At 34.7% G+C, this 124,807-nt stretch overlaps 1 protein-coding gene, 1 long non-coding RNA gene and 1 other non-coding gene across 6 annotated transcripts; 2 read left to right on the plus strand and 1 right to left on the minus strand.

Moving 5' to 3' along the window:
- The first annotated feature begins 9,685 nt into the window (after window positions 1-9,685).
- Window positions 9,686-9,804, plus strand: LOC149958323 (5S ribosomal RNA). Its single transcript, XR_016478704.1, has one exon. It is a non-coding gene; the product is annotated as a 5S ribosomal RNA (ribosomal RNA).
- A 9,604-nt stretch (window positions 9,805-19,408) lies between these two features.
- Window positions 19,409-20,211, minus strand: LOC149958324 (uncharacterized). The gene is made up of 3 exons (XR_016478409.1): window positions 20,186-20,211; window positions 20,029-20,115; window positions 19,409-19,475 (listed from the first exon to the last, which is right to left on the minus strand). It is a non-coding gene; the product is annotated as an uncharacterized LOC149958324 (long non-coding RNA).
- A 16,817-nt stretch (window positions 20,212-37,028) lies between these two features.
- On the plus strand, window positions 37,029-117,254 carry LOC149958325 (uncharacterized). 4 transcript variants are annotated; one of them, XM_090165763.1, is made up of 19 exons: window positions 37,030-37,475; window positions 60,634-60,831; window positions 72,384-72,437; window positions 75,563-75,598; window positions 94,635-94,832; window positions 95,969-96,256; window positions 96,323-96,422; window positions 97,711-98,109; window positions 100,079-100,291; window positions 100,363-100,686; window positions 101,190-101,627; window positions 102,872-103,273; window positions 105,121-105,606; window positions 106,427-106,810; window positions 108,520-108,786; window positions 111,119-111,337; window positions 113,345-113,719; window positions 114,670-115,227; window positions 116,601-117,254. In XM_090165763.1, exons 1-19 carry the CDS (start codon window positions 37,281-37,283, stop codon window positions 116,825-116,827), a joined length of 5,361 nt encoding a protein of 1,786 aa, XP_090021889.1. In that variant the 5' UTR covers window positions 37,030-37,280; the 3' UTR covers window positions 116,828-117,254. The 4 variants fall into 4 exon arrangements, with proteins under 4 accessions (XP_090021890.1, XP_090021889.1, XP_090021892.1 ...); XM_090165764.1 differs by lacking the exon at window positions 111,119-111,337 and having other exon boundaries at window positions 37,029-37,475; XM_090165766.1 differs by lacking the exon at window positions 114,670-115,227 and having other exon boundaries at window positions 37,033-37,475.
- Window positions 117,255-124,807: the final 7,553 nt, after the last annotated feature.

A 124,807-nucleotide genomic window follows, 5' to 3' on the forward strand; every position in this document is an offset into this window, starting at 1 on the left:
AGCGTACTTCCCCCTATTTTCTTCTGATAATTTAGATTGGCGGAAAAAAGCCATTTTGACCACTTCAGCAGTGGGGAAAACATTGAAAGAGGGATGGTGAAGTGGTAAGCACTTTCGCTTCGAAGCATTAGTGGCACTGGGAGAAAATATAGAAACAATCTTTCTACGTAATTGTCTCCATACTGGTTAGGAGTTTTCCTTCGAGATTTTCTATTTCCCCTTCCGATATAAACGGTAATAGTAACTATAGGCAGCCGACAGTTAGCTCGCGTGGCATGAAGGGCTTGTCACGACCCTCCTACGCAATCCTAACCCTACCACTGATTAAAGAGATCCGCAACCTACGTTGTATGTAATTACCTTCCACAGTGGTGTAGTCCTAAAACAAAAAGAACCGGGGCGCTACCTGGGTACGGCCAACTTCGATTTCGCGTGTAACCGAAGTTGGCTGTACCGGCTGCTATAAATGTAGGTCCAACTTCAATTTTTAGCGCGATCGAAGTTGGCCGTACCCAGGTAACGATTTGAAATTGTTATGGTATTTTTCTGCGGGCAAAATTTATCATAAATTCATACACACCCTTTATTCGAGAAAAATGATTTACGAAATAGAAGCAAGGCGCGCCCTGGCAAGTGGAAAAAAAAGAGGCAGGGCACGCCCTGGAAAAATGGAAAAACCAAGGCGGGGCGGGGCCCTGCCTTTGAAAAAAGCACCGGGGCGACGCCCTGCCCCGCCCTGGCCCGACTACACCACTGACCTTCCACTGTATAAATAAGGGGCCTTAACTTTATATGATGGAAGATACGCGCGGAAAATTGCATGCAACGTAGTTTGCGGATCTCTTTTAAAGGCCTTATTTGAGAGTGGTTAGCCACTCGATATTTTTCATATTTCGTTTATGCAGAATACCTGGATTTGTGAAATCTTAATACTTTTTTCACGCGACCCCTAGCGGCCGACTTAGCTTCCTGTTGCGTTTTGGACAATTTTGACTTTGGCATTGGATAGATTAAGCTATTCATATCACGTATTATTTTTTGGGTGGTGATGTTTCGCGTATAAATAAAGATACGAAATGGAAAGCATCTCAAAATGCACAAAATCAGCCATCTTTGACTGGCTTGAACCCCAAACGATGCGCGCCAATTTCGTAGATCTTTTCACTATGGGTAGGCAAGAAGTCATATTATGTAATTACGGTTAAAAGCCGTTGCGATCACTGTTAGTTCGGCAACCATTGACGTTTATCTATGATAAAACAATTTCTTTAATTTAGCCCAAATCTCGGCAAAGTTTGGGCGGTTTTTGGGCTGGAAAAATTAAATGTTAAAAAACAATTTCGAAACTTAAATTTGCTCAAAAATAGTATTTTTTTCATTTTTTATGAATAGCAAGCTATGTAAGATACATAAGGCTGAGTTCAGATCTTTTAACAGGGTTCCTACAATATTTCAAAAACCATTTTCCCTGATATTTCCAGGTTTTCCAGAGTAGTTTTGAATATTTTCCAGGTGTACTTTTTAAAACAATAGGGGTCTCTAAAATGTTAAAAGCATTACTGTTACACTTTCTAATATAATATAGTCATGATTGAACGTATGAATTCAATACTAAGTAATAATTTCAGTAATACTAAAACAAATTGCACATAATTTGGAGTTCTCATTTTCATTTTCCCTGATATTTCCCTGACTTTTTGCTTTAAATAAATTTCACTGATATTTCCAGGTTTTCACTGATTCACATGTTTGTATGAACTCTGTTCAATATTATTCGCCAAAATTTAAATCGTTCTTTTGGGGAATTATATGATTTTATTACACACTTTACACTGCTTATTCATCGCACAAATTTACGTTTTGCCATTCTGGAAATGCTTGTTCGTCCTCGAAATCCTCATCATGGCTGTGTTAGCTAAAAGAATTACTTGCTACTTCCGGTTCTTGTAGTAAATCAATTGCTTCTTTCGGAAGTGGTAGACGATAACGCCTGACAAGTCTTTTAGTTAGAGAATAGTTGGACACGATTGGATCTGAGGAATCAAGAGCTCGAGCAAAAACATCGCTCAGATTGTCCTTTCGACTGGTCTTTCGAGCGTGCATTTCCCTATCGCGACGACAGACCTTGTTCCTCGATTCACCAGCTTGCTCACTGAACATTCAAAATTTGGTGACGTCTACGGCAAGAGCACGAAATGACGCGGAGAATGACGTGGAAATTTGGAATGAAGCATTTTTCATATTATGAACATTAATTTTTTTTAAATCTGGCTCTTAGCTTCCGCATTTGATAACCGCCAGATGTCGGTAATATGGAGAAAAAAACCACCCGCGTGACGTCAGCTTGCTAGTCACCTGCTGCATTTAAACGGTGGCGCGTGTGATTTTTCAAACTTTTTAATACATTTGTTTACTTTCTATGATAACGTTACACATGTAATGCAATTGAGATGAAATAATTGTCTGCTATTATTTATTTCCAACATATGGTTCATTATTGTTAGATCAAAAATTGCTTGTCGACTAAAAAGCTGCTTTAACTAAAGTTAGTTTTCACAATTTCCTCAAAATAAAAAACTTCGACGGAAATGGGAACGGACAATTCCTAATGACAATGAAAATAAACCAGTTACCTTGAACTTAGACGAAAATCTGCGTTTTTGTAGTAAGCATTTTCTAGTTAAAATTTTGTACAAACATGCGCTGTGATATATTGCGATATTACTCACTCTATTCACTTGTTTAATATTTTTAAAATCAAATATATTAACAGATAAAGTATTTTGTAATATTTTCACAATAAAAAATTCTTAAAGTGATAAAGTACTTTGTTATACTTTTACCTAGAAGGGGTTATACAATCACCGTGTCTGTCTGTCTGTCTGTCTGTGGGTCTGTCTGTCAGGGCTGCGAACGCGTTCGCATTTTCGGGGCAAAGGGTAATCACTGCGTGCGTAGTTTCTTGGCTCACTGCGTTCGCAGTTTCTCGAAGGGTGGGCAAAACCACCGTGTGACGGTGAGCGTTAACGGATTCATTTGCGGTTGGGTTTGGTTGGTCTTTTTTCGTCAACGCTCACCGTCGCGACAGTTTTAACTCAGTTTAATTGGATATTTCGTTATTGTAATGTTTATGTGTAGGTTGTGAATGTTGAGTTAGTGTTGTGAATGTTGTGGGTGTGGAGTTTGTTGTGTTTGCGTTATGAAGGTTGTGGATGTTGTGGATATAATTTATAAATTATATTAATCTTATATTTAATTAAATATTTATAGATCATATTAATCTTATATTTAATTAAATATTTATAGATCATATTAATCTTATATTTAATTAAATATTTATAGATTATATTAATCTTATATTTAATTAAATTTTTATAGATTATATAAATCTTATATTTAATTAAATTTTTATAGATTATATAAATCTTATATTTAATTAAATTTTTATAGATCATATTAATCTTATATTTAATTAAATTTTTATAGATTATATAAATCTTATATTTAATTAAATTTTTATAGATTATATAAATCTTATATTTAATTAAATATTTTAGTATTTTAATGTAAAATTTGATCGTGATCAGGAATTGAACTCGGGTCGCATTGTTACAATGCGGATAGTTCACCGCCGAGCCATTGACTTCCTTAGGCAAAATTTTAAAGTTAAGGAACCATTATGATAAGGCGGTTTTTTTTTACTAAACGGATTAATACAATATCTGTACATATTGTTTATTGAACTTTGTTTGTTTATTCTTTGGTACGGTTTTTTGTTTTGTTTTAAATTTTTGTTAAATTCTTAACAAAATTTCGTTAAAACACAAAAAGTAGTTCATTGTTACCTTTTAATATCGCTTAGAAAAAGGAAAATTATTAAAAACTCCCGCGGAAACTATATCAAAGTAATAATATAGCGCCACCGTATGGAGAACTATCAATCAAACCGGGTAAAAAATATAATCTCTTCAATTTTTCGAACTTTAGTCAAATCTCGACGGGTAAAAAAACACACAAAATAACAGTATATAAGGCCGTTGCCGTCAATATAGAAGATTTAGTCTTTCTTAGTTCTTGGCTGTCAGACGAACTACTACAGGACGGGGTCCTGGTGTCGGTCAAAAGTTATGAGGTAACTTTGCGGTTTTAATTAGTATGTTTGGTCTTCGGTCAAGAAAAGAGATAAATTGTGTTTCGCGTTTGGAACGTGAGTGAATGGACTTCAGTGTATGAACAGTGCGTGTTTAAGACTGAAAGTGTTAAAGTAATTGTGAACTAACTCAAGTCAGCTGTAAGATAAAATTGATTGTTATTATTTTTTGAATTGTAATAACCTAATTATACCCTGGAAATTATCAATTCAACCTGTGAGGGTAATTAAGTAGATTGGAAGTAATTAGTAGCGAACAGCTCTCAGCTGTTAATTAAGACAGAGTTTATAGTTAGGTAATTTGAATTTAGTTAAAATTACTCAGTATAATTTATGATATTTACTTAAGTGTAAGTGTGTTTTGGTTTATTTTTCAATCACGATGAACTAAGACAAATCTAGTCTTAGACACTTGAGTACCAGTTCTGTACAATTACGTAGAAGGGATATATATTGTTGGGTTATTGATGAAAGTTAAATCTAGAACGTTCCATAGACTGTTCTGAATAAAAATACACATTTATAATTGTGCATAATTCGGGTTGCCATTTTATTTTCTAATCACTCGCCCACAACATTACAGTTCTGGCAATCCTGAATCAAATAAATTTTCGATATAACGGCGACGGGAAATTATTCTCGTAAATTTATTGCGCGGCCTTAGGGAATATTCTTTTAACAAAATTTCGATAAACTATCGTTTAATTAAAATCGGCCCGATTCCGTTAAAATTATAAACCAAAAAGCGAACGGTCGTTATAATACCCTCTGTAGATATTTCTTTCATTAAAAATTGGTTCGTTTTATATTTAACTGATAAACTTGTCATAATTACATTGATATTTTAAGGCTTAGGATGAAACAAAATTTTAACTTTGAAAATTCCCGCTTCTTATTTTCACCATATTACCGCCATCTGTTGGATTTCAAAAAACCGTAATGCCGCACTCTCGAATTCCTCTATAATATGGCCTGTATTACAGACGGCTATGTTCCCATATTAAAGTTTGGTTTCTTTGAATAAAGACTGGATTGTTTACACCGCCTTTAATTCGCCAGGTTTTTAAACCTTCAACGTTACGATAGCCCAAATGAAGGCAAAATTCAAAAAATCTAATCCAGGCGTGAAGTGGACTAATTCCGTAATTAAGTTTGCAATCGTTTACGTGATGTCTTGTTTGGAGGTTTATTTGATTAAATTGTGTTGGGGTGGCACCGCGTATCGAGCATGTTTGCTGAGATTTTTCTCCGGAAATTATACACTTTTCCATCAATTACCGTCAAATAAAGACTATATTTGATCGATACATTTAGATTGGTTGAAATTGTTCAATTAAGCGACTGAATATATTCAATCTGTTGTTCAACCCAAACCTTTTCTTTCAAAATGGAGTCTTTGCGTTCTTTTAAAAGTTGCATTCTCAGAGGGGTACAAAATCTAATAGACTGGGGAGATGGATTATTCCAAATGGTATGTCTCGCGCTTGAACACATTCGTAAGGGAATCACTGTTGTCACAAATAAAGCCGCGTCTGAGAAATCTTGTGAACTGTCGAAATTTTGCTTGTATAAGGATTGAGCGGTGCTTCCGTCGAAACCCCACGACGCTATCATAGTAAGAGCAGGAAACTATAGAGGTATACACTTGGAATGTCTAGGTTCCATTGGGACGGTGATACGAAAGCGCGTCGAGAAAAAGGCGGGGCTTAACTACGTCAAGTGTAAGACGTAACACGACATTTCAAATTCATTGGCTCGAGGTTTGACGCGAAAAGAATGCGTCGTCATGGTAACAAATAGGCGATCTTCCCGCGCAAAAAAAGGCTTATAAAACAATGGATTTAAAAACCTCAATTTGTTATCGTACTTAATATTTTGAAGTAATTATAATGTTCTTCGCGAAAGAAGTGTAGTGATACCTAATTTCAGGTATTTGTATGGTTATAAAAGAGATAATCAGGTAACCATGACTATAGGCTTAATGACAAATTTTCGTCGAATTAGGGTAGCGAGGCGCGAGAGTTTTTCTCGTGAGTTTTCCTGCTTTAAGACACGCCCGTTTCTACGAGCTTCATCACGGCCGTAAAAATCTTCCTTAGACATTCCAAGTGTATACCTATATAGTTTCCTGGTAAGAGCAAGGTTTTTTATGTTTAATGTTTCGGCTTAACTTTGTAAAACTTCACTTTGAAGCTTCAGAATTCGTAGAGTAGTGTGATCCAAAAGATCTTGTAATAAAACTGACGCGGTAGTTTCTGACATCTCAATCGGTTATGGTCTACAAAGTGACTTGGCTTCGACGACTTTATAATAAGGGGGAAATAGATGAGATCCGTGGGATGTGGCTGTTTGGCGTAACATTTTATAAGTTGAAACCGATAAATTTCCATCCATAATTGGGGATAAAGCTTCTTCAGCGGTACAAGTAGTTGGACCCTGATTCGAATTTTTAGTAAGCTGCTGAATTCTTTTAAAGGGGCTGGAAAGTGGGGTTTTGAAATCGTCTAGTGACGTGGTATCTCCAAAAAAATCCGGACCCTGCTTTATTTTCATTTTTCCCCGCTTGAGGAATTTGGCTCTGACGGAGATGTTTTGAAAATAGTAAGGTGCAACCCGAGAGAGACTAGTGACAGGTATTCATACGCGAACTAAGATATTCGGGCCTTCGTGGACGTGGTTTTGGTTCTAGTATTTTAATATTTATTTAATTATAATGAAGTTAATGAACGAGTTTAATTCAAATAAAAAACGGAAACGTGATGATACGAAAATACCTCTTGTTGGTGAATTAGATAAGTGGGAAAAGGCAAAAAACTGTGGTGTAATCGGGTGTAGTACTAAGGTTTATCAAAATGCTCCAGTGAAACCAAGGCCCTAAGAAATTGGCTTCGATTCATCTAGCGTTTTTTTTACAAAATTCGATGAAACTCGTAAATAATAATTTAAAAAATTACGAACACACTACTACCAAAAGACCTTATCACTCAAATGAATTTTTTGTTAAACATTTGTTGTTCACTAAACTAAATCTCAATAAAGATTAATGAAATTTGAAATCTTCCTACGAGCTCAACTATAACACTAACCAAGACCACGCTGGATTTCGTCATACAAAAATCCCAACACAGCGGTGCCTGTTTACGTCTTCGCGAACTTGAGAAAAAGTAGTTCTACGCCCCAAATTTCGTTAATGAGGTCACGGATGACGTTTTTCAAAACCCCACTTTCCAGCCCCTTTAAGCCTATTTGGACTTTTTAATAATTCTTTCAAGACTTGAGACAGCTGGTTTTCGCCTTGATATTTTAAAGCAAGTTCCGTTAATTTTACACTTTTTAATGGAGATACTCGATTCCAGCGGCACCTGTGTATTTTCATTTGTACATTTAGGCAGACGTTTCCCTGTCTGAATTGACATAGTTGACCATCAACCCCAACTTTTTCGTAACTGAAAACAATCGTCTTGCCTGCTTTCGGCGGTCTACGAAGACTTCAAGGATTGTATAAAACCAAGCGCGGAAACAGAACGCACTTCTGTAATATAGACTAAAAATTCATGTTATTCAAAAATATAGACGCTTATAACGTTTGCGTACAAAGTTCAAGGTTGTGTCTTACATAGGTTGCTATTCTTAAAAAGGGAAACAAAAACTATTTTTGAGCCAATCTAAGTTTTGAATTGTTTTTTTTTTACATTTAATTTTTCCAGCCCAAAAACCGCCCAAATATAGGCTAGATTTGGGCTATATTAAAGAAATTGTTTTATCATAGATAAACGTCAATGGTTGCCGAACTAACAAAGATCGCAACGACTTTTAACCGTAATTACATAATATGACTTCTTGCCTACCCATAGTGAAAAGATCTACGAAATTGGCTCGCATCGTTTGGAGTTCAAGCCAGTCAAAGATGGCTGATTTTGTGCTTTTGAGATGGTTTCCATTTCATATCTTTGTTTATACGCGAAACATCGCAACCCAAAAAATAATACGTGATATCAAAGATAATTTAAACTTCGAAGTTTAAATTATCTTTGGTGATATGAATAGCTTAATCTATCCAATGCCAAAGTCAAAATTGCCCAAAACGCAACAGGAAGCTAACACGGAGGCTAGGGGTCGCGTGAAAAAATATTTAGATTTCACAAATCCAGGTATTCTGCATAAACGAAATATGTACTAATATTTATTATATGCATTCTCTGCCAAAATATCGGGCTTTAGGAACACTGTGCGCGGGGCTCTCGAACTGCGCAAATGTCAGATATAGATCGCTGTTTTTAAAAATGGTGCAAGATGGCAAATCGTTACTCGGAGCTCGCTCGTTGGTGTGGCCGGTGTTCGTTGCCATGGTAACGGTTCTAGGTCGGCCATGCCACTAAGAATCCCATGATGGTCACGTGATTATTTCGCCGGATCTGCTTACTATATGAGCTTACATACTTCAAATCATAAACTTCTGACAAAAAGTTAATTAGAAAAACAATAGAGAATTACTATGGTTATTTCGATCGTCAGTAGCTGCCAAGATATTGATTGGCAACATTAATTTGGGCCTATAAACACTTTTGTTTAGCATGATCAGGAGGACAACATATCCAAATTTCATAAAAATTGGCCGAAAGCCATTTTCCCATAGACGATATGCGGGGTCCTTTGTTTAAGGCAATATCATTTGTAATATTTATTTTAATTAAAATAAAAGATATTCTACTAGTCGGGATAGGACCGGGGTTAAATTGTTAGGAGGAAGCCCTCAATACGGCAGTATATCATTGACATTGAGTGCCGTGTCCAGTAGTTAATACGCCAAGGGCAAACTCTCCCGAGGATAAGTATATTTTGGCAAGCTTGACAACTTGTTGTATTTGGGTTTGATGTACAATGCAATATTTAATTATCTAATTTAATTAAAACGAATTTGGGTCCCAAAGAAATAAATATGCACCGTAATAATTGATTTTTAGCGTACTTTAACCATAGGCCAATAAATATCTTTTATTGGCCCATGCTTTAAGGTTTTACTAATTTACCCATTATTTCTAGAAATTAGGTAATGGGGAACTAAAATACTACATAGAAGTAAATTATAGATATAAATTAACATTTCAAATTTTGAGTTTGATTTCTTTGGTGCAATCGATCCAACTTAACTTTAGTAGAATAGCTGGTATAGTAACGAGACAAGCGAGCTGAACAGTGATTGGTAGAAGTCAAGGTTCGTAAAAGTAAAGTTACTACTAGCTCTTTTGAATAAAACGCCAAAATTGGTACGATGCTTCTGCCATCTTTTATTTAAGAAACGTAGTTTATATTTTTAAATTTAATAATTTCTTCATAAAAGGACTGGTGTAAAATATAAATTTAAATAGGTTGGTTTTGTTCCGCAACATGAACCGGAAACTACGTAGAATAAATTTTGTACAGTCTCCCCAATAGATGGCAGTTGGGGGGTGGATTCTGTTGATGACGTCGTTATTTAGCTCGATTTTTCCAATGTTTTGAAGATAGCCTAGAAGTTCCGACACATCGCTCGTCGGCAACGGCCATATCACGCTGAATACACCGGTTCTCGTCCGATCACCGAAGTTAAGCAGCGTCGAGCGCGGTCAGTACTTGGGAGGGAGACCACCTGGGAACACCGCGTGCCGTTGGCTACACAACTATTTTTTTTATTTTTCGCGTAGGTTATTTCAATTTATTACTGAATTTAAAAATTATTTTATTTATTTGGAAATTAAAGCGCTTGAGGGCCTATGGTATTGGACATCGTTTTTAGATTTTAGAAATCTAAAGATTCTGGAGATAATTCGAAAATTTTTTATTAAGAAAATGTCCATAAAATATTAATTTCCTAGCTAAATTAGCATACGTTTTATAAGCGTGAACTCTTATAAAAATCATGTATATATTTAAATGTAAATTGACAGAATTATTATTTATTTAACAGATGTCGCTAGCGTCGAAATAAAAACTAAATTCTTACCGGCGTTTGAAAAATTCGGCATTGACTTACCACATGTTAGCAGATACAACCAATAAAATTCTTGAAACAAACGCGTTAAATTGTTAAATTCAAACGCCGGTGTGTAGATATGAAAATAACTTAAATTATAGTAATTTTTAACAATATATTTTATATGCGATATATAATTTAGCTTAAGAAATTAAAGTTGATAAAATAGAGTATAAGTTGTCTAATTATAATACTCTAAATACTAAATAGTTCACTGATCGTAAGGTGAACACCCTAGCCAATGAAAAATGTACACACGAAAATGAGCATTTAAAAACGCGTTTCGTTTCCCTTTTGTGGGGTGTGTTTGTTGCTCCTAGATGGCACCACGGTCTCCAGTAAAGTCGTTTTTTCAAAGAATCTGGTAGATTCATTGTCCTTTCTAATAACAAGGGCCTCATCATAATACAGGTGGAAATGATAGAGCCGACAGTTGCTTTAATTCTAGCCATTCCTAGTCGATACTACCACGGGGTAGAAATGCACGCGTCATCTGTGGTTTTATGCGATTCCCTAGAAAATTTGAGGGAGGCGGGGGGAGGAAGTGAAGACTGAATAGTTTCAGTGGCTCCCTCTTTTGGGGCTTTGATCTAAACTCTATGCTTCGTCTGCTTCGGGATCCGAACAAATGCCTCGGTCTACTCTATCAATTGTGAGATGTATCAGTGTCTATGATCATACAAAATATTTCACAACTTTGTCACCCTATCCCTCCGATCTACACTAGTTTTCCAATATTTCAACAAAATGGTTCTCAATATATACGGCGCACATTCAAATTCAAACGTATAAAATGCACACTAATTCTAATACTTACGGTATCTCGATACCAATTACGACCGAAACGAGTCTAGGTGGCGTAACGGCGCTAGCTTCTCCGAGGCAGGGCAGGAAATAAGAAATTAAAGTTATCGGACATTCGTCCAGTGACCCCCCATCATTTAAAATTTTTTATCGGACATTGTCCAATAATTTTACATTTTTTTATTTTGTAGAAAAAACAATCCGTTTATTGAAAAAGTTATCGGACAAATGTCCAATGACCCCCCTAAGATTTTGAGAAAGTTATCGGACATATGCAAAATTTATCGGACAATGTCCAGTGTCCTGTGCTTATTTCATGCCCTGCTCCGAGGTTGCGCCAAAGATCTAGCGTCTGCTACAAACAAATTAAATAGTCTTACGAACTTTTTTCTTAAATAAACTTATCAAAAAAAAGCAAACTAAGCAAAACTTATATTAAAATGCATGTATCATTATTTATAAAGGCAAATGTACGAATAACGATGAGGATAAACTAATAGCGTCTGATTTAGCCGTTACCTATCTAGGTTTCAATGACGAAACAAAGGGGGCGTAGCGATAGTTTTCGATCGCTAATAGAATGTTTCAGGTCCTTTACCTACTTAATTTAATTAATTTACCTACCATTTATTAGTAATAGCTCTTTTAAATTAAGCGCCAAAATTGGTACGATGCTTCTGCCATCTTTAATTTAGGAATCGTAGCTTATATTTTTATATTTAATAATTTCATTGTGTAAGTGAAAAATATAAATTTAAATGACGTTGGTTTTGTTCCGCAACATGAACCCAAAACTAAGTAGAATAAATTTCTTACAGTCTCCCCAATAGATGGCAGTAGTGAATCGTTGATCGCTGTACTATCAAAGCATGGGGAAGAGGGATTCTTGTGATGACGTCATTATTTAGCTCGATTTTTAAGCAGCGTCGAGCGCGGTCAGTACTTGGGAGGGAGACCACCTGGGAACACCGCGTGCCGTTGGCTTACCAACTATTTTACGCGATTTTTTATTTTTTACATAATCGGTAGGAAATTTGGACGAAGAACTCTGTGGGTGGACGCACGAATTTATTTTAGAGGAGTGTGTGTTCATTTTTAAAACTTCAAATTAAACTTGAATATAAATTCTTAATCGCTCGTAGCCTTGCCTGAAACAAAGTAACATAATTACTACCCGAGGCTGACAATTGTGAGAGCAACAGTCAAGCAAGTTGTGATACGTGACTTTTGAAAGAAATTTTAATTTAGGGTCCACGAGTTTTTTTAAATAGTTCTTTTTAAAGAATAACCTGCCATCTTGTTGAAATGTTGCTCCCCGCTTCAGCTGTGGATCCGTTTTCTCTCCCACTAAAGAGCTTATGAACTCATTCTTAGGCATTGGCTGAACTATTCCAGAGCAACATTTCAACAAGCTGGGCAAGCGTAAAGACATTTTATAAAATCAACTATTAGATTGACTCAATACTTAAATTTTTATTTTCGTGCAACTGTATTTTAAGTTCACTACTTGGTCGTGATTGCTGATTTAAAACTACAACTTATTATTGCCCAGATAGATGGAGACCTTTTCTCTGTGATATTTTGTTGTGAATAATGCAGGGTGCATTAGCCACCCAAGTTCCACAGCTACAACAAACAATAGTGTTTTAAACTTCTGTCTAGTTACATTCATTTAACCACGCGCAAATATCCTGGTGGTAGGCCAACTGCAGAACACGTTGGCCTACCACCAGGATATTTGCGCGGCGGGAAGTAAACTTAAAGGAAAACAGGCAGAAGAAAACCAAGGCCTTTAAGCACATAAAATTTTGAATGAGCAGACAGCTTTCACCAATTCAATTTAAAATTAAGTCGGTAGGCGGCAATACTTATGTTCAAAATTTAAAGCAATTATGCAAAGGCCCCTGTTAAAGGCGGTTATTAGAGATGGTAATGAGTTTCAGATTCTTCGAAAAACGCCACTTTACTGGAGAGAGTGGTGCCATCTATTTATGTGAAAGGAAGTTAAAATTTAAAATAGTCAAATGATAACATCGTCAGAGAACAATTGTAGAGTATTATAATTAGACAACTTATACTCTACTTTGTTAGTGGACTTTAACCTAAATTATATATTCCTCGTAAAAATATTGTTTATATTTGCTGTAATTTATGTCATTGACAAATTTACAAACGATCCAATCAACTCTAGGGAAACCTCTAAGTACCAGCTTTTTTAACTCGACGCTAGCGACATCTATTGAAAAAAAGAGCTACTTCACGTCGAGCCGCCACTTGCTTTAAACTAAGCTCGAAGCCCTTTGGATGTTCTTAGTAAGTCGAAATAAAATCTTGATTTCACCCTGAGAAGAATTTGTATTTTTTAAGAGGTTAGTGATAACAGCGGATTTCCAAAATGGAGTGTGTGGGCTGGAGACTCTCTCTTGCCTTTCGTCTTCGGTGGTTCGCCCACACGTGGACGCCTCCTTTTGGGGTTGAAATCCCTTTGAGCCAATTTTCAGTAACGGATTTCCCCGCGGGAGGGCGTGTCACAAATTTCGTGACGTCGCGGGAATTATTACGCAATTGACGTCACAAAACACGAGCCTCTCGCCCTACTCCGCGGCGATCTCGAAAGTCACGTCCGCCGAAGTAACGAATTTTTCACAACTTTTTACAAAAGCACTTGTAGATTTGTAGTACTTTGCCCATATTTTTTTAACGTTGGGATTGGGAAATATATTTGGAATGGAATTTTACAGGATTGCCATTTTTTATATTTTATAGAAAAACAATCGATTTTTATTTCAATAAGATTTTTTAATTTATGGATTTTGAAAAGATCAAATTTTATTTGATTTTAATTAAATTTAATGATTATTTAATAAAAAAAATTCCTTATGTTTGCTTCTTATTGAATTTGTTAAAAACATTTTAGTTACAATTTATTTATTTCATTTAATTGATTTGCTAAAAAGTTTTTGCTGATGATGTTTTATTATATTTTGTTTTAGACATTTTACATGTTCTAATTGTTGTATGCAGTTACAAATTTATGGTTGATCGCCTAATTTCACATTTCCGTCACCAGGTTGAACAGAAGCTAAGGGTGATTGGCGCTAGTTATGCTAAGACCAATTCATAGCACCAGATAGGAGACGATTTTTCGATTTTTGTTTTAACTGCTTTAAAGGGAATATAACCTCAGGTATTTGGTGTGGGACACCAACGTTTGCAGTTATGGTCGCTCTTGCCTTTGGCTTTAAAAATGTTTGGCGCCACTGTAGAGGGTAGTTTGAAAAATTGAAGGGGTCTTCCATAAAGATTGCTTTGCAGGTTATATTCCCTTTAAAGTTGAAAGTACGTTTTTAAATAAAATTGTCAAACACGTAATTCAAACGTTTTCAGTGAGTGGTTTGCATTTAAAATTTAAAAATCGTGACACCTAAAAAATAGCCAAGGTCTATTTTAATTTAAAATATGCGCTTAACTAAAACATCTTCAAGGAAAACGGCCAAAAGTAATATTTCCGAGAGCAAGTACCCGCAAGGGACTGTTTATATAGTGCTTGTTGAAATAATGGAAACTTTTCACCTGTACGGTATGCAAGTGTTTGATTTTAATCTATTTTTTTTGACATATTAGCAAAAACACGACGTTCTGTTTACATATGAAAAGTTTCAATCATATAAACAAGGACTATATAAACAGTAACTTGCGATTCCTGTCACTCGTAAATAATACTTCTTGGCGATTTTCTTGAAGAGGTTTAATTTAAGCCGATGAGGTAGAATAAGTAGAGATCCAAATCCGCCTTCCAGGACCTACCGTTTCGCGGGACAGTATTGGTTGAGTTGGAGAGTTAGGCCTAGTAAATGAACTTAATCAAATCGTGCTGGCGCCATCTATCGTGTTATTGAAAAACTAAACCTTAATATAATTTGCAAAAGTGTCCGCTTATAGAAACAGATGGCGCCAACACGATTAGATAAAGTTGAATCTTAAGCCTAATTCTCCTACTCAGATAAAACGTGTCCCGCGAATCCCAGATTTGTTTTTATCTCTAGTTCATATTCTACCTCATTGAATTTAAGCGCCTATTCGACGGGCCTCTGCGAAAAAAAACTGACACAAAAGATGTTCAGCGCGTGGATCTTGATCTCCGAAGAAAGGCGTTGTTTTTCTAAAAATTCATTATTTTGACAAGTTTTTCGTAGAAACGACACAGATTTTGAAAAGTCATTAAAGGTGGTGCGGAGTTCATTTTCGTTCTCTTTGATGGCGGGTTGACGCCTGCAACACGCGAGGCCCCTCTCTCCATGGCTGCTTCCCAAACTGCCGCGATGCCTACTCATCTTGCCAGACGCAATTAGCAGCGCCTTCTCTTATCGACCTAATCAACTCGCGATCGATGGATGTCCCCATAGAAATCTCATAGGTAACTAGAATGCTGCCGCCTACGGCCGAGCTTGACGCCAGTTCGCCTTGAACCTTCAGCCAATGAGAGGCCGTAGAGTGGTTCCGCCAAGGAGGATAATAATCCTCCTTGGTTCCGTTACTATAGCGGGAAATAGGTGACGTCATTCTCTCCGGTGACATTAAATTCTTGGCAGAACCGCTCTTTGAGCTCTGATTAGCTGAGATCTGGCGTCGTCTGCCACGGCGTTTGGGCCATTTGCCAGTTACACGGCAGCATTCTAGTTACCTATGAGATTTCTATGGATGTCCCACTTCCGAGGTTGATTAGATCACGGCCAACTTTGATATCTCGCGCGACAGCGGCCATCTCATTCGTTGACGTTTTAGTGTTAACCTATCATACCTATGAGCAAAAGATGTGTATGACGTGAGCGCCCCTAGCGGATTATTATTTTTAGAATAGTTTTTACATTGAAGTCAATATAACAATTGAGCGTGGCGCTGAACTCCTACACGTTATAGTACAGTTTATAGGGGGAAAATCCTTGCTCGCGGAATTTCGACGAATTCGTTGGCCGCTGTAGCGCGAACAGCGCGTGATCAAAGTTGGATTAGATATAGAGTTGGGCAAAACTCGGAGTGAATTTGGGCGACTAAATCTCCCACCGCCCCCACACACTTTTCTCACTCGCGGGAAAAGAGCAGCGGCAGCGATCGGAAAACATTTCTGTGGGGCCCTGGCCATTATTTTTTTTATAAAAAAATGCATATACTTAAAACTTAAGCAAGAAAATGTACAGCTCTAAATTTATATATTTTTTTAAAAATGTTCTTTCTAATATCTCATCCGTCATGGACTATATTGATAATAAAAGTTAAGTCGATATCTTTAGAAAAATATCTGTGTACAAGGCTAGATAATTAAGCCTTTCTTAGCCACATACTTTACGAAGGTATTTTAGGTAAAATAGGGTACACGACGGGGCGATTTTCTGTTTGGACGAATCTATCGAAATAAATTTTACGGTTATATCATCTTAATGAGAATTTATTTTTTATAATTACGCAGGAATTAATATAATTAGAAGTTTCAGGAGATATGATTTTTCTCAGTCACTCTGGTATGGAACAATACGCAGAGGTATTCCTTGATATAACTGAAACTTCTAATATCATCTTAATGCTACTCGCATCTGCAATCTCAGAATATCTTCTGTAAAAAGACTGAATTTGGACCAAATAAAGGCAGTGATATTATAATTTTTTCCCTGATTGCTATTTTTCCTCAATTTTATTTCTGTGGGGGCTCTGCCCTCGTTGGTTTTTCCCTGTGGGGGCTCGAGCCCCAGAGCAAAAAAATTATCTGTCAATTTCGACAGATCAACGGATCGAGATCGAGATTTTAGCAAATTTTTGCGTGTTCCTTTTAGATTTTTTCAAGGGGCTAACCACTCTTAGAAAATCTGTACACCGGATTACGATTAGATTAGCACTGCCAAAGGCAGGTACTTCAAAGATTACGCGTAATCCCATTAGTACAGTCAAAGATACGGCTCTGTACACCGATTACGTGGAGTGATCAGCCCCTCGGATTTTTTTGTCGAAATGGCAGACCAAGACACGAAAATTCAAATTACTAGCAGACGAAAAACAACAAAGCGCGAGAAGATGTAATGGAATGTTCTATTTGCCGTTTTACTCTAGTCGATTGGGGTGAGATCTATGACGTCAGAGACAGATTCGCTATCACTCATTGATTTTCAAGACTATTAGTAGAAGGTACGAAATTTGAAATTAAATTTAATTTAATTACTTTACTGAAGGGCGTGGTGCCATCTATTAACGGCAAAGGAGGTTATAATATACTTTTTGAACCGAATTAAAATTTCCCGCCTTAAAGGGAATATAACTCCCAAAGCAATCTTTATGGAAGACCCCTTCAATTTCTGAAATTTCCCTGTACAGTGGCGCCAAACATTTTTAAAGCCAAAGGCAAGAGCCGCCAGAGCTGCAAACGTTGGTGTTCCACACCAAATACCTGAGGTTATATTCCCTTTAAATTTCAAGTCTCTCGCCAAAAATAAGAGTGAAATTGGTGACCTTGACTAATCTCACTCTTTGGGGAAGAGTGCACTCGGCGAGTGATGAAAAGTGAGAGTGGGAAAGAGTGAAGATTTTTATTTAGTTCCACTCTCACTCTTGAGTGAGAGTTACTCTCTTAATATCACTAGCGATTTTTCGCGATAGCCGTCGAAGAAAATTACTCGTAATTCTGAAAATAATACCTCTTTTATAACAAAAAATGTCAACTTATATTAATAAATGCATTTAGTTTTAATATTATTATTAATTTTTGTGTATTCAAAAGGTTGTAAGGATTTGGAGCTAAACCTTGGTCACAAAAACCGGTGTTACGTAAGTTGCCAATGGCCCCTTAACGTGATGTGGTAATCAGCACATTTCTGTCAAAAAATAAAAATATAATATTTATGATTTTAAGGGTTAATTTTATTTTGTAAATTTTGTGAAAAAATCATATAATTTTGGTCCATAGATGTTTCTATAAAATACGCGACGTCATGTGTAAATGTTTTTCTACGTCACTACTAGTTAGCTATTCGCGACCGAAACGAGTCTAGGTGGTGTAACGGTTTATCCGAGGTAGCGCCTATGATCTAGGGTCTGCTACAAATTAAAATGTCATAAGAACGTTTTTACTTAAATAAACTTATCAAAATATAAGCAAAAGATTCAAAAATTACATTGAAAGTGCAAGTATCATTATTTATAAAGTCAAATTTACGAATAACGAAGAGGAAAAACTAATAGCGTCTGCTGGTTTCAATGACGAACGATAGGGGGCGTAGCGATAGTTTTCGGTCGCGAATTATTTATTGAAGATAGAGAGCGCGCGCTCGAGTCGATAAAGATTTTCGAATTTAACGTCACGTGAGAAACGCGCGTTCCAATAAAGTATTAAACACAGTAAGATCGTGACGCGCAGAAAAACATTTTACTTTTTTTTGTTGTTTTATTTTACGGAAACACCTATTAAAACCTCGGAAATGAAAACCATTTTCACATAAAAATGCGACTAGGGAAAAATTCGCCCATTATCTGGGAAATAGGTCTATTCTGCATTAGTCCGTGAGGGGGAGATGGTGTTGGCGCCAAGCGAGTGCTTACTTCCGGCACTGTCTGCTCTTCCATCTGCGGACGATCCTCCCAACAATAGGAAATTTTGTAACAGTCAGCGTTGCCAACCGTACTATAATTATAGTACATTTCGATAATTTTACCTTTCGAATTTTTCCGTACTATAATTTCAATCGCGTACTATATAGTACGCTTTTTGCGATAATTGTACTATAATTTTACTACATTTCCGATATTTGTGCGAGAATTTAGAAAGTTCCTATCTGTTAACATAAGAACGGCGTTTTCAGTTTCTTTTGTTACTCCTAGTAGGCTAAGAATTGAAATATTATATTCCTTGGAGCGTTAGGTTTGTACTCGAAAATACGGCCGACTTGACTAATCAAGCGGGTTGTAGCCTAACGAAAATGAAATATGTTAGTAACGGCCAACTATGATAAAGTGCTACCACGCTCTAGCGAGTAATCAAAGTTGGCCGTACTTGTGTACTATAATTTTCTAGAAAATTCGATAATTTTTCGGCTTCGATACTATAATTTCAGTTTTGTGACCTGGCAACGCTGTTCGGAATCGACCGATTTAACATGTCTGTACCCTCGCAAGCCCACCTTGTTATTAGCGGACATCAGGCAAGGAGAACTTCAATTAAAAACTATTTTTCAAGTCGAGTTCGAAATTTGCTTTTTTTGGTAAATTCTAGATAAACAATTTTCCTAGTCATGATTGAAGGTGAAATATTGTTTCTTTTAACCAACGGATGATTAGCCTTTCAAACACCATAAAGCCACCTAGCGACCCACACGAGACGTTCACGCTCTGTTGATTTTCATCTGCTAATCAGTGGCTTTGTTGATGAAAGTTGGGGGGCCGAAAATTAACATTTTTACCTGGCAACTCAGCATTTGGACGGAACATCCGTTTCCTTACTTCCCCCTTGTGGTCTGCTCGGTAACTCTATGTTAAATGAAAATAATAATAATAATATTATTATTATTTATTAATTTTGACATACCTTTATTTTAAATTTTAGTTCAAAATTGCCCCGAAAATAAAATAATGTGTGTTTCATTTTGAAATCAGTTTCTCGTTAATAGGCGCTTCAATATATCCTCGAATAAATCATCCTCCAAGGAAATCGCCCAGAAGTAATATTTCCGAGAGACTGGACCAGCAAGGTATTGTTTATATAGTGCTTGTTGAAATAATGGAAACTTTTCACGCTTTTCACCTGTAAACAGAACGTCGTGTTTTTGCTAAGCTTTAATATGTCAAAAAATCTACCTGGTTAAAAGCGAACGCTTGTGGCTGCCGTAAAGGTGAAACATTTCCCTTGTTTTAACAAGCACTATATAAACAGTGACTTACAGATCCTGGCTCTCGGAAATATTACTTCTTAGCGATTTCCTTGGAGGATGATTTATTGAAGCGTCTATGACATCACGCGGAAACTAGGTGTTGTGAGCAGTTTCGGAACAACCCAAAGAAAAACAGCATGAAATAAAATAACCTGAATCTGGCAACGCTGCTTATTTTGACCTGTTGAGATACCACGACCTGGCAGCATTGTTACTTCTTAAGTTCTTACCATAGAAATCTTATAACATAGAATGATTCCGTATAAATACAAAATGGGCCAATTACATTTACGGAGGTTTCGTCATTACCAGCCAATCACGATTCAACGACTCGTTGCCATCTAGTTTGAGTTACTGAAAATAATAATTCGATTATGGATTACTTCACCTTAAGAACCCGCATTTGATTGGCCCACGTAAATCGAGTCACGGCCCCCTGCACGCGCTCACGTGAGCGCGTGCAGGTGCAGGGGGCCGTGATCGAGTTAAATGTAGTTTTTAAACGTGGTAGACTGTTTCTTTACTCGTAAAGATTTTTCTCTAATATGCAAACGTTTTGGATAACTATTGTGTTATTTGTTGTTATGGCTCCTCGATGTTTCATTTCCACATGTAGAAAACGATTTGCGGTGGACGGTAATGTGTCGTTGTACAGTTAAAGTTTGGGTTTCCTTAAGCCTCGGGGCAATTTGAAATGTTAACAAACGGCGGGCTTTCAAATTGATGATTTGGTAAAAATTACTTCAGGAAGTTCAGTGAGCCTAGGACTATAATTACTGCAATATCCGTTTTTTTAAAAACACTTTATTTAACATAGTAAATATCGGTCATCGTTGAGTACTATCTCTTATGTTGCTTAACAGTGGAATGTTGAATTTAAGCAGAGTGCGAGACATTTATCTTGGCTAAGCTTCTAAGAGAAAAAGCATATTATTAAATAGAAGGTAAAGTTTTGAAAAATAAGACAAGCTAATTATCAGTATGATTGTTGCTGTTTAATTCAATGACTGTCGTCAATTCGTCATAAGTGTCATTCTTCAGTGTAATGTATTTTTTCCGGGATATAATTACTCTTTATTTATTTATTTATTTGAACAATAAACATCTGTGAAGCCGTTGCCGACTTGTATACAGACTTCATAAGGTTTTTGTTTATCTAAGTTTCTACAAACATAATAATAAATATAATATTACCTACTTTAAATGTGAAATAACCTTTAAATACAAATGTTAATACTAAGGACATTCAGTCACTGCTTCTCCCAAAACTGCCATTGACTGTTTGACATTACCTGCTATTTTAAAAGTTAGGCCTATGTCAGGCCTAGGCTTAAATATTTTCAAAGCGAACCTAAACGAAATCTTATTTATCTTCCTCACAATGGCATTTAAATATTCCTTATAATAAGTAAATATGAAAACAAAACTAAAATATCAAAAAAACTTAACACTATTATTAAATAAAAATCCAAAAACGTTGAAGTGGTTCATGTGAAAAACTCCAGCAAAAACCTATGGGAATTCTGCGAGCTTGGATCCTGTAAAAATCGTCTGAGCTTCTACTATTTTTAGCTGCCATGGTATGGCGCAAGCGGCTTGCCGTAGTCAATGAATGGCCGCTGATTGACTGAAGCTCAAGCAAAGACTATATAATCATTAGTCGTTGCTACAAAATGTCTTGGCGTCAGGTTCTCCCGTAGACGGAAGCATTCTAGGTAGGAGTATAAGATTTCTATGGTTCTTACCATGGGGGAAGGATAAGGAGAGACGACTCAGCCGTTTATATGTAAAGTGCCCTATTGCCTGCCGACTGTAGCGCCTCTGGCTGTCATACGTTCTTACCAAGTTAATAAAAATGGCGGATGATTCCGCCGCCGAAACTTTATACTAAACTGGTAAGCGACTTTTTCGAATTATGGATAAATAATTAACTACTATTGTCTATTACTAGTTATACTAATATAATCTATCTTTTATCATTTTTTGAGGAAAATATTTAGATTGAACCGAGCGGATTGAACACGCTCTTTAGACTATATTTGGGATAAAAGTAAAGGTATCTTCGGGTATCTTGAAGCTACTTTTAAATTTAATAGAAAAATTGCGATTTCAACACAAACCTGAAATGTTAAACAGTCGGATTAAGTAATATTGTAATCTAATCTTAATGTCTGTATATTTTCCTGATTAACTTGAAAATCCCACACGCCTAGGTGTGATTCGCCTAAAGAAATCGCCACTTGAGGCGTCGTTGGTGAACAATATATGCTAATGACTTTTCAAACTCCGAAATTGGAAATTACTTAAGCAAATTTCAATGCCCACGAATTTCAAAAAGAAACGTGAATCGTTTTGACATATCGTTTTGTAATTTTTGAGGCTCCGCGGCGGAAACCGACGGGCGTACTTTTAACTCATATTTCTAATTTGGATCACTCGTGGGTCTTCATTATCTACCCCGAAATCCCACGTACCGACGATTATTAGCAACGCGTTGTTTCCTAGGCCTTGGCCTATTAGATAAAGTCTATTCCAGTCGATATTGTTTTTTTTTAACTTGTTATCTATTTTAAACGTAACTAGTTCATTATTGATCATAGTGAGTCTAAAGTTCCATTATTTATTAAAGGGAGGCTAAAGTTCCTTTATCGATTAAAGGGAGTCTAAAGTTCCATTATTTATTAAAGGGAGGCTAAAGTTCCTTTATCGATTAAAGGGAGTCTAAAGTTCCATTATTAATTAAAGGGAGTCTAAAGTTCCATTATTTATTAAAGAGAGTCTAAAGTTCCTTTATCGATTAAAGGGAGTCTAAAGTTCCATTATTTATTAAAGAGAGTCTAAAGTTCCTTTATCGATTAAAGGGAGTCTAAAGTTCCTTTATCGATTAAAGGGAGTCTAAAGTTCCTTTATCGATTAAAGGGAGTCTAAAGTTCCTTTATCGATTAAAGGGAGTCTAAAGTTCCTTTATCGATTAAAGGGAGTCTAAAGTTCCTTTATCGATTAAAGGGAGTCTAAAGTTCCTTTATCGATTAAAGGGAGTCTAAAGTTCCTTTATCGATTAAAGGGAGTCTAAAGTTCCTTTATCGATTAATGGGAGTCTAAAGTTCCATTATTTATTAAAGAGAGTCTAAAGTTCCTTTATCGATTAAAGGGAGTATAAAGTTCCTTTATCGATTAAAGGGAGTCTAAAGTTCCTTTATCGATTAAAGGGAGTATAAAGTTCCTTTATCGATTAAAGGGAGTCTAAAGTTCCTTTATCGATTAAAGGGAGTCTAAAGTTCCTTTATCGATTAAAGGGAGTCTAAAGTTCCTTTATCGATTAGAGGGAGTCTAAAGTTCCTTTATCGATTAAAGGGAGTCTAAAGTTCCTTTATCGATTAAAGGGAGTCTAAAGTTCCTTTATCGATTAAAGGGAGTCTAAAGTTCCTTTATCGATTAAAGGGAGTCTAAAGTTCCTTTATCGATTAAAGGGAGTCTAAAGTTCCTTTATCGATTAAAGGGAGTCTAAAGTTCCTTTATCGATTAAAGGGAGTCTAAAGTTCCTTTATCGATTAATGGGAGTCTAAAGTTCCATTATTTATTAAAGAGAGTCTAAAGTTCCTTTATCGATTAAAGGGAGTATAAAGTTCCTTTATCGATTAAAGGGAGTCTAAAGTTCCTTTATCGATTAAAGGGAGTATAAAGTTCCTTTATCGATTAAAGGGAGTCTAAAGTTCCTTTATCGATTAAAGGGAGTCTAAAGTTCCTTTATCGATTAAAGGGAGTCTAAAGTTCCTTTATCGATTAGAGGGAGTCTAAAGTTCCTTTATCGATTAAAGGGAGTCTAAAGTTCCTTTATCGATTAAAGGGAGTCTAAAGTTCCTTTATCGATTAAAGGGAGTCTAAAGTTCCTTTATCGATTAAAGAGAGTCTAAAGTTCCTTTATCGATTAAAGGGAGTCTGAAGTTCCTTTATCGATTAAAGAGAGTCTTAAGTTCCTTTATCGATTAAAGGGAGTCTAAAGTTCCTTTATCGATTAAAGAGAGTCTAAAGTTCCTTTATCGATTAAAGGGAGTCTAAAGTTCCTTTATCGATTAAAGGGAGTCTAAAGTTCCTTTATCGATTAAAGAGAGTCTAAAGTTCCTTTATCGATTAAAGGGAGTCTAAAGTTCCTTTATCGATTAAAGGGAGTCTAAAGTTCCTTTATCGATTAAAGGGAGTCTAAAGTTCCTTTATTCGATTAAAGAGAGTCTAAAGTTCCTTTATCGATTAAAGGGAGTCTAAAGTTCCTTTATCGATTAAGGGAGTCTAAAGTTCCTTTATCGATTAAAGAGAGTCTAAAGTTCCTTTATCGATTAAAGGGAGTCTAAAGTTCCATTATTTATTAAAGGGAGTCGAAAGTTCCATTATTTATTAAAGGGAGTCGAAAGTTCCATCATAAATCCATTGGGGGCACCGCATGGATTCACAAAAGATTTTTAAACCACATTCGCCCCAGAGTTTAAAACCCAGTTTTGATCGATTTGATTACCAGTTTTGGCCAATGAAGCTTAGAGAAACCACTATACAAATCTGGTTTCAAGAGATAGTATGACCGTGGCTTTAGTTGCAAAGAAAATATCGGGGATTTAACGTTGCACAGCTTAGATGCAGGGATGCCAGATCGCCAAAATTAAATTTTCCTTTCAGGACGTTGAAATATTCCTTGTTTTTCGAAATCAATGAATACGAACTTTTACGTAAATATTTTCTATAGTGACCCTAGGATTCATTGTCTTCGAAATATTTATCCGAGTATTTATTTTCACCCACTTTTGCAATTATTGAAAATTTTTAATTTGTACGATTTTTATACAAAAATACGAATTTAAATTTATATGAAATTTTAGTACAAATCCTCGATTGAAAGCACAAACATGTAACATGAAATACGTGGTTTATTCTTCAAAAAGATCTATAAATTTTGCACCGAATGCTAGTATTAGTGGCGAAACCCGCATAATATTATCAAAAATATTCGCGAATATGTTAATAAATATTTTTCTAAATGTCCACCACAATAGATTTCACGCGACAAAATGTCATCAATCATTACATTTCCTATTTACGAAAACGCCTTTTACAAAACTTAATATAAAACTTTAATCTTGAAAATGTAAGTTGGACAGGTTAAACTACCCTCTTGAAAACGTGAACCGGGGAACTTGTAGGAGATACTATTTTACACAATGAAGCTACGTCTACAAGTTTCCCCGTTCACGTGTTCAAGAGGGTAACTTAACCTGTCTATTAAGATGGTACACTAGGTAGAACTCGTTTCCAGTTCTATACATATGAAAGTGAATTTAGATTTTTGTCTAACATTCAAGTTAAAAGTATTAAAATTATTGAGATTTTTGTCTAACATTCAAGCTAAAAGTATTACAATTATTGAGATTTTTGTCTAACATTCAAGTTAAAAGTATTACAATTATTGAGATTTTTGTCTAACATTCAAGTTAAAAGTATTACAATTATTGAGATTTTTGTCTAACATTCAAGCTAAAAGTATTACAATTATTGAGATTTTTGTCTAACATTCAAGTTAAAAGTATTACAATTATTGAGATTTTTGTCTAACATTCAAGTTAAAAGTATTACAATTATTGAGATTTTTGTCTAACATTCAAGTTAAAAGTATTACAATTATTGAGATTTTTGTCTAACATTCAAGTTAAAAGTATTACAATTATTGAGATTTTTGTCTAACATTCAAGTTAAAAGTATTACAATTATTGAGATTTTTGTCTAACATTCAAGTTAAAAGTATTACAATTATTGAGATTTTTGTCTAACATTCAAGTTAAAAGTATTACAATTATTGAGATTTTTGTCTAACATTCAAGTTAAAAGTATTACAATTATTGAGATTTTTGTCTAACATTCAAGTTAAAAGTATTACAATTATTGAGATTTTTGTCTAACATTCAAGTTAAAAGTATTACAATTATTGAGATTTTTGTCTAACATTCAAGTTAAAAGTATTACAATTATTGAGATTTTTGTCTAACATTCAAGTTAAAAGTATTACAATTATTGAGATTTTTGTCTAACATTCAAGTTAAAAGTATTACAATTATTGAGATTTTTGTCTAACATTCAAGCTAAAAGTATTACAATTATTGAGATTTTTGTCTAACATTCAAGTTAAAAGTATTACAATTATTGAGATTTTTGTCTAACATTCAAGTTAAAAGTATTACAATTATTGAGATTTTTGTCTAACATTCAAGTTAAAAGTATTACAATTATTGAGATTTTTGTCTAACATTCAAGTTAAAAGTATTACAATTATTGAGATTTTTGTCTAACATTCAAGCTAAAAGTATTACAATTATTGAGATTTTTGTCTAACATTCAAGTTAAAAGTATTACAATTATTGAGATTTTTGTCTAACATTCAAGTTAAAAGTATTACAATTATTGAGATTTTTGTCTAACATTCAAGTTAAAAGTATTACAATTATTGAGATTTTTGTCTAACATTCAAGTTAAAAGTATTACAATTATTGAGATTTTTGTCTAACATTCAAGCTAAAAGTATTACAATTATTGAGATTTTTGTCTAACATTCAAGTTAAAAGTATTACAATTATTGAGATTTTTGTCTAACATTCAAGTTAAAAGTATTACAATTATTGAGATTTTTGTCTAACATTCAAGTTAAAAGTATTACAATTATTGAGATTTTTGTCTAACATTCAAGTTAAAAGTATTACAATTATTGAGATTTTTGTCTAACATTCAAGTTAAAAGTATTACAATTATTGAGATTTTTGTCTAACATTCAAGTTAAAAGTATTACAATTATTGAGATTTTTGTCTAACATTCAAGCTAAAAGTATTACAATTATTGAGATTTTTGTCTAACATTCAAGTTAAAAGTATTACAATTATTGAGATTTTTGTCTAACATTCAAGTTAAAAGTATTACAATTATTGAGATTTTTGTCTAACATTCAAGTTAAAAGTATTACAATTATTGAGATTTTTGTCTAACATTCAAGTTAAAAGTATTACAATTATTGAGATTTTTGTCTAACATTCAAGTTAAAAGTATTACAATTATTGAGATTTTTGTCTAACATTCAAGTTAAAAGTATTACAATTATTGAGATTTTTGTCTAACATTCAAGTTAAAAGTATTACAATTATTGAGATTTTTGTCTAACATTCAAGCTAAAAGTATTACAATTATTGAGATTTTTGTCTAACATTCAAGTTAAAAGTATTACAATTATTGAGATTTTTGTCTAACATTCAAGTTAAAAGTATTACAATTATTGAGATTTTTGTCTAACATTCAAGTTAAAAGTATTACAATTATTGAGATTTTTGTCTAACATTCAAGTTAAAAGTATTACAATTATTGAGATTTTTGTCTAACATTCAAGTTAAAAGTATTACAATTATTGAGATTTTTGTCTAACATTCAAGTTAAAAGTATTACAATTATTGAGATTTTTGTCTAACATTCAAGTTAAAAGTATTACAATTATTGAGATTTTTGTCTAACATTCAAGTTAAAAGTATTACAATTATTGAGATTTTTGTCTAACATTCAAGTTAAAAGTATTACAATTATTGAGATTTTTGTCTAACATTCAAGTTAAAAGTATTACAATTATTGAGATTTTTGTCTAACATTCAAGTTAAAAGTATTACAATTATTGAGATTTTTGTCTAACATTCAAGCTAAAAGTATTACAATTATTGAGATTTTTGTCTAACATTCAAGTTAAAAGTATTACAATTATTGAGATTTTTGTCTAACATTCAAGTTAAAAGTATTACAATTATTGAGATTTTTGTCTAACATTCAAGTTAAAAGTATTACAATTATTGAGATTTTTGTCTAACATTCAAGTTAAAAGTATTACAATTATTGAGATTTTTGTCTAACATTCAAGCTAAAAGTATTACAATTATTGAGATTTTTGTCTAACATTCAAGTTAAAAGTATTACAATTATTGAGATTTTTGTCTAACATTCAAGTTAAAAGTATTACAATTATTGAGATTTTTGTCTAACATTCAAGTTAAAAGTATTACAATTATTGAGATTTTTGTCTAACATTCAAGTTAAAAGTATTACAATTATTGAGATTTTTGTCTAACATTCAAGTTAAAAGTATTACAATTATTGAGATTTTTGTCTAACATTCAAGTTAAAAGTATTACAATTATTGAGATTTTTGTCTAACATTCAAGTTAAAAGTATTACAATTATTGAGATTTTTGTCTAACATTCAAGTTAAAAGTATTACAATTATTGAGATTTTTGTCTAACATTCAAGTTAAAAGTATTACAATTATTGAGATTTTTGTCTAACATTCAAGTTAAAAGTATTACAATTATTGAGATTTTTGTCTAACATTCAAGCTAAAAGTATTACAATTATTGAGATTTTTGTCTAACATTCAAGTTAAAAGTATTACAATTATTGAGATTTTTGTCTAACATTCAAGTTAAAAGTATTACAATTATTGAGATTTTTGTCTAACATTCAAGTTAAAAGTATTACAATTATTGAGATTTTTGTCTAACATTCAAGTTAAAAGTATTACAATTATTGAGATTTTTGTCTAACATTCAAGTTAAAAGTATTACAATTATTGAGATTTTTGTCTAACATTCAAGTTAAAAGTATTACAATTATTGAGATTTTTGTCTAACATTCAAGTTAAAAGTATTACAATTATTGAGATTTTTGTCTAACATTCAAGCTAAAAGTATTACAATTATTGAGATTTTTGTCTAACATTCAAGTTAAAAGTATTACAATTATTGAGATTTTTGTCTAACATTCAAGTTAAAAGTATTACAATTATTGAGATTTTTGTCTAACATTCAAGTTAAAAGTATTACAATTATTGAGATTTTTGTCTAACATTCAAGTTAAAAGTATTACAATTATTGAGATTTTTGTCTAACATTCAAGTTAAAAGTATTACAATTATTGAGATTTTTGTCTAACATTCAAGTTAAAAGTATTACAATTATTGAGATTTTTGTCTAACATTCAAGTTAAAAGTATTACAATTATTGAGATTTTTGTCTAACATTCAAGTTAAAAGTATTACAATTATTGAGATTTTTGTCTAACATTCAAGTTAAAAGTATTACAATTATTGAGATTTTTGTCTAACATTCAAGTTAAAAGTATTACAATTATTGAGATTTTTGTCTAACATTCAAGCTAAAAGTATTACAATTATTGAGATTTTTGTCTAACATTCAAGTTAAAAGTATTACAATTATTGAGATTTTTGTCTAACATTCAAGTTAAAAGTATTACAATTATTGAGATTTTTGTCTAACATTCAAGTTAAAAGTATTACAATTATTGAGATTTTTGTCTAACATTCAAGTTAAAAGTATTACAATTATTGAGATTTTTGTCTAACATTCAAGCTAAAAGTATTACAATTATTGAGATTTTTGTCTAACATTCAAGTTAAAAGTATTACAATTATTGAGATTTTTGTCTAACATTCAAGTTAAAAGTATTACAATTATTGAGATTTTTGTCTAACATTCAAGTTAAAAGTATTACAATTATTGAGATTTTTGTCTAACATTCAAGTTAAAAGTATTACAATTATTGAGATTTTTGTCTAACATTCAAGCTAAAAGTATTACAATTATTGAGATTTTTGTCTAACATTCAAGTTAAAAGTATTACAATTATTGAGATTTTTGTCTAACATTCAAGTTAAAAGTATTACAATTATTGAGATTTTTGTCTAACATTCAAGTTAAAAGTATTACAATTATTGAGATTTTTGTCTAACATTCAAGTTAAAAGTATTACAATTATTGAGATTTTTGTCTAACATTCAAGCTAAAAGTATTACAATTATTGAGATTTTTGTCTAACATTCAAGTTAAAAGTATTACAATTATTGAGATTTTTGTCTAACATTCAAGTTAAAAGTATTACAATTATTGAGATTTTTGTCTAACATTCAAGTTAAAAGTATTACAATTATTGAGATTTTTGTCTAACATTCAAGTTAAAAGTATTACAATTATTGAGATTTTTGTCTAACATTCAAGCTAAAAGTATTACAATTATTGAGATTTTTGTCTAACATTCAAGTTAAAAGTATTACAATTATTGAGATTTTTGTCTAACATTCAAGTTAAAAGTATTCAAATTATTTAGATTTTTGTCTAACATTCAAGTTAAAAATATTATAATATAGTCTGTATTTTCAATTTTTAAGCTGGCGGGTTGAAAACATTTTGATAGCACTGCAAAGATAGCTAGACGAAACTTCTGCAAAGTACTAAGCCTCATTGAACCCTAAAAACATCATCCACCTAATTAGAAAGTTCACAGAAACGCCGCGAACGAATTTGGCGCTGTTTGTATCTTTCAGCCAGGGTTGGCAAAATCCTTGTTTTTTTCAAAAAGAACAAAAACAATGTTTTTTATTGTTTTAAACAAGATTCATTGTTTTTAACTTTTTTTAAATCAAACAATAAAAAACACATAATAAACAATAAAAATCTATGTTTAAATCACGTTTTAAACTATTCATTATACTTATGAATCAGACTCACGAGTAAACTCATTTAAAGAAATATTACGTATCATTAAACGTATTATCATAAGTGGCATAATTACCCTAAGTGTGTCAATAAGATGAATTTTTCAATGATACCTTGTTTAACGAAAGTGACGTAAATGACGTCATTTTTTCCAGTGACGAAATTTACGTATTGTGTTTGCGAAGCGGCGTCTGCGGCGCGAGCACTAAAAATATTAGGGTACTTGAACGGAATTCGCGAGTCCTACTTTTCTTTGGTCTGTTTAGAACAAGCTCAAATTGACGATTTTCTGTGGGAAAGGCTCCTATTGGCACACTTAGGGGAATTATGTCACTTATGGTATTATAAATAAACTCACAGGGAGAAGAACCAAAGAGTACACGCTTATTTAAACTAGCCAAGAATTTCGCTAAGCGTTGTTGACCAACCATTGACGGCCTTAGGGTTTTCGATGCCCCATGCAAATACTACCTAACCTGTAGTATGGTTTTTAATATAGCACATTGTTTTTAGTTTTGGTTTATTGAAATGTGCACGTCTGCAGTCATAAATCATCACAAAAAAAGTATAAAAAATAAGTACTTAGATACCTCTATAATCTTAAAACTTCCATCACGTCATACAATTTCAAAAAAATCGAGAAAGGGAACCGAAATCCCTAGATTTTTATCTAGGAGTGCCGAATAGTCGGTTTTAACCCGATCTGTCCGTGTTTCTGGTTACTTAAAACCCGGCACAACCCGACTAAACAGCAAACCTACTTTTATCTCGTGCATAGGTAGTGTCCCAAATAGATGTATATTGGCAGCTATATACATTCTATTTAAACAAAAAGACAAAATTCAACGCGTTCGTAGGATTTTTGCACTGGTAGGAAATTTATGAAATCATATCGAGCCCTTTCATTCGCTCTTTTCTGAGAATCTTAAAATCAAACTACCGGTTATCAATACAATTTACCTTTCTTAGAGCCTTGGAATGGTTTTTTCTACCTTTTCCCTCATATTGAATAACCAAAATCTTCCGAAAAAACAATGAACATTTACCTTATAAAAAACATGTTTAAAACAGATAGTTTAAAACGTTTAAAACAAATTGGTGTTTGTTTACAATATTTGTTTTAAACGTGTTTTAAACACTTGTTTTAAACATTTTGTTTAAAACTTGCCAACCCTGCTTTCAGCTAACAACTCCGACGAATCCTCTTCGCCCGATAGTTTTTGCATAGTGTCTATTGAAAATTAATACGCTTTCATTATGAAAACTAACGCTTACCGAGGTACGTAAAACTAACTACTTTTGACTTTAAGTATTAAAAATTGGAATTTATTGGCGTCAACCTAACCTGGTAGGCATTCTGCGAACAGAGATAAATAAACTAGTAGCTTATCTTCAGCAGCTGAAATATAGCGTTTTGTCTATGTTTAATTTATAATATTGTACACCATATGTCTACATAAAAACTTCAAAATTAACTATACATTACTTATTTTATTATTCATAAATTTAACAATCAAATCTGAATTTAATCGCATCTTTTGTTTGATTCAAATTCCGTCATTGTTAACAAGGAGCTTTGTTTTAATTTTAATAAACCTAATTTAAATTAACCACAGCAATTAAAAACAAATCTAATTTTACCCAACGCGCGCAACTACAGTATTTTTCCACGGAGTTTCAAGTTATTCCTTACTTTCCAAATTCGTAATGATTGTGTTTGATAATAAGACACTCTAATTAGCGATGCCACTGTCATTACTCTAATTATACTTCAATCTCAACCCACGCAATTAACTTAATTGTAAATGGAAATTAAGAACCTGGGAAGCTAAGATTTCCAAAGTCAATTATAAAAACCTCGTTTTAATTGAGCATAATGAACTTATTGAATTTACATAAATCCATGTTTGGTTAATTTTAAAATTAGCAATTTCGACATACTATAATTATAGAAAAATCACAATTTGTTCCATTATCAATTCGAATATCAAATTTGTTTGACTAAAAAACTTTAGCTTAAACATTCCGTGTTAATTCTTTGTATTTCGTAATGGCAGCTGCACCTTAAATTTAAAAAGCGTACACTCTAAGGAGTCTAAGCCAAAGCTACGCGACAGACTATTACTAAAGGCAAAATCATCTTCAGACCTTCCCGCGGGGATATTTTCAAAGTTTTTTGGGTAAGTTTTCTCCCCTTTCCTGTTATTGTTTCTTAAATTCGTCTTAGACAAAAGTGAATGACTCCATTTAAGAATCCCCGACTTCCTAGGAAACCATGATTTTGCAGGCGTTACGGCATATGTGGAAAGGGCGGGTTGACTACTTTCACTTTTCTCGTCTGCTAGACTATAGAATACGTTGTCTCGCGTGCTCGAATCCATTAAGTATTTTTAAGCCTTGGTCTGCTTTGATTTCACTTGTTTATTAGGTATGACCGGACGCATTAAAGTGTTAAAAATAGTTAAACTATGTAGGATATATCACGGAACTGTTATTTTTTTATGTTCCGCGGTTAATTATTATTAGTATAGTAACGGTTATTTATTTTCATATCATATGACGTTAACTTCATAATTTATACAATATTTGATTGGAGAAAGCTATGCATTCCAATATTGTTACCTTTTATTATCAAACTTTGGCAGAATTCGCTTAATCACGATAGATGGCGTTGACACCAAGACTATTAACACCAATACGCAACCAACTAATTAAAATTCTAACGGAAATTTAATTAATTTTGTTAACGGTATTAACAAGTTTATGAAACAAGGATGTTTATTAATTATAATTCCACCGGACAAGCAAGTCAAACAAAGGCCTTTTGTGAAATGACCGCAGAAATAGCCTTCTCCATATATTGCATGGCCAGAGCACCATAGTTCCTGTTCCCTCTATCCGTTATTTTGAAAATCGTCGCCAGTTCGTATGCACATCCTTTTTTGACCTTTTCAAACTGTTGTTTTTTATTAGTTCAGAAAACGAAACGGATTTTCCAGAGGTTATGGTCCTGTGAAATTATATATTTCTCGTTTCCTGCCCTGTTTGTAATAGACCTCGAGGTTATTCAAGTATTTTTTGGTTTGTTTAATCTTATTTTCTAAAATTTCCGGTCTATTTAAATTTTTGGTGTTGGGCTAATATTAGCTCGGGTTACATTATTCTATCCAGGTTCGTTAAAACGCCTTACCCAATATGACATTCAAAATAAGGCAACTGAACGCCTATTAAGCGATTACGTTAGATTTACTGTCGTCACCTACACAACCTTGTCAATACTATGAGATTTTTTTATGGTTACTGCTAAGCGCCTACTTAATTTTTTTCCCATAGCAAGTCAATATTAATATAATAATATAATATATATTATATTATATATATATATTATATTATTATATATTATATATATTATATATTATATATATTATATTATTATATTATATATTATATATATATTATATATATATATATTATATATATATATATATATATATATATAATAAATAATAATATATATATATATATATATATATATATATATATATATATATATATATATATATAATAAATAATAATATAATATATATATAATATATATATATATATATTTCACGCGGAATAGAAAACTATCTGCTTTCGGTCATTTCAATATTTTACTTGTCTTAATCGCTAAATGACACAATATATTTAAATTTGTGTTTATGGTAACGTCGGTAGCAATATGACCAAAACATTGTTCGCTAAAATGGTCGTAACTAACTTTTACTTTAATAGGAAACTATCTGCTTTCAATCATATCAATATTTAACTTGCCTTAATTACTAAATGACGCGTTCTTTTTAAATTTAACTTTAATATAACATCGGTACCGGTAAGGCTAAAAGATTGTTCACTTAAATGGACGTAACTAACTTTTAAGTTAATGGGAAGTTCGGTTTTTTTAGCTTTATTGAAACATGGTTTCCTAAAAGTAAACTGTATTTAATTAATTTATTCATTTGATTAATGAAGTTTAAGAACAATATCAAATCTTAAAATATGTAACTAACTTTTGTTATGTACAATAATTTTGTACTTGGTTCCCGACACACCCTTTCAGATACATTTTAAAATTCCATCAAAAACGTTATTAAATTTAATCGTAAATCATTTTCAAACTCCCAAAAATATTATAATTTTCTTCGAAACAATCGTTGTAAAACTCAAAAAGTGTAAGTACTTCATTATAAAAGGATTTTCTTTAAAAACAATAAAAATGAAACCCAAGATAGGCTAACAACGTAAGTAACGCGAAGTTATCTAACATTTTATTTGAGAAGAAAATCTCCAAAGGTCTGGCTCCACCCACTCTGAACGTGGGCCGTATTTGCAACCCCTAAATTAGTGACTCCCTCCCCTCTCAGCGATAAAACACCTTAGGGTTTGACCCCCAAATACTCGGCTCTTACTAAAACCTCTGCAACTGTAGAAGGGAGAGAGATAAATTGTAAAATATTTGAAGGCAGTTTGATTCCAGCCGCTGACATGAATGCACGTTGAAGCCGGTTTCTAACCTTTCTGTCAAATCATGTGAGTCTATATGAAGTATATTGTATTGTGATTTGATTTATTTATAATTGGTTTTTCGGTGGTGATTGGAGCATGTTTTTGAACCCTATCATTTTAAATCGTATTGGTATTTATTTTCACGCTGATATTATTTGTATTTTGAAGTTTTTAAATATTTCTAGTTGGAATTGCTCTTATTGGAATATCTATTTTTATTAACAAATATTTCCATGTATAATATAGATTTACGGGAATAGACGATAATATAACGCTCTACCACTTCATCAAATAAACATTTAATATACAATAAATTATAATACGAAATACTACTGATATAAATTGATTGTTACTATTGACTATGTTAAAATAATTTTTATTTATATTTGATTTTATTTATTGAAGTCATTTCTTAAATTTATATTTAAATATTTGGTTTTATATTATATTTGTATTAATTAATGGCATATTATATTATATATTAATGGCATATTATATTATATATTAATGGCATATTATATTATATATTAATGGCATATTATATTATATATTAATGGCATATTATATTATATATTAACGGCATATTATATTATATATTAATGGCATATTATATTATATATTAATGGCATATTATATTATATATTAATGGCATATTATATTATATTATATATTAATGGCATATTATATTATATATTAATGGCATATTATATTATATATTAATGGCATATTATATTATATATTAATGGCATATTATATTATATATTAATGGCATATTATATTATATATTAATGGCATATTATATTATATATTAATGGCATATTATATTATATATTAATGGCATTATATTATATATTAATGGCATATATTATATAATAATGCCAGATATATATTAATGGCATATTTTTTATATATTAATGGCATATTATTTTATATATTAATGGCATATTATTTTATATATTAATGGCATATTATTTTATATATTAATGGCATATTATTTTATATATTAATGGCATATTACTTTATATATTAATGGAATATTATTTTATATATTAATGGCATATTACTTTATATATTAATGGAATATTATTTTATATATTAATGGCATATTACTTTATATATTAATGGCATATTATTTTATATATTAATGGTATATTAGGCCTATATTATATATTAATGGCATATTATATTATATATTAATGGCATATTATATAATATATTTATGACATTATATTATATATTAATGACACAATAGAATATAATGTAATATAATATATTTTTTAACATTTTGATATGTATGTCAATTTAAAATATTTAAATATTATTATCATTACACTATTAATTAATTATAAATAATAATGTAATCTTATTAAACCTTATTTTGCAGGTGTTTTCAACTACTACAAGCAAGGGTTTCAAGTCAATAAACAACGTAAACCAAAACAAATATATTTGAAGGAAAAATGATGTCTAACAAAGGTCATAGAACGAAATCTAAACAAGCCAGTTACGGGGCTCACCTGAACGTTCACCTAGCATCTGTGAATTTCTAAAATACGTTAAGCTCTTAACGGTAAAACTTCCGTTTAACTTCCTGAGCTGCTAGATCAACAACCGATTTTCTAAACAATGGCACGCTAAATTAAACCCCAAAATACACCAGAACATCGTTTATCGTTCTTCGTAAGTTCAAACCGTCACGGTCCGGCTGCACCAGCAAAATTCTTCGATGCGTCATTTACATGACAATTACCCAAAATACGCGGTTGGAATTTTCTAGCGAAAGTTGTGTAAACGCGTTTAGTTACTTCGGTTCATTTACCGGTGCTTTCATTTTTGAAGAACTATTTCATTTCATTCTCAATTTTGCTCGCTCGCATTTCGGTTAGAATTCGTGTTTTGATTTCTTTAATCGACATAGATTAGATTGGTACGCACTAGTAAATTAATTAATTATTTCAAGCAGTTCGGTTTTTACTAAATAAGTGCTCTTCAGTGGACTCGAAATCTGGATTTACAGATCGTCTCAAGATAAATTTAGTTTTATTTAAATGGATTCAGTTCAAGTCATTTCAACGTAGTTCAACTCTACGATCTCGCTGAATGGTGCGGAAAATAATCCTGTTCGTTTTGGATCGACAAATTAATTTCGAACCCTGCTCAGTTTTAAACAGTTCATTAAACTGAGTTCAATTATTAAAAATCTCAGAGAGAGAGAAATGAATCTTGAGAAAAATTTCGTGTAAAAAGAACTCTTTAAACGTTGCGTAGTTTACAGTTCCGAAAATGCTAAGCACTCTAGTCCCGCCATCTTACGGCAACCTCGCGCGATTGGGCATTTCGCGTGACGCGACGACCTCTTTCGAGGAGCACGAAGACTATGACCCCCTGGTGGACGGAATCAGTCACAGATCCACCGAAAAAACAAAATGGGATAGCCCCACTACTGGACATAACGGATTCAGAGAAAAATACCGTCAAGTAAGCCTAAATGTTTTTAAACGTTTCTTTAAATGTGTCAGAAAGTAAAATTTATTAGTTAGCTAAAATTTTAGGATTTTTTTTTATTCTTTATCAAACGTCTTATGAACATTATAAACATCCTTTTTGTAATGGAGTTCAGCATCTTTTGTCCCTTGTCGCATTTTTAACGTGCCAAATTGCGTTTTTAACCTGTCACGTCGCGTGCCTTTATTTAATTTTTACAAACTGTTTCTTTCTATAGTATTGTCTTTTCGTTTAGAAGGTCGACGTACCGAGTATAATATCTAATAATAAAGGGGTTTTTAATCAACAAAATACACATGGGCTGTTCGCGAACCTGTGATAATAAAGCTAGATACCTCCCAAAACGTTGCGAGTAATTTTTAAAGACGCAAAACAAGTGGCTATTTTCTCGATGCCTCTTTGTTAAAATCCACGTACTATTTTGTCGCCTACTGCACGGCCAACTTTGACACTCGCGCAATAGCGGCCAACCCATTCGCCGAAATTCCATGAACAAGGATTTTACCGCTATAAACCATGCTATAAACTATCGCTAAGGGCGGTCAGAGCCGAGAGATAGTTTTGTTCGTAGGTTAACATAGAAACTTCAACGAATGGGTTGGCCGCTATGACACGAGTGTCAAAGTTGGCCGTGGTGAAAGAGACGAGAGACCTCGTTGATCTGAAGATATAGAACAATAAACTACGCGAAAAAGCAAAACAATTTTACTTCTTCGCGTACCCTACTGCATGTACTGTCCGTCGATTTTATCATTTCCCAAATTCGCTAAACCTTGACATCATAATTTTCCAATTACGTTTTACACCCCTGGTAATTAACGCCGGGTTTATAGGGCTCGCGGCGAAACTTTTGAAACAAGTTTTTTTTCCCTTTCAAAGTCTTCCACCAACAATTAATTCAGTAACGATCTTTTTAGAAGTTTTATTAAACATGGACAAGTTACAAAACGGCCAAAAATGGGGCTGGTTCCTAACGTTTTAATGATTTTTTTACTTTATCATTTGACAAATTACTCCTATACTTCGTGATATATTTCTGCGTAGCTTTAGTGACATAAATTTCCCCTCCCTAAATTTCGACATAACACCTTGCTAAGTTTTTCAAGGGGTTTTTTCGATTTGCTAAAATTAAACGCGTTTTTCTCCCAACTTGTGGATTTTCGTTGGGTGTTGTGTTCATTACGGTATATATCGCTGAAAGTTGTTTTAGATCAGGGTTGATTTCGCGGAATATACGTTACGTATTAAATTCGCAACAGGAAATCTAGTCGTATTGACGCCTACGTCTAAAATGATGGTCGTCGTCGCGATACCGCCGTTATCATGGTTGATGTTTTTATGTGCATTTAGCCCCTAACCTCTAAGTAAGTGAAGGATTTCTCAGTAGAGTCAGCACAGTAAACCCATATGTAGACCTATCAGTTAATTAACCAGGGTTTGTAAACTATCTGGGAAACCTGGAAAAGTCAGGGAATTTGAATATGGTCTAAAAAGTTAATTGAATTTTAAAATAACCCCAAAAAAATCCGGCAAATAAATATTTGAAAGTTGTATTAAAAATTCATAATAAATATTTTTAAGATTTTACCCCAAACCATTCATTTATTTTACAAAAATGGCTAGGGAAAATTTGCCAATTTGATCAGGGAAAACCTGGAAATATCAGGGAATTTAATTCCGGAAATTCTGTTCGAACTATTTAAAAAGTTCTACAGAACTTCTTTTATGGTTTTATATTATAAAAGACTACGTCTGAAATGCAATAATTGTCGTCGCAATACCGGCGTTATCCTGTTTGTAATAATGATGTAAATTTAGTCGAAAAACCTGTAAGAAGTGAAAGAAATTATCTGGATAAAGTAGTGCTTTCGATATAACCTACATATTAATTCGCTAATAAATAGGTTAAGCCAGCACCCTAAAACGTGAACGGAGGAACTTGTAGAATTGTAGACGTATCTTTTGTGTACAGACTGCACCTTCTACAAGTTTTCCCTACACGTTTTCGAGCGACTTTCTGGCGCTTGCTTAACCTCTCTAATGTTTATAATAGTTTTATCTACTCTTTTAATCAGCAACATTCTACTTTTAAAACATTATTGGTACTCTTGAGTCTGTTACTTATTAATACGTCACATGACGTCACCGATGAATTTTCATAGAAGTTCATAAACCGTTTAATAGTTTTTTTTTAAATAAAAAGTGGTCATGCCCAACTTGTTAAAATGCTGCTCATACGTCACAAGACCCAGCTTTATTAGTATATTTTTCGCACGCGCGATTTGCACGCGCGCTAGAAAAATCATATTCCTCTGGCGACTGTAGCGCGCGCTCGTAGACTGTGACGTAAGAGCCACCTTAAAACAAGAAGGCCACGTTACTTTATAAAAAGAACTATTACAAAATATCCAGCAGTTATTCTATTCTCAAGTTGGGTACTTTCTTGAAAGTTATCAGTTTTCTTCCGGATGATAACTTGATGAAGCTTGTTCTTTTTCGCTCGCTAATGAGCGGTTCACAAATTACCTAACGCAAACTATAATATTTTTTAGAGTTGTTAATTTTCATTTTCCTTGCGGAAAATATTAATTAATTAAATATATATTATTTTTTAAGAGTTTTTATTCTAGAGTAGTCTTGAGGTTTTGTTTTATTCTTGGATTCGAAAAAATGAGGCGAAAACGCCACGAAATTTAAATTGGCGAACATTATTTGGCTAATCATGGAATGTAAACCATTTTTTTTTTCGTAAAAATACGGAAATTTTTCTGAAAAAAAAGGCCTCTAGAATTTTATAACTTCCCCTCGTAACGAAGAGTAATAATTGGAAAGACCTCCACCAGGGTTCGTACGCAACCTGGATAAATCAGGGATTCCCTCCTTAAATTTCTCAACAAATACTCTGACTTCCCTCATTTCAAACAGTATCCTAAATTTTAAAATTAATTTCAAAATTAAGCTTAGTAATTTCAGGGTTGGCAAAAAACCGGCTTTTTTAAAAATTGAAAAATCCAGTATGGTTAAATCCGGTTGTAACCGGTGGTTTAAACCGGTTACAACCATTAATAAAAAATGATCAAATTGCTTATATCAAGCCCTCATTGCTCAAATTGCCCGATTTCAAAATTAAGTTTTTGCGCGTGACAGTACCTTTACATTGTGAGGTATAGGAGATTTATTTACCCGCTTTTATACCCTAACATGGCAGCGTATTTTCACGCGCAAAATTAATTTTAAGATACCCTAATTGCTTATATGTTAGCTCTCATTACTCTCGACAAAAAGTGAAGGTTAAATTTTGTCAATGTTTCTAATTAATTTCTCAATTTTTTTTTATAAAAAAAGTGGTTTTAACCATGGATTTTATTTGGTGGTTAAATCCGGCTTAAACCAGGGTGGGTTAATAAAGTCTGGCTGGCTCTTGCCAACCCTAATTAATTTATTGTTTGGCCTCTATAATTTTAATCAGTAAATGATTAAATAGTACTAATATTTATTTTGATAAAGTAACGGTGGCGTTCTTGTTTTAATGTGGCTATTTGCCGCTATTACGTCACAGTGTCTTACTGTTACAAGTCTACGAGCGCGTGCGATGAATATACTAATAAAGCTGTGTCTAAATTGTGACGTAAGTGCGAGGGGGAAATAACTCGCTGAAAATGTTTACACCAGATTAAATATTTCAAGAGATTACTTAATAAAAGTACAGATTACCAAAAATTACGCGGGATTACTTATTTCGAGTAATCTAAATAATATTATTAGGAGATTACGCGAGATTTTTAAATATTTCCTATATTACGTTTCTTTTTGTCGTCACGTACCCATTCCCCCCCCCCCCTCATAAACTGCTGCTTTTTTATCTGCTATCCAGTTGATTACTTATTAACATAACAAAAAATGTCTGCATAAGGTAAAATGTAGGTATTTATTAGTCTTGTAAGTCGGAAAATGACCGTTTTGATGGAAAATATTCCGTATTTTTCCGGGAAAAAAAAGTTTTTATTCCATGATTAGTCTAATATATTATTTGCAAATTTCAATAAAGCGGAATTTTTGCCTAATTGTTTCGAATCTGAAAGTAAAACTAAACCTCTAGACTAGTTTAAACTGATTTACAATGTAACACTATTAATGTTTTGTAGTATATTTACTGTTATTAGACATTTTATATCGATAAAAAGTTAAATACATTAAAAACCCTTAAAAAGTAATTTATATTTCAATTTTTTATTGTTCCGATTTGCGGAAAATTTTCCGCATTTTATTTTTACGGAAAATTAACAACACTAGTAATTACCCTTTTCAGTTTGCATAAAGCCACTTAGCGGCAAACGCGAGAACCTCATAAACTGCTGCCTTTTCGTCTGCTATCCAGTCGGTTTTTTATTTGCATAACAAAAAACCGTCTTCCTAGCAGACGAAAATCCAACCGCTTAGGAGCTTCAACCGTCGGCCGCTCATTTAGTTGGCGTCACGAACCTTTTAACATATGCCGGAAATTTGAATCCTGGAGGAAATTAATAGGCTTCATTTTCGAAAATAAACAAACACTATTTGAAAGAAAAAAAAGTATTGGAAAAAGCGGCCGCAAAACAAGGCGCAGCCCAAAAAGTGGATTTCGATACTTTCTCGAAAACTGTATTCAAATTTTCTTAGCAAAATCCTACGCAAATTTCGTGAAAGCTTGAAAAATGTCAGATTTATATTTATGCCCTCGTGTGGGATGCAGCAGGATACGCGAAGAATAAAAAGCGCTTGTTCTTTGGCGGGAGAGACGACATTGTGTGTGTAGTACTCGAATTAAGAAAAACTTCGCGCTCTTAACGAAGCCAAATTTAGGTTACATTACATTTAGATTAAAATCGAGATCACTAGACTAATACACCCCCGATTTTCAAGTGGGCATTTATTTATTAATATTTCATTTTTGGTCTCAAACTGGGGTACATTAAGAGGACCAAATGTCAATTGTTTATTCAAGAACACATCTACGTAACGTAAGAACGTACCAGGCTAAATACATTTATTTAGGCTTTCAAATAATATTTAAGGTAATATAATAATTTACGTACTAAAAGGTACACCGTTTAAATAATTTTAATTTTCTATATAATGTGATATACGTCGCATAGATGGCGACACTATTTCTGTAATCCGTCGTTAAGCCACTCGCGTAAACTATAACTTTCACTTAACTATAAATATCACTTTGAACTAAAAATGGGTCATACTTGTGGCCGTTACCGACTGGTTTATTTGTATTATTTAGTTTCGCCAGGGTAAATGAAATTATAAATCAAATCTTAGCTTGCCAGTATTTGCAACAGCTGGCGCTTCACACGTTACCGGTTACATTTGAAGATTGATAGATTTCGGTTTTATTATGCCAGATATAATATATACCTCCCAGAAGTTCCAATTTTATCAAAAGGTAACTTTTTTCCATAAATGTTCAGGGCAGTGGCAAATAATAGAAAAAGTGGAAACAAATGGCTAGGAAATCAGTGGAAAATAGTGGAAATTAACGGATAATATGGCAAAAAGTGGATAGGCCAATGGAAAATTGTGGAATGTAAAGTATAATATGGCAAAAAGTGGAAAATAGTGGAAATTAATGGATAATATGGCATAAAATGGCTAGCACAGTGGCAAATAGTGCTAAGTAATGGATAATATGGCAAAAGGTGGCCTGGCCAGTGGAAAATAGCTTAAAGTAATGGATAATATGGATAAAAGTGGCATTTCCAGTATAAAATAGTGGAAAGTAATGGAGAATATGGCCAAAAGTGGCGATTCCAGTGGAAAGTAATGGAGAATATTACAAAGTGGCGATTCCATTGGAAAAAAGTGGAAAGTAATGGAAAATATTGCAAAAAGTGGCGATTCCAGTGGAAAATAGTGGAAATTAATTGAGAATATGACTAAAAGTGGATAGGCCAGTGGCAAATAGTGGGAAATTTGTCAAATATAATAGTGGCAGATAATAATCTGAATCAGTCTTTCCGATATATAATTTTCCATAATTTAATTTCATTATAAAATGGTTATTGCCGATTATTGTCACATTGTCGAGTAAATTCCTTATTGTCCAAGCCGGAAATTTCCACTAATTTCCATACTTTTTCCTTACTGGATTTTTTCCACCTCGGAACTGATATCTACAGGGAACTATACTAGACACTAGGAATGTCTAAGTAAGACTATGGTGGTCCTGATGATTCTCATAGAAACAGGAGTGGTTTACAGACGACATTTCCCAGCCAATGATTTTGAAAATAAGCTTCGTGCGTAGTTTAAATTTTGCTCAGAAGTATCGCCGCCTAGCGACCGAGTTTTAAATTGAATATATCGAAGCGGTCTGCACGTTCAAAATTATCTCTGTACAACAGCTGAAAGTTTCAACCGAAAAACATAGAAATTAAGAAGTCGTCTGCTATTTTTTTACATATTTAGTTCACGGATATTAAGGAAGATGGCGCTATATTTCCTAAGCTCGAATAATATACGTGCTACGTCTTACTGTCGACGTAATTCAACCCTCGCCCGTTTTTACAGACGAAATTCGTATCAAGGTGCCAATGTATCCACAGCCATTCCGAGTGTAATCATATATAAATTCCTGATACTACTATCACAAAGGCACTAAAGTTGACATTTTCCAAAATTAAATAGTTTATTTGTCTGTCGTAAAATTTATCCTTGCATCAACCCGAAATATCAGTATTTAAAATCGACATTGCTTTTAAATTATCAACCCGATAACATCACGAACTGCGGATAAGAAAAAATTCATTTTCTACGCCTATTGGTAATTACAAGTTACTAGTCTGAGAATCTTCGCAGAACCGCGGCGCTACTGGCTTCGGGCTACAATCGGAGTGATTACAGGATGTTCTCTGCACGGCGTAGCTAATTTTAATAACGTAGCGTTATGTATATTTACTACACTTTTTGTCTGTCGGAGCCAAGGAGCAGCTTTTTCATTGGTTGCTTTCAGCGCGTGACGTCAATTGACGTCATACAAATTTAGCCCTTTCATTGAGATAGATTTAGAACTACCGATAATTAGTCAGGGCTTTTTCAAGCAAATTGCAATTATAGAGGAATCAAATCTCGCAAATGGTATTTTTTGGTTCACTAGAAACTAAATTATTCCTTTTTTTCTCGAGCAAAAATATACTGACCCACAATTGTTTTTTTAATTTAGTTAAACATTATTATTAAAATCTTAAACGCGTTTCTTTTAGATATTTTTATATTAAATTAATTGGTATAGAAATTTGAAAAAAAAACTGCGGAAAGTGTAAAGTTGGCGATAATTTATAGATAAATTATTTCTTTATAGGGAAAATCTAAAATTTCCTTCAATTTGCTTTAAAATTTTCTTCAATTTGTTCGAAAATTTTGTTCAATTTGCTCTAAAATTTTCTCCAATTTGTTCTAAACTTTCCTTCAATTTGTTCGAAAATTTTCTTCAATTTATTCTAAAATTTTCTTCAATTTGTTCTAATTTTTTCTTCAATTTGTTCTAAATTTTCTTCAATTGGCTCTAAACTCTCCTTCAATGTGTTCTAAATTTTCTTCAATTGGCTCTAAACTCTCCTTCAATGTGTTCTAAATTTTCCTTCAATTTGTTCTAAAAGTTTCTTTAATTTGTTCAAAGCTTTCCTTCAATTTGTTCTAAAAGTTTCTTTAATTTGTTCCAAGCTTTCCTTCAATTTGTTCAAAATTTTATCCCCAAAAACATTTTATATTGGTGCATAATTCCATAATAGTAATAAAATTAATTATTAAAATCTTAAACGCGTTTCTTTTAGATATTTTTATATTAAATTAATTGATATAGAAATTAGAAAAAAAAACTACGGAAAGTGTAAAGTTCTTTATAGGGAAAATCTAAAATTTCCTTCAATTTGCTTTAAAATTTTCTTCAATTTGCTCTATAATTGTCTCCAATTTGTTCTAAACTTTCCTTCAATTTGTTCGAAAATTTTCTCCAATTTGTTCGAAAATTTTGTTCAATTTGTTCTAAACTTTCCTTCAATATGTTCGAAAATTTTCTTCAATTTATTCTAAAATTATCTTCAATTTGTTCTAATTTTTTCTTCAATTTGTTCTAAATTTTCTTCAATTGGCTCTAAACTCTCCTTCAATGTGTTCTAAATTTTCCTTCAATTTGTTCTAAAAGTTTCTTTAATTTGTTCAAAGCTTTCCTTCAATTTGTTCAAAATTTTATTCCCAAAAACATTTTATATTGGTGCATAATTCCATAATAGTAATACCAACCTTAAACTATTTCTTAAATAAACTCTTTTGAGTTACAATATTTTTGCACTGAGTTAGAATTTCTTTAAAGCTATTGGTAGAGATTGAAAACCAATCTATAACATAGCAGCTCAATCAGTCCACTTACTGAAAGAATAAATCAATATTCAATATGTTTGACTACCTTAACAATTTTTTAGTCTGATACTTTTATTGGAGTAAATAAAAATTGGGTAACCCGATTAAGATTACTTTTTGAAATTAAATCAGTTATTTTCTCAAACGTTATCGGTGATTTCCAGCAGTGGCGTAGCGTGCAAAGGTTTTTTCCGTGTCAAAAAACCCTTGCGCGTAGCTTTGAATGTGCTAAATTTTCACCCTCCCCTTGACTGTATGACGAATTTCGAACCAACTATCACATAAGCGGCTGCGATCGGAATAATTCCTGTGGGGTACCGGGCCATTATTTTTTATTACAAAATGTATATACTTAACACTTAAAGCAACTGTCGGCCCTTGTTATTAGAGATGGCAATGAATCTATCCGATTCTTCGAAAAAACGATTTTACTAGAGAGCGTGGTGCCATCTATTAATTGCAAAGAAAGCTAAAATTCAAAATAGCGAAACGATAACGTCGTCAGAGAACCATTTATAATTATTATAATTAGACATCTTATACTCTACTTACAAGGTGACTACCCGAGGTGGTTATCACGGATTTTGTTGAAACTCGGGGGTTCGGTAGACCTTATGGTAGTATGAAAATTCGCAAAGGGAAAAGTTGCAATGGGCTTTAGTTTTCCCATGGCAACCCAAAATGTTTTTGACCTCGCCATTTGAAAAAGCATGGGATTTTCTCGGATACCCAAATTTTGTTAAAATTTAAACAATATTGATCAATTTTACCCCAAATCATCGATCAATTTTACCCAAAATAGGTCAAATTCATCTTTTTGGGTCTGTTTTGAAAATTTAATTTTTTCAAATTTATTAAGTAAGTAATCCGAGAAAATCCCATGCTTTTTTAAATGGAGATTTCTTTGTTTTGAGAGATCAAACATTTTCGGTTGCCATGGGAAAACTAAAGCCCATTGCAACTTTTCCCTTTGGCAATTTTCATACTACCATAAGGTCTACCTAACCCCTGAGCTTCAACAAAATCGGTGATAACCACCTCGGGTAGTCTCCTTGTTAGTGGACTTTAACCATAATTATATATCCCATGTAAAATATATTGTTAACAATTACTATAATTATTGACAAATTTACAAACGAGTCAATCAACGCGAGGGGTACTTTTATGCCCGCCTTTTGGGTCAAAATGTAGCGTAAGTATCTTGTTTTGATTTCGACGCTAGCGACATCTGTTGAAAAAAGAGTTACTTCACGTCGAGCCGACACTGGCATTAAGCAAAAAAATGTACAGCTCTAAATATTTAATACTATATTTCTTTAAACAAAAGTGTGCTTTCTAATACCACATCCGTCAATGAATTCATTGAAAAATCAATGTTTACATGGATCGAGGCTAGATCATTAAAGGGACTTTCAAGAGACCCTCTAGTCAATTTAAAATACGTCCTTCCGTTCGTTATGAAGCCAAAGTTACGACCGAATGACGTATTTCAAATCGACTAGGTCTTTCTTGAAAGTCCATTAAATAAGCCTTTCTTGGCGCAACGCATTACGAAGGTATTTTAAGATATCAAAATATTTGGGTAAAACAGGGTACACGACGACGTGATGTTTTGTTTGGACGAATCTATTGAAATCAATTTTATGCTTATTTCATCTTAATGTTACCTGCATCTTCAATAATAAAATAATTCTGTAAAAAGACGGAATTCGTACAGTGAGATAAGAAATTTATCCCTCAATTTTACTTCTGTGGGGGCTCTGCACTCGTATGTTTTCCCCGTAACCCAAAATATTTAATTATCACAGTTCAGTCCTCAGCATAATTAAATTCGGAAAATTTGTGCAGGCAATTTTAGGTCAAGTGATAAAAAAATTCCGGAAGTGAACTAATGCGCTAAATTGTTGGGAGAATTACATCTACAAAATTAGTATTGACATCTATATTAATATCCAGACTACCCTAATTACTCCGGTTAAATATGACGATTTTAATTAAATTTAAACAGCTGAACGGATACGTGATATAAATTAAGATAAAAGTTAATTAAGATTCCACCGTTTACATAATCAAACGCCAAAATACCGGCTTTATTTACATAAAAAACGCGTACACTGTTGGGGGAAAAAGCACGCGTAGTTTAATGATGTAAAAAAAGTATTAGCTTACAACTTGTCAGTGGTTTCGAATAATTTAAGTCGGCGGGAGTTCCGCGTAACCTTTTTTTTTCCCTAACTGACACCACCCTCGAGATCGGGGCGAGCTTCGAGTGGCTTCGACATATTTTCATTTTCGGCATAATGTACGCGGTGAACTTTTAGAGAAAATGGCTGTATAGCGCCGGCATAGGTTAATATTTGTCTCGTGTAGAACTTTTCGTAAAGGTATTATTAGTTCAGCCGTATTCGCCGTTAGGCCTTTGACGTGACAATACAGCAGTTGGTGATTGTACGATTTTCGATTTCGACGGTATACGTTGGCTGCTGGATCTAGGTTTTTGTTACACCCGGTTTATTTTGTGATTCATAGATACAACCGCTCGGTTTGTAGGTAAGTTTCGACTATCTTTTAATTAAGCTATTAAATTGGCCAAAGTATTGTTTGGGCGCTAGTGTTAAATGTAGTGGTGTTTGTGTATTAGTGTATACCTGTTGACGCGTAAATGTTTAGCGTACAGGCGTTATTATTCTAGATTTGTATATGAATATGAGATTGCAACTAATTTTGCAACGTTTTTAGGCAGTTGGATGAGCCGCTATTAAGACTACAATGACCCCCCTAGAATAAAATAACGCGTACTTGATACAAATGATCGTGATATTTATAGTACTTGATAAAAATGATCGTGATATTTATAGTACTTGATAAAAATGATCGTGATATTTATAGTACTTGATAAAAATGATCGTGATATTTATAGTACTTGATAAAAATGATCGTGATATTTAATTTATACGAGTCTTTTTCCAACTTAATGATTTGTTAATGCTAGTTTTGGGTCGGTGTCATCAGCTAACCTCGCCGTAATTTCTGCTATTAAGAATACAAATCGTTCACTGCTCCCAATTGAGGTCGCTAATGCAGAGAGATGTATATGACTGTTAATACTGTTATAATTGACCCATAACCGGACTGCAATTCCTAAAATGTTAAGTCTTAAGATAATATAACTCGAAAGTATGAAATTTGTGATACCCGAAGAGACCAAAACTAGATTTGGATTTTACATCCCGAAGTGTAACCCACCGATTTTGTTCAAACTCGGGGCATTGGTAGACCTTCATGTATCATGAAAAATCTTAAAGGGAATTTATTCAATGGGCAACCATTTTGCCATGGCAACAAAAAATGTTTTTGACAACAAAAAATTAAAATTTTCCCATTGAAAAAAAACATGGGATTCTGACCGATTCCTAGCCCCCCCCCCCCTGTGAAAAATTTGAAAATGACAAAAAAGAAAAAAGAAATAATAATTGACAATAAAAACATCAAAATTGATCAATTTGAGGTCAAAATCCCATGTTATTTTCAATGGGAAAATTTAATATTTTGTATTGTCTAAAACATTTTTCGTTGCCATGGCCAAACGGTTGCCCATTGAATTAATTCCCTTTAGGACTTTTCGAGTTACATGAACGTCTACCAATCCCCCGAGTTTGAACCAAATCTGTGGGTTACACATGTCTCCTTGTAAGTATTTCAATTTAAATTTTAAAATTAAACTGCGATAAACTAAAGATATAATTTTATAAAACTCTAACAAAGTCTTCGAAACTCTAAAACTATTAGCTTAATATAATTAAAAATTAATGCCCATATAATTGTATGAAACATTTTCCTTGAACTTTTCACTGGCATTCTTTTGTCAAAAACCTCGTCTTTAGTCCGTCTGTAGAAAGATTTTACTCAAATGTGGGTTTCTACTAATACCCGCGAGATGAGCTGCTATAGTTGTACTTCGAGTGGGTGCTGGAAATTAATGCCTTCAAATTGCTCCAGGGGTGAAATATATTTTATATCTTGGCCGGTTTTACGTCCATGAACTAACGTCGCCTTAAAAAAATGTATCAGAGGTTTTAAAGTAAGATTCAGCTCTATCAAAAACGTTAAACAAACTGAGAAAACGCTTCTGGTGGTAGTACTTTCAATCATCTCTTAAGTTTAGTGTAAAATAGTGGGGTGGCGTAGTGGTTAGCACTTTCGCCTCGCAGCAAGAGGAGCCGGGTTCGATCCCAGTTAGTGACCCTGGATGAAAACTCGGAACAACTCCTTCCGCGTTGAGTTTGCAAGTTCTCTCCCCACTGGTTTAAGGGGTTTTCTCCGATCTCTTCGGTTTCCCCTTCCATAAAACTTGCTGAGGTTAACGGTAATAGTTAGTGTAGGGAGCTGTGGGCTCGCGTGGCGTGAAGGGCTTGTCACCGTGCACTCTCCTACGCATTGTAACCCGGCCACCTGAATTAATGGCTTCAAAAGTCGCTTGATGACTTGGGCCTAAGGTGGTGCCTCGGGTGATTAGCCTATCTGATTATTATTATTATATTATTCCATTATCTCCATGCCCTTAATTACAAACATTGTTATTAAATAAATATTATGAGTTTTGGTTACTATAGTTCCTCCCCCAATTGATTGTAACCAATAGTAACTTCTTACTTCGAAGATGAATTCAAAATTGGTACGTTGGATTGCAATACATAAGAAAACCAATGGTTTATTTACACCAGTTAACTTAGAATGTTAGCTTAAAGAAACACGTTATGGACAATTACACCCAACATCTTGATAATGTTTAACCACTATAGCCCCCCCCCCCCCCCCTAACGTAACGAGCGCCCTAGGCTTCTGTTAAACCTGCTGGCAGGAATATGAAGTTCGTGAAATCAATCTTAATTATGGAAGTTCATAAATCGACTCACCCGGACTTCGTCTGCCATCTGTTGGTGGCAATGTGTACTAAAATACGGAATATCCAAAATTAGAGTTGAAAAATATTCCGGCAAATTACTGAAGGCCTTTTTTCCGGAAATGTTCCGTATTTTTCCGGAAAACAAAACGTTTCCTTCCATATTGTTCGCAAATTTAAATTTCGCGTAATTTTCGGCTCATTTGGTCGAATCCAAAAGTAAAACTAAAACCTCTGGACTAGTCAATTTCTTATTTTTCCGATTTGTGGAAATTTAATTTTTTAGGAAAATTAACAACTCCAAAATACTAAAGGCCGTTAAAGCGTGATATTTAAACAAACTATACTATACTAAGTGGACGTTAATATATATTACATATAAAATATAAATAATATGGCCAGATTTTATATTAAAGAAAATGTCGACTCTACGTGAAGTAGCTCTTTTTTCAACAGATGTCGCTAGCGTTGAAATCAAAACAAGATGCTTACGCTATGATTGGACCGAAAAGGCGGGACATAAAAGTACCCCTCGCGTTGATTGTTTATTTTTGTGTAAATTGGACAATAACTTAAATAATAGTAATTTTTAACAATATATGTTATATGGGATAGATAATTTAGGTTAAATTCCACTAACGACGTAAGTAGAGTATAAGTTGTCTAATTATTATACTTATAAATGGCTCTGACGACGTTAGTTTCGCTATTTGGAATTTTAGCTTCCTTTGCCATTAATAGATGGCACTACGCTCTCCAGTAAAGTCGGTTTGTTAACGAGCAGCTAAATCGCGTCAATCCATGATGGCTGACCAATAATATTGGCGTTTTAAGGCACGTGACGGCTGGCAAATCAAAATAGTGAGACAAACTTATCGTCGTCTGCTATTTCGTATGTGTCTGTGTTTTTTATCTGTCTGAATTGAATTATATTGTTGTGATTTCTTCAATTCGGTATTTGTATATAATATGAAAATATTATTGCTTGTGAAATAAAATCGTAAACGTTTTAATTTCCAAAGTAAAACCATTAAATTGGGAATATTATATTCCCAACTCGCTGAGTAAATCCATTTCCCTGGTAATCTTTTTGTCAACTCGCAAAACTAGTGTATATACTCTTCAGAGTGATTAAGTCTGACAATTGATTCATCAAATTTGAAAAATTTCATAATTAAAAATGCCCTTCTATCAAATATGATCAAATCTTTCACATGCAGTCTTTTTATAATCCAAAATTTGAACTTATATTTTAAGGCAAGAATTGTTTGTAGCTTGAGCAACTGGTTCTAAATTCTATTTAGAGGCCTTCGATGGAGTCTAACCCTTTCTTTAAACTTGACAGTCGGAGTCGTGGCCAAGTGAAAACCAACCTGAAAATATATCGTACAGTAGAAATGTAATAAATAAATTAATAAATAATCAGCTAGGCTAATACCCAAGGCACCACCTTAGGCCTAAGTCATCGAGCGACTTTTAAAGCCATTAGTTCCGGTGGCCGGGTTACAATGCGTAGGAGGGTGGTGGCAAGCCCTTAACGCCACGCGAGTCAACAGTTCTCTACACTAACTATTACCGTTAACCTCAGCAAGTTTTATGGAAGGGGAAACCGAAGAACTTGGGGTAAAACCCCTTAAACCAGTGGGGAGATAACTTTCAAACTCAACGCGGAAGGAGTTGTTCCGAGTTTTCACCAAGTGCCACAAGTTGGGATCGAACCCGGCTCCTCTTGCTGCGAGGCGAAAGTGCTAACCACTCCGCCACCCCACTTATTGATATTTGAAAACCACTTTATCTGGAAAACCGAAATATTTCGAAACGAAGTGTTTAATTTGTTCCGAATGTGGACAATGGCGTCAATAAAGCCATTGCGTTGAACGCGAACCCTGGATAAAATTTGACCCCCAAAAACTATTTTCGCGGGGGCATGGGAAACCTTAGACGAGGTGTAGTTTAATAATATACTTAGTTATGTCCATTTGCAATTTTAATAGACTGTTGAATTTTCTATATTCCTATATTTTTTTTGGGGGTTTTACAGTGGTCACCCTGGAATAATTACTGGACTCGAAACCTAAGCAAAATCCCCAGTTCCACAATTTGCATCGCCCGTCAGCGCTCCTACCGAGAGAATCGCCAAATATTTCTATCCAAATACAAAACACGCGCGTAAAAATGTTGGATGAAATGCATTCCATCGTTTGCTCTGCTTTTTTTTTTTTATAGAAGTGAGGCTTTTGGGATTTTAATAGGCCTTAGATTATTCAGTAATAATTGTATTGTAATTAATTTAAATAAGAAGTTCGGTTTAATGTTTTGCATATATAGCTTGTGTGAAGGTTTAAATAGATTATAAATTTAAAAATGACTAGTCAAAATGGAAATAAAGGTGTAAGCTTTGACGACAGTGACGAGCTAAGAACGCTAGGCCTAACGTCGTCCGCTAATATTGGGCTCGTGTTCAGTATTTGGATAGAAATATTTCCAATACTTGGCACTACGGCGCTACAAGCGGCACTGCCCTAAAAGCACCAAACGTGCCATTTGGTTTCGGGTCCAGTAATTATTCGTGCAAGTTGTCAGATTTACGATCCGGATCGTATTTGTACGATAATTGATCTCTCGGTACGATATACCATCCAAAGGCTGGATCGTACGGCAAAAATACGATCTTACGATAAAATACGAACCAAAGTACTATAAGTGTAAAAACTGTTTTCTTTAGTGCGGAAACCTTAAGGGGGAAGAATACAGGAAAAGCCTCTTTTTCGTTCAAGCTGAACGTTTCTGTCTTAACAATTACACAATTGAATTATATTTTTCTTATTAGGCTGAACCTTCCTCTAGTGCTTAGAATAATTTTGATAATTCTAATATTAATAGTTAACGAGATATAAGGTTCTAACTAAAGGGTAGTTTGGGCGCTTGCCCAACCTGTTTAGCTCCGGGGGTCCGAATTAAAACGTAGGATAACTTAATTATTTTAAAATTTAAAATTGTCAAAATTGTTTTAAGCACTAAACAAGAGGCTGTTATACACTTATAAAATAATTTTATAAGTTAAAATACAAAATTAAAAGAGTTTAGCTTGAAATAGCGCGAAATAAGGTGGCTCTTACGTCACAGTCTCTTGCTTTAACCACGGCCAGCTTTGGTTTCGCGCTATAGCGGCCAACCCATTCGCCGAAATTCCGTGAGTAAGGATTTACCCGCTTTAACTAGAGTGGCGCTGAACTCATACAGGTTTTTTTTTTATATTGGCGTCAATGCTAAAACTATTCTTAAAATAATATTCCGCTAGGGGCGCTCAACTCATACGGAAATCTTCTGCTAGTAGGTTAACATAGAAACTTCAACGAATGGGTTGGCCACTATAGCGCGAGATCAAAGTTGGCCGTGCTTTGACAAGTCTCCGAGCGCGCGCTACAGTCGCCAGATGAATATAGCTTTTTCTAGCGCGCGTGCAAATCGCGCGTGCGAAGAATATACTTAAATAAAGCTGTGTCTTGTGACGTAACAGCGACATTTTAAAAAGTTGAGCAAGACCACTTTTTATTTTATAAAATAAACTATTGTCGCCACGAATCGGAAATATTTTCAAAATATTTTATCGCGTGTTTTTTCGTACATTAAGGTGAGCTAAAGTATACGACATAAAGGTTTAACGAACGGTTTTTTAACTTTAAATATCTTTTAAGCTTCAATGAAACATCTTCAAGGAAATTGCCAAGGAGTAATATTTCCGATAGCCAGGACATACAAGCCTCTGTTTATATAGATAGTGCTGGTTGAAATAATAGCTCGTGATAGGACCGGGTTCGAACACGACCTGGAAAACCTGGAAAAGTCAGGGAATTGGAAAATGGTTCCGAAGTGTCAGGGAATTTTAAAAGGTTTCCGAAGGGTCAGGGAAAAGTCAGGGATTTTTAAAAGGTTTCCGAAAGGTCAGGTAAAAGTCGGGGAATTTTAAAAGGTTTCTGAAAGGTCAGGGAATTTTAAAAGGTTTCTGAAAGGTCAGGGAATTTTAAAAGGTTTCTGAAAGGTCAGGGAAAAGTCAGGGAATTTTAAAAGGTTTCGAAAATGTCAGGGAAAAGTCAAGGAATTTGAAAATGGTCCCAAAAAGTAAGGGAATTTTAAAAGGTTTCTGAAAGGTCAGTGAAAAGTCAGGGAATTTTAAAAGGTTTCGAAAATGTCAGGGAAAAGTCAAGGAATTTGAAAATGGTCCCAAAAAGTAAGGGAATTTTAAAAGGTTTCTGAAAGGTCCGGGAAAAGTCAGGGAATTTTAAAAGGTTTCTGAAAGTTCAGGGAAAAGTCAGGGAATTGGAAAATGGTCCCAAAAAGTAAGGGAATTTTAAAAGGTTTCTGAAAGGTCCGGGAAAAGTCAGGGAATTTTAAAAGGTTTCTGAAAGTTCAGGGAAAAGTCAGGGAATTGGAAAATGGTCCCAAAAAGTAAGGGAATTTTAAAAGGTTTCTGAAAGGTCCGGGAAAAGTCAGGGAATTTTAAAAGGTTTCTGAAAGTTCAGGGAAAAGTCAGGGAATTGGAAAATGGTCCCAAAAAGTAAGGGAATTTTAAAAGGTTTCTGAAAGGTCAGGGAAAAGTCAGGGAATTTGAAAATGGTCCCAAAAAGTATAAGGGAATTTTAAAATGACCCCAAAAAATCAGGCAAATAAATTTTAGAACGAAAATATTTATGAAGATTTTCACCTCAAACCATTAATTTATTCTACAAAAGTGGCCAGGGAATTCCTGGCAATTTGGTCAGGGAAAACCTGGAAATGTCAGGGAATTTAATTCCGGAAATTTTGTACGAACCCGGCAGGGGAAAACTAAACTATGATGCCCGCAGTGAATAAATTCTTGATAATTTACTTCAAAACCCTCCATCTCCATTAAGAATTTCGCTTTTGTAAGTTCAAATTCCGCCCGTCTTTGTCGAAGGGTGACGCCAGCATCGCGACGGGTCGCATCCTTAGCCTTTTTCGAACTTAGAATTTGGTATGCCTATTTCTAACGAATTAGTGACGGTAAAAAATCCTCCTAATTTGACAGTTTTTGCAATTTTCGCACGAAAATGGGTCTAGGTCTCGCTACAGCTCCACCTGCTGGCGAATTCAGGTTAAAATTCTACCCACATCGCGGTTCAAAGACGTGGCGACTTTTCCCTCTACCTCAACAAAAAAAACCGTGTTTCAACTGATAGCGCTCACCAAGGCTAAAACGATGCTTGTTTTATTCCTTAGATTTAAACATACGACCTACTTTGGTCGGCACTGTCAAGTAACTCGCGTCCTAAACAGATGTTTTGAAGCCACGTGTGTTTTATTGACGGCTCCTAAATAATAATTATGCGGGCGTGGATTTCAATCTAGGTAATGTTTATCGGATGTTTTAATTTTAAAGCAATGTACCGAGATATTTTGGCGTTTGTACTGCATAAAAAAGTTCTGTAATCATTAATATTTATTTATAAAATTTTAATATATTTTAATAACTTATTTAAGTAGGCTAACTTTTTAAGCGGCATTTTAAAAAGAAGTACTTCATTAATTTATTACTCTATTACTCTATCAAATTATTACTCTATTACTCTATCGATTTATTACTCTATCGATTTATTACTCTATCGATTTATTACTCTATCGATTTATTACTCTATCGATTTATTACTCTATCGATTTATTACTGTATCGATTTATTACTGTATCGATTTATTACTGTATCGATTTATTACTGTATCGATTTATTACTGTATCGATTTATTACTGTATCGATTTATTACTCTATCGATTTATTACTCTATCGATTTATTACTGTATCGATTTATTACTGTATCGATTTATTACTGTATCGATTTATTACTGTATCGATTTATTACTGTATCGATTTATTACTGTATCGATTTATTACTGTATCGATTTATTACTGTATCGATTTATTACTGTATCGATTTATTACTGTCGATTTATTACTGTATCGATTTATTACTGTATCGATTTATTACTCTATCACTTTATTACTCTATCACTTTATTACTCTATCACTTTATTACTCTATCACTTTATTACTCTATCACTTTATTACTCTACCTGTATTTAATCTGTTGGAAAAATTAATTCGGTAATTTTAACGTGAAGATCATAGATGGCGAGACGCTTGCCAAAGGTAGCTTCAGTTTGCTCCACTTAAATCTAGATGTCGCCAGCTTCTCTTTCGGAAAGACTTCCTTAACTTGTTTATTTTTTTACTTTTAATTTAAAAACAAAAGATCTTTATTTCAAAGTTATATTCTGATAGTGGCGGGAAAATAGGGCGGTTGTCATTTTAACCTTTTTCGCTTTAAAAGCTTGTCATAACTGTAGTCTCGAAGTATACAGCTCATTTATTACAACAATTCCATCTATTGTTCTTAAGGACCCACGATGCGATTAATATTCGGAAATACTACATTTATACTGTACTACGTTTTTGTAATTTTTGTGATAATTTCCGTATAAACCTACTAAAACCACGATTTAACTGGTTTTTGATTTACTTTGAAATAAAAAGTTATATTCTGATAATGGTGGGATGGTTGGGTGGTTGTTAGTTTAATCTTTTTCGCTTTAAAAAGTTTATCATTACTGAAAGGGTCGAAGTAAAAGTAATATAATTGTTCTAAAGGTTTCATGAGGCGATAAATATTTAGACAATCTAAATTTGAACTATACTTCGTTTTGGTATTATTTTATTTGCTGGTAATTTTCGTGACAACCTCGTATTTCAGCCCTTTAAGGCCGATTTAATACCATCAATACTATCGATAATAACCGCGATGATCGTCTGCGTGACTTCCTGCGCTTGCCTGCTATTAATGCGAATATAATGGCATTGGAGTTGAGAGAGATGAATGGTGGAATCCTAAGAGGAGAGTCACGGAGTTATAATTATTCAATCATCTTTTATTCACGATTTTCCTTTAAAAGCCCATTTGATGCGTGTTAGTCATCGTCGGCAGAAGCCGTTTTGGCAAGGTTGGCGAACTCGATGTCGTGTCTCAATCGGCATTGTCGGCCAAGACAGTTATTTTTCCGTTCAGTCGGTTGATTTTTTCGCCAGAATTCCTATAAAATCCTATTAATTTGAACTATATTATCCGGTAAATCTTTGCAACGTCCTGTAAAATCCTATATTTTAAACATATCCTATATTATCCGGTAAATCTTTGCAACGTCCTGTAAAATCCTATATTTTAAACATATCCTATATTATCCGGTAATTAGTTTAAACATATCCTATATTATCCGGTAAATCTTGACAACGTCCTATAAAATCCTATATTTTAAAAATGTCCTATATTATCCGGTAAATCTTGACAACGTCCTATAAAATCCTATATTTTAAACATATCCTATATTTTAAACACATTCTATATTATCAGATAAATCTTTGCAACGTCCTATAAAATCCCTTTATTTTTAAACTTATCCTATATTATCCTGTAAATCTTGGTTACATTCTATAAAATCCTATATTTCAAGGATAAATAAGTTTAATGGAAACCTCACGTTAATATAGGATAGGTATAAAAAATACAGGATTTTATGTAACCAAGATTTACAGGATAATATTGAATATGTTTAAAAAATAAAGGATTTTATATTTTAAACCTATATAATATAATTCTGTAAATCTTGGCAACGTCCTATAAAATAGTATATTTTTAAACCTATTTAATATTATTCTGTAACTTATTATCTATTTCGTTATATATTAGACTATAAACACCGTAACTTGAGCTGCTTTAAAGTTACATTTTTAAACTAAGCGATTTCTACTTTTTATTCATTTTACCATAAGTAACATAAGTTGAATAAGTATAACACTTCCAATTATTTTACTACAAATTTTGTGACCGAACGTTTTTCTGGCACTGTCTTGGGAATATTTAGACGCTAGGGGGCTCTGTGCGGAGAACTATACCTTGATTCCGCAATAGCTCTAGAAATAAGTTTTGCTAATTTTCATACTTCTCCGTAATATGTTACTTATGATTTTATTTTCTAGAAACATCCATTGCTTTCCAATTATTGAATATATTGATATTTTGTTGTCATAGGTTTTTGGGGTCGATAGTTCTAAAATCATAAGTAACATAATATAGCAATCAGGGAAAGTTTTCACCGAACTGATTTTCAGAGCTATCGCGTAATCTAGGTTTAGTACTCGTCACAGAGCCATCTAGTGTCTAAATATGCCCAAGGCTAAATATACTACTACCGAGGACGATAACACACTACTCAGTTGAAATGCAAGTCCAATTGGAAGTGTCATACTTATTATGTTACTTTTGCTAAAATAAAATAAGTGAAACCATCAAATATTGCTCTTACGTTATAATCCCAGAAAATCCCGAGTACCTCGTGCGCGGCATTTGCGCGCGCTCGTAGACTTAACAAAGCACGACACAGTGACATTGAGTTTGGAATAAATAGAGGTACAACCATAAGTTAATGATCATTAACTTACGGTACAACTAAATCTGGCTGGCGCGGGACCAATTTCGTTCAATAAGGAGACTTTATCAACTTGATCGTTCTACCGTGGCGGCATCTGTCTCTAGTGGTGGCAACTATATTGCAATTGAATTTTTTTCGCGAATCTGATGCGAAATTGAAATGTATGATTACTCGTAACAAACAAACCTTTGAAGTTGTTTAAAAATAATTTTATTCTGGCAACACGATCTTTTTTAACTCAAGTTACGGTGAATTAGCCAATAATTATTTATTTTTAGCCATATAACTTTACAAAATATAGATGGCGCTACTACCTAATTATAAAGAGGAATTTCGTACTGTCTTATCAGAACCGGTCCCGCGTAACCATGGTAACCGAAATCGTAATTGTAATTCTAGCAGTATTATTCCCAATTCAATGCACAGTGACGTCAGCGATACGTTCAAACACAAAGCTATATTACCACGCTTCCTGGGAGCATAAGTCAAGCATTAAAAAAATTTATTTTTAGAAAAACTAGTTTTTAATTTTATATTTATAATTATTGTAATAATTAATTTAATAATTGAAATATACTACAGATGATTAAAGCTAGGAGCAACAAACACCAGGATAACGTAGCTAGCCTTAAAACACGCTAACGCAGCACTTGTAGTGTACAAATTTCATTGGACGAGCCTTTACGCTGAAGGTTTTACGGGCGGGGGGAAGACAATTTCCGAATTTCCCCCTTTCCGACGACAGCAGGCGCTAAAGCGTCTAACCAATGAAAACTGTACGCGAGAAAATGCGTGAGTTTTGACGGGTGGCGTTCTCCTTGTGTGGGGTGCTGTGTTTGTTGCTCCTAGGTTAAAGTAACATTAAAAATTAGGTAATTTGTCAAGTCTTATGTACATAGAGGATACTTATTTCGAATTTATTTCATAAGTCACGTATCTCGATTTGTAAGACTTTTGCAACGTGACCTTGTTAGAATGTGGCTCTGATCTTGGATAAATAGTAGTTCCTAACTGGATATATCACTCTATAGTTCCGCGTGCATTTGCTAAGTGTTTGTTACGGCTTCTGCCTTGTAGAAGGCTACGTGTTACGGGAGTTTCGGAAATTCTCCGCTAACTCTGCCGAAGTGGCGCTGCTGTCGCAAAACCCATTTGCTGGTCAGGTTTTTTTTCAAGTGATATATCCAGGTAGGAACTACTATTATTAATCCAAGCTCTGACAAACTACTTTTGTTCCTATGCACAAATATTGCATTTTTATTTTAGACGCCAGTTTTTCGCAGTGTCATTATGCGTAGTTGATAAGTGAATTTGTTTGTTTCGTAGCAAATTGAGAAATTGACCAGCAGTGGTCAGAAGGGCATTCGCAACGAGAGAAGCAACGCCGAGGCCTTCGTTTCTCGAGGTCCAGACGCCGACGTCAAAGAGACCCGCTGTCGACGAGTGGCCGAAGCCCGCTCGGCCGACGGACAGTGGTCATTCTCCTCCAGTTCCGTCTCCACCACCACCTACGTCGTCACCAAGGTCAGATTTCTTGTTTTTATAATAATATTATTTTTAATAGCGCAGGCTTTATGTAGATGGCGCTGGTGGCAGTACAATTTTTAAGGATCATCACCATTATACTCACAAGGAGAGTACCCGAGGTGTTTATTGCCGATTTGGTTCAAAGTCGGGCGTAATGTAGACCTATATGAGATATGAGATATGAGATTTCCCAAAATGAGACGTTGCACTACACATTCGATTTGCCATGGCAACCGAAAATGTTTTGGACCACTTCAAACTAAAATAAGATTTTTTTCCTTATTTTACCGAAACATTGATACAATTTACCCCAATAATGTTAATTTATCCAAACTAGGGTAATTTGGACCACATTTAGGTAAATTTCATCATTTCGTGATTTTAATTTCTTTGAAAAATTTCTGTACAGTGAAACCGAGAAAATAGGTAATTTTTTGTTTTAAGTGGTCAAAAACATTTTCGGTTGCCATGGCAAAACGAATGGCTAGTGCAACGTCTCCTTATGGGAAATTTCATATCTCATATAGATCTATATTACGCCCGACTTTGAACCAAATCGGCCATAAACACCTCGGGTACTCTCCTTGTCAGTTGCAGGTTATCTAGTACATTTGGCGGAAAGATACTAGCACGAAGTTCCGGTAAATCGGCGTCGGGAATTACGAATTTCGCCTATTTCGTGTTGAATTCCTACAGGTTCCTTCGCGTGTTATATTAATCCATTTTAGAAATGTCAATTGCGTAAATTTAAGTGATCAATAAATATTGAATATTGTTTATAATTTTTAAGCTTTGTTATTGCGTATTTTTAGTATTATACTCCAGGGTTGCCACACGTCAGGGAAATCCGGAAAAGTCAGGGAATTTAAAAATGGGCCTAAAAAGTCAGGGAATTTTAAGAATTGGTAAAAATTTAGGGAAAAGTCTGGGAATTAAATTTAATCTTAGCACTTTTTGAAGGTAATTTAACTCTAGATCTACGACAAATTCCACGATTATCATTTATTTCCTTGAATGTTTGGCTAATTTTTTCAACATTGCAATAACCTTTTTACTGAAATATAAGTTCATCTAAATTTATTAACTTCTGATAAAAGTAAAATATAAAAGAGAAATTTTGGCCTTCATAAGTCAGGGAAAATCGGTTAAAACGGTCAGGGAATAGTCAGGGAATTTGAATCTGAAAATTTTGTGGCAACCCTGTACTTTTAATTAATCATCATGTGTACGTCAATGTGGTATTTTCGGCATTACCCGTTCTATACATACCCTGGACTCGCCAAACTAATTTTTTTTAGGTATGCCTCATTTGTAGTACTAAAAACCAATAATGAAAACTGTTTAAAAATCTTATCTATGTTAATTAATTAATGATAACTTTGAAATATAACGCAATATACGGTATTTTTTAAAATTAATAACGCGCGCGGGTATACTTAGAAACTCCAGCGTAAATATGCGAAATTCAAAATTCCCGCTGCCGATTTACCGGAAATTCGTGGTAGAGATCTTTCCGCGAAATGTACTAGATATTTTGCCTTTCTTAACCTGCAACTGAGTATAGTATTTAATTGCCTAAAAATGTGTAGTGTTTAAAATAAATTACAGAAAAAATACGATTTAAAATAATACTTATTTCAAGCGTCTGTCGGTTCTATAATTTCAACGTGCATTATGATAAGGCCCTTGTTAATAGAGATTATCCGATTATTCGAAAAATGCGACTTTACTGGAGAGCGTGGTGCCATCTATTAATGGCAAAGGAAGCTAAAATTTAATTTTTTTTGATAACGTCGCCAGAGAACCATTTATAATTATTATGATTAGACAACTTATACTTAGTGAACTTTAACCTAAATTATTTATCCCATGTAAAAATATTGTGTATAATTGTTGTAATTTATGTTATTGACCAATTTTCAAACGATCGAATCAATACGAGGGTATAATTACCGCCGTTTGATTTCGACGCTAGCGACATCTATTGAAAAAAGAGCTACTTCACGTCGAGCGGACACTTTTGGTACAATAAATTTTCGAAATTTGTATTTGGCCACTGCGGTAACGCAGGGGCGCCACCTACCGCTAATCCAGAGAAATTCAAATACCTCAGCTCTCTAAGCGCGTTCTAAAACGCGTTTTTCTTCCTCTCCTCGCGAATTGTTAATTCTAGAGTTGTCCGCTATCCATCCCTGGCGCTAGGAGTAGGGGTGCTACCGTGCTCGAGAAATTAGTGATTACAAATATTTTGGTGGGGTTTACGGAGTTTATTAGTTTTAATTTTAATTGGTTTTGAGTCGTATACTTATCTAATTTTGACAATATGCATCACTCTAGTGTTAGTACCAGAATGGTACGATAGATGTCGTTTTTGGCAGCTCGTCCAACCTAGTGTATTAGGTCAGATTGGTTGAGATTTCTAAAGCTTACAAACGGTTGGAACGGCGACTAAATAAATCCCGTATATTTGTACCGGGGTATTTAAAGTCCAATGCTCTGGAATTGAACGTGACCAAGGCTTAACATCAAAATTTTAATTATACATTTTAAACATTTTCGATTGAACAAAATTAAGTCAAAATATGAAAACCTGGAATTCCCGGAAAATTCTGGGAATTTGATAATGGCTCTAAAAATCAGGAAATTTAAAAAAAATTAACGATTAGGGAATTTTAATAAATTAGTCTATAAATCAGGGAAATGTCAGCGAATTTTAAAAATTAGTCTAAAAATCAGGGAAATGTCAGCGAATTTTAAAAATTAGTCTAAAAATCAGGGAAATGTCAGCGAATTTTAAAAATTAGTCTAAAAATCAGGGAAATGTCAGCGAATTTTAAAAATTAATCCAAAAATCAGGGAAATGTCAACGAATTTTAAAAATTAGTCTAAAAATCAGGGAAATGTCAGCGAATTTTAAAAATTAGTCTAAAAATCAGGGAAATGTCAGCGAATTTTAAAAATTAATCCAAAAATCAGGGAAATGTCAGCGAATTTTAAAAATTAGTCTAAAAATCAGGGAAATGTCAGCGAATTTTAAAAATTAGTCTAAAAATCAGGGAAATGTCAACGAATTTTAAAAATTAGTCTAAAAATCAGGGAAATGTCAGCGAATTTTAAAAATTAGTCCAAAAATCAGGGAAATGTCAGCGAATTTAAATATTAATCCAAAAATCAGGGAAATGTCAGCGAATTTAAATATTAATCCAAAAATCAGGGAAATGTCAGCGAATTTTAAAAACTAGTCTAAAAATCGGGGAAATTTCAACGAATTTTAAAAATTAGTCTAACCGTCAGGGAATTTAATTTCGGTTGCAAATAGGAAACCTTTGCTAAAATATAGCTTAATATATAAAAATATTTTGGCACAAAATACGTCTCCGGAGATAGTCAGTGAAAACCTGTTAAAGTCGGGGAATTTGAATCTGAAAATACTGTTGAAATCGTGGAAAAAAGGTACATTACGCGTATCAATAGAGATCGTGGTAGATTAGCATTTAAGCGCTTTCTTAGGAGCCACCACTTGCCATAAATGATACGAGCTTAAAATAGAGAAACCATCGCTGTTTTCGAGTTTTGTCCATTAGTTCCGCATCCGACCTTGAAAACCTCCCCGTCCATTTCCTGATTTGCTGGAGTCATTCGCGTCTTGAAAAAAGTCTAACTTCCTAGAGCGCGTCGCTAGTCCCGCTACACTAATGATTGACCTGTCTTCTTCAGTTTCCCTTTTCGCTTTAATATCCGTCTTTTTCAATCTTTGAGTTTAGCGGGGCAATAGACCTGGCAGCAAAACTAAATGCAGAAAATAAATATTTATAATTGAGGAATATGCAGCCGCGGTTTTGTCTTTAAGAGTACAGACGACGTAGCAGACGAAAAGGCCTAAACGCGATTTACATTTTAAAAGTGATTTTGATATTTTCTAGTTTTGATTTTTGTCGTTAGGGTTGTTTTAATTAAATCAGTGATTTAAATTAAGTGATTTAAAAAATCATGGATTTAAAGCAACTGTTGGCTCTATCATTACCACCTGTATTATGAAAAGGCCCATTAGAGATGGCCTGAATCTATCTGATTCTTCGGAAAAATGACTTTACTGGAGAGCGTGGTGCCATCTATTAATGCAAAAGGGAGCTAAAATTCAAAATAGCGAAACAATAACGTCGTCAGAGAACGATTGCAGAGTATTATAATTAGACCACTGATACACTACTTACATTGTTAGTGGACTTTAACCTAAATTATATATCCCATATACAGGGTGTTTCAAAAGGTTATGCAAAAATTTGAAGGAGTTGTAGGGGGTGAGTTGAGAAGTATGCCGGTTTTTTTCCATTTTCCTACGATGAGTTAAAAGAGCGCCACAGAGCTTCAAAGTGTGGCTTACTAGTCCCTGGAAGTAGGCTACATCAAGCGCAAAACCAAGCAGCAGGGAAACGCGAACATTAAGGTTTGGGTAACCAGCGTAAGAAGGTAAACTTAAACAGTATTTAAATTCCACCCTAAATTTTTAAAAACGCAAACACAAGTAAGTCATGGAAAATCTCCGGAGGATTTGGGTACATTTCTTCGAATTTAATTCGTCCGAACGGTGGTACAAATGTCCGAATGATCATTTGTTCGAATGCCGGAAAACCGGATCGTATGTCCGAAAACGTATTTCATTTGCCCGAAAAATGTATCACAACTTTTGTTGGTGATTTAGTCGTTCAATTTATGTTAACTTTACTGGCGAATTTCATTTGTTCGAATAATCGTTTGTCCGTTTTTTTCGAACATTAGGAATTGTTTTTTTTTTTAATATTGTTAATATAAGAAAATAGTAACATTAACGTGAAACTAACCTAACCTAAAATATCCACACCATTCAACGCAATTCCCACTTACAATATCGGCCGAAGGAAAAATGGACATAATAGGATAAAATGATTAGACATTATAAAATAACAGCAATAAGAAATACTAATTTAGCGACAGAATTCGGACAAGTGATGCTACCGATTCGGACGAATGAAACAAACAAGTTTTCCAATTCGAACAATTGAAACATTTTTTATTTAGGCGGTTCGGACGAATGAAATTCGAACATTTGTTCCACCGTTCGGACGATTGAAATTCGAACAAATGTACCTACCCCCTCCGGAGATGGTCAGAGTAAACCGGGAAAAGTCAGGGAATTTAAATGTGAAATTACTGTGGCAACCCTAAACTGAGTATGGACCGAGGGGCAGGTCACTTCCATTTTGGGTGCGTCTTAATCATAGTAAAATGATTAAATCAGGGGAATCAAGATTAAAAAATCTAATCAAGATTAAAAAATCTAATCGAGATTAAAAAATCTAATCAAGATTAAAAAATCTAATCGAGATTAAAAAATCTAATCGAGATTAAAAAATCTAATCGAGATTAAAAAATCTAATCAAGATTAAAAAATCTAATCGAGATTAAAAAATCTAATCGAGATTAAAAAATCTAATCGAGATTAAAAAATCTAATCGAGATTAAAAAATCTAATCGAGAGTAGAAAATCTAATCGAGATTAAAAAATCTAATCGAGATTAAAAAATCTAATCGAGATTAAAAAATCTAATCGAGATTAAAAAATCTAATCGAGAGTAGAAAATCTAATCGAGAGTAGAAAATCTAATCGAGATTAAAAAATCTAATCGAGATTAAAAAATCTAATCGAGAGTAGAAAATCTAATCGAGATTAAAAAATCTAATCGAGATTAAAAAATCTAATCGAGAGTAGAAAATCTAATCGAGATTAAAAAATCTAATCGAGATTAAAAAATCTAATCGAGAGTAGAAAATCTAATCGAGATTAAAAAATCTAATCGAGAGTAGAAAATCTAATCGAGAGTAGAAAATCTAATCGAGAGTAGAAAATCTAATCGAGAGTAGAAAATCTAATCGAGATTAAAAAATCTAATCGAGAGTAGAAAATCTAATCGAGAGTAGAAAATCTAATCGAGAGTAGAAAATCTAATCGAGAGTAGAAAATCTAATCGAGAGTAGAAAATCTAATCGAGAGTAGAAAATCTAATCGAGAGTAGAAAATCTAATCGAGAGTAGAAAATCTAATCGAGAGTAGAAAATCTAATCGAGAGTAGAAAATCTAATCGAGAGTAGAAAATCTAATCGAGAGTAGAAAATCTAATCGAGAGTAGAAAATCTAATCGAGAGTAGAAAATCTAATCGAGAGTAGAAAATCTAATCGAGAGTAGAAAATCTAATCGAGAGTAGAAAATCTAATCGAGAGTAGAAAATCTAATCGAGAGTAGAAAATCTAATCGAGAGTAGAAAATCTAATCGAGAGTAGAAAATCTAATCGAGAGTAGAAAATCTAATCGAGAGTAGAAAATCTAATCGAGAGTAGAAAATCTAATCGAGAGTAGAAAATCTAATCGAGAGTAGAAAATCTAATCGAGAGTAGAAAATCTAATCGAGAGTAGAAAATCTAATCGAGAGTAGAAAATCTAATCGAGAGTAGAAAATCTAATCGAGAGTAGAAAATCTAATCGAGAGTAGAAAATCTAATCGAGAGTAGAAAATCTAATCGAGAGTAGAAAATCTAATCGAGAGTAGAAAATCTAATCGAGAGTAGAAAATCTAATCGAGAGTAGAAAATCTAATCGAGAGTAGAAAATCTAATCGAGAGTAGAAAATCTAATCGAGAGTAGAAAATCTAATCGAGAGTAGAAAATCTAATCGAGAGTAGAAAATCTAATCGAGAGTAGAAAATCTAATCGAGAGTAGAAAATCTAATCGAGAGTAGAAAATCTAATCGAGAGTAGAAAATCTAATCGAGAGTAGAAAATCTAATCGAGAGTAGAAAATCTAATCGAGAGTAGAAAATCTAATCGAGAGTAGAAAATCTAATCGAGAGTAGAAAATCTAATCGAGAGTAGAAAATCTAATCGAGAGTAGAAAATCTAATCGAGAGTAGAAAATCTAATCGAGAGTAGAAAATCTAATCGAGAGTAGAAAATCTAATCGAGAGTAGAAAATCTAATCGAGAGTAGAAAATCTAATCGAGAGTAGAAAATCTAATCGAGAGTAGAAAATCTAATCGAGAGTAGAAAATCTAATCGAGAGTAGAAAATCTAATCGAGAGTAGAAAATCTAATCGAGAGTAGAAAATCTAATCGAGAGTAGAAAATCTAATCGAGAGTAGAAAATCTAATCGAGAGTAGAAAATCTAATCGAGAGTAGAAAATCTAATCGAGAGTAGAAAATCTAATCGAGAGTAGAAAATCTAATCGAGAGTAGAAAATCTAATCGAGAGTAGAAAATCTAATCGAGAGTAGAAAATCTAATCGAGAGTAGAAAATCTAATCGAGAGTAGAAAATCTAATCGAGAGTAGAAAATCTAATCGAGAGTAGAAAATCTAATCGAGAGTAGAAAATCTAATCGAGAGTAGAAAATCTAATCGAGAGTAGAAAATCTAATCGAGAGTAGAAAATCTAATCGAGAGTAGAAAATCTAATCGAGAGTAGAAAATCTAATCGAGAGTAGAAAATCTAATCGAGAGTAGAAAATCTAATCGAGAGTAGAAAATCTAATCGAGAGTAGAAAATCTAATCGAGAGTAGAAAATCTAATCGAGAGTAGAAAATCTAATCGAGAGTAGAAAATCTAATCGAGAGTAGAAAATCTAATCGAGAGTAGAAAATCTAATCGAGAGTAGAAAATCTAATCGAGAGTAGAAAATCTAATCGAGAGTAGAAAATCTAATCGAGAGTAGAAAATCTAATCGAGAGTAGAAAATCTAATCGAGAGTAGAAAATCTAATCGAGAGTAGAAAATCTAATCGAGAGTAGAAAATCTAATCGAGAGTAGAAAATCTAATCGAGAGTAGAAAATCTAATCGAGAGTAGAAAATCTAATCGAGAGTAGAAAATCTAATCGAGAGTAGAAAATCTAATCGAGAGTAGAAAATCTAATCGAGAGTAGAAAATCTAATCGAGAGTAGAAAATCTAATCGAGAGTAGAAAATCTAATCGAGAGTAGAAAATCTAATCGAGAGTAGAAAATCTAATCGAGAGTAGAAAATCTAATCGAGAGTAGAAAATCTAATCGAGAGTAGAAAATCTAATCGAGAGTAGAAAATCTAATCGAGAGTAGAAAATCTAATCGAGAGTAGAAAATCTAATCGAGAGTAGAAAATCTAATCGAGAGTAGAAAATCTAATCGAGAGTAGAAAATCTAATCATTTAAACGAGATTTAACCATTCTAATCTTATATTTTTAATTAGATTTAATCAATATAATCGGTCGAATCGATAATTTATCATTAAAATCAAAACTAAAGTACGATTTAATCATACTAATCACGATATAATTTTTTTAATCAGATTTAATCATTTAATCATGATTAAATCAGATTTAATAAACTTAATCGATAATAACTTGAATTTAATCCAAATAATCACGATTAAATCGGATTTAATCTTTTGAGGGGTGCGTCGTTAATCAAGGAAGTGACCTGTCCCTCGGTATGGACGGAAGCTTGAATTTACCTGACAGGGTTATAGTCCCTTTAAATGAAAACGTAAAATCTAAATGTTTATTATTTTTAATAAAAATCAAAACGGAATTTTATAGCCAGGCCTCAAAACATTTCTTTCGTTAAATGGTATGTTGAAATTTTAATTTTGTTTTCGGAAAAATACTCGAATTTTGGCTTCTAGGTCGCCCATTAACGGCTGTTTTGGCCAAAATCCATAAAATTGCCCGAAATTCCTAGTTCTTCATTAGAAAATATATTCACCCCGCCTTGTTGAAGAAAAACGACAATAGATGTCGCGATTTGAACTTAATTTCTCCGTCCTACACGCGCCAAGGTGCTTCAAAGATTTCCAAAGACGAGGATGCCCAAACGGAGGTTCTAATAAAAGTTTTTAAGAAATTGAACAATTTGACACACTTTCGCGTTTTTGCCGGAGAACTGTAGAGGGAGTGTTTACGTTGCCCACCTTCGAAATAAGTCGAATCACTAAGAAAAGATTTCTTTAGGCGGACCGTTTTAACGCCTTTTTCTTAGTTCAGTTTAGTTTTTTTCTCTCCACTTAATGTGGGCGCTTTAGCGTTTTCACTGCACTCTTTGAGTTGACAATGACACGTCTGTGAAATGTTGGATATCTCGATGGTAAATATATATATTTTTTGGTCGGAGATTGTAGAGTACAAGGATAAAAATACCGTGTTATTTCAGCCATTTCACACAGAAAAAACCACTAGCGACATCTTTCGATGGAAATATTTGATAATTGGTCTAAAAGCTTATAGTTTTGTTCCGTATTAGTCCGGCTTTATCCGAATTGGTTTTTATCATCGGTGAAACCGTACAGATGGACCAAAATTATATTATTTCGTTTGCGTTAGTAGTGTTTACGTTTTGATATCAAACAAGATTAGTTTTTATCTGTTTTCAAAAAATAATTTAATCTCAAATCTGAAGGGTATGGCTGATGAGAGAGTTTACATTAGTGACAAGGTCTGCAAAATAAAATCGTCATTTAAAATATTTTTCGAAAAAATAGGAATTAGCTTTTTCAGTTTTCATAGTTCAATCATATGGCGTCGTAATATCTTTAACTATTAATCAGTTTATTATTTTTTGTCCCTTTAAAGGCTTAAGCGTATTTGGGTATAAATGCATCTTTTTAGATGTAGGGAGCAAATTTACTTTTCTGTTTGTATGCAATTAGACGATAAAGAATCTTTTAGCTTAAGGTTTTTTTTAGTTTACTATCCTTTCAATTTTATATTTAAGTTTACTATCCTTTCAATTTTATTTTTAAGTTTACTATCCCTTTAAGGTTATTTTTTTAGTTTACGATCCCTTTAAGGTATTTTTTAGTTTACGATCCCTTTAAGGTATTTTTTAGTTTACTATCCCTTTAAGTCTTTTTCCTTAGTTTACTATCCTTTTAAGACTTTTGTTTTAGCTCGCTACACCTTTTAGAATTTTTGTGTTAGCTATACCTCTAAGAAATGTAATATATATATAGCTATACCTCTAAGAAATGTAATATATATATATATATAGCTATACCTCTAAGAAATCTAATATATATATATAGCTATACCTCTAAGAAATCTAATATATATATATATCTATACCTCTAAGAAATGTAATATATATATATATATAGCTATACCTCTAAGAAATGTAATATATATATATATATAGCTATACCTCTAAGAAATGTAATATATATATATATATATATATAGCTATACCTCTAAGAAATGTAATATATATATATATATAGCTATACCTCTAAGAAATCTAATATATATATATAGCTATACCTCTAAGAAATCTAATATATATATATATCTATACCTCTAAGAAATGTAATATATATATATATATAGCTATACCTCTAAGAAATGTAATATATATATATATATAGCTATACCTCTAAGAAATCTAATATATATATATATATATATATATATCTATACCTCTAAGAAATGTAATATATATATATAGCTATACCTCTAAGAAATGTAATATATATATATATAGCTATACCTCTAAGAAATCTAATATATATATATAGCTATACCTCTAAGAAATGTAATATATATATATATATATATATATAGCTATACCTCTAAGAAATCTAATATATATATATATATATAGCTATACCTCTAAGAAATCTAATATATATATATATATCTATACCTCTAAGAAATGTAATATATATATATAGCTATACCTCTAAGAAATGTAATATATATATATAGCTATACCTCTAAGAAATCTAATATATATATATATAGCTATACCTCTAAGAAATCTAATATATATATAGCTATACCTCTAAGAAATCTAATATATATATATATATATATATCTATACCTCTAAGAAATCTAATATATATATATATATATCTATACCTCTAAGAAATCTAATATATATATATATATATATATATATATATATATATATATATATATATATATAGCTATACCTCTAAGAAATCTAATATATATATATATATCTATACCTCTAAGAAATCTAATATATATATATATATATATATATATAGCTATACCTCTAAGAAATCTAATATATATATATATATAGCTATACCTCTAAGAAATCTAATATATATATAGCTACAATAGTTATTTAAAAAGTCAATTCCTTTTAGCCTTTCTAGTCAGAAAAAAGGAAATCTTAGTTGGCATCAGCGCAACAAAATCCGCCTGCTAAATCGGAAAAAGAATTGCAGTTTCTGACGAAATTTCGTGTTACTTATAAAATCACTGTTCCTAGCGGCATTGTATTAATAGTTCTTCGTAATGTTGCCTTGTGACTTTCCATTTCAACTCTTTATATAGTAGATCTCGCGACGGAAGAATTATAAATAATTTTCTAATCAGATTAATCTGTATTTCAATGAAACAGCGAAAATAGTTTATCCGTAAAATAGTGAATTTTATTTATGTACTAGCACTTTTTAGCTGTATATTTAACAAAAGAAATAAAAGTGTCAGTAATGTTTATACGTTGTTTATTTGTTTTCAGGGGTTTGGAAATGGGATAACCAATCGAGGTAGACGTTCATTTTTAGGACCAAAAGTAAGTATTTCCAGAAGTATTATAAATAATTTTCTTAATTAGTATTAATCTAATAATAATGTTATTAGCTGATTTTCCAAAATTCGTTTCGGAAGTAAAAATATTATAATAATAAAATTACTTTTAAAACTTGCCTAAAAGAAATATGCGTTATAAATAAAGCTGTGTAATTTCTTCATTAAAAACTAAAATTAAACTTTTCAAGTTATTCGCTTCCTTTGGAGCCTGCTAACGAGGGGTAAGACAGTCTCAGATAATCTGTACATCGGGTTCGTGCATTTAGCGCTGTTAAAGGTACATATTTTCAAGAGTTCGCGAGTTCCATTTAGCACTGTCAAAGGTACGGCAGTGTACACAGAGTTCGCCGAGTGTCTTACCCCTCGCCTGCTAAGGTACTTGTTTCACTTATAATTGACAATGGAGACTTCTCTTTTTAACAGTATATAATTTACTTCTGGTATTTATACGTTTAACATATTTAAAATTTATGAAATTGTAAAGTTATTCGTTCACATTAGAACCTGCATCAATCCTGCTAAGGTATACTTGTTTCACTTTTAATTGACAATGGCGACTTCTCTCTTTAATAGTATATAATTTACTTCTGGTATTTATTCGTTTAACATATTTAAAATTTATGAAATTGTAAAGTTATTCGTTCACATTAGAACCTGCATCAATCCTGCTAAGGTATACTTGTTTCACTTTTAATTGACAATGGCGACTTCTCTCTTTAATAGTATATAATTTACTTCTGGTATTTATTCGTTTAACATATTTAAAATTTATGAAATTGTAAAGTTATTCGTTCACATTAGAACCTGCATCAATCCTGCTAAGGTATACTTGTTTCACTTTTAATTGACAATGGCGACTTCTCTCTTTAATAGTATATAATTTACTTCTGGTATTAATACGTTTAACATTTAAAAAAAAATAACCTCCGTTAGTTCGTTCGCGTTATTTATGAAATTGCAAAGTTTTGGATCCTCGTAGGTACGATCAAACCGGCGAAACAAAACTGATTCGAGATTAGCGTTCTCCTGGCTATTTGGGTTAAATACCGTTTGGGAGAAAGCCCAAGATACTACACAAGCGCGTGTTCTCTATTGTTGTGTTTTCTATAATTGAGTTGCTTACGAGAAATTGAGGTTATCCCCGGTCAGTAGCTTCGTAAATTCCATTCCGAATATATTTTGGACGGGATTATAACTCTATTTATTACGCTGCAAATTCCTTAAATTTATAAGCGTTATTACACTGGCACGTTTCTCGAATTATTCACTTTGGTCTTCAATTTTAAGTTACACGAGTTTCGAGGTACCTTCTTTTTTGCACGAATCTTTTCCATCTATTTGGTCTATTTTTACAGAAAAAATTCGATTTCATTTGAAGCAGTATAACCGAAAATAGAAAACTCTTTGAATTTTGATGTTAAACCACAAATCGGGAAATCCTTTCTCCAATGCCTCGAACAAAATTTTCTATTATACCAAATTATGTCTTCCAAGTTGAGCCAAGGCCTAGTTAGTGTAGAAGACATTGAACAGTTATTTACAAACGCCAACATCTAGAAGATTGGTTATTAATATCGTTTAGCAATAAGCTGTATAAATAACATATTTATTTCACTTTTAATACAAGTAAAATACGGGGTTGACAACGACGAACATAACGGTATATAGGCTATTCATTTAATCTGATGTAGTACTATCTACCCTCTGATGTTCTCGTCGGGTGTCCTCCTTTACCGAAATATTGATATTAAGTTCTACGCTGAGAAGATCCAATTGTTATATCAATTTGAGACGACAAGAAAAGATAATTTAACTTAGACATTCGGTTTGATAAAGTTTAGTTTATTCAATCCGCTTAAAATCTTTGAAATCAGGGAAATAGCAATTTCTAAATAGACCTTAGTTAGGGAATTTCAAAAGCCTGTAAAAAAAGGCAGGATATTTAATTTTATCTTAAAATTTTTAAATCGTCATATAAGAAACTTAAACTGTCAAATTTAGAGCTAAAAAAATTGGATGAAATGTCTGAAAATGACTTAGGAAAATCTGAAATAATTGTGGCAACCATGCTTGAAAACTCGTCGAAGAGTAGAAAAATATAATTACTTTTCACCCAAAAAGTTACTTAATTTTCCCAAGTATTTAAATTTTACATGACTATCAATGAGGAGGTCAAACAACTGGTGCACCTAAACTGATGAGGAAATAATAAGAATTTTATTGGCTAGACTATTTCTCTAGTATTATAAAAAGTTCATACTATTTAAATTTTTACATGACAATCAATGAGGAGGCCAAACTACGGGTGCAACTAAACTGACGAAGAATAAATAAGAATTTTAATGGCTAGAATATTTCCCTAGTATTATAAATAAATTCGTACTATTTAAAATTTACATGACAATCAATGAGGAAGCCAAACTACTGGTGCAGCTAAACTGATAAGGAAAAACAAGAATTTTATTGGCTAGACTATTTACCTAGTATTATAAGAAGTTCATACTGTTTAAAATTTTACATGATAATCAATGAGGAGGCCAAACTACGGGTGCACCTAAACTGATGAGATACTATTTTTATTGGTTAGACCTTTTCCCTAGTATTAAAAATTTTACATGACTATCATTGAGCAGGCCAAACTACTGGTGCAGCTAAAGTGATTAAGAACGAATAAAAATTTTAATGGCTAGACTATTTCCCTAGTATTATAAAAAATTCATAATATTTAAAATTTTACATGACTATCAATGAGCAGGCCAAAATACGGGTGCACCTAAACTGATGAAATAATAATTTAATCGGCTAGACTATTTCCCTAGTATTATAAAAAATTCATAATATTTAAAATTTTACATGACTATCAATGAGCAGGCCAAAATACGGGTGCATCTAAACTGATGAAATAATAATTTAATCGGCTTGACTATTTCCCTAGTATTATAAAAAAAATATTCATACTATTTAAATATTACATGACTTTAAATGAAGAGTCCAAACTACGGGTGTATCCAAACTGACGAAGAACGAATAAGAATTTTAAAGGCTAGACTAGCTTATTAGTCAAAAGATGTAAACTATTAATGGTCTATATTTTTCAATTTCTCTTAGATAACCGAAATGGAGATGGACCTGGATACCATCACGGTGAGTTCATCGATTTCTGTTATTTTTTTAAATTTTGTTTTGAGTGGAATGCGCTCTTTGCATGATTAAGTATACAAACGTTTTGGCTAACGCGCTCGTTTGATAATTTCCCCGTTTGACCGCCTGAGGGCGTTGATCGCACGCTTGTCGCTTCCGCACCCGGATAAAACAGCGGCCAGAAATTGATACGGATCCTCAATTAAAAATCATTAAGGATGTGTCTTCTACCTTCCGCCAGGGGCGTGACGTACCGGCCTAGACGAAGCCAACAATTTACTCTTAAAATAAAACGAATGTGTAATTATAATTTTCCGTAATTTTAGCTCGGTTTGGGAGGTAATTATTAACACGATTTTTGCGTTCGCGCTTTACAAATTTTGTCGGACCACTTGTCTGCAATTCCAACTGCCCTCCCTAATAAACACTAAAAGAAATTAAGTCATTTTTAATTTCAAAACGCGTGATTCTCAATAATATCGCGTTTTTTTTCGTCGCACGTGTAATTAGGGGGTAGTAGCATTTGTTCGAATTTACATCGCAAAAATAGTGTTTCATATATAAAGTAATTAATGTAATTATCCAATATTATAAATATAATTGCATCACGAAATTGTTTTATTTTAACCAAAAATTGGCTGGGTTTGGTGTTAATTCAGAGTTGTCTTTGATTCCGTTAGGTTAGGTTAAATAGGTTAGCTTAGGTTAGGTGTCTGTTTTCATTGGAATTTAGGTTAGATTGAAGTTCCACAATTATTCATGTTCAAATAAAAAAAAAACCGCACGTTTGGGACAATATTTTTGACGGATTCGGTTAAATGTGATTCTTTCGAATTTGATTAAAGCCAATGTATAACGTTGGAACAAATGACATTTCGGACATTTGACAAACGGATAGAACGGTTAAATTGCCAACAAATTATGCAAAATAATTTTCGGACAAATGAAACTGTAATTCGAACATTTGAGCCATATTTTTACAGTTCGGAAAAATGCGCCTCGATTCGGACAAATGCCACGAAATCGTAATTAGTCATTCTGGTTAATGAAATCGAATCACGTGGGCTTAGCAATATTCGTCTGCATTTGTCTTAACCAATAAGATTATGCCTTCCGAACCAGCGCGCGCCTATTTATACAATGCAACCGTTACGTGGTAGAACTAGGAGGTCAATTAGTTGGATGTTATTGAAAATCGTCCAAGTAGTTGGACGAATTAAAAATGGACGAACGAGTTGGCTAAACAGTTGGATGTTATTTAAATCGTCGAATATAAATGGTCGAACAAGTTGTTGAATTAGTTGGACATTATCGAAAGTGGTAGAACTAGGTGGTAAGTTAGTTGGGTGTTATTGAAATTGGTCCAATTAGTTGGACGAACGAGTTGGCTAAACAGTTAGACGTTATTAAAAATCGAATATAAATGGTCGAACAAGTTGTCGAATTAGTTGGACATTATTGAAAGTGGTAGAACTAGGTGGTCAATTAGACGTAATTGAAATTGGTCCAATTAGTTGGACGAATTCAAAATCGTCGAACCAAGTGGACAGTTAGTTGATCGAATATAAAATCTTCGAACTAGTTGAACGAATATAAATCGTCGAACAAGTTGGCCAATTAGTTGGACCAATTCAAATCGTCGACCAAGTTGGCGGGCCATAGTTGTGTAATGTGAACGAAACTTAACTCAGTGCGTGAAAAGGCAATTCCGTCAAAAAATGTAAATTTGGAGGAAATTGAGCTTAAAGGGTTCGTTATGGTTTCGGGAAATCCGAGAGAAATTTAGACCCAGTTTTAAGGATTTCCTAATTTTAAATTACCAATCAGTTGTTCGTGTAACAATTATTATGATGAAATAGAATTACGACGAATGAGCAAGCGAAATGACACGGACGACAATTAATTAGTTATGTCATTATTAAGAAAATTAAGTACGCCATTTTTGTATCTTAACATACAATTTCACGAATTTCAAAAGGAATATTTTAACCTCGAATATTTCGGAACACAATCGGAAATTTAAAATTTCACTCAAATCGTCTGTACTTTTACTATTCCTACGAAGATGATCAAATTGCGCCAATAGTCGATGAAGGAAGCTTAGCTTTAAAAAACTGAATGTATGGTGTTGAACAAATAGATGTTTCTATAAATACGGGAGATCACGTGTAAATGTTTTTTCTACGTCACTAGCTATAATAGGTGGTTTCTTTTCGCTTGTTCCGGGATTTCGGAGTAGGGTAAGAAGAGTAAGGCTATGACGTCATTTTACTCCGATTCTGTGGTGGCGAATAGTTTGCGTCGGAGTAAAACGTTTTTCCAAAATGGCTGCCTGTGGCCATTTTAGCGGATAAATTCTGGCTAGCATGCAGACGACAAATTTCGATTTACTCCTTTACACCTCCTTTCCAGAAGGAGTAAAAAGAGTAGCCCTAATACTCAGGAACAAGCGAATAGTTTATGGGCCGGAGTAATTCTCTTCCCCGTACAGGCGAATAAAACGTTTTAGGGTAAAAAAGAGTGCACTTTTAGTCCGAGAACAGGCGAAAGGAAACCACCTAGTTATTGAAGATAGAGAGCCCGTGCTCGACTCGATAAAGATTTTGAAATGTTTTAGACCACGTGCGAAACGCGCGTGCCAATAAAGTGCTTAAAAGCTTAAGCTCGTGACGCGGAGAAAATCATTCAGACTTTAGATTTTTTTATTGTTTTATTTTATGGCAACACCAATTGATTCGACTCAAGGATATAAGTTCCTGAACCTGCCCCCAAATTACATCAGAAATATCTACGAAAAGAAGTTGGATCAAATTAGGCTACTCGAACAATTATTAACAAGGCAGTTAACCAATTTTAATGTGGAACTAAACTCTTAATCATTTGAAAATAATTAAAATCCGCAGACGAATAAAACGGTTAACCCTCGCGTCTTACTGTGAAATCTTTACCAGCAAAATGGCGGTCTTGCTAAGATTACATATTTATTCTTGGTGCATGTATTACTATACTTGGAACTGATGTCACCTAAAAGAATTATCGACTTGATTACTTAGTTCACGCAAACGCCGCGAGCGAAATTGTCGCTGATTGTAATAGTCTTAGTCGATAATTCAAAATAACGGTAAAAAACGCCACCGATCAGTTTAGTAAAATATTTTCGGCGGCGTAATCGTCGGCCATTTTCGGTATGGAGATACAGGCCGGAAGGCAGGCAAGGCTGCCAGATTTCGAAAGACCGAAAACGGCCAACTCTCTCAAAACGAAAATTTTGCGGCGTAGCTATCGACTAAGACTATTTCCAGGCGACGATGGTAAGTCATCTCCTTAGCTAAATTAAAATTAAAACTCTTTATTACTCAATCTTAATTTGAAAATAAATGTTATAAACACTCATTTAATTTCTGAAGGAATTCATTTTTAAATTTGAGATCAAATTAGAATTTTCACTATCAACGTAACCTGTCCATCATTCTACCAAAAACACAGACACTACTAACTTGTCTTTAGTAGCTGAAGTGCTGTGTTTCGTCTATGTAGACCATTGAATTGGGAATAATACTGCTAGAATTACATTTACGATTTAGGTTGCCATGGTTACGCGGGAGTTGTTCTGATAAGAGTGTACTAAATATTCATCTTTATAATTAGGCGGTAGCGCCATCTATATTTTGTAAAGTTACATGGCTAAAAATAAATAATTATTAGCTAACTCACCGAAACTGAGTTAAAAAGGATCGTGTTGACAGAATAAAATTTTTTTTAAACAACTTCAAAGGTTTGTTTGTTACGAGTAATCATACATCTCAATTTCGCATCAGATTCGCGAAAAAAATTCAATTGCAATATAGTTGCCACCACTAAAGACAGATGCCGCCACGGTAGAACGATAAAGTTGATAAAGTCTCCTTATTGAACGAAATTGGTCCCGCGCCAGCCAGATTTAGTTGTACCTCTATTTATTCCCAACTCAATGATGTAGACAAAGCTTACACGGCTTTTAAGGCACAGTCTATAGACTTAACCTCCCATTTTCCGATACGAACCAAAAGAAATTCTGTAAACAAATTTCCTGGATTTCTTAAAAAAATGTATTCCGATTTATGCAATTCTTCCGTCAAACTCATTAAGACGTTGAACGTTTTTGAATGATTCGGTTTAATTCGGACGCTTTTATTTCCTGTTAAGTATTAAAAACGCGTTTAACAAGTGGAGATTTCCTCTTCGTTTCCTCGTGATTTTCGTCGACCTTTAAAAAACTTAACACGCTTCAGCGACAGTTTCCAAAACATCGGACTCGCTAATTAACGATTATATTTACACCGAATATTTGGCGTTTCACAAACGCGAGCGTCTGGATATTTGTTGAAGGTTTGGTCATCAAACTCGTTTAGCGACTATAGAAAATATTGGCTTGAATTTAGGGTTAATTTGGTGCAGCAGGATACGCGACGAAACCTAGGGAAGACGACGACTTAGCTGATTAACTACTGTCCAAACACGGATTTCGTCGTCGTGTATCCACCTTTATCGCAATGGGAATTAGTCATTCGCGTAAATAGTGCAATTTACTAACGTCGTGTGTCCTTCTTTATCGCAATGAGAATAAATCAACTGAAATAATCTTAATTATATCATTCGCGTAAATAGTGCAATTTACTAACTCCAAGGGTGGTTTTTTTCAATTTAAATCGGGATTTTTTTATTTAAATCAGTTAACCTACTTCATTTCTATATTTCAAAACAAAACCAAATTTGAAGTAAAATAAAATTAATTAAGCTTAATTTAAATTTTTGGTTACCGATACAAGGAAGGTATCAAACGGGTTTCAATTAATTTTTAACTATAAATTTTTGAATAAAATCCGTTTTAAATCGAATAAATCAACAGGTTTGATTGCTCTAAAAATTCTTTTGAAATCAAATCAACAGGTTTGATTGCTTAAAAATCCTTTTTAAATCAAATAAATCAACAGCTTTGATTGCTTAATAATCCTTTTTAAATCAAATAAATCAACAGCTTTGATTGCTTAAAAATCCTTTTTAAATCAAATAAATCAACAGCTTTGATTGCTTAAAAATCCTTTTTAAATCAAATAAATCAACAGCTTTGATTGCTTAAAAATCCTTTTTAAATCAAATAAAGTAACAGCCTTGATTGATTAAAAATCCTTTGGAAATCAAATTAATCAACAGCTTTGATTGCTTACAAAATTATTTTGAAATCGAATAAATAAACAGCTGATATTGCTTAAAAAATGCATTTGAAACCAAATAAATCAACAGCTGAGGTTGCTTAAAAAATGCATTTGAAACCAAATTGATTGCTTAAAAAATCCTTTTGAAATCAAATAAATCAACAGCTTTGATTGCTCAAAAACTCCTTTTGAAATCAAATAAATCAACAGCTTTGATTGTTTCAAAATCCTTTTGAAATTAAATAAAGCAACAGCTCTGATTAAAAATCCTTTGGAAATCAAATTAATCAACAGCTTTGATTGCTTAAGGGGGAAGACTACAGTGGCCATTGTCTACTTTCGCGCTATTTCTAGCTGAACTCTTTTAATTTTGAATTTTAACTTATAAAATTAATATTTAAGTGTAGAACAGCCTCTTGTTTAGTGCCTAAAATAATTTTGACAATTTTAAATTTAAAAGTAATTAAGTTATTACTTTTTAATTTGGACCCCCGGAGCTAAACAAGTTGGGCGAGTGGACAAACTACCCTTTAGTTAGAACCTTATATCTCGTTAACTATTAATATTTGAATTATCAAAATTATTTAAAGTACTAGAGGAAGGTTCAGTTTAATAATAAAAATATAATTCAATTATGTAATTGTTAAAACAAACGTTCAGCTTGAACGAAAAAGAGGCTTTTACTGTATTCTTCCCCCTTAAAAATTCGTTTTAAATCGAATAAATCAACAGCTTTGATTGCTTAAAAATCCTTATTGTGAAATCGAATAAATCAACAGCTTTGATTACTCTACACGTTCCCCGTACCCGTTTCGTTGCACGAGTCGTAATCTCTATGAATTATATGGTCTATCAGGTCCAACCTTTAAAATGCTCTACATAATCCTCCAAATATCCTAATAATTAACCCCAAAATACTCTCCACCGTTAAGATAGCTTTCACGTGACGTCATCGTCTCTATAGTGGAAGGCTCCTTCACGGCCCGCTGTATCGACATGTCCGCCATGTTCGACTAATATTATCCGAAACCTTCTTCTAAGTAATCGCACCCACATCACAATAGAAGTCATTTTTCAAAATATTCACGAACTCAATATTTTCCCCAAAATACATCTTCCATTTTCGGATTTTTAGCCGGAGATCTTCTCGTGGATAAAGTCGCCTGTATTTTTGTATTAACCGTGTATGCTTTAAACGGGTCAAACTATGGAGCTCATTTTAAGAGTAATACGAGCGCTCAAGCGTAGAGTATAATTCGGGGACCCCCTCTGTTCGCCGGCACCCCCCCTGGTTCCTAAATTTTGTCTCATACGAAGTCGTGCGCTATTCATTTATGTACTTGACGCGGTCGCGTGTTACCGGCATTTTGTCGGTACGGCTATTTTGACTAAAATTTCCATTAGATTATAATTTTGTCTCATTTTAAACTATTTTATCGTAATTTCAAAGTGTAGTGCCAAATAAATATCGCGATTTGGTGACTTGGGACCAACATCGCGACTAAAATGCTCATCTTGCTGGTCGTTTTGGATTTTATGTTTCGTGATACCGACGTTACCGAGAACTGAAATAACTTCACTCGCGTAAATATATTACCGGTGATTTTAAATTTTGAGATTTCGTGTTAGTTGAAGTTTGAGTTTTAAGAAAGTATTTTACGTTATTTAGGAATATGCTTTTTAGTATTATCGATAGGGGAGGTTGTTCACTTATACTTGTAGCTATTACCAGTAACTGAAGTTACTTAAGTGTCACTTACTTTGTTAGAAATTAATTAAATTTACTTTGTTAGAAATAATTATTAAATTAATGAGATCCAAATACCGTATTTGTTAGTAGTCAAATTTTCAAAATTAAAACTAACCAGTTTCGGTTAAATTAGGTGACTTAATTTAAATTCACCAAACATAATTTATTCACTCAACTATAATATAATCGTATCTAAATGACTCTAAATAGTAAATAACTTTAAAATGGCCGATTTTAACTAAAGAATTTTGGTCAACGTTTAAGTTCGGTCGGTCGCTTCCCGAGGAAGTGCTTCTACAAATTTTTCCGCGCTTTCGCGGGTGACTAGTTTTGCGACAGCGTATAACTTCGGGATAATGAGTTTGTGAAACGCTTTCCAAGATGTTTTCCCATATTTTGGACATACCATCGAAGCGGAGCTGGTTCAAAAGCTTTCGTAACGGTGGAAACAATCACAAGAAATTAACCAATCAGGAAGAAGTAAGTTAAATCGCTTCAAACTCTTCGTAATCAGACGAGCTAACTCTTATTGCAAAATTCTAGTTTCTCACGTTCGATCATAATATCAGAAGTAAATGAACCGAAGTTATCGAAATAGCGCTCAGAATCGGAGGGCGTTTTCCTTCTGAAAATGATGAGAAAATCGAGTCAAATAAAAGCCAATTTTCTTCCCCGTCTTTTGACGCGATAAATTGCGCTTGGGAATTGTGGTTCTAGCTATTTCTATGTATAAAAAATAGTTTCATAAAAACAAAACTTTTTTTTTTCGGCCTAGGAGCGCGCAAAATTTCAAATTCGAGGTCAAAATGTAACCTCATTAGGAAACCGCATCCAACATGGGGAATATAGCAGTCTGATAACTTCGGTTCATTTACTTCTGATAATATTAAATAATGACATTTTCAGTGTATAGCCGAACACGTTAAGATATAAATAGATTAAACTAAGCTATATCTTTGAGTTAAGGCAAACGAACTTGGTCGCCAAACACAGTTAGATTAATGATTTACTTCCTTAGTCTGGAGATAAACTTTACTCTAAATGGCCAAGGCTTAGTTTTAGATTGAACAAAAATATTATTATTATTACACATTACTGTTAGTAAGTTTTAGTTAGTCTTAAGTTTGAGGTTAAAATTCAATAATGACATTCTGAGTAAAGCTGAACTCGTGAAGCTTTTTACCAAACTAGACTGTACTAACAAGGAGAGTACCCGAGGTGTTTATTGCCGATTTTGTACAAAGTCGGGCGTAATGAAGACCTATATGAGATATGAAATTTCCCAAAAGGAGACGTTGCACTACCCATTCGATTTGCCATGGCAACCGAAAATGTTACTTAAAACAAAAAAAATTGTTTCCTAATTTTACCCAAAAATTGTTAAAATTTTACCCAAAAATGTTACAAATTACCAAAACTTGATGAACTTTACCTAAATGTGGTCCAAATTACCCACTTCGTGATTTTCAAATTAAAAAAAAACCGTAGGTACCCTGTGAAACCGAGAAAATCCCATACTTTTTTAAATGGAGATTTTTTTGTTTTAAGTGGTCGTAGTGCAACGTCTCCTTTTGGGAAATTTCATATCTCATATAGGTCTTCATTACGCCCGACTTTGAACAAAATCGGCAATAAACACCTCGGTACTCTCCTTGTAATTCCGTTACTACGCTTAATTGTAAAGATTCAAGCTCTATTGTACTTAAAAAAAATACTCTAAAAACGTAATAACTATAATAGGTTCAAACTCTCATAATACAATAAAAAAATTACGAAATTTTGGCATTTTTGTGAAACAAAAGCCCCTAATTTTAGTCTACGGGAACCCAACAAGAGGGAAAACTACCTGAAAATACAATAGTCGATTGATTAGAATCTACAAAAAGTAAAAAAAAAGGCTAAATTCCTTCAGCGCAATCCCCCGTTGCGCGTGTTAGTGTTATCATTGTAGTGCAGCGTGGCTCCGAAAGATGGCGTCACGGTCGACGGACACCCGGAGCGTGACAACTAGTAAAAACGCCTCTGGAGCTTCGAGTATCGCTTTCAATGTCCGCCATTTTGTCAAATATTGATCCTTGAACTTAACAAAGATTTGCGAGATATCGCTTAGCCGTAGACGCGAAACAGGAAATGGCAGCCGTATTGTTTGCCGCATTAATTGACGGCGGATTTGATTGATGATGGCTTAAGCGATTAAGCCTTTGCGTCTTGCAATGGGTACGCCGTTTGAATATTCATTAGATGCTTTATGCTCTTATGCACTGGAATCATAAGTTACGTAGCTAAATTTACCGTAAGTATGACCCGTGTTTTTTTATAACAGGGCTGGCTGGTTTAAACCACACTGATTTAAATCGTGGTTTAAACTAGTGTTGTTAATTTTACGGAAAAATAAAAAAAATGAAACATAAATTACTTTTTAAAGGTTTTTAAGGTTTAATAATAATAATAATAATAATAATAATCAGCTAGGCTAATACCCAAGGCACCACCTTAGGCCTAAGTCAACATGCGACTTTTGAAGCCCTTAATTCAGGTGGCCGGGTTACAATGCGTAGGAAGGTGGTGGCAAGCCCTGCATGCCACGAGATCGAGCCAACAGCTCCATACACTAACTATTACCGTTAACCTATACAAGTTTTTATGGAAGGGGAAACCGAAGAACTCGGGGGAAAACCCCTTAACTTTTTATCGATATAAAATGTCTAATATCAGTAAACATACTACAAAAAATTAATAGTGTTACATTGTTAATCAGTTTAAACTAGTCTAGAGGTTTAGTTTTACTTTCAGATTCGAAAAAATGAGGCGAAAATGCCGCTGTATTTAAATTTGTAAACAATATATTAGACTAATCATGGAATGAAAACTTTTTTTATTTTTTTCCGACTTACAACATTAGTTTTAACCAAGAAAGTATTTATTTATTTATTTATTTATACTCAGGGAGAATGAATATGTCGAGATTATTTTTAGCGTTTCTCCAATTCCACCCGTTGGGGCCCCCGGTATGCTCCTCCGATTTAATAAAATCAAATAATACTGCAATCTCATTGGTTCTTAAAAATTACGTTTTTCGACGAGATTAACGCTGCTGCGAGGTCGCAAAAAAATAAGACCGCCTCCTCCCCCCCCCCCCTTAGCGTGACGGGGTTAGGGCCTCAACGTGTCCGTCGATAGTCTCGACATATTCATTCTCCCTGAGTATAAATAAATACATTCTTGTTTTAACCAAGTGATTTTATTAAAAAATACCATGGTTTTTTTTAATTTGTTTTTTTAACTAAAAATTATTCCAAAATGTTTGTACATATTGTTACCGAAATGATAACATTTCTAAAACATTTACAAGGTGACAATATTTCCTATAATTTCAATACCTTTCTGTAAATTCCTTAGGTTTTCTCTTGTACTATATAACCCGAAAACATTCCGTCGTCGTGTACCCTACTTCATCCTATATTTCACTTTATTTTATCTACTATTTCTCGATAAGAATCCTTATTTTTGCTTAGTTTTGACTATATTTTCCTCTGATTCACTTGAAAATTTCCTACTTTTTCTATAAATTTTTTAGAAAGATTGTACATGGTTTAATCTAGGCATACTTTTTATTACTCATATTAATTTTTGGTTGATTGGTAATTTATTTGCACGGTTAAACAAAGCGAAAAATAGATTAAATGTAAAATAAAGCAGTGTTTAAATAAATATAAATTAAACCAAAAAACCCGGTTTTTATTAAAAAAAAACTGTTTTTTTTTCAACCCTGTTTTATAATAATAATACCCAAGTCATCTAGAGACTTAAAATGCCTTAAATCAGGTGGCCGGGTTACAATGCGCAGGAGGGTGGTGGTAAGCCCTTCATGCCACGCGAGCCAACAACTATTACCATTAACTTCCACAAGTTTTTATGGAACGGGAAACCGATGATCTCGGGGGGAAAACCCCTTAAACCAGCGGGTGGAGATATCTTGCAAACTCAGCGCGGAAGGAGTTGTTCCGAGTTTTCACCCAGTGCCACAAGCTGGGATCGAACCCGGTTCCTCTTCCTGCGAGGCGAAAGTGCTAACCACTCCGCCACCCCACAAAACACAAGGGTGTCGCGTGTGACATACTTATGATTTATTTTGTTATTCATGACACCACTTACAACGGGCACCGCCATGTTGTTGTCCGTTCAACAGCCAAGTTCAGTTTAATAACTTGGCCGTATTGAAAGAGTTAAACTCAATTTTTTAAATGAAAATGTCGAATAAAATGGCAACGTAATATATAATGTTAAATGGAGCAGCTAGGTAAGGGAAAATTGAGTTTAAAATCAAGCCATTTCGATTTGGTCGAAAAAATTCCAACACGTAAAAAACAATGATAAATATTAGCGTACAATAGTTTCTGACATGGCCGTATTTGGTTCGTGTATTCCCGAGATGTTGATCATTAATTTTAAAATGTTTATTTTCTTAGGATTTTAAGACGTTTAGAAATTTAGCAAACCGTGAAGCTCTCGACCCTTTTGTCTATTTTAAAAATAAGTTTCGAGTTTGAAGTTTTAATATGGCTTATTTTTGCGGTGTTTGGTCTGTCCTTTAAACCCTTGTTAATTCTTAAATATTTCATATTCGCGACGGAAAGCTATCGCTACGCCCTCTTTGGTTCGCCATTGAAACCTAGATAGGTAGCGGCTAAAGTAGACGCTATTAGTTTTTCCTCATCTTTATTCGATAATTTGTCTACAAATATAATGTAATATAATTTTTGATTCGGTTGTAAATTTGACTTAATAAATAATGATACTTGCTTTTAATATCATTTTTTGATTCGGTTGCTTATATTTTGATTTAGTTTATTTATGAAAAAAACGTTCTTATGACTTTTTAATTTGTCTCTAGCAGACGCTAGATCATAGGCGCTACCTCGAGAAGCTAGCACCGTTACGCCACCTAGACTCGTTTCGGTCCTAAATAGTATTTTTTTAAATAAATATTTTTCTGCGCGTGTCGCGATATCCGCGACACTTGAGTTACTACTCTGTCGCAGATAAAGTTGCAAATTGTGAAGGTTGCCTAAGTTCTAGAAATAATCCCTTTTTGCAAATATAAAATCACTATAGTGAGTTGCAGGCTAAGAAAGACAAAATATATAGTACAGTTGGCGCAAGGATACCTCAGATCATTTCCGGCCAGTCAACCGCGCGTAATTTAAATTTGACCACTTTACGGTCAATTTCAAATTTCGTGAGTTTCATCGTTTTTTCGCGCCATCTAGGAACCGAAATTGGAATCTATTTTTTAATTTCATGTTGTCACGAATTTAATTACTGAATACAGCTAAAGAAGGTTCGATAATTGAAGCTCCAAATATTTTAAATAGTCCAAGAGGTTACTATAAAAAGCATGATAAAGGTTTATTGTTAACAAGTAAAGAGAAAAATATAATTTTAAACGTCTATAGCTCATTAAGACAACGTTACCCCCAAGAAAGCGTGGTAACTATTTTAAAAGAAACTGCCGATTTAACTGGTAAGACGTAGAAATAAATTTACAAAAATAAATAATTATACATACTATTTTATATTTAAGAATGATAGGAATGCCTTATCTTTTAAATTTGCTCGCCACCACAATTATGAAATTAAAAAATAAAGATTCCAATTTCGGTCTCTAGATGGCGCTAAAAGACGACAAAAAGAGCAAAATTCGAATTTGACCGTAAAATGGCCAAATTCAAATTTCGCGCGGTGGAATGACCGGAAACGATCTGAGGCATCCTTGCGCCGATTGTACTATATATTTTGTCTTTCTTAGCCTGCAACTCACTATAGACGTTGATCGTGATTCGAAACACGCTATTTACTTTTTACCTTTTTGTTATTTTCGCGATATCCAGGCGACTGTTTAGGTTGCTCGTAGTCGCGAAGTTTCGCAGAATGTTGTTAAAATATTTCTTACAACGCTTAATCGGGAATTTTTTCCAGTGTTAAAGCTAGGAGCAACAAACACAGCAGTCCACACAAATGTCGTGCAGTTTCTTGTGTGAACATTTTTCATTGGTTAGACGTTTTAGCGCCTGTGGCCGTCGGAAGGGGAACATTCGTAAATTGTCTTCCCCCTGCCTGTATAACTTTCAGCGTAAAGATTCCAATTAAATTTGTACACAACACTGCGTCAGCGTGTTTAAAGGCTAGCTGCGTTCTCCTTGTGTTTGTTGCTCCTAGGTTAAAGTAAGGGTTAAATTATAATTTAACCGGACATTATATGTAATAAGTAATGTATAAGTATCCACATAAGTCTATAAAATTTTCCATAAGTTTGTCACTTTGGGGAATATTTTACTGAGAGCTAGTAACGGAGTGACGTCATCACAAGAGGAAAATCTCCCCCTAGCGAGGCGCTGTCAAAGGCTACCTGTAACGCGTTAGTAAGCGGACGCAAAACGGCGACGAAGCCCGTAATGCAGTCTGTCTCGTGATTCGTGAACAGCCGGACTGGTTTAAGAAATCCATGGTTAAAACCACTTTTTTTATGAAAAACATTATTGCGAAATGAATTAGAAACATTGAATATTTTAAATACTATTTAATTCAAATAAAAAATGTAGAATATAATATTCTGCATTTTTATTCCAAAACGAAACTAAAACTTAACCTTAACATTTTGTCGTAAGTAATGAGATCTTGATATAAGCAATTGTTGGGTCACAATGTAAAGGTACTGTCACGCGCAACAACGTAATTTTTAAATCGGGCAATTTGGGCATTTTCTAAGTAATGTGGGCTAGATATAAGCAAATTGAGCATTTTTTATTAGTGGCTGTACCCGGTTTAAACCACCCGTTACAACCGGTTTTTTCTAACCCTGTTTGTGAATAGCTCTTACAATGTTAGTAAAACGTTTGCATGTGAAGAATAGGAAGTGTCACACTTATGTAACAATATTATACACTTATGGTATCCATTAACGATTTTCGCTATATGGATACCGCGGAACCCGCGACGGCTCGTTTTTGGTCTAAAGAGCAAATCCATTTCCATATATCACTCTTATTCGCAATTACGGCACCTGACATCGAAGGCAACAGCTGTCTGCCAATCAGTGGGCGTTTTAGCTAAACGCTGTAAGCGGCTATTTACCGCTGTAAGAATAGAACGAGGAATCATTTAGAGCGTGACGCGCTCTAAATCATTGTGTGCGTGTGTCTGTTCCGATAATTTTATTCCCCCCTCCTTTGTATCGCCCCCCATTTGCAGCGCCCGAATCAACTTGGTTAAAATCATAATACTTCTTCTTCGGCCGATCTACAGGTAGTCTCTATTTTTAACCCGATGGTGTTATCCTATAACATCTTTCGCGTGGTGAATTATTTGAATGGGTGAATCTAGTCATGGTGGTGCGCCAAAGATAGAGAACGTGTACGGAACTATGTTCTCTAATCGCGTCTCTGAGATTTTCTTGTTCGAATTTACTTTCGACGCGCCTTTACGGGTAAGCTTTTCATTATTCTAACGGGATTTTTACATTTCGGCTTACGAGGTGAAGTAGTGTACGCGACGACGACATTTCGTGTTTGGGCAATACTAAAGCCCAACGTTACGTAATCTATGTCGTATTCCGTTTTATTGGTTATTTTTGTATTAGTCAGGGACCAATTATATGATCATCATTTATATACTTGAAATTTTTAGATTTCGGCTTAAAACGATTTTCACGCGCTATTTTCTGTTTGCTGTAAAATAAAGTCTCATCACTTTTGAGACATCTTTTTCCGAGGTCGATGCCAGTCCTTCTTGGTGTAGGTGGTCTGTGGTCTTTTTCACTAGAAATCTAAAGCAGGTGAATTTTTGTTTAGAATCTTCGTCAGTCCCATATTCGTAAATACCTGTATTCATTTTTGGTATTGGAAGATTGGTGCTGCTACTGTGAACTACAGCAGCGCCTTCTGTTGAAAATTTAACGAACATCCTTTGAATCAGTCTGCTGTCATGACGACAGTACCGCGTGAAGTAGTTCGTGCCAGCATCGCGTTAGTTTGTATTTAAAGCAAGTGTTAAGAAGCTCTTTTTCAACAGATGTCGCTGCGTCCAAATCAAAACAAGATGCTTAAGCTACATTTGGACCCAAAAGGTGGGACATAAAAGTACCCCTCGCGTTGATTGGCTCGTTTGTAAATTTGACGATAACTTAAACTATAGTAATTTTTACAATATATTTTATATGGGATATATAATTATGGTTAAAGTCCACTACGTAGAGTATAACTTGTCTAATTATAGTACTCTACAATGGCTCTCTGACGACGTTATCGTTGAATTTTAGCTTCCCTGGCCATTAATAGATGGCACAACACTCTCCAGTAAAGTCGGTTTCCGAAGAATCGGATTGATCCGTTGCCATCTCTAATAACAAGGGCCTTATCATAATACAGGTGGCTATGATAGAGCCGACAGTTGCTTTAAAGACGCGAAAACCAACTAAGTTTGTCGCCGGGTGGCTGTGTACTCGTATTAAAATAAGATGGCGTTGATTTTGTAGTCAATAAAATAAGACACCGAAACGTATAAAGTATTTTTGAGTTTAATGTCTTTTTCATTTCAATTAGGGCCTTCGAAAAAGCTTGGCGCTTCGCATTAAATTTGAAAGTACGTTTCGGTCTCCGGTGGCGAAAGAACTCACGTTTTCAGATTCCACTGATAAAATGCGGAACCCATACGGCTACTTAGCCGCTATCGTGCGATTCTTATTGCAATATATTGACCAAGGCGTAGTAACACCATTGAAAAATAGGGCCACTAACAAAACCGATTTTGGGCCACTCCGTTAACGTTGAATTAATTTTAAGGGTAGCACTATCGCCATCTGGTGCAGCCTTGACATAATAATAATTTTTAATTTGATTAAAGTATGTGTACCGAAATAATTCTTTAAAGTAAAATTTCGGACTTATTAACCGTACCATTTTTAACTTAAACGCTTCCAAACATTTCGAATTTTCTTCCATAGTGTCAGTCAATCAAAATTTTGTGGTTAGCTCTTGGTAAATTACAAGACACTTACATTGTTAGTATTGAAATGCTGTAGGAGACCGATTCCAGTTTAAAATGAACTTACTTATGTGGTCTTAGCAACCTATGAAAGTGATTCAAACGCTATTGTCTAGGACAAATTCAAACATTTTGTACCCCACTTTACCAATATCATTCTGTAATGCGGTCAATGTTTTCTTAAGCCATGTAACTTTCTAACCAATAAGTTTCTAAGTTCAACTACTTGTTAATCTGTTTTGAAAACCAAACTTCTAGAAGTTCATTGTGTAAAATTATCCTTGGTAATTTATCGCCCGCCTAGCAGACCAAAATCTAGCAGTTTTATGAACTACTCGCGTTGGTCGCTTCGTGGCTCTGTAACCACGGTCAGACGACCGACTAAATTGCTTCAATTATGAGTATGAAACTAGCTATTGAAAACGTTTTCAATGCTAGTTTATACCAAGTCGTTATTAGATAACAAGTCAGGATGGTATTGTTGTATTTTCCGATGTAGCAGGATACTCGACAACGAAGTAGTAAACATCAACTATGGCTTTTTTACTATTGCTTTAGTATCGTCCAATTAATTATTTATCCGTCGTGTACCCGGGTTTACTCGCAATATTTAATGTTCACATGATGACGGAAATAGGTAAATAACTATCAATTGGCGACCGAAAACTATCGCTACGCCCCCTTTGGTAGCGGCTAAAGCAGACTGTACTATCAGTATTCGTAAATTTGACTTGGCAAGTAATGATACTTGCATTTTAATTTAATTTTTGCATCGTGTAATTATATTTTGATAAGTTTATTTAAGAAAAACGTTCTTATGACTTTTTAATTTGTAGCAGACGCTAGATCATAGGAGAAGCTAACCCTAGGCACCACCTTAGGCCCAAGTCGTCTAGCGACTTTCAATTCGGGTTGGCATGTTATATTTCATGCCACGACAGCTCCTTACATACATTTCCGTTAACCTCTAAAAGTTTTTATGTAAAGGGGAAGTCTAAGAACTCGGGGAAAACCTCCTTCACCAGTAGGCAGAGAACTGGCAACCTTAATGCGGGAGTAATCGGCTAGCTAGGCTAATACCCTTGGCACCACTTTGGGCCCAAGTCATCTAGCGACTTATAATGCCTTTAAACAGGTGGCCGGGTTACAATTCCGAGTTTTCACCCAGTGACGAAAGTGCTAACCACTCCGCCACAATTTAGCACAATAATTTGTTGAAATAAATCATTCTGATATGTTTCACTAACAAGGAGAAGTGTAACCCACCGATTTTGTTCAAACTCGGGGGATTGGTAGACCTTCATGTAACTTAAAAAATCCTAAAGGGAATTTATTCAATGGGCAACCGTTTTGCCATGGCAACGAAAAATGTTTTTGACAACAACAAATAGAAATTTTCCCATTGAAAATAACATGGGTTTCTGAACGATTCCTAGGACCCCCCCCCCCCCCTGTGAAAAATTTGAACAAATTTCTAAATTTCGAAAATGTCAAAAATATACAAAAATAGATAAAAATTGACAAAAAAACATAAAAATTTATCAACTGTTGATCAATTTGAGGTAAAAATCCCATGTTATTTTCAATGGGAAAATTTAATATTTTGTGTTGTCAAAACATTTTTCGTTGCCATGGCCCATTGAATTTATTTCCTTTAGGATTTTTCATGATACATGAAGGTCTACCAATCCCCCGAGTTTGAACAAAATCGGTGGGTTACACTTCGGGATGTCTCCTTGTAAGTTGTCAGCGCATGGCGTTAGCTCTATAGTTTTTGGCGTCGCAGAACTGTAAAAGGTAACAATTCTCTAATATCTTGAGCTCCGTAAATTCATCTCTATAGCCCTAAATCCTTTAAATAAAAATGACGATGCAAAACTGGCTTCATAGACCGAATTTTTAGTTTTATCTCTGAAGCCGTTTTTGCTTCACTGAATATCATTTTAATCTGTTTAGCTGCCCCTTTTTTTCAAACTTGAAAGAAGCTTATTTTCCCTTTTTTCGTATAAAATGCGAGTTATTTGCAGAATTTCGCTATCGGCTCGATCCATCTGTTCCAAATCTAAATACGCCCAAATTTGATTCAGAGCAAATCTGAGATAACTTGGTTTTATTGTATTTTATTATAAAAGAATGGTCACAAAAGGTTCTTTTTCTTGGAGCAAAATAGCTCTTCTATTGTGAATCTTCCACGCTTGAACTTGACTTTCGAAGAAAAAGGGAAAATAGAACTAATATAATTTTAATGTTTTAAATGGACGATATTTTTCTAAAGGTTGTTCATCTTTCATTTAAAAGAGACAAAAATTAGGCGCGGTCAGGGAAAACTATATATTTTTTGTTTAAAATCATACGTGAAATGTTTTAATTTCGATATAGGAATTTTTGATAAGACGTTTTCTTTTGGTAAATAAATATTTTAATTCCGGTTAATTTCTATTCAATGTTCGTAGTACCTACCAAAGTTTAAAAATTATAAAATATCAGAGTTATTAAGCAATCAAGATTTAGTAAAGCACCCTAGAGTTTAAATGGGATAGGTCGAAATTGATATTACTACTACCAAGGACAAAATTAGCTTTAATAAATTAGGGAGTGCCATATTTATGCCTATTTTTACTTTTGGCGATACCAAGTGTTATTTCAATTCATCTACACGTTATGAATTATTTGCTTAACTATCAGGTTTGTTATGACCCCTTAGAAATACCCTGTTGTTTACATTTCAGCAAAGGCTTACGGAGAGCAAAATACTGAATTATAGTATTTAAACATAAAGAACTACTTTTACAATCATTCAAATTTGAGACAATTAAATTAATTAATTTTAAGTTGTACGCTTGTTTAGGTTCACGTACACATTTTATAATTAATTAATTAATTTTTTCAGAGTACAACATGAATTCGTTAATTTTAAGTTACACGCTAGTGTTAATGTATGCGTTTTATTATGAAATTAATTTTTTCAGAGTACACCGTAAGTTAATTAATTTTAAGTTGTACACTAGTACGTATTTTATAATTAATTAATTAATTTAATTTTCGTTTTCAGAGTACACCAAACCTAGACCATACTCATCAGAAGGGAAAGTCTGAGTTAGCGCAGAAAGGTTCCTTGGGACATCGCCGCCCGCCGACCAGGGCCGGGCTCAAGTCCTTCGTGTCCTCAGTCTGGGACCACACACTTGATGAGAGGTCCATTTCCGGTTCCTCCGACGCCAATTACAATGATACGTCACCCAACGTCGAGGTTTTCATAATCACGAATTATTTCAACCCAGAACGTATTTATAATTACGGAGAACTTAAGAAAAAAGGAACCGTTATCCCTATTTTTTTAATGCCATCTATTAGCGGTTGTAAGAAATACTTTTTATCGTTCGATAGTTAGTGATGGGAAATTATTTAAAGCAACTGTCGGCTCGATCATTGCCACCTGAATTTAATCTGTAGTGAAAAGACCATTGTTGCTTATCAATGTGGATTTTAGTATGAACCCAGAAATAATTTAAAGCAAGTTGCGGCTCTATCATTGCGTCTGTATTTTGAAATGGCCCCTGTTATTAGAGATGGCAATGAGTCTATTAGATGCTTCGATAAAGCGACTGTACTGGAGATCGTGGTGCCATCTATTAATGGCGAATGAAGTTAAAATTCCAAATAGCGACACAATAACGTCGTCAGAGAACCATTTTAGAGTATTGTAATTAGACAACTTATACTTTACTTAGTGGACTTTTAAACAAATTAAATATCCCATATAAAATATATTGGTAAAAATTACTATAATTTAAGTTACCGTCAAATTTACAAACGAGCTAATCAACGCGGGGGGTACTTTTATGACCCGCCTTTTGGGTCCAAATGTAGCTTAAGCATCTTGTTTTGATTTCGACGCTAGCGACCTCTGTTGAAAAAGAGCTTCTTCACGTTGAGAAGATACTTGCTTTAAATGATGAATTCATTATTACCCAAAAACATTAAGCTATACTTTAGTAGTCCTCGACAGATGGCGAAACGGTCGCCATTTGAATATCAAAGTTTTTATTTGAAGTTCGAATTTTAATAATAATAATAATAATAATCAGCTAGGCTTAATACCCAAGGCACCACCTTAGGCCTAAGTCATCAAGCGAATTTTTGAAGCCTTCAATTCAGGTGGCCGGGTTACAATCCGTAGGAGGGTGGTGGCAAGCCCTTCATGCCAACAGCTCCCTACACTCACTATTACTGTTAACCTGTTATTGTATGTCCTATTACGAAAACGCAATCTACTCTTGACGTTCTCAGTAATCCTAAATACGTTATTCTCGAAGTATATGAAAAGCAGTTAGTCCAACTGTGTTTGCGACGAAAGTGATACTAACGCAACGCCATCTATCGTAGATAAGCGAGAAGATAACAACGGACAGCGACGAGTACGTCACGTCCAACAAGTCGAAGGAACCCTACGTGGTCGAAGCGAACGACTCGGATCTGCTCGATGACGTCCGCAGCTCCGAAAGCGTCCGAGACGAGCCCGAAGGTCGAGAGGACATGCTGGTCCACGGCGAGTCAGAGCTCCACAAAGACGACGACCTCCAGGATGACTCCACCAGAGGATGGAAGCACCCACCCAAACACGCCGTCCTGGTCTTCCCCATGCAGTTGCTCAATAACAACTCAACGCCCAGAGTCAGTCTTCGTTTAATGCTCGCCTAAGTTTCTCTTGTTTAATGTCTTCTTGTTATTCTCCCGCAGTCAAATTCCCCGGTCAACAACCACTCGTCCACTGAACAAATCTGGTCCAGTTCCAATAGAATCAACGAGGGTGTTGGCGAAGAAGAGATAGTTCGTGCAGGTAACTAATTTTAACTAATAACGCAAATTCGTTTCGTTTCTTACCCATTTTAAAGCAACTGTCGGCTCTATCATTGCCACCTGTATTATGATAAGGCCCTTGTTATTAGAGATGACAATGAATTTATCCGAAAAAATGAGCGTGGTGCCATCTATTAATGGCCAAGGAAGCTAACACAGGGTGACCAGACTTCCTATATTTCCTATATTTTAGAATGCCTTCCTATTATTTCCTTTATTCTTACCTATTTTCCTATATTTTCCTATAATTTCACGGTCTTTTGAAAATGAAAGAACTTTTTTGTACGTGTCATCATCTAACATTTTCAAACAAAACCTTGAAATATACGAGCCTTACAAATCCGCTAAGTGATCCAATAATGCAAGAAAGCAGTGTACAAAACATTATCAATATTCTAGGTGATTCGAGTCGGAAGTATACCGATATGCAATAATTACCTTATTATTTTTCCCATATTTTTCTTAGCCTATTTAGTTTCCTATAATTCGCCTATTTTATATTTAGCCTATTTAGATTCCTATATTTTCCTATAATTCGCCTATTTAGTTTCCTGTATTTTCCTATAATTCGCCCCTAAAATTCCTATTTTTCTTATAAAATTTTCAAAGCTTTTCCCTGGTCACCCTGCTAACATTCAAAATAGTGAATAGAATTAATAATTACTATATTTACACAACTTATACTCTACTTAGTGGACTTTAACCTAAATTATATATCCCATATAAAATATATTGTGAAATATTAATATAATTTAAGTTATCGTCCAATTTAAAAAAAAGCCAATCAACGCGAGGGGTACATTTATGTCCTACCTTTCTGGGTCAAAATGTAGCTTAAGTATCTTGTTTTTATGTCAACGCTAGCGACATCTGTTGAAAAAAAGAGCTAGTACACGTCTAGCCAGTAGACAAGGGATGGGTTACCGGGTCCAGACCCCCCCCCTTTGGACCTACCTTTGACTGTACTAATTTTCCACCCCATTCTTGACCCCCTCTTAACATCCACATACTTCGACCCACCATGGACGAATTTCTGGATACGCCACTGCGTCGAGCCAACACTTGCTTTAAGACGACATAAATAATGTACTTTGGTATCTCATTACTGACAGGACGCGTCAATAAAATCCAGCTTCTATTACCATTATAAGTCCATCTTTAGTATTTTGTCGTCTTACATATTAAAAAATTGTTGCTGTTGCTCTTCGCGAACCACGCCGCTGTTACCAATTTAATTTTAATGTGAACTCCATTCCTGTTATTTGCAGAGACTCGTAACATGTCTTCGTTCTCCAAAACCAGCACCGTCCGAATCTCTTCCGACTCGACGTCGTCCTCGGACGCGGACGACCACTCGAGCGAAGTGTCCAGCGAGCTGGGCAAGCCCTATTCGGAGAGGAGGACTTCGGCGCCCACGGTGGTCAGCATCACTCTGAAGGAGCCGCTGGGCGCCAGGATCAGCCCGGCCAAGAGCGTCGAGGATATCCACGCGGAACAGAGCAAGTTTGGAGTGCACTCGCCCACCGTCATCCCCTTCGGACAGTTCCGCTCGGCGCCGCCCGCCAAGACTGAGAGGCTCGAAGGCCCTACCCACATCATGATCCGCCCATTCGTCAGGAGTGATTCCTTCGAGGAGAACATCGAGGATTTGTCATTTCAGGATAGAGGTGAAGCCATGAGCGGATTCAACTTAGCTAGCTTTGAATTTCAATCAGGGAGACTTCACTTTTAATAATAATCAGCTAGGCTAATACCCAAGGCACCACTTTAGGCCTAAGTCATTAATTCAGGTGGCCGGGTTACAAAGCGTAGGAGGGTGGTGGCAAGCCCTGCATGGCACGCGAGCCAACAGCTCCCTCGACTAACTATTACTAGTTCTTCGGTTTCCCCTTAAATAAAAACTTGTTGAGGAAAGTGGTAGTAGTGAGTGTAGGGAGCTGTTGGCTCGCGTGGCGTGAAGGGCTTGCCACAACCCTCCTACACCATTTAACCCGGCCACCTGAATTGAAGGCGTTAAAAGTCGCTCGATGACTTGGGCCTAAGGTTTTGTTTTGGGTCAATTAAAGGGAATATAACCTGCTAAGCAATCTTTATGAATTTCAAATTACCCTGTACAGTGGCGCCAAACATTTTTAAAGCCAAAGGCAAGAGCGGCCAGAGCTGCAAACGTTGGTGTTCCACATCAAATACCTGAGGTTATATTCCCTTTAATTTTAAGAATTTGATAATCGTCAGAGAATTGAAATTAATTTTTTTAAATTTAATGAAGGTAATATTTCTTAAGTTATTTTATTATTCTGGTTTGTGTTTCCGCCGTAGCACTAAATTGCTTTTTGGTTTAAATATAATCCGAAGAGTCACCTTCCTACTCATATCAAGACCGTATTTATTAATACTTGTAAATAATTACTATGTTGAGATGATTTACCTCTCACGCTCTAACCTAGGAGCAACAAACACAAGGAGAACGCAGCTAGGCAGGGTTGGCAAAAAACCGGCTTTTTTTCAAATTGAAAAATCCAGTATGGTTAAAACCGGCTGTAACCGGTGGTTTAAACCGGTTAAAACTATTAATAAAAATGATCAAATTCCTTATATCAAGCCCTCATTGCTCAAATTTCCCGATTTAAAAATTACGTTTTTGCGCGTGACAGTACCTTTACATTGTGAGGTATAGCAGACTTATTTACCCGCTTTTATACCCTAACATGGCAGCGTATTTTCACGCGCAAAATTAATTTTAAGATACCCTAATTGCTTATATGTTAGCTCTCATTACTCGCGACAAAAAGTGAAGGTTAAGTTTTGTCAATGTTTCTAATTAATTTCTCAATTTTTTTTATAAAAAAAAAGTGGTTTTAACCATGGATTTTATTTGGTGGTTAAATCCGGCTTAATAAAGGGTGGTTTAATCTAGTCTGGCTGGCTCTTGCCAACCCTGGCTAGCCTTTAAACAAGCTACCCCAGTGTTGTGTACAAATTTCATTGGACGAGCCTTTACGCTGAACGTTTTACGGGCGGGGGGGGGGGAGACAATTTCCGAGTTTTCCCTTTCCGACGGCAGCAGGCGCTAAAGCGTCAAACCAATGACGGGTTGCGTTCTCCTTGTGTGGGCAGTGCTCCTAGCTCTAACAGTAACCTCTTCCCCTTTAAAACAAATCAACCCAGCCCGGTATCTCATTGGTGCCCCAAAACTGTCGTCTTCCGACGCGACTGAAGTGCATTCCAGTGACGTATTTCCTTCCCCCTGCTCGTGCCGGTGGGAACTTCGAACATGATGGCCACTGATCGTCTCAGCATAGTTATTGCTCTTTGACCTTGCTTTGGCCTAGTCTCGGGTCCCCCTAAAGCTTGGCAAGGTGCAAACCCCTAGGCTTAAGCTACTCAACCTATTGGTTAATCAACCACACCTTAGTTATAAATAAATACATTCTGGCTAATATAAATAAAAAATTATCTATATTTGACCTCAAAGAGGGGAAATTTGTAAAGTTGGGCAAGGCGATTTTGGATACGAAACAAAAGTGGTATACTTGTAAAGACAAATATAATTATAGAATAATTCGGTTATATTTTTTTAATTTAATAGTAATTTCGGGTTGCTTGTGACTAATAAAGTCATTGGTTCGTTTTCAGACAATGCATTTATTACGGCGTCAAACCATAATCGTTTGCATCGTCAGGATGAAATTGACGAAGAAGAAGAAGGCAGTCGCCACGCCGGCGTCCAAGTCCGAATAGCCACCAAGAAAACGTCCCCGCCTTCGAACACGAACAGAAGCTTCCTGAGAGACAGTAGCTCGTCGCCCGAAAGAAAGACTGAAGACGCCACGCGCACCAGGAAGAATGGTAAACGACATAAGACTACAGTGTGTTCCCAAATGTACCTGGGGTTCGTGAATACATTTTAATCCTTTCAGGTACTACAGTGTCGCCTCATGGCATATCGGTGACTTCGCCATCTGGCCAAAACAGTCGCAGTACGCCAGCCAGGAGCAATACCGTCGTGTTCATCAAGCCCAACCACCCTCCGCCGCCTCCGCCCACCCACAATGGTCATTCCGCTTTGGTCAGTCGCTCGGTGTCCACTCGGGAAGGCCTCCACTCCAGCAAAATTGAATTCGGTCTTCCTCCGATGGACTCGCCAACCAAAAACACTATCGTCAAAGGAGACGCCTCACCGAAACTTAAAGACCGATGTTCCTCAGTTTCGTCCTTGGACGTGTCCTCTACCAAGTCTAACGGTTAGTTGGGAAAGGGTTCCGTGTGTATGATTCCCAGGCCTGTGGCTTGTCTGATTCCCAGGCCTGTGGCTTGTCTGATTCCCAGGCCTGTGGCTTGTCTGATTCCCAGGCCTGTGGCTTGTCTGATTCCCAGGCTTGTGAAAAATTCGCTGATTTAAATCACCTACTATACTGCTATATATTTATGAAAAATGTACATATGTATTTTCTGTAGCCTTTACAATTCGGATCAAACAAAATTACAACTAGTAGTTAAATTTAATTAAGATTATTAAAATTTAGTTATCATCTCCAATGCATGCGAGATTTATAAATGAATTTTCCAGGAAAATAGACCTAAATTATTTAATAAATTAAAAATAAACAATCAGTTAAAATAAAAAGCTGATTTAAATAAAAAAACTATTAAAATCAAGGTTTTTAATTTAAATTTTATTAAAAAAAAATGAGCAAACCATTTAGTAAATTTCCCTAATCCAAACATCCATTCTTTGAAATCGTAGACTCTTCCAAAGAGGACTCCTGTGGCGGAAGTCCTCCAGTCAAACCCAGTCGCCGGAACCCGAACCTGCGGCAACGGGTACAGATCCAAACCTGGGACCGTCGTGGCAAGCCCGCGGCGTCACCTTCCCCGTCGCGCTCCAAAATAAGGGAGTTGGTCATGTCGACCAGCGCGTCTCCGGCCAAGAGCGGCGGTCAGATTCGACCAGCGTCCGTCATCGGCGACGCGGAGACGGAGCGCATCATAGCAGCCACTCGCGGACAGAACCAAAGAACCGAACACGGAGAGGAGACCCCCGTCGAAGTGACCAGCAGGCGCAGTTCGCCCACTGGTCACCGGTTCACGCCCTCGCCTAACCTCAACAAGATCGAAAGCAAGCCCGAATGGCTCAAGAAGATTGACCTTGATCGTCGCAAGGTCATAGACTGGGAAAATTTGGGTGAGTGGTTGTGTCTTTCGATCAGACCATTTCAGATTCCACGATTGAATAACACCCCTTTCGCTACACCAATAACGTTAGGTTCTTAAACAAGGTCTTATATTGTATAACCAATATACGTCAGATATTTTAAATTTGTTACTAAATTTCTGTTAATACCAGCATAGATCAATCAATAGAATCTTTACAAAATTAATTTTAGCATCATTGCTTCTAGTTATAGAGGATTAAAGACTGTTAGTTTTGGTGGTATCTTCTCAATGGCACTCGATAGAAACTTAATTGAGACATCTTTCGATTGGTATTAGTTTCCTCTATACACAGACCACCTACCCCAAGAGGGACATGTATCGCTGGTAGTAAATGTTTCGAATGTGTTGTGGCGCCATCTAACGGCAAGTAGATAAAGTTTTTAGGTTCGAAGACGAGTAATAAAAAATGTATTGTAGAAGCACGACTTTTTTATTTTGATTTCGTAAAATAAAAAACTTTCACTCGCTATTTTCTTAAAAAGAAAATTACCCCTATTTCGAGGTAGGTGGTCTGTGCTCTATCTAACCATGGCAGTGCCTTCATTCGGTTGTGATATCAATTAGCAATAAAATTGGGTGAAATTTGTAAATTCAGGGTTCGTACACGGTATATTCCCGTTGGATAGAATCCTATTGGGTCGAATTCCCAATGGATCGAATCAAAAAATATACTTTCCCAATTGATCGAATTCTAATTTTGCAATCCCATTTATTCGAAAAAGTAATATAAAATTGAAATCTGTTTATTTCGTTAGGTTAGGTTAGGTTAGGTTTCATGCTTTCACTGGTGAGCCAACAAAATGACGGTCGAATGGGATTCGGTTGAATAAGAATCGACCCAATGGGACAAAAGCTTCGTACACGACCTGGAAAAGTCAGGGAATTTAAAAATGTTTCAAAATGTCAGGGAAAAGTCAGGGAATTTGAAAAATGGTCCAAATAAGTAAGGGAATTTTAAAATGACCCCCAAAAAAATCAGACAAATAAATTTTTGAAAGATGTACATAAGAAATGGTTTTTCAATATTTTACCTCAAACCATTCAATTATTCAACAAAAATGGTCGGGGGAATTTCGTAATTTGGTCAGGGAAAACATTGAAATGCCAGGGAATTAAATTCCGGAAATTTTGTACGAACCCGGAAATGATACATTCCGAGCCTTCAGTCCCGGATTGAGGCAATTGGTTTAACCCGCGTCCGATATTCCGTAGGCTCGAAGCCTCCCGGATCTTCGCGTTCGGACACTTACCACGAACCAATCTCCTTGCAAAACTGGCCGTCGGAACGCAGTCTGGACAAGGAAGCGAGTACCTTCCAAGAGAACTTGTCTCTGAAGACTGAAACCAGAAGCGAAACCTGTTCGGAGTCGCGAGAGCGGGCTCAAGTGCCCGTTCGCAAAGACACTCCGATTCCGCGTTTCGGTCGAGTGCCTTCGCCGAACCGGCCACGGCCCGCCGAAGCAGTTGAGAGTTCCATCAAGGAGGAGCCCGAGTGGATTCGCATCGCGGAGAAGAAACGGAACAGCACCATCAATTGGGACGAGATCGAGGCTTTGAGGCCCGTGATGCCCGAGAAGGAAGTCGTTAAGGACGTCGAGGAATCGCACAATATTGGTAAGCTACTCTGGCGTGGTCTTTGTCTCTTACCATTGTGTCGTGAGGATTTAACTCATGAAGTGGGGTTGTCTTTCTCTCTAACTATAGTGTCGTGAGGATTTAACGCATTAAGGGTTTATACGGTGGTAATAACTACTAACTATAAGTAAATTTATAATTACTTTAATATAAAAATTACAATATTTACATTGCGATATACAGTGTGTAAACAAAAAACGATCCAGTTTTCAGGTCACGTACCTTGTGCCGGGAGGGCAATTGAAACGGAAAATTTTAATGACCTTGAACCACGTACTCAAGGTCATTCAAATTTTTCTCGAGAATCCTTAGAGATAAAAGTTGGTTTCAATTAGAAAAGTGTTCCCCGTAAAATAGCTTTCATCATACCTAATTACAGCAATAACAAGTCGAGGGATTTTAGGCAAAACAAGAATGTTGTGATGAAAATAGTGTACCAGAGACCAGGTTGAAGGGCTAATAACTTAAATTACTCATGCTAGAGTATCAAAATTTGTTAGACATTATCATCTGGTAGGGGTCTTTAGAATTTTTAAACTCTGATGACATTCAACTCATGGCTCAAGGTCATTCAAAGTTAATCTCGAGAACCAATGATTTAGTGAAATGGTTCCAAATTAAAAAGGCTATAAATTAAAATTTTAAAACTAAATGTTTTTTAACCCGATGCAAATCAGCGCGATGAAAACTTTCGGTACAGCTGAACTGATAACTGATAAACGTATTTAGAGTAATCTATTATAGGGCTAATAAAATAAACTAGCAAACATCTTCGCTATTATAGTTTTGCTGATTAGTTTAGCACTAGAAATCCCAATAAATTATTATAATGGTTAAAAGAGGTTTCTCTAGAGTTAAAAGCAGTAGCGGCGCTAAGGTTTTTTCACAGGTGGGCTAAGTATTTTGTAGCCCTTAGCGGGAACCTTGGATTAACCATATTTCGCAAAAGTGGTATAACCGAAAAAAACGAAAATTTTCCAGGAAGCGAGAAGAGCAAGCAGCTCTCGTCACCTTTACTGGACCCCCTACTGACCTTATATCCGATCTGGAGGGGACACGAGCATGTCTGGGGTTTTTCCCTAATTTCCCCTTTTCTTTTCTTTCTATTGTCCATTCAGCATGACGTCACGCCGTACCTTTGGCCATGGCCGCCATGCTGGTATACCTTTTTTTCCAATTGTAAAAAGCATGGGTGACGTATTATCTACGTCATGCTGCCAAGTCCCTATTTCTGCTCCCTTCCTCCCAAATCTATCTCTTTATGGTCTACTATCTTCTTGAGTAAACGAATTGAATTTGAAAGATTTTTGTCCAGAAAAACGTTTCTTGGCAATAAATCCAATTTCTAGAGATAAAGAAAATTCATAAATGCAAATATGTGGCCTCTTAATTATAAATATGTGGCCCTTTTAATATAAATAAGTGGCCCCTCTCTGAAATGCAGGGGGGCTAAAGCCCACTTCAGCCCACCCTTAGCGCCGCTACTGGTTAAAAGTCGTTAGATGACTTGGGCCTAAGGTGGTGCCTAGGGTATCAGCCTAGCTGCAGTGATGGGCACCGCTCCTCTCATTGTGAGCGCTTTTGTTATTATGAGCGAAATTGAGCGGCAAAATGTTTTTTTTAAGAGCGCGAAACGAAAATGAGAGGAGTGCCAATTTCAGCGCTCAAAGAAGAGCGAAAAGAGAGGAGCGCTTATTTTACCGCTCAAAAATGCGTGAGCGTGAGCGGATATTACGCTAGCGAATGTTAGCGGTGAATGAGCTGAGCGGCTCTTTGACGAAAATGCCCAACACTGCCTAGCTGATTATTATTATTGCTTTCTGTAGGTATTCAAGTCAAACTCCGCAAACCGAAACACTCGAGCGACACAGAAGGTCGTTCCAAGGTCATGGAAAGCAAATCGACGAGTTGCGTCGCTCAAACCAGGGAAGACAACGCGACCACGAGTACGTCCAGAATCCCGCGAACCACAAGTACAACGGGCAAAGACTCGAAAACGCCCGAGAACGAAGCGCATGTGATACAGAACATTCTGTCGAAGGTCAGGGCTTCTCGCCGGGAACCCTCACCCGAATGCGAGTCCGCCGCCCCAGCCCCGGAAACGAGCCAATGTGATAGCCGAGGACGAAGCTCCAACAAACCGGAAGCCGGCAAGAACAAGCAGAGACGCTCCCAATCGACGGGACTTTCTCGAACCCCTTGGACTGAGAAAGAGATTGTCATTGAAGACTTACCAAGGCCCAGTGCCACCTCGAAGACGAAGGGGCGACCGGCCAGCCCGGTCATCCTTAGAAGTGGACACAGAAGGAAAGGTACGTGGCTTCCAAGTATACTCTAAGCGATGCGAGTCTCGGTTCTGGCAAAAAACACTTACCAAAAGCTTCTGGAAGGTGGTTCTAGGTGACAGCATCTTCCAGAATCTAGGCGAAACGCCAGTCGTCTGGACTATGGTTGCCATCTATTGGTGGCTATAGTGAGTGTAGGGAGCTGTTGGCTCGATCGCGTGGCATGCAGGGCTTTCCACCACCCTCCTACGCATTGTAACCCGGCCACCTGAATTAATGGCTTTAAAAGTCGCATGATGACTTAGGCCTAAGGTGGTGCCTAGCTGATTATTATTATGATGTTTCTCAGTGATAGTCAAAAATCGGTATCTGCGCATGCTTAAATACCAACCAAGATTATTCAGTAATAATTGTATTAGAATAAAAATGAAAGGGTAATGATTTAATTAATTTAAATAGAAAATTCCCTTAAATGTTTTTACATATGTAGTTTGTGCATGGATTAATGAACTAAGGGATGTTCCACCGCCGTTAGTGACTGTTCCGAAATCATTTTAGCCGCGCATGCGCAAATCACCGTTTTACCGATAAAACCGGATACAAGTTTTCATTTTTTCCCGCGTGTCTCGGATTTTCCCGTGTGCGTTGTTTGTATCGGTAAAAATTAAATTTCAGCTATTGGCGCTTTTCGCTAATAGGTGGCGTTCGTAGCAAGCAACTTCGATATTTTTGAGCCCGTGGAAAATCCCTTAGTTAATTAATCCATGCTTTTTATTAATTGATGACTTGGGCTAAAGGAGGTGCCTAGCTGATTAATGACATGATTGTACCTCTGGTTATGTTGCAGAAAATGAAAGACCCCTTTCAATGTTGGAATTGGGTAACGTAAACCACGATCCGCCAACACGACCTTTAAGCGGTTCATCACGACCTCCAACCTCCGGAGGCTACACGGACTCGCCTTCCAGGTCTTCCAGAAACCCGGTGGAGTCTCACCGCGCTCGTCACGGCAAGAACAGAGAATACCGGAGATCCGCCAGCTACGACCGCAACCTGCACGTCCTCGCCTCCACTTCCGGAAGTGACCAGGACGAGGAGAAAGCCGCCGATTCCACTTCGGACACGCAGACCAGCAAGAAGAAGGTCCGCTTCCTGATCAACGGCAACCGGGAGGTTAAATCGGAAGCGCCCAAGAGCTTCACCATGTTCGGGATGGAAATTCCTCCAACCAGTAAGTTCCCATTTGGTTGGATCAAGAACCTTTTATGTTCAGAGAACGGACTACTGGACTAGTCTATTAAGTGTTCCGTTATTATTTCCCTTAACCCTTGGTAGTGTAAAATAAAAATTAGAATATAAATTAGTTCATTATACCATAAGTAACATAATATAAAGGGTCCATACCTCTACTTGGAATGCTTATCGCGGCAGATTTTCGTCTCGATGTGGCTGACGGTTTTTTGACGTCACTATGTTAACTTAAAAAAGCATTGTCTGACCAGTTTCTGAGGGCGGAAAGCCAAGGCTCAAGAAACAGGTCAAATCGTACATTGCAAATACATTACTTAGGCCTAAGGTGGTGCCTTGGGTATTAACTTAGTAGATGATGATTATTATTATTATAAGCGAAATTATTGGGGTTTTTTTTAATATCCATCATCAACTATTAAGTTCATAAAATATAAAATTATATTAAAGCAACTGTCGGCTCTATCAACGCCACCTATATTATTATAAAGCAATTGTTATTAGAGATGGCAATGAATCTATCCGATTCTTCGAAGAAACGACATTATTGGAGGTCGTGCCACCATGGACTAATTAACAACAGGGACGGCCCAGATCTATAACATTTCCCTATAAAGACCCAAAAAAAAAGTGTTAACGCGTTCAGCAGCGTTGCCAGGCAATTAGTTTTTATCCTGGTGATTCAAACGTCATAAACAGGAAACAGATTTTTAACGGTTTTAGCGGTTGTGATTTGAATTTTCAGATTGTTGTTTACAAAGGAAACCCCAAACGTCTCTCATAACCATCCATGTTATCACGTTAAATAACTATATAGTTATTATTTTAGTATAACTGGTATAGTTAAATGATATTTGTTCCACCTCCGATTCTAAGATAGATTCTAAATTATCTCGGAAATTATTCATCATCAAAAAAAGGTAAACAACTATTAAGCCTTGGTACAATCATGTATATTTATGAATAATATTATATTATGATAATAATAATCACCGTAACAAATTTGGGAATTGCTTTCAGACGGTAAGTAGAATATTTTACTATATGTACGATCGGAAAAGCTCGACATTCTAAATTTTTACGACGATTAATTTAAAAGACTAATATATTAGCACCGCATGGTAATATCGTGGTTCAACTTTTAAATTCCAAGGAAGCTTCTTTCCCTATTTTCTCCCCCCCCCCCCCCCCGGTTATTTTGAATCACCAGCCTTTACAAGCATTTCCTGTTATGCCCGCGAGTACCGCTAGAGTGCGTCGATGCTTGTTCTTTTTACTTTTTTCCCGGGCCGGACCGTCCCTGTTGTTAATTAGTCCATGGTGCCACCTATTAATGACAAGGAAAGCTAAAATTTAAAATTACAAATGATAACGTCGTCAGAGAACTATTAATAATTATTATAATTAGACAACTTAGTGGACTTTAACCCAAATTAAATATCTCATATAAAATATATTGTAAAAAATTACTATAATTGAAGTTATTATCAAATTTACAAACGAGCCAATCAACGCGAGGGGTACTTTTATGTCCCGCCTTTTGGATCAAAATGTTGCTTAAGCATCTTGTTTTGATTTCGACGCTAGCGACATCTGTTGCAAAAAAAGAGCTACGTCGAGCCGACATTTGCTTTAAGACTTAAACGTTTTTTCTAAACAGATGTCAAAAATACGAAATTTTTTATTTCACAGATGGCGACGTCTTCGAAAACAACAAGAATAAAAATGTGGATTTGGAGCAGAACGGAATGGAGGAGGACGACTATCAGCTTCAAGCGTACAAGATCATTAATCGTATAAAAAGTATGAGTAAGTCGCGGACGCCATCTCCCGACAGAAACGGAACTTCGAACCGAAGCTCCTCTTTACAAAGGAGCTCCAGCGGTGAAAACACGCCCCCGAGAGTGACGTCAACGTCGTCCAAACACAGGAAAAGCCGAAATGCCAGCCCCGAAAGTGGTGAGCTATTTCGCCTATTCTGTTCACTACAAAGATGGCAGCACTATCGGTCGGTAGTTTACATATCTTAACTGCCGTTCTTTATTCAAAATCCTAAAATTATTCAACTAAATACCTATCAACAGTCATAATATTCAAATTCTTAAATCCTTGTTGCGACTACTTTTGAAATCTTAAAAATTTAGAAAAATATACAAATTCAAAACATTAAATATCTAAATGTAACTCGCTTTATATTTACAATCTCAAAACGTAACCCTCTATATCCAAAATCTCCAAAAAGAAACCCCTCTATTCAAAATCTCCAAAAAGAAACCCCTCTATTCAAAATCTGAAAAAGGACCCTCTATATTCAAAATCACAAAAAAAGAACCATCTATATTCAAAATCTCAAAAAAGAACCCTCTATATTGTAAATCTAAAAAAAAACCTCTATATTGAAAATCTAAAAAAAAGAACCATCTATATTCAAAATCTCAAAAAAGAACCCTCTATATTGTAAATCTAAAAAAAAACCTCTATATTGAAAATCTAAAAAAAAGAACCCTCTATATTAAAAATCTCAAAAAAAGAACCATCTATATTCAATATCTCAAAAAAAAATCCTCTATATTCAAAATCTCAAAAAAATCCTCTATATTGTAAATCTAAAAAAAAACTCTATATTGAAAATCTAAAAAAAAAACCCACTATATTAAAAATCTCAAAAAAAGAACCATCTATATTCAATATCTCCAAAAAAAAAATCCTCTATATTCAAAATCTCAAAAAAGAACCCTCAATATTCAAAATCTCAAAACGTAACCGTCTAAATTCAAAATCTCAAAAGAACCGTCTATATTCAAAATCTCAAAAGAACCTTCAATGTTTAAAATATCATTCCAAAACCCAAATATAAACAAATTCGACATCATTGAAAGACATGATGAATTTACAAGTAGTTAGATGTTCATCAACTAGATGGCAGCACTATGCCTATCAATAGCGCTGGAAAGCAGGAATAAAATTATTTCATTCATCCATTAACGACAATATTCCGAGCTCCGTAAACATATTTAATAGCTTTTTAGATTTTCAATGAAATATTTTAATTACATACGCTCCATTATTGAGAATGATTTTTGTGGGTCAACCTTGATCTTAAAACAAGGCCTGGTTCGAGCCGCCAGTAACCGAAAACTGCTTATTATTTTTCAATTTCCGTTTTGCACCTAATGATTTTAATTATTTTAAAGTTAGGCTCTGCTATTTTTTCTTCCAAAAAAGATGAATGAGTTCGTTAATAAATACATTGTTCGTAGAAGGTTCTTTATTTTTGCGTCCTTTTGCCGAAAATCGTCGGGCCTTGGTCATTTTAAAATTACTAAAATATCAAGGTTTCGTAGAAATAAACAAAACAAAGCGTTAAACCTAAAAAAGAGGATTACACGTTCTTACCAAGGCTTCTACTAAACAATGCTACCCAGTAGTGTATTATAAAGTAAAATTTTAAATAATGCTGGACGATGGTATAATTACAATTTAAATGAAAAATGTTACATTGTTGTTAAGCATTGTTTTAAAAGAATTAGCCCGTAATAACTAAAGTATTCATTATATAATTTAAACGAATTTGTTTAAATGTGATCTAAAAGTAATATAAAATTTATGTAGGCATATGTCTAAAATCATGTTTAAATACAACCAGTACCGTAACTAGCCTTTTATGCGCCCGGTGCGAGCTTCTATAACTGCGCCCTTGAAAAATGCAGTGTTGCCAAAACTGGGTCCTAGTCTGGTCATTTCTGCGCCCCTCCAGGGTCTGCGCCCTGTGCCTGGGCACCGCTGGCACCGCCCTAGTTACGGCACTGAATACAACCTATATTAAACATGTCTAACAGTCTAAATTCAAATTAAATTAATATAGCTAAATCTAACTAAATCGAAACTGAACTTTAATTGTAGATGTAACTAATATATTAGTGGATATCCAACCTAAACTAAACTGTCTAAATCCTATCTTCTCTAAACTAAACTATCTAAATCCTATCTACTATAAACTAAACTATCTAAATACAATGTACTCTAAACTAAACTTTCTAAATATAATCTGCTCTAAACTAAACTTTCTAAATACAATCTACTCTAAAATAAACTAACATATCTAAAGCCAAACTAAACTATTATATTTATACTAATATTTGAATCCAATCTCAACTAAATAATTTTAATCGAACCTGAACTAATTTAAACTATCATACGAAAATATAAACTAATATATTTTAACCCTACGAAACCTAAACTAATCGGTGTTTAAATCTTAAACTAAACTAGATTTCTAAACCCAATCAAGGTACCCGTTCGACCAAAGACTCATTGGGGCGAAGTAGTCGCAAGCACAGTTCCCCGAGTGGAACCTCCCAGAGAAATAACCCTCGTCGAGCCGAATCTCCGAGCGCTTCCGAAAATAAACGAAAAGAACCGAAGCGATCCGAGTCGTCTCGACCTAATACGAAACCTTCCGAATGGCCTAAAAAAGCCAAGAAGTCCAGTGTCGATTGGGAATCTTTAGGTAGGCCTTGGCTATGCCAGTTCACGCTATTTTTATCATTACCTAAGCCTCTACGACAGTCATTCTCCCTATGTATAAATATAAACATTCCTGGTTCGTTTTTCTGTCTTTATGCAACCACATCAATCTAAGTCATTTATTTTTATGGTAATTTCGAACGTAATTGAACACGGAGGGTGGGGATAGGGGGTTATAAATTTGTCGAACCAAAGTTTCCTTTTCGCAGCCATTCGGACCGCGTAACCCTTTTAAATATTCACTGCCGGAAAAACGTAATTCTGAATCCCAATTGAGGAGTTTTGTTTTTAGATTACGGTAAATGACATGTTTATAAGGTGGGAATGCGTTCTTCAGCGCATGGCTGGTGACCTCTAAAAAGTACAGCGCTTAGTATAATCTACACGAGACGTTTTGTTATTTCCCGCTGCACACGGTTCCTTAGGCACCTCGCCAGACTTTTACTGGAGCGGATAGTAACGAAACGAGGAAATATGAATCCGCGTCGACTATAATTCAACATTTGTTAAGAAAGCGGCTATTGTTTGGTTCTAACGAAATTTAATTATGTTTAGGATATTATATATGAACTTTAACATTTCGGCGAGATAAAAAAAACGAATTTTTTTGTGATTAGCATAACTTACGTGTGCGATTAGGCATACAGCCATTTCGCGTTGCGAAAACGTTGTCGTTAATATAAATAATCTATAAATGTTTTTTAAAACTACAAAAACGACACGAAAAAAGTTTCAGATAATAGGATTGTTTCGCCATAGAAATTGTTATCTATTGACGCATCACAGCGGTGTATCTGCACTAACGAATAGCGATTAGATCATAGATATAGACTACACTAAGCTTACCCTAGGATAAATTAACCATATAACTCCCAAAAAAACATATTTAGTGACATTGAGAATGGATATTCGAATTAGGCATTTAAATAACGAGTTTAAAAAAATCCGGGAGCTTTCCTCTTGAGACAATGGTAATTACGGTAACGCGAAGAGCCGGTTTAACATCAAAGGTTTCGGATTTCTTCAAGGTTCGTCTAACGTTTGAATTAGCAACCAAGCATATATTGCATAATTTCAGCTCTATCTACAAAGGCTTGGCCACTTTCTACTGCCTGGGAATTTTATTGTAATTTTGGTTGAAATTTTTTTGAATGAAATCGGGCAATTTCGCACTGACATTGACAGCCACGGAAGCTAGAACATGAGTACATTCATCATGATTATATCTAATTAAATTAGACAGCCAAGGTTGTTTTGCACCATTCGCGAGTCCCACCATACCATTCAGCCAGTAAAGGCTTTGTTTTAAGCCACACCTTCCGTGTTAAATAAAACTTAAGCGGGTCCCTTTAAAGATTTCTTAGTTACAATTATCCCTATTGTTTGGTCGATTAATTATCCCTATTGTTTGGTCGATTAATTTTTGCCGTTTTTACGTAATTGTCCCCATGTTCCGGAGGAATTAAATTTTTATCCTTTTTATGTAATATTTAATGTCAATTTTTTTCAGACAAATCATCCAAAAATGATTCTATACGTTCTAAGGACAAAACTAGCAAAATTCCCGTCAAGAAATACTTCTTTAACGCTTCCATTAATCCCAGGCTAATGCCATAGAAAAATTGGTTTAATTAATTCAACTAATTTTACTAATTACGGTTGGTTGTGGGTTAGTCTAAACCGAAAATAATTAAATTAACTTAAATATATACTAATTTATTCTCACTTTTTGTTACTAAACTAATTTTTAAACCGCTATTAATGCCTATTTGATGGGATTGGGATTAGAGAAGGAATTTGTAAATTGGTAAGTTTAATTAGTTCAGTTTAAACCGGTTTAACCTCTTCGCGAGATCGACGTTACCATGTCATTTGTTTTAGTACCTTAAGACGTTAAATCATAAATGACTCGCCCTTTTTATGCCAATGCCATTTTGGTTAAATTGATCGTTGTCGTTTAAAGTTTAATTGATCGTTACCTTTTTGGTAGAACGAGGTGCCGAGGCATCATCTCCGCGACCAATGTGGGCTCAGTTGAAGTTGAAAAGGACACCGTTCTCCAACCAATTCCTCTCGGAGCGCGCCATCCACGGCGAAGGTCACGGAGACATTGAAGAAACACGCGCAGGACACGAAGAGCCGGACTACCTAGAGGATGACTTCAGGAATTCCGAGGAAGCCAACAGTACGCGCTGCTTGTCCTTGGACGCCTACGTCGAGAAGGACAACGAGGAACTGTCCTTGGCCGCGGAAAAGAAGCAGCTTTTGAACGGTGACTCTGGCTACTACGCCAGTGTCACCAACGGACATCAGCTGGAAAGGCGCCACCAGGATTCCCCGATCAACAATACTCACAGCGGAAAAGGTACGTCGCCTTCTGGATTGAATTAAATAATTTCCTGCTTTTTATTTCGGCTGGAAAAGTGGTTACCACTCTAGTCTCGCAGCGAAAGTAGCTTGGGTCGAACCTGGCTCCTCTCTGTGCGAGACGAGAATTGTAACCAAGTGGAGGCGGGTTCGATCGTAGCGTGTGGTACTCTGTGAAAACCCGGAACCATTGTGTATTCTTTAACGACAGGGTTCTTCGATTTTTCCTTTTCATAAATTTGTCGAGTTTAACGCGGTAATAGTGTATGTGGACTCGCGACGCGTTGCTTTCCACCACCGTTGGTACCCGGACAGCTATAAAAAGGGAATTAAAAGTCGTTTTATGCTGGTGCCTCGGATATTCTCATCCACACATCTTTATACTTCGATTTCTATATGGTTGAGTTCCTTTCTATTTGCATATGGCATGTAGTACACTTTCTGATTTCTCTGTGGGCGAACGGCATGCAGTACACTTTCTGATTTCTCTGTGGGCGAACGGCATGCAGTACACTTTCTGATTTCTCTGTGGGCGAACGGCATGTAATACACTCTGATTTATCTGTGGGCGAATGGCATGTAGTACACTTTCTGATTTATCTGTGGGCGAACGGCATGCAGTACACTCTGATTTCCGTAACTGACTATTGGTAATACTTTTCTGTATGAGAAGAACCTAGAATTCTTTGGTTTCTACGACTTATTTAGGCGGGTTTCTAAGTGGAAATGGTGTCTGTTTTGATGGCTGCAATATTAAAATCCTTACTTTGCAAGATTTTAGAACTTTTTCACCTTTGACCGCATGCGGGTATTTGATTGAATTTTGTTGGGTTTCAACGGATTAGTTTCATAAGTTTTGCATGACTAAAAAAATTAATTGAAAAAAACAGTGATGAACCAGCTACAAAAGGTTGTAGCGTGTACAATGGAACATTTGCGTAATTGCAGGCGGTGTTACCAAGAAATTCCCTCGCTCAAATGGCTTCCACAAATTTGACAAGTCTCACTTGCCGTCGTTAATGGACAGCGAAGGCTACAGCAGCATGGACAGTTTCTCCTGCAAGGCGCAGTCTTCGGACTCTTGCTTCTGCTCCAACTGTTGCGTCCAGAGCGAAAAATGGTCGACAAGCACCGACGACACGAACAACCCCGTCGTCATCCACGCCCCCAAACAGGACACGCCGCTCAAATCCAGCCTGAGGAAGCAACAGCAACGCGACCGCGTCGAGAACCAACCGGAACCGGAAGTAGAGGAACGGGAAGATTTCGTCGTCCATCATTATTCCAAAGACTATCGAAAACACGACTGGAACGAATTGGACGCGACGGAGCCGACCTTGCCTCCGCCTCCCCCTCTGCACTTGGGCCTCAGGTTGTCCGGGCCCTGTTCGGACGCGGAATACGCGGAGGGCGTCCACTACTTGACGGACGACGAGCGCCGGCCCACCCTCACCCGCCCCAAACGCTGCATTTCCATGCGGCAGTTGGACGACATCGAAGGCAAAGGTAAGAGGGTCGCTCGACGCAATTCGCTGCTTGAGAGTAGAAGGAAGTTGCTGGATATTTTGGGGACCATCGACGGGAAGTCCTCCAAGAGGGGTCCCCAAGTTAAGACCATTCGCAAGACCATCAGGCGCATCTTAAGAGGATCCGAAGTCACCGACGAAGAAGAAGAAATCGTTGAGGAAATTACGGAAGAAGTTTTTGGTATGTTGGCGCCTGTCTCTTCAGCTTCTGGGACTTTCGGAATTGGCCTTCTTGCGATGGTCTTTGCTACAGACGATTTGTGTTTGAGACAGCGCGTTTTCAGTTCTTGTCAACCGGCCACCTCAATTTTATTCGTTAGAAGTCGCTGGTGGACTTGGGTCTAAGATGGTGTTTTTCCTACTAGCCTAGCTGATTATAATCAATGTTGGAAATTGACGGCCAAACCACATTTTAAATTACGCGTTGTCACCTGAATTATAGGCGTTAGAAGTCGCAGGGTGACTTGGGTCTAAGATGGTGTCTTGCCTATTAGCCTAGCTGATTATAATCAATGTTGGAAATTGACGGCTAAACCAAATTTTAAATAGTAAAATGTTTTTATATTCACGTCCTTATAAACCTAGATTACATGGAGTAGTGTTTGTTAAACGCCATCTGTAGGGTTGCCAATGTACCTGGAAAGGTCAGGGAATTTTAAAATGTAATTTTAGTTCCGAATGGAAAACGTTTCGGTTAAAAATTTCCAACTTTTGGCTTAAAAGATCTGAGGAAAATCTTGTGAAATGGTGAGGGAAAAGTCAGGGAATTTTAAATGGTTTACGTGTCTGGGAATGTAATTTCAATTCCGAATGGAAAACGTTATAAAATATCGGTTTAAAATTGCCAACTTTTGGCTTTACAGAAGTAGAGGAAAATATCGGGGAATTTTATCTGAAATTATGGCCACCCTAATCTGTCGTTGACAAATATAACACGAGACATAAAACACATTTTCTGATTCCTCAATTCACCGCCAGATAGCGCTCGACATCTCAGAGGCATAACTAATGTAGGAATCTTACACATGTAGGATGTGGTTTAGGAGTCGATTTCACATTGTTTCTATAAATATTCCAAATAAAAATGTCTTGAGTTTTGGGAATTCAGTGCAGTCTAGTTTAGCGTGGTTTTTTTTTTTGGTACTTTGTGCTCATGTATTTCGTATTTTTATGTAATTTTTTTTATAAACGTGTAGTATTCTACGGGTCTGTTTGGTATTCTGGGATTTGCATCTTGTCGTTAGCCCCTTTTTCTTCTGTTCATATTTACGTAGTGACATCTAGTGGTAAAACTTTAAATGGTCGAATATAATTTAAATTATAGGTATTTAATAAAATTGTTCTACTAATTAGGTGTAAGCGACAAGAGCGTCAAGTCTATCAACGCCGACAATTCGAACAATACGATGAAAAAACGAGCGACCATAACCCGAACTGTGCACCAAACTAAAGATGGACAAAAATACTTGACCACCACGATGGTAGATGGCGCTGACGATGGAGATGACGGAGAATCTCGGCCAGAATCGCCTCAAAGAGAACCGACTGTAGTGCGGGTAACGACTAAAAGAATACGTTAAAATAAATCGTGAAAATGTCTCGGTAACCTTTTTTTTTACGTTTACGATCGTGTTTCCAAAACGTATTGTTTGATCTATGCTGGACGGCTCGCAAGCGTTAAATTATTAGAGATTCTCGTGTTATAACTATAATTTAGATCCCATTTTGTTTCGGTTTCGACTTTGTATAATTTACTGATTACTTGGTTCAATGTAAAAGTCCTTCATTTTTTCTACCCAATGGTTTGAAAAATAGTGATATGTTTTTTTCCCCCAAACATATATTTCGCTAGTCAAGGTTATATTAATTATTAATTTTTTTACACAAATTTTAATATATTATTTACTAATTGTTACTGCGGTATTTAGCTCTATTAACGTGTTTTTACGTAACATTATCGGTAACTTTTTTCGGTGTAATTTATCAGTAAATAAACGTTTAGCCAGATTTGTATACGAAAACTACAATAAATACATATTTTGATTGTGTAAAAGTGTTGTTGGTCCTAGTTTTTTCAATATTAGTTCCATTGTTTTAATTATAAAACTCACGAGTTCAGTTGCGCCGGAAAATATATCAACGTGGAAGTTTGAAACAGCAAACAATCTTCTCATTAAAGAATTTGACTGGGGTGCATCAAATTAACTCTCAAAAATATTTACTGTTTGAGCGATGGAATTAAAGATACTTCGATAATTCTTTTCTATAACAAATATTTAATTTTTGTAAAGGACACTCGATTAAAAAATTCGTGTTTGAGCAGTACTACATCAGAAAAACAGAATGAACTACGGGCTCTAATCAATTGACGGATTTTGAAATGACGTTTTAGCGCGCGACACTACAGGTACATGTCTTGGGCACACAGCCTTCTTTGCGTGCTTTTTTGACCATAACATGTAGAGGTATTTTCACGCGCAAAATGAATTTTAAAAGCCGTCAATTATGCAGGGTTCGTACCTGGAAAAGTCAACGAATTTGAAAATGTTTCAAAAAGTTCAGAGAATTCGAAAATGTTTCCAAAAGGTCAGGGAATTTTATCATGTTTCCAAAAGGTCAGGGAATTTTATCATGTTTCCAGAAGATCAGGGAATTTTATCATGTTTCCAAAAGGTCGGGGAATTTTAAAATGTTTCCAAAAGGTCGGGGAATTTTAAAATGTTTCCAAAAGGTCGGGGAATTTTAAAATGTTTCCAAAAGGTCGGGGAATTTTAAAATGTTTCCAAAAGGTCGGGGAATTTTAAAATGTTTCCAAAAGGTCGGGGAATTTTATAATGTTTCCAAAAGGTCAGGGAAAAGTCAGGGAATTTGAAAATGGTCCCAAAAAGTAAGGGAATTTTAAAAGGTTTCTGAAAGGTCCGGGAAAAGTCAGGGAATTTTAAAAGGTTTCTGAAAGTTCAGGGAAAAGTCAGGGAATTGGAAAATGGTCCCAAAAAGTAAGGGAATTTTAAAAGGTTTCTGAAAGGTCAGGGAAAAGTCAGGGAATTTGAAAATGGTCCCAAAAAGTATAAGGGAATTTTAAAATGACCCCAAAAAATCAGGCAAATAAATTTTAGAACGATGGAATTAAAGATACTTCGATAATTCTTTTCTATAACAAATATTTAATTTTTGTAAAGGACACTCGATTAAAAAATTCGTGTTTGAGCAGTACTACATCAGAAAAACAGAATGAACTACGGGCTCTAATCAATTGACGGATTTTGAAATGACGTTTTAGCGCGCGACACTACAGGTACATGTCTTGGGCACACAGCCTTCTTTGCGTGCTTTTTTGACCATAAAATGTAGAGGTATTTTCACGCGCAAAATGAATTTTAAAAGCCGTCAATTATGCAGGGTTCGTACCTGGAAAAGTCAACGAATTTGAAAATGTTTCAAAAAGTTCAGAGAATTCGAAAATGTTTCCAAAAGGTCAGGGAATTTTATCATGTTTCCAAAAGGTCAGGGAATTTTATCATGTTTCCAGAAGATCAGGGAATTTTATCATGTTTCCAAAAGGTCGGGGAATTTTAAAATGTTTCCAAAAGGTCGGGGAATTTTAAAATGTTTCCAAAAGGTCGGGGAATTTTAAAATGTTTCCAAAAGGTCGGGGAATTTTAAAATGTTTCCAAAAGGTCGGGGAATTTTAAAATGTTTCCAAAAGGTCGGGGAATTTTATAATGTTTCCAAAAGGTCAGGGAAAAGTCAGGGAATTTGAAAATGGTCCCAAAAAGCAAGTTAATTTCAAAATGACCCCAAAATATTTTTCAAGATTTTTACCTCAAATCATTCATTTACTCAACAGAAATGGTCAGGAAAAATTTGGCAATTTGGTCAGGGAAAACCTGGAAATGTCAGGAATTTAATTCCGGAAATTTTGTACGAACCCTGTTATAGCAATATATTATTTTGACGTATGGCTGGCTGAACGATTTTGAGATCCAAGCTTTTTGAAACTTTTAGACGTTTACTTTTGCAAATAATAGTTGATGGAACTACGTAGTTAGTTTACAATGAGACACGTGGCGTCTAACGTGAGAAGTTCATAAACGGAAAAAGGCAAAATTGAACTCTCAAGGTCTTGAGTTTTGCCTTGACAACCAAAAATGATTTTGATAATTTAAAACCTACTTTTTCCTATGGAAATCGCAGATTTTAGTGCCCCCCACCCCTCTTTCAAAAAATTTAAAATATTAAAAAATAATTTATATGAAAAAAATTGTACATTCGGTAATTTCAGGTGAATTTGTACATTTGGGGGGAAATAAGCAAATTGGGTAAATACAAGTAAATTTGGGATATATTATTTAAAATTTTGCCAATTTAATGGCATTTACCTAAATTTAGCCACTTTACTTAAGTTTACCCAAATTTATCCAATTTAATAGCATTTACCAATTTTATTTCCATAACCAAAAAAAAGTCAATTTTACTTACATTTACCTAATTTAAAAATTTTACTAATATTTACCGAAATTAACAGGCGATTTATCCATGTTAATATCCAAGATTTTAAGTATTCCAAAACATTTTTGGTTGCCATGTCGAAACTTTTCGGAAATTTCATGGTACATAAAGGTCTATTTATCCACCGAATTTAAAGGTAAGATACTAGCGAGGGGCAGATCTAGTGGTGTAGCCAGGATTTTGTTTCGGGGGGGGGGGGCACACCATTCAAAAAAAAAGTAAAAATAAAATTGTACGTACGACCATACCCCCTGTGCCCCCCCCTGGCTACGCCACTGGGCAGATCACTAGCAGTCTAGCATGATTATTAGGTCAACCTCAAATGGTTAAATCGGAATCGGATTTAATTCTGATTGAAATGATTAAATCGTGATTGAAAGGATAAAATCTCGATTAAAATGATTAAAATGACAATCAAGATTAAAATTATTAAATCGTGATTAAAATGATTAAATTGTGATTGAAAGGATTAAATCGTGATTATATTGATTTAATCGTGATTATATTGATTTAATCGTGATTATATTGATTAAATCGTGATTAAAATGATTAAATCGTGATTATATTGATTAAATCGTGATTAAAATGATTAAATCGTGATTATATTGATTAAATCGTGATTAAAATTATTAAATCGTGATTAAAATGATTAAATTGTGATTGAAAGGATTAAATCGTGATTATATTGATTTAATCGTGATTATATTGATTTAATCGTGATTATATTGATTAAATCGTGATTAAAATGATTAAATCGTGATTAAAATGATTAAATCGTGATTATATTGATTAAATCGTGATTAAAATGATTAAATCGTGATTATATTGATTAAATCGTGATTAAAATTATTAAATCGTGATTAAAATGATTAAATTGTGATTGAAAGGATTAAATCGTGATTATATTGATTTAATCGTGATTATATTGATTTAATCGTGATTATATTGATTAAATCGTGATTAAAATGATTAAATCGTGATTATATTGATTAAATCGTGATTAAAATGATTAAATCGTGATTATATTGATTAAATCGTGATTAAAATGATTAAATCGTGATTATATTGATTAAATCGTGATTATATTGATTAAATCGTGATTAAAATGATTAAATCATGATTAAAATGATTAAATCGTGATTAAAATGATTAAATCGTGATTATATTGATTAAATCGTGATTAAAATTATTAAATCGTGATTAAAATGATTAAATTGTGATTGAAAGGATTAAATCGTGATTATATTGATTTAATCGTGATTATATTGATTTAATCGTGATTATATTGATTAAATCGTGATTAAAATGATTAAATCGTGATTATATTGATTAAATCGTGATTAAAATGATTAAATCGTGATTATATTGATTAAATCGTGATTAAAATTATTAAATCGTGATTAAAATGATTAAATTGTGATTGAAAGGATTAAATCGTGATTATATTGATTAAATCGTGATTATATTGATTTAATCGTGATTATATTGATTAAATCGTGATTAAAATGATTAAATCGTGATTATATTGATTAAATCGTGATTAAAATGATTAAATCGTGATTATATTGATTAAATCGTGATTAAAATGATTAAATCATGATTAAAATGATTAAATCGTTATTTAAATGATTTAATCGTGATTAAAATGATTAAATCGTCATTAAATTTTTAAATATTTAATCATGATTATTATAAACGTCGCGAGTCCGTGTGTATTTTATTTTAGTTTCCTTGTTCTAAGGCTTAACGAGATAGCCACTAGCAACAGCCTATAGTGGGAAACTATACGCCAACGCCTCTTAGGACGCAGATTTGTAATTCATTTCACGCATAGCTGCAGGGTTGGAAACCACGCCTACCGCTTGACTCGCGTCTATTAAAAAGTGTCTCCGTAATCATGCTCGTTTCCCGTGGTTTAAAGCAAAAAAAAAAGGAAGTGGCTAATTTGGATTGAATTTGTCCTCGGAACGTGATGAAATGCTAAAATGGATTACCGTAGCACAGTCTTCTAAGTTAAATCGTCATTTTTTTCATCCAAAACCACATGACGTTAGACGAAACTTAATCAAAGCCTTGAACGTAGAAATATGAATTTTTAAATCACCTGATATTAGATCTTTGTATTATTCCCAAAACTATTTATTTTTATTAAGTACAATCATATTACCACACAGGTTTAAATTTTAACATTAAATCGAGTGTCGGCTCGACGTAAAGTAGCTCTTTTTTCAACAGATGTCGTTAGCGTCTAAATCAAAACAAGATGCTTAAGCTACATTTTGACCCAAAAGGCGGGACATAAAAGTGCCCCTCGCGTTTATTGGCTCGTTTGAAAATTAGACAATAACTTAAATTATAATAATTTGTAACAATATATTTTAAATGGAATATATAATTTAGGTTAAAGTCCACTAACAAAGTAGAGTATAAGTTGTCTAATTATTATAATTATAAATGTTTCTCTGACAACGTTATTGTTTCACTATTTTGAATTTTAGCTTCCTTTGTCATTATAATAGATGGCACCACGTTCTCCAGTGAAGGCGTTTATTCGAAGAATCGGATAGATTCATTGCCATCTCTAATAACAGGGGCCTTATCATAATACAGATGTAACCTAGATGCAACAAACACAGCACCCCACACAGCCTGTTCCTAGCTGTAACAACTTTCATAATTCCCACCCTAGAGTGGTAAATATATACTAGAGATTCAACATGCTATAAAATCCTGTCATAGAAGATGACCTAATTAGACCTATCGATTTACAGACAGCCATATCTAGTGGCCAAAATGAGAAGTTCCCTTCTACGTTCTTAGCAGACGGGTACACTTTTCCAATTGAAACGAACTTTGTATCTTTAATGGTTCTCGAGATAAATTTTGAATGACCTTGAAGACGTGGTTCAAGGTCATGAAAATTTCCGTTGTCAAGTTACCCCCTGCACGTTCTATATGTCCTGAAAATTTCAAATTCCTAGCTAAAACATATTTTGAGTTATTAGCACTGGATCGTTTTTTGTATAAACCCTGTATAGAGCGTTTGTATTAGATTTACAGTCGGTGACGCCATCTATTTTTAAGCCTTATCACTACCTACGGAATTTTTTGTTCCTAGCTTACCAGGGTGAATTAAGTAGAATTGAACACGAAAAAAAGCAACCGATTTATAGTTCTAGAAAATAGCATGAAAATAGTGAAATCAATGATGCCTTTGACACGGTCATTAGTGGATCATTATTGTACCGCGGTGGTCTACAAATGAAAGTGTGCATTTCAATGGATATGGCAAAGTTTCCCGTTCCTTTTGTAGATTTAATATTCCGTTGTAATGCGATTTGCATCATTAACTATGTAATGACCAAAGGAAATAATAGTAATGAAATCTCCTTAACTTAATGATTTGAACCTTGTAAAATAGAAATTAATCAAATGTTCAAGGTTAGTTACGTAAGTAAGATAATATTTTTGAGCTTGGGGCTACTATTCGCGACTGAAAGCTATCGCTACGCCCCCTTTGGTTCGCCATTGGAACCTAGATAGGTAGCGGCTAAAGGAGACGCTAATAGTTTTTCCTCATCATTATTCGTAAATTTGACTTTATAAATAATGATACTTGCCTTTTAATATATATTTTTGCTTATATTTTGATAAGATTATTTAAGAAAAAACGTTCTTATGAATTTTTAATTGTCTGTAGTACTCTAGGTCCCTGCACCATAATTCTCTAGAACCCGACGACGGCCGATCTTTTTTTTTTGCGCCGCCGCCGACAGTTCATAATATTTTTTAACAAGGCTACCAGATTTTCCATTGATATCAGTCTTTTTGCAGCTGTAACAAAAATATTCGCGACCGAATCGAGTCTAGGTGGCGCATTGAGTTGGGAATATTAATCTAGAGATCCAATCAAATCTGCTCCCCGCGAAACAAGTTTTTGAAAAATACAAATGTGCCGTCTGCTCTAAAATGACGAGCAAACGTTATCACATGACCCGTGGCGCCATCCATTATTTTGAAGAAAAAAAGTCTTTTTGCTTGAAAACGCGTAGAGATAGACGGCGCCACGGGTAGAATGATAACGTTTTCTCGTCATTTGGGACGCCGATGGGAGCAGACGACAGTATTCTTATTTTTAAAAACTTGTTTCGCGAAATACTGAAATCCGACGTTTTGATTGGACCTCTAGATTAACATTCCCAACTCAATGAGGTGGAGTAACGGCGCTAGCTTCTCCGAGCTAGCGCCCATGATTTAGCGTCTGCTACAGACAAATTAAAAAGTCATAAGAACGTTTTTACTTAACTAAACTTATCAAAATATAAGCAAACGATGCAAAAATTCTATTAAAATGCATGTATCATTATTTCTAAAGTCAAATTTACGAATAACGAAGATGAAAAACTAATAGCGTCTGCTTTAGCCGCTACCTATCTAGCTTTCAATGGCGAACCAAAGCGGGCGTTGCGATAGTTTACGGTCGCGGATAGTTCTTTCTTTATCACAATTCAATTATTAATTTGGTCCTGCAAATAAAATAAGTTTATTTTCTAGGTGTTTTCGCGAATGCCTAAAACGTTCTACAATGAAAACGAAATTTCCTATAAACGCCGTTCCACGCCACCGCCGCCGCCGGTTAAAATATTGCGGCGTCTACTTGAAACACGTACCTAAGCAGGTTCCCGTTGATTCTTCACAATACGGTTGTGGGATAAAATAGTGCCGGCCAAAGACCGTCATATATTGATTTTCTAATACTATTTCACAGGGAAAAAAAAAGGTTTAATTATAGATATATATCCCTACGCAGTATGATTTATACATCGGTCAATTTTGAGCCGTAACGCGGTGTACACATCCGCGATTTGGCGGGAAAAACGTGCCCAACGGAATCCGCGTCAAATCTGTGAAGGTCGGGAACCAGCCTTGGAAATAACGGTGGTCAGGTGGTCAAAGACCAGTTAATTAATTGCTCAGACCGGTTTATTAATTCAAAATTTGGGGGGTCACTGGTCACCGTGTCCAGTTTATTAATTCGAAATAATAACAAA

Source organism: Leiobunum rupestre, chromosome 2 (assembly GCF_980474605.1).
Source record: "Leiobunum rupestre chromosome 2, qqLeiRupe1.1.hap1, whole genome shotgun sequence".
Classification (NCBI taxonomy): Eukaryota; Metazoa; Arthropoda; class Arachnida; order Opiliones; family Sclerosomatidae; genus Leiobunum; species Leiobunum rupestre.

What these genes read in the sequence shown, in the direction of transcription:
- LOC149958325 (XM_090165763.1), top strand. Translation starts at nt 37,281, where the DNA reads ATGCTAAGCACTCTAGTCCCGCCATCTTACGGCAACCTCGCGCGATTG. An exon ending in GTCCTCTACCAAGTCTAACG is followed by an intron (nt 100,687 to 101,189) that starts GTTAGTTGGGAA and finishes TTGAAATCGTAG; the next exon opens with ACTCTTCCAAAGAGGACTCC. An exon ending in CAATACTCACAGCGGAAAAG is followed by an intron (nt 113,720 to 114,669) that starts GTACGTCGCCTT and finishes GCGTAATTGCAG; the next exon opens with GCGGTGTTACCAAGAAATTC.